This window comes from Myxine glutinosa, chromosome 5 (assembly GCF_964187855.1).
Source record: "Myxine glutinosa chromosome 5, kmMyxGlut1.1, whole genome shotgun sequence".
Lineage (NCBI taxonomy): Eukaryota > Metazoa > Chordata > Myxini > Myxiniformes > Myxinidae > Myxine > Myxine glutinosa.
Window position 1 is genome coordinate 120,298,030 of NC_136265.1, and position 121,896 is coordinate 120,419,925.

At 44.5% G+C, this 121,896-nt stretch overlaps 1 protein-coding gene and 2 long non-coding RNA genes across 3 annotated transcripts; 2 read left to right on the forward strand and 1 right to left on the reverse strand.

Annotated features, from left to right (window-relative positions):
* Positions 1-66,512: 66,512 nt before the first annotated feature.
* LOC137427175 (uncharacterized) lies at positions 66,513-68,376 on the reverse strand. The gene is made up of 2 exons (XR_010984456.2): positions 68,049-68,376; positions 66,513-67,150 (listed from the first exon to the last, which is right to left on the reverse strand). It is a non-coding gene; the product is annotated as an uncharacterized LOC137427175 (long non-coding RNA).
* Positions 68,175-112,911, forward strand: LOC137427172 (nuclear factor 7, brain). Its single transcript, XM_068116407.2, has 6 exons — positions 68,175-68,668; positions 90,286-90,381; positions 98,425-98,658; positions 98,781-98,803; positions 111,289-111,383; positions 111,595-112,911. Exons 1-6 carry the CDS (start codon positions 68,204-68,206, stop codon positions 112,122-112,124), a joined length of 1,443 nt encoding a protein of 480 aa, XP_067972508.2. The 5' UTR covers positions 68,175-68,203; the 3' UTR covers positions 112,125-112,911.
* A 3,226-nt stretch (positions 112,912-116,137) lies between these two features.
* On the forward strand, positions 116,138-118,203 carry LOC137427174 (uncharacterized). Its single transcript, XR_010984455.2, has 2 exons — positions 116,138-117,720; positions 117,927-118,203. It is a non-coding gene; the product is annotated as an uncharacterized LOC137427174 (long non-coding RNA).
* The last annotated feature ends 3,693 nt before the right edge of the window (positions 118,204-121,896 follow it).

The following is a 121,896-nucleotide window of genomic DNA, read 5'->3' on the forward strand; positions in this document are numbered from 1 at the left end:
GTGAAAGGCCCTCAGAGATAGCTTCATCGCGGGAGATTCCAATAATTCTGAAAGCTTTGGTTTCAACAGCGTGAAGCCGAGCTAGGTGTGAGGCAGGAGCACCGGCCCATAGGGGAGAACAGTATTCCATTGAGCTGCGGATGAAAGCCTTGTATGTGGTGAGGAGCTCAGGTGTGCCGAGGAAGGACTTCGCACGACGGAGGATGCCCAGTCGGCGACTGGCTTTGGAGGCCAGCTTGGAAATGTGGTTTTCCCAAGAAAGATCATGGCAGATAGTGAGACCCAAAAGCTTGAGCGACAGAACTTCTTGGAGAGGATTGTTGAGAAAGTAGATGGGAGGGTTGTCCAGTCGATCTTTTCGGAGAGACATAGTAAGAGTGTGAGATTTGTCAGGATTGAAAGACATGTTCCACTTGTTTGACCAGTCTGTGATTTTGTCCAAGTCTTCAGAGAGTGAGGAGGCTGCAGACTGCCGATCTGAGGGAAGAGGAATGGAGCGGCAGAGAGTGGAGTCATCAGCAAAGAGATAGAGAGGATTTTCAAGAGAGTCAGAGAGATCATTGATGAAGACGAGAAAAAGCACGGGGCCCAGAACACTGCCTTGGGGAACTCCAGCCTGAACTGGAAGAGGAGATGAGAGAAACCCATTCAGGGCCACACGTTGACGACGACTAGAGAGGAAGTCCGCCAGCCATGCGTGGAGATTTCCATGGATACCAAAGGAGGAGAGTTTGGTGAGCAGAGCGGGGTGCCAGACCGTGTCGAAGGCACGTGATATGTCGAGGGAGACAGCTCTAATTTCCTGTTTGGCATTGAGGACCTCCATCCATTGTTGAGACAGCAGAAGCAGCATGTCCGGAGTAGAGTGACCTGGTCTGAAACCAAATTGATGATCAGAGATCAAGCCATTGGAGAAGAGGAAAGATTTCATATCCGAAGCAATGATGGATTCCATGACTTTGCTGATAATTGGGAGAAGGCTGATTGGTCTGTAGTTGCTAGGATCTGTTTTTGCACCTTTTTTGTGCAAAGCGGTGATGTTGGCTGATTTCCAAGCAGATGGCAGTTGACCTTGAGCAAAAGAGAGGGTGAAGAGAACAGAGAGAGGGTGAGATAGAGCGGCAGAGCAGGATTTTAGGACCCGTGGGCTGATGCCGTCGGGTCCAGTTGCAGAATCAGAGTCGAGGGTTGACAGAAACTTTTCCACCTTGTCAGGAGGAAAGGACACGGAGTCCAGGAGCAGCAGGGTACGACTGGGTATGGTGGGTACAGAGAGGGATGGGTTTGGGACACAAGATTTAGAGGCAAACACAGAGTTGAGGCATTCAGCTTTTTCACGTGCGGAGTCAGCTGTGTAGCCGTTTGAGGTAAGGGAGGGGATGGAGGGGGAACAAACACCAGAAACGGATTTGACCAGACGCCACCAGGATTTGGAAGAGGGAGACAGATAAGAGAGTTCGGTCTTGAGAACGGAGAGATATTGTTTCCTGGCTCTCCTGAGGGTGGACACACACTTGTTTCGGGTTTTGTAAAAGGAAATGAGATTTCCTTCCGTTGGATTTGCTTTCCAGGAGACGAAGGCAAGTTGTTTCTGGGCAACAGCCTCACCACAAGATTCCGTGTACCATGGACGGGAGGAAGGGTATGACAACTGAAGACGAGATGGGATAAATCTGTGCATGAGAGAGAGCAATTTACTTTGGAAGAATTCCCAGGATGAGTTGATGTCAGAGGTGGTAGAGATGGGAGACCAGTCCAGATGATTGATGGCTGCATGAAGACCGTGCCAGTTGGCCTGAGTGAAATGCCAGACTCGTCGACGCTGAGCAGGCTCCCTGAGGATGGTCAGAGAGATGTCCACTTTAACAAGGACATGATCAGATGATCCGATTGGAGCAGAAGAAGAGCAGCAGACATTTTCAGAGAAGTTAGTCATAACCAAGTCCAGAAGAGAAGATGTTCCGTTGACTGAGATCCGGGTCGGGAAATTGACAGATTGTGTCAGTCCCAGTGAGTCGCAGAAGTCCTTTGCTGAGGAGCCATAGCTGGTGAGAGAGGTACCCACACCCAGCCAACTGGCATGATGACAGTTGAAATCACCACATATGAGGAAGAGAGAGTTGGGATGAGTAGATAGAAGTTGGTCCATATTATCAGACAGCGAGATGTAGATGGAGTCATCACTGTTTGGTGGACGGTACAACACACATATGAACAAGAGGTGGGAGCGAAGGGGAAGCCGTAGCCAGAGGTATTCCTGGGGGTGAGGTGGAGAGAGTGCAGTGCAGGGCGAGTGAGGAAGAGAGTTTTTGATAAAGATAGCAACCCCGCCTCCAGGACGAGGCTCAGGTCTATCATACCGGAGGAGGGAGTAGCCCGGGAGAGATACTAAGGAATCAGAGACATCATAAAGGAGGAAAGTTTCTGTTAAGCAGATCACGTCTGGTTTGACAGAAGCAACCTGTATGGAGAGATCAGTTAAGTTTGAACGAAGGCCCCGGATGTTTGAGGTCCATACCGTTAATGAAGAGGAAGGGGGAGCATCAGATACAGAACAGGGGGGAGGAGGGGTAGGGTAAGATGTGGAAGAGGTGGAAGAGGTAGGGAGAGCTGTTGAAGGTGTGTCAGAGATTTCAGAATAGCTCGGAGAAAGGGAAGGATGGGGCGGACAAAAGGTTTGATGGTGATTGGGTGAGGCACAATGAGGTGTTATTTGAGGAGGGGGAAGAGCGAGGCAGAAGGTTGGGGGAGATGGAGGTGAGAGTTGGAAGGGGGAAGAAGCGGGGAGGACGCTTTGAGGAGGGGGAGTGAGAGGGGGGAAATTGAGAAGCAATGAGGGTGGGGAGATTTGAAGGGGAGGGGTGAGGGGGGAGTTTGGGAGGGAAGGGACAAGGGGAGGGATTTGAAAGGGATGGGATATGGGGGAGATTTGGAGGGGAGGGGCGAGGGGCGTCTTGGCGGGGAGGGGTGAGGGGGTAGTTTAGGAGGGAGGGGGCAAGGGGGGAGATTTGAAAGGGATGGGTGATGGGGAAGATTTGGAGGGGAGGGGTGATGGGGAAGATTTGGAGGGGAGGGGTTATGGGGAAGATTTGGAGGGGAGGGGTGAGATTGGATTTTAGAAAGTGTACGATTTATGGGAAACGAACATTTATTGCAAAATGAGTTTCTTGTGACCTTCGAGTTAAAAATAAGTTTAAGGACGCTGGATGGAGGATGGAGTGCAGGAGAGTTTAGGGAATGTAGAAAAAAGGCACTATAGGAGATGGATATTTTTTTTGGGATGAATTGATTTGGTGAGCAAGTCAAAAGCAGCCTTTTAAAGAAGAAGAAGAAAAAGGTGTTATAAAATATGACGGAATACATAACTTGAGGGGAAAGTGTAAACATTGAAGGTTAATAACAGTGAAAACTATCTGGGGAAATGGGGGAGAAACACGTGGTCGAAGAACGAACGAACGAATAAGAATGAAGAAACGAATGAGAACAGAGAAGGAAATGTATTTTTTTATTTTTTTTTTAGTTGAGATTTACACAAGGAAGTAGGCTATGGGTGAAAAGCCTGGGAATACAGAGAACGAAAGTTATTGGATCACAAACGACGGACCGCTGAGAGAAAAACAAAGCCTCAAGGTTGTACAGTGTACAAGGCCTCAAGACACGACACGAATTAACACGATTTTCAATACAGGTATGAAAGATTTGCACCGAAAAATCTTCGTCGGGACACAATATACGTACAACACCATAAATAAATACAGTTTTAACGAAAATACAAATGGGAACAATCACTTAACTTCGATTTCAAATCATTCGCGACGCGGCAAAGGCCTTGCTCGCGACACGGCAAACAGACGATCAATTTATGAAAGATAAACACCGAGAAACAACCAAAGTTGCACACAATAACTTCACACCCCAAAAGATAAATACAGTTTCGACAAAATACAATTGTGAACAGACTTAACTTCGAAAAACGTGGAGACCGTGTGGAGCTTCGAAAATCCCTCCCACCGTCTCCGAGATCTCGCGAGACTCCGAGACTCTGAGACTCCGAGACTCCGAGACTCCGAGACTCCGAGACTCCCATTTCATGGAGAGCAAACCTAATTAATCACACAACGATGTACTGGTTAGCACAGTGCGATTCATCCTCTTACATTACAAACTAGAATGCCACTCAGTAGAGCGCATACTCCCGCCGTGGGTCAAGTTGGAATAGTACGATTTCACAAAAGTTTGAGGGAGTAGTTCAGTGACAACACAAGACAAGACAACACAAGACAGACACTGCACAGATATATATTTAGAATATATAGAAGATAATGTAAAAACAAGTACAAAAAGTTTTAATTAAAACAAAAGCCGCGTCGATGTTACACAATGCCTAGATGCAGCTGTGCCTATAACGTCGATGTTATAGGCACAGGACATTCCTATTGATTCGATTACTTGATGTTATTTTTGTGCAAAGTGAAAATATATCTCGGCAATTTCCCGTGTGTGGCGACGAATTTTTAATATATCTCGGCATTTTCCCGTCTGTTATTTCAGGCGGTGTATGACTGACCATGCCGCGATTTAAAAAAAAAAAATCTCGGCAATTTCCCGTGTGTGGCGACACGTGAACGAAGCTATGCTCCTCTCTCCACATTATTGTGATGACGTATAAATTAAATATTTCATCGTGACGATTGTCATCAAATGGACGAATTTTTAATATATCTCGACATTTTCCCGTCTTTTATTTCAGGCGGTGTATGACTGACCATGCCGCAATTTAAACAAAATATATATATCTCGGCATTTTCCCGTCTGTTATTTCGGGCGGTGTATGACTGACCATGCCGCGATAAAAAAAAAAAAATCTCAATGGACTTGAAGTTACAGGCCTTTGAGAATTCATTTCGTTCTATAAAGGGCAACTTTCATCAGAATTTCTTCCCGTTTTTTTTCAACCGAGTCTAAAACTATGTTAGCGACTGTGAAAAATGAAATGACATATCGAATTTGATTTGAAATAAAACTGTGTGAGAGAGGAAGACACCACGGGCATACAAAACAGGCCTCAAAGCTATGCGAGTTAATAAAATGGTGGATATTTGTTTATATGAAGCCTCTCCCACAATGGGTGGAGCTATGGTTCCCAGAATGGGTGGAGCTTTGAGGTTTTGTCTTCTCTGCAAGAACAACAACAACAAGAAGAAGAAGTAGAACAAGAACAACAGCAGAGGGCACTCTATGACCAGCGTCTTACGACGCGGCTAAAAACAAGGGAATTTCACTTACATTTTCGGATTCAGCGTTCAATTCCACATAAGTGAGTGTATTTTGAGGCATGTGTGACTTCAAATAAAATTGTAAGCTAGGAAAAACGCTCATTTTAAGTCGTACAAGCTAATGCGACCACTCATTCTTCTGGGAAGAATCCCGTGCACATGCTGGTCACACTTATAACTCAACTAAGTCTTTATAAGGTCATCAAATACTGACACCGCGATTGACATTTGCTGAGGTAAATGTTGATATCTCTTCTGAGGTTAAAAAAACAACAACAAAAAAAACAGTTTTAAAGTATTATACGTATCAAACGATACATTTTATGAAACGGGGAAACCGAATACACACTTTGGTAGTTTTAAAATGACAGAATGTCTTTATTAGAAAGAAAAAAAAAAAGAACCTTGAAGACGACGCTGCTAACAAAATACACCGCTCTAACACATAACCATGAGTTTAAACTACATTTACAACAAATATGAAAACTATTTTCATATCACAATGTCAAATATAGAATATATAGAAGATAATGTTAAAAAAAAAATGAGCCCTATCTTCCAATGGTAAACAATCCTTCAAAAAAATCCTGGATCCTGAATAATATCCTGAGCTTCACCAAAAACGAATCAATTCTTCATTATCCCAAGGGCAATCATCCCACCAACTTTCATCCAAATCCGTTCAGAACTTTTCCAGATATCTTGTTCACAAACACACGAACACACACACGCACACACACACACACACACACATGGACACGATCGAATGCATTACTCCCTAGCGGGAGTAACAAGAAAGAGCAATCAGAGATGGCAACCCCTCACCAGGATGTATTTTCAGTGGTTTTTAAGGCTTTTGTGTTAAAACAAATATGGCGGCCGAACCATGTGACCGATGACGTCATCATTAGTTCTTTTTCGAAACTAATTTATACCTAGATTATGCTGAAGAAATTTCATCTTGATCGGATGAAGTTTTGTACTTGTCGAATTATGACGTCATAATGGAGGCACCGATGACATCATCATTAACATATTTTATTCCCCATGGAGAGTTCTTTACAATGAGCCACGTCTCAATTTTTTCTATTCAGCGCTTTCGGAGATAGAGGTGCAATGTTTTTCGGTTTTTCCAAGATGCCGGCCGAACCACGTGACCGATGACGTCATCATTTTTTTTTCTCCACCAGTTTATGCCGGCATGACGCTCAAGAAATTTCATCTTGATAGGATGAAGTTTTGTACTTGTCGAATTATGACGTCATAATGGAGGAACCTATGACATCATCATTAACATATTTTATTGCCCATGGAAAGTTCTTTACAATGAGCCACATCTCTTTTTTTTCTATTCAGCACTTTCGGAGATACAGAGGTGCAACTTTTTTCGATTTTTCCAAGATCGCGGCTCACCCACGTGACCTACGACGTCATATTTATCATAAAAAAATTATACAGGTGGAGTTGCACCTATGGTGAAAATTTCCTGTCAATCGGACCAACGGTTGCAGAGAAAATCATATTTATTCTGCGCGGACAAACAGACAAACAAACAAATGAAAAATCGGTCAGAGACCGAGGACTTGCCGGAATGTACTTTTTTATCGGCCATTTAGGACAAATATGGCGGCTGAACCACGTGACCGATGACGTCATCATTAACATATTTTATTCCCCATGGAGAGTTCTTTACAATGAGCCATGTCTCAATTTTTTCTGTTCAGCACTTTTGGAAATATAGTGGTGCAAAGTTTTGCCGTTTTTCCAAGATGGCGGCCGACCACGTGACTGATGACGTCATCATTAACATATTTTATTCCCCATGGAGAGTTATTTGCAATGAGCCATGTCTCAATTTTTTCTGTTCAGCACTTTTGGAGATATAGTGGTGCAAAGTTTTGCCGTTTTTCCAAGATGGCGGCCGACCACGTGACTGATGACGTCATCATTAACATATTTTATTCCCCATGGAGAGTTATTTGCAATGAGCCATGTCTCAATTTTTTCTGTTCAGCACTTTTGGAGATATAGTGGTGCAAAGCTTTGCTGTTTTTCCAAGATGGTGGCCGACCACGTGACTGATGACGTCATCATTAACATATTTTATTCCCCATGGAGAGTTCTTTACAATGAGCCATGTCTCAATCTTTTCTGTTCAGCACTTTTGGAAATATAGTGGTGCAAAGTTTTGCCGTTTTTCCAAGATGGCGGCCGACCACGTGACTGATGACGTCAGCATTAACATATTTTATTCCCCATGGAGAGTTCTTTGCAATGAGCCATGTCTCAATTTTTTCTGTTCAGCACTTTTGGAGATATAGTGGTGCAAAGTTTTGCTGTTTTTCCAAGATGGTGGCCGACCACGTGACTGATGACGTCATCATTAACATATTTTATTCGCCATGGAGAGTTCTTTACAATGAGCCATGTCTCAATTTTTTCTGTTCAGTACTTTCGGAGATATAGAGGTGCAAAGTTTTTCGGTTTTTCCAAGATGGCGGCCGAACCACGTCACCGATGACGTCATCAATTGGGCACAGTCTATTCCAGGGAAAGACCAATATGTGTGCAAAGTTTGGCGATTCTACGTGCAACGGTGTAGACGCAGTGCTGCAAACAGACAGACAGACAGACAAACAGACAAACAGATGAAAAATCGGTCAGAGACCGAGGACTTGCCGGAATGTACTTTTTTATTGGCCATTTAGGACAAATATGGCGGCCGAACCACGTGACCAATGACGTCATTATGAACATATTTGATTCCCCATGGAGAGTTCTTTACAATGAGCCATGTCTCAATTTTTTATATTCAGCACTTTCGGGGATATGGAGGTGCAAAGTTTTTCGTTTTTTCCAAGGTGGCATCCTCCCACCCGCAACCTCCGCTCTGCTGGTACCAACCTCCTGACCCCCTCCATCCGGACCAAATTCAGATCCTGGGGGGACAGGCCTTCTCCATCGCTGCTCCCACCCTCTGGAACTCACTACCTCACACCATCAGAGACTCCTCCTCACTCACCACATTCAAAACATCACTAAAGACCCACCTGTTCAACACTGCATTCAACATTCAACCCACAGCATTTAACCCCTGACTATCTCTTCTCCTTCTCCCTCCTTTTGCTTTAAATATTTCCCCATTGATTCTTGTCTTTTTGCAATTGTTGTTTTCATGTATTGTTATGCATTATGTTTTCCACTCTGTCAAAGCGCCTTTGGGCTTCTGGAAAAGCGCTATACAAAATAAATGAATTATTATTATTATTATTATGGCGGCCGAACCACGTGACCGATGACGTCATCATTAACATATTTTATTCCCCATGGAGAGTTCTTTGCAATGAGCCATGTCTCAATTTTTTCGGTTCAGCACTTTCGGAGATATGGAGGTGCAAAGTTTTTCGGTTTTTCCAAGATGGCGGCCGAACCACGTGACCGATGACGTCATCAATTGGGCACAGTCTATTCCCGGGCAAGACCAATACTGGTGCAAAGTTTGGCGATTCTACGTGCAACGGTGTAGACGTAGTGCTGCAAACAAACAGACAGACAGACAAACAGACAAACGAACAGATCAACATACTTGCCGGAATTTTTTCCGGCAAGTAACGAACAGATCAACAAACTTGCCGGAAATTTTTCCGGCAAGTAATAAATAAATAATAATCATTAAAAAATTAAATTATCAATCAATTCGGTCACAGAACACATAAACCACCACCATTTCATCAGAATCTATAACTGGAATTTTTTTTTTTAGTAATTAATCAAATAATTAAATAATTAATCGATTCATTGATTAATTGATTAATATTGATTAATAATGAACACATGAACCACCACTATTTCATCGGAATCTGTAACTTTAAAAAAAAAAATTTTTTTTAGTCATTAATCGAATAATTACATAATTAATCGATTAATTGATAAATTAATAAATCAAAAATAGCCTTTGCAGCCAAATCACCTGGTCATTGGCATGTCCAAATATCAGCTTCCTAACTCAAAAGGTGCCTGAGTTAATGGTCAGAAGAGAAAGGAAATTTAATTAATTAAATAAGTACTTAATTAATCGCTAATAATTAAATAACTCCTCAATTTATTGATTAATCAAAAAACAAAAAATACTGTTTTTGACAAAGGACTTGCTCACTATTGTGCCGAAATTTCAGCTTCCAAGCTCAAAGGATGGCTGAGATATCGCCCGGACAAACAAACAAGAAAGAAAACAAGTACACATACATTCAAAGTACACCGCCCCCATGCCAAATAATTAAATATCCTACAGCGCGGCATTGCCGGGGCGCCTCAGGCGCCCGGCAATACCGCAGTGCAGCTCGTCGAGGCTGCATTGGAAGGGAGAGGTGTACACTAATTGATTAATTGTGTAATTAAAATCAATAAAAGATTATGACAAAATATTTTCTTAATCAATTGGCTAATCGCATAACTAAACCACTAGTGCTTCATCCGAAGATGTATCTTTTAGAAATTTAATTAAATAAGTCATTAATAAAAAATTAAATAATTAATTGATTAATCAATAAATAATTAATCAATTAATCAATAAATAATTAAGCGATTAAATGATTAATCAATTAATCAAAAATATACTTGATAGCCACATCACTTGGTCACTGTCATGTCCAAATATTAGCTTCCCAGTTCAAAAGGTGCCTGAGATATTGGCCAAATGAGAAAGAAAATAAATAAATGATTAATAATGAAAATAAATAAATAATAATCATGAAAAAATTAAATTATTAATCAATTCGGTCACAGAACACAAAAACCACCACCATTTCATCAGAATCTGTAACTGAATTGTTTTTTTGTTTTTTTTAGTAATTAATCGAATAATTAAATAATTAATCGATTAATTGATTAATTGATTGATCAATAAATCAAAAATATCCTTGATAGCTACATCACTTGGTCACTCATGTCCAAATATTAGCTTCCGAGCTCAAAAGGTGCCTGAGATATTGGCCAAATGAGAAAGAAAATAAATAAATGATTAATAATGAAAATAAATAAATAATAATCATAAAAAATTAAATTATTAATCAATTCGGTCAGAGAACACATGAACCACCACCATTTCATCGGAATCTGTAACTTAAAAAAAAAAAAAAAAAATTGTCATTAATCGAATAATTAAATAATTAATTGAGTAATTGATTAATTAATTAATTAATTAATCAAAAATATCCTTTGCAGCCAAATCACCTGGTCATTGGCATGTCCAAATATCAGTTTCCTAACTCAAAAGGTGCCTGAGTTAATGGTCAGAAGAGAAAGGAAATTTGATTAATTAAATAAGTACTTAATTAATCGCTAATAATTAAATAACTCCTCAATTAATTGATTATTCAAAAAACAAAAAACAAGTAGACATACATTCAAAGTACACCGCCCCCATGCCAAATAATTCAATATCCTACAGCGCGGCATTGCCGGGGCGCCTCTGGCGCCCGGCAATACCGCAGTGGAGCTCATAGAGGCTGCATTGGGAGGGAGAGATGTACATCTAATTGATTGATTAATTGTAAAATTAAAATCAATAAAAGATTATCACTAAATATTTTCATAATCAATTGGCTAATACCATAACAAAACCACTTGTGCTTCATCCGAAGATGTATCTTTTAGAAATTTAATCAAATACGTCATTAATAAAAAGCTAAATAATTAATTGATTAATCAATAAGTAATTCATCGATTAATCAATAAATAATGAATCGATGAAATGATTAATCAATTAATCAAAAATATCCTTGATAGCCACATCACTTGGTCACTGTCATGTCCAAATATTAGCTTCCGAGCTCAAAAGGTGCCTGAGATATTGGCCAAATGAGAAAGAAAATAAATAAATGATTAATAATGAAGATAAATAAATAATAATCATAAAAAAATTAAATTATCAATCAATTCGGTCACAGAACACATAAACCACCACCATTTCATCAGAATCTGTAACTGGGGGGAAAAAATTTTTTTTTAGTAATTAATTGAATAATGAAATAATTAATCGATACATTGATTAATTGATTAATTAATAAATCAAAAATATCCTTGATAGCCACATAACCTGGTCACTCATGTCCAAATATTAGCTTCTGAGCTCAAAAGGTGCCTGAGATATTGGCCAAATGAGAAAGAAGATAAATAAATGATTAATAATGAAAATAAATAAATAATAATCATTAAAAAATTAAATTATTAATCAATTCGGTCAGAGATCATATAAACCACCACCATTTCATCAGAATCTGTAACTTAAAAAAAATAACAAAAATTGTCATTAATCAAATAATTAAATAATTAATCGATTAATTGATTAATTAATAAATCAAAAATAGCCTTTGCAGCCAAATCAACTGGTCATTGGCATGTCCAAATATCAGCTTCCTAACTCAAAAGGTGCTTGAGTTAATGGTCAGAAGAGAAATGAAATTTAATTAATTAAATAAGTGCTTAATTAATCGCTAATAATTAAATAACTCCTCAATTTATTGATTAATCAAAAAACAAAAAATACCGTTTTTGAAAAAGGACTTGCTCACTATTGTGCCGAAATTTCGGCTTCCTAGGTCAAAGGATGGCTGAGATATCGCCCGGACAAACAAACAAGAAAGAAAACAAGTACACATACATTCAAAGTACACCGCCCCATGCCAAATAATTAAATATGCTGCAGCGCGGCATTGCCGGGGCGCCTCCGGCGCCCGGCAATACCGCAGTGCAGCTCATTAAGGCTGCATTGGGAGGGAGAGGTGTACACTAATTGATTGATTAATTGTATAATTAAAATCAATAAAAGATTATCACAAAATATTTTCATAATCAATTGGCTAATCGCATAACTAAACCACTAGTGCTTCATCCGAAGATGTATCTTTTAGAAATTTAATTAAATAAGTCATTTATAAAAAATTAAATAATTAATTGATTACTCAATAAATAATTAATCGATTAATCAATAAATAATTAATAGATGAAATGATTAATCAATAAATCAAAAATATCCTTGATAGCCACATCACTTGGTCACTTATGTCCAAATATTAGCTTCCCAGCTCAAAAGGTGCCTGAGATATTGGCCAAATGAGAAAGAAAATAAATAAATGATTAATAATGAAAATAAATAAATAATAATCATAAAAAAATTAAATTGGTAATCAATTTGGTCAGAGAACACATAAACTACCACTATTTCATCAGAATCTGTAACTTAAAAAAAAAAAATTTTTGGGTCATTAATCGAATAATTAAATAATTAATCGATTAATTGATTAATTAATAAATCAAAAATATCCTTTGCAGCCAAATCACCTGGTCATTGGCATGTCCAAATATCAGCTTCCTAACTCAAAAGGTGCCTGAGTTAATAATGGTCAGAAGAGAAATGAAATTTAATTAATTAAATAAGTACTTAATTAAACGCTAATAATTAAATAACTCCTCAATTAATTGATTATTCAAAAAACAAAAAATACCGTATTTGACAAAGGACTTGCTCACGACTGTGCCGAAATTTCAGCTTCCTAGCTCAAAGGATGGCTGAGATATCGTCCGGACAACCAAGAAAGAAAACAAACAAGTACACATACATTCAAAGTACACCGCCCCATGCCAAATAATTAAATATGCTGCAGCGCGGCATTGCCGGGGCGCCTCTGGCGCCCGGCAATACCGCAGTGCAGCTCATTAAGGCTGCATTGGGAGGGAGGGGTGTACACTAATTGATTGATTAATTGTATAATTAAAATCAATAAAAGATTATCACAAAATATTTTCATAATCAATTGGCTAATCGCATAACTAAACCACTAGTGCTTCATCCGAAGATGTATCTTTTAGAAATTTAATTAAATAAGTCATTTATAAAAAATTAAATAATTAATTGATTACTCAATAAATAATTAATCGATTAATCAATAAATAATTAATAGATGAAATGATTAATCAATAAATCAAAAATATCCTTGATAGCCACATCACTTGGTCACTCATGTCCAAATATTAGCTTTCCAGCTCAAAAGGTGCCTGAGATATTGGCCAAATGAGAAAGAAAATAAATAAATGATTAATAATGAAAATAAATAAATAATAATCATAAAAAAATTAAATTATTAATCAATTTGGTCAGAGAACACATAAACTACCACTATTTCATCAGAATCTGTAACTTAAAAAAAAAAAAATTTTTTGTCATTAATCGAATAATTAAATAATTAATCGATTAATTGATTAATTAATAAATCAAAAATATCCTTTGCAGCCAAATCACCTGGTCATTGGCATGTCCAAATATCAGCTTCCTAACTCAAAAGGTGCCTGAGTTAATAATGGTCAGAAGAGAAATGAAATTTAATTAATTAAATAAGTACTTAATTAAACGCTAATAATTAAATAACTCCTCAATTAATTGATTATTCAAAAAACAAAAAATACCGTATTTGACAAAGGACTTGCTCACTACTGTGCCGAAATTTCAGCTTCCTAGCTCAAAGGATGGCTGAGATATCGCCCGGACAACCAAGAAAACAAACAAGAAACCAGAGTGAAAACTGAGTACTCTCTTTCAGCGTGCGTCACTGCCGAGCCCCCTTTGGTGCCCGGCAATGACGATTTGCAATGCCTGGAGATGGCATAGGAAAGGAGCGGTGTACAACAAGTACAAATACATTCAAAGTACACCGCCCCATGCCAAATAATTAAATATGCTGCAGTGCGGCATTGCCAGGGCGCCTCCGGCACCCGGCAATACCGCAGTACAGCTCATTGAGGCTGCATTGGGAGGGAGAGGTGTACACTAATTGATTGATTAATTGTATAATTAAAATCAATAAAAGATTATCACAAAATATTTTCATAATCAATTGGCTAATCGCATAACTAAACCACCAGTGCTTCATCCGAAGATGTATCTTTTAGAAATTTAATCAAATAAGTCATTAATAAAAAATTTAATAATTAATTGATTAATCAATAAGTAATTCATCGATTAATCAATAAATAATGAATCGATTAAATGATTAATCAATTAATCAAAAATATCCTTGATAGCCACATCACTTGGTCACTGTCATGTCCAAATATTAGCTTCCCAGCTCAAAAGGTGCCTGAGATATTGGCCAAATGAGAAAGAAAATAAATCAATGATTAATAATGAAAATAAATAAATAATAATCATTAAAAAATTAAATTATCAATCAATTCAGTCACATAATACATAAACCACCACCATTTCATCAGAATCTGTAACTGGGGGAAAAAATTTTTTTTTAGTAATTTATCGAATAATTAAATAATTAATCGATACATTGATTAATTGATTAATCAATAAATCAAAAATATCCTTGATAGCCACATCACTTGGTCACTCATGTCCAAATATTAGCTTCTGAGCTCAAAAGGTGCCTGAGATATTGGCCAAATGAGAAAGAAGATAAATAAATGATTAATAATGAAAATAAATAAATAATAATCATAAAAAAATTAAATTATTAATCAATTCGGTCAGAGAACACATAAACCACCACCATTTCATCAGAATCTGTAAGTTAAAAAAAAAAAAAAAATTGTCATTAATCAAATAATTAAATAATTAATCGATCAATTGATTAATTAATGAATTAATAAATCAAAAATAGCCTTTGCAGCCAAATCACCTGGTCATTGGCATGTCCAAATATCAGCTTCCTAACTCAAAAGGTGCCTGAGTTAATGGTCAGAAGAGAAATGAAATTTAATTAATTAAATAAGTACTTAATTAATCGCTAATAATTAAATAACTCATCAATTAATTGATTAATCAAAAAACAAAAAATACCGTTTTTGACAAAGGACTTGCTCACTATTGTGCCGAAATTTCAGCTTCCTAGCTCAAAGGATGGCTGAGATATCGCCCGGACAAACAACCAAGAAAACAAGAAACCAGAGTGAAAACTGAGTACTCTCTTTCAGCGTGCGTCACTGCCGAGCCCCCTTCGGTGCCCAGCAATGACGATTTGCAATGCCTGGAGATGGCATAGGAAAGGAGCGGTGTACAACAAGAAAACAACCAAGAAAACAAACAAATGAAAAATCGGTCAGAGACCGAGGACTTGCCGGAATGTACTTTTTTATCGGCCATTTAGGACAAATATGGCGGCCGAACCACGTGACCGATGATGTCATCATTAACATATTTTATTCCACGTGGAGAGTTGTTTACAATGAGCCATACCTCAATATTTTCTATTCAGGACTTTTGGAGATGTGGAGGTGCAGAGTTTTTCGGTTTTTCCAAGATGGCGGCCGAACCACGTGACTGATGACATCATCATTAACATATTTTATTCCCCATGGAGAGTTCTTTACAATGGGCCATGTCTCAATTTTTTCTATTCAGCACTTTCGGGGATATGGAGGTGCATAGTTTTTCGGATTTTCCAAGATGGCGGCCGAATCACGTGACCGATGACGTCATCATTAACATATTGTATTCTCCATGGAGAGTTCTTTGCAATGAGCCATGTCTCAATTTTTTCTATTCAGTACATTCAGAGATATGGATGTGCAAAGTTTTTCGGTTTTTCCAAGATGGCGGCCAAACCACGTGACTGATGACGTCATCATTAACATATTTTATTCCACATGGAGAGTTCTTCACAATGAGCCATGTCTCCAGTTTTTCTGTTCAGCACTTTTGGAGATATAGTGGTGCAAAGTTTTTCGGTTTTCCCAAGATGGCGGCCGAACCACGTGACTGATGACGTCATCATTAACATATTTTATTCCCCATGGAGAGTTCTTTACAATGAGCCATGTCTCAATTTTTTCTGTTCAGGACTTTCGGAGATATGGAGGTGCAAAAATTTTCGGTTTTTCCAAGATGGCGGCCGAACCACGTGACTGATGACGTCATCATTAACATATTTTATTCCCCATGGAGAGTTCTTTACAATGAGCCATGTCTCAATTTTTTCTGTTCAGCACTTTTGGAGATATCGTGGTGCAAAGTTTTGCCGTTTTTCCAAGATGGCGGCCGACCACGTGACTGATGACGTCATCATTAACATATTTTATTCCCCATGGAGAGTTCTTTACAATGAGCCATGTCTCAATTTTTTCTGTTCAGCACTTTTGGAGATATAGTGGTGCAAAGTTTTGCCGTTTTTCCAAGATGGCGGCCGACCACGTGACATATGACGTTATCATTAACATATTTTATTCCCCATGGAGCGTTCTTTACAATGAGCCATGTCTCAATTTTTTCTGTTCAGCACTTTTGGAGATATCGTGGTGCAAAGTTTTGCCGTTTTTCCAAGATGGCGGCCGACCACGTGACTGATGACGTCATCATTAACATATTTTATTCCCCATGGAGAGTTCTTTACAATGAGCCATGTCTCAATTTTTTCTGTTCAGGACTTTCGGAGATATGGAGGTGGAAAGTTTTTCGGTTTTTCCAAGATGGCGGCCGAACCACGTGACCGATGACGTCATCATTTGGGCACAGTATATTAGAGGGCAAGACAAATACGTGTGCAAAGTTTGGTGATTCTACGTGCAACGGTGTAGACGTAGTGCTGCAAACAGACAAACAGACAAACAGACAAACAGACAAACAGACAAATGAAAAATCGGTCAGAGACCGAGGACTTGCCGGAATGTACTCTTTTATCGGCCATTTAAGACAAATATGGCGTCCGAACCACGTGATAGATGACGTCATCATTAACATATATTATTCCCCATGGAGAGTTCTTCACAAAGAGCCATGTCTCAACTTTTTCTATTCAGCACTTTTGGAGATATGGAGGTGCTACGTTTTTCGGTTTTTCCAAGATGGCAGCCGAACCACGTGACCTATGATGTCATCATTAACATATTTTATTCCCCATGGAGAGTTCTTTACAATGAGCCATGTCTCAATTTTTTCTATTCAGCACTTTCAGAGATATGGAGGTGCACAATTTTTCGGTTTTTCCAAGATGGCGGCCGAACCACGTGACATATGACGTCATCATTAACATATTTTATTCCCCATTGAGAGTTCTTTACAATGAGCCATGTCTCAATTTTTTCCATTCTGCACTTTTGGAGATATAGTGGTGCAAAGTTTTCCCATTTTTCCAAGATGGCGGCCGAACCACGTGACCGATGGCGTCATCATTAACATATTTTATTCCCCATGGAGAGTTCTTTACAATGAGCCATGTCTCAATTTTTTCTGTTCAGCACTTTTGGAGATTTTGTGGTGCAAAGTTTTGCCGTTTTTCCAAGATGGCGGCCGACCACGTGACTGATGACGTCATCATTAACATATTTTATTCCCCATGGAGAGTTCTTTACAATGAGCCATGTCTCAATTATTCTGTTCAGCACTTTTGGAGATATAGTGGTGCAAAGTTTTGCCGTTTTTCCAAGATGGCGGCCGACCACGTGACATATGACGTCATCATTAACATATTTTATTCCCCATGGAGAGTTCTTTCCAATGAGCCATGTCTCAATTTTTTCTGTTCAGCACTTTTGGAGATATAGTGGCGCAACGATTTGCCGTTTTTCCAAGATGGCGACCGAACCACGTGACTGATGACGTCATCATTTACATATTTTATTCCCCATGGAGAGTTCTTTACAATGAGCCATGTCTCAATTTTTTCTGTTCAGCACTTTTGGAGATATAGTGGTGCAAATTTTTGCCGTTTTTCCAAGATGGCGGCCGACCACGTGACATATGACGTCATCATTAACATATTTTATTCCCCATGGAGAGTTCTTTACAATGAGCCATGTCTCAATTTTTTCTGTTCAGTACTTTCGGAGATATAGAGGTGCAAATTTATTCGGTTTTTCCAAGATGGCGGCCGAACCACGTCACTGATGACGTCATCATTGAGGCACAGTATATTAGAGGGCAAGACCATTATGTGTGCAAAGTTTGGCGATTCTCCGTGCAACGGTGTAGACGCAGTGCTGCAAACAGACAAACAGACAGACAAACAGACAGACAAACAGACAGACAGACAAATGAAAAATCGGTCAGAGACCGAGGACTTGCCGGAATGTACTTTTTTATCGGCCATTTAGGCCAAATATGGCGGCCGAACCATGTGACCGATGACGTCATCATTAACATATATTATTCCCCATGGAGAGTTCTTTACAATGAGTCATGTCTCAATTTTTTCTATTCAGCACTTTCGGAGATATGGAGGTGCTAGGTTTTTCCAAGATGGCGGCTAACCCACGTGACCGATGACGTCATTATTAACATATTTTATTCCCCATGGAGAGTTCATTACAATGAGCCATGTCTCAATTTTTTCTATTCAGCACTTTCGGAGATATGGAGGTGCTAGGTTTTTCCAAGATGGCGGCTAAACCACGTGACCGATGACGTCATTATTAACATATTGTATTCCCCATGGAGAGTTCTTTACAATGAGTCATGTCTCAATTTTTTCTATTCAGCACTTTCAGAGATATGGAGGTGTTAGGTTTTTCGGTTTTTCCAAGATGGCGGCCGAACCACGTGACATATGACGTCATCATTAACAAATTTTATTCCCCATGGAGAGTTCTTTACAATGAGCCATGTCTCAATTTTTTCTGTTCAGCACTTTTGGAGATATAGTGGTGCAAATTTTTTGCCGTTTTTCCAAGATGGCGGCCGACCACGTGACATATGACATCATCATTTACATATTTTATTCCCCATGGAGAGTTCTTTACAATGAGCCATGTCTCAATTTTTTCTGTTCAGCACTTTCGGAGATATAGAGGTGCAAAGTTTTTCCAAGATGGCGGCCGAACCACGTGACTGATGACGTCATCATTAACATATTTGATTCCCCATGGAGAGTTCTTTACAATGAGCCATGTCTCAATTTTTTTGGTTCAGTACTTTTGGAGATATGGAGGTGCAAATTTTTTCGGTTTTTCCAAGATGGCGGCCGAACCACGCGACTGATGACGTCATCATTAACATCTTTTATTCCCCATGGAGAGTTCTTCACAATGAGCCATGTCTCAATTTTTTCTATTCAGCACTTTTGGAGATGTGGAGGTGCAGAGGTTTTCGGTTTTTCCAAGATGGCGGCCGAACCACGTGACCGATGGCGTCATCATTAACATATTTTATTCCCCATGGAGAGTTCTTTCCAATGAGCCATGTCTCAATTTTTTCTGTTCAGCACTTTTGGAGATATAGTGGCGCAACGATTTGCCGTTTTTCCAAGATGGCGACCGAACCACGTGACTGATGACGTCATCATTTACATATTTTATTCCCCATGGAGAGTTCTTTACAATGAGCCATGTCTCAATTTTTTCTGTTCAGCACTTTTGGAGATATAGTGGTGCAAATTTTTGCCGTTTTTCCAAGATGGCGGCCGACCACGTGACATATGACGTCATCATTAACATATTTTATTCCCCATGGAGAGTTCTTTACAATGAGCCATGTCTCAATTTTTTCTGTTCAGTACTTTCGGAGATATAGAGGTGCAAATTTATTCGGTTTTTCCAAGATGGCGGCCGAACCACGTCACTGATGACGTCATCATTGAGGCACAGTATATTAGAGGGCAAGACCATTATGTGTGCAAAGTTTGGCGATTCTCCGTGCAACGGTGTAGACGCAGTGCTGCAAACAGACAAACAGACAGACAAACAGACAGACAAACAGACAGACAGACAAACAAACGAACAGATCAACATACTTGCCGGAAAATTTTTCCGGCAAGTAACAAACGAACAGATCAACATACTTGCCGGAAAATTTTTCCGGCAAGTAATGAAAAATCGGTCAGAGACCGAGGACTTGCCGGAATGTACTTTTTTATCGGCCATTTAGGACAAATATGGCGGCCGAACCACGTGACCGATGATGTCATCATTAACATATTTTATTCCACGTGGAGAGTTGTTTACAATGAGCCATACCTCAATATTTTCTATTCAGGACTTTTGGAGATGTGGAGGTGCAGAGTTTTTCGGTTTTTCCAAGATGGCGGCCGAACCACGTGACTGATGACATCATCATTAACATATTTTATTCCCCATGGAGAGTTCTTTACAATGGGCCATGTCTCAATTTTTTCTATTCAGCACTTTCGGGGATATGGAGGTGCATAGTTTTTCGGATTTTCCAAGATGGCGGCCGAATCACGTGACCGATGACGTCATCATTAACATATTGTATTCTCCATGGAGAGTTCTTTGCAATGAGCCATGTCTCAATTTTTTCTATTCAGTACATTCAGAGATATGGATGTGCAAAGTTTTTCGGTTTTTCCAAGATGGCGGCCAAACCACGTGACTGATGACGTCATCATTAACATATTTTATTCCACATGGAGAGTTCTTCACAATGAGCCATGTCTCCAGTTTTTCTGTTCAGCACTTTTGGAGATATAGTGGTGCAAAGTTTTTCGGTTTTCCCAAGATGGCGGCCGAACCACGTGACTGATGACGTCATCATTAACATATTTTATTCCCCATGGAGAGTTCTTTACAATGAGCCATGTCTCAATTTTTTCTGTTCAGGACTTTCGGAGATATGGAGGTGCAAAAATTTTCGGTTTTTCCAAGATGGCGGCCGAACCACGTGACTGATGACGTCATCATTAACATATTTTATTCCCCATGGAGAGTTCTTTACAATGAGCCATGTCTCAATTTTTTCTGTTCAGCACTTTTGGAGATATCGTGGTGCAAAGTTTTGCCGTTTTTCCAAGATGGCGGCCGACCACGTGACTGATGACGTCATCATTAACATATTTTATTCCCCATGGAGAGTTCTTTACAATGAGCCATGTCTCAATTTTTTCTGTTCAGCACTTTTGGAGATATAGTGGTGCAAAGTTTTGCCGTTTTTCCAAGATGGCGGCCGACCACGTGACATATGACGTTATCATTAACATATTTTATTCCCCATGGAGCGTTCTTTACAATGAGCCATGTCTCAATTTTTTCTGTTCAGCACTTTTGGAGATATCGTGGTGCAAAGTTTTGCCGTTTTTCCAAGATGGCGGCCGACCACGTGACTGATGACGTCATCATTAACATATTTTATTCCCCATGGAGAGTTCTTTACAATGAGCCATGTCTCAATTTTTTCTGTTCAGGACTTTCGGAGATATGGAGGTGGAAAGTTTTTCGGTTTTTCCAAGATGGCGGCCGAACCACGTGACCGATGACGTCATCATTTGGGCACAGTATATTAGAGGGCAAGACAAATACGTGTGCAAAGTTTGGTGATTCTACGTGCAACGGTGTAGACGTAGTGCTGCAAACAGACAAACAGACAAACAGATGAAAAATCGGTCAGAGACCGAGGACTTGCCGGAATGTACTTTTTATCGGCCATTTAGAACAAATATGGCGGCCGAACCACGTGACCGATGATATCATCATTAACATATTTTATTCCCCACGGAGAGTTCTTTACAATGAGCCATGTCTCAATTTTTTCTGTTCAGCACTTTTGGAGATATAGTGGTGCAAAGTTTTGCCGTTTTTCCAAAATGGCGGCCGACCACGTGACATATGACGTCATCATTAACATATTTTATTCCCCATGGAGAGTTCTTTACAATGAGCCATGTCTCAATTTTTTCTGTTCAGCACTTTTTGAGATATAGTGGCGCAACGTTTTGCCGTTTTTCCAAGATGGCGACCGAACCACGTGACTGATGACGTCATCATTTACATATTTTATTCCCCATGGAGAGTTCTTTACAATGAGCCATGTCTCAATTTTTTCTGTTCAGCACTTTTGGAAATATAGTGGTGCAAAGTTTTGCCGTTTTTCCAAGATGGCGGCCGACCACGTGACATATGACATCATCATTAACATATTTTATTCCCCATGGAGAGTTCTTTACAATGAGCCATGTCTCAATTTTTTCTGTTCAGCACTTTTGGAGATATAGTGGTGCAAAGTTTTGCTGTTTTTCCAAGATGGCGGCCGACCACGTGACTGATGACGTCATCATTAACATATTTTATTCCCCATGGAGAGTTCTTTACAATGAGCCATGTCTCAATTTTTTCTGTTCAGTACTTTCGGAGATATAGAGGTGCAAAGTTTTTCGGTTTTTCCAAGATGGCGGCCGAACCACGTCACCGATGACGTCATCAATTGGGCACAGTCTATTCCAGGGCAAGACCAATATGTGTGCAAAGTTTGGCGATTCTACGTGCAACGGTGTAGACGCAGTGCTGCAAACAGACAGACAAACAGATGAAAAATCGGTCAGAGACCGAGGACTTGCCGGAATGTACTTTTTTATCGGCCATTTAGGACAAATATGGCGGCCGAACCACGTGACCGATGACGTCATCATTAACATATTTTATTCACCATGGAGAGTTCTTTACAATGAGCCATGTCTCAATTTTTTATGTTCAGGACTTTCGGAGATATGGAGGTGCAAAAATTTTCGGTTTTTCCAAGATGGCGGCCGAACCACGTGACCGATGACGTCATCATTAACATATTTTATTCCCCATGGAGAGTTCTTTACAATGAGCCATGCCTCAATTTTTTCTATTCAGGACTTTTGGAGATGTGGAGGTGCAGTTTTTCGGTTTTTCCAAGATGGCGGCCAAACCACGTGACCGATGACGTCATCATTAACATATTTTATTCCCCATGGAGAGTTCTTTACAATGAGCCATGCCTCAATTTTTTCTATTCAGCACTTTCGGAGATATGGAGGTGCTAAGTTTTTCGGTTTTTCCAAGATGGCGGCCGACTACGTGACTGATGACGTCATCATTAACATATTTTATTCCCCATGGAGAGTTCTTTACAATGAGCCATGTCTCAATTTTTTCTGTTCAGCACTTTTGGAGATATAGTGGTGCAAATTTTTGCCGTTTTCCCAAGATGGCGGCCGACCACGTGACATATGACGTCATCATTAACATATTTTATTCCCCATGGAGAGTTCTTTACAATGAGCCATGTCTCAATTTTTTCTGTTCAGCACTTTTGGAGATATAGTGGCGCAACGTTTTGCCGTTTTTCCAAGATGGCGCCCGAACCACGTGACTGATGACGGCATCATTTACATATTTTATTCCCCATGGAGAGTTCTTTACAATGAGCGATGTCTCAATTTTTTCTGTACAGTACTTTCGGAGATATAGAGGTGCAAAGTTTTTCGGTTTTTCCAAGATGGCGGCCGAACCACGTCACCGATGACGTCATCAATTGGGCACAGTCTATTCCAGGGCAAGACCAATATGTGTGCAAAGTTTGGCGATTCTCCGTGCAACGGTGTAGACGCAGTGCTGCAAACAGACAGACAAACAGACAGACAGACAGACAAACAGATGAAAAATCGGTCAGAGACCGAGGACTTGCCGGAATTTACTTTTTTATCGGCCATTTAGGACAAATATGGTGGCTGAACCACGTGACCGATGACGTCATCATTAACATATTTTATTCCCCATGGAGAGTTCTTCACAATGAGCCATGTCTCAATTTTTTCTGTTCAGCACTTTCGGAGATATCGAGGTGCAAAGTTTTTCCAAGATGGCGGCCGAACCACGTGACCGATGACGTCATCATTAACATATTTTATTCCCCATGGAGAGTTCTTTACAATGAGCCATGTCTCAATTTTTTCTATTCAGGACTTTTGGAGATGTGGAGGTGCAGAGTTTTTCGGTTTTTCCAAGATGGCGGCCGAACCACGTGACCGATGACATCATCATTAACATATTTTATTCCCCATGGAGAGTTCTTTACAATGAGCCATGTCTCAATTTTTTCTATTCAGCACTTTCGGAGATATGGAGGTGCTAAGTTTTTCGGTTTTTCCAAGATGGCGGCCGACCACGTGACTGATGACGTCATCATTAACATATTTTATTCCCCATGGAGAGTTCTTTACAATGAGCCATGTCTCAATTTTTTCTGTTCAGCACTTTTGGAGATATAGTGGTGCAAATTTTTGCCTTTTTTCCAAGATGGCGGCCGACCACGTGACATATGACGTCATCATTAACATATTTTATTCCCCATGGAGAGTTCTTTACAATGAGCCATGTCTCAATTTTTTCAGTACAGTACTTTCGGAGATATAGAGGTGCAAAGTTTTTCGGTTTTTCCAAGATGGCGGCCGAACCACGTCACCGATGACGTCATCAATTGGGCACAGTCTATTCCAGGGCAAGACCAATATGTGTGCAAAGTTTGGCGATTCTCCGTGCAACGGTGTAGACGCAGTGCTGCAAACAGACAGACAAACAGACAGACAAACAGACAAACAGACAAACAGACAAACAGACAAACAAACGAACAGATCAACATACTTGCCGGAAAATTTTTCCGGCAAGTAACAAACGAACAGATCAACATACTTGCCGGAATCTATTCCGGCAAGTAACAAACGAACAGATCAACATACTTGCCGGAAATTTTTCCGGCAAGTAATGAAAAATCGGTCAGAGACCGAGGACTTGCCGGAATGTACTTTTTTATCGGCCATTTAGGACAAATATGGCGGCCGAACCACGTGACCGATGACGTCATCATTAACATATTTTATTCCCCATAGAGAGTTCTTTACAATGAGCCATACCTCAATTTTTTCTATTCATGACTTTTGGAGATGTGGAGGTGCAGAGTTTTTCGGTTTTTCCAAGATGGCGGCCGACCACGTGACTGATGACGTCATCAATCACATATTTTATTCCCCATGGAGAGTTCTTTACAATGAGCCATGTCTCAATTTTTTCTATTCAGTACTTTCAGAGATATGGAGGTGCAAAGTTTTGCCGTTTTTCCAAGATGGCGGCCGACCACGTGACTGATGACGTCATCATTAACATATTTTATTCCCCATGGAGAGTTCTTCACAATGAGCCATGTCTCAATTTTTTCTGTTCAGTACTTTCGGAGATATAGCGGTGCAAATTATTTCGGTTTTTCCAAGATGGCCGCCGAAACACGTGACCGATGACGTCATAAATGGGGCACAGTCTATTCCAGGGCAAGACGAATATGTGTGCAAAGTTTGGCGATTTTCCGTGCAACGGTGTAGACGCAGTGCTGCAAACAGACAGACAAACAGATGAAAAATCGGTCAGAGACCGAGGACTTGCCGGAATTTACGTTTTTATCGGCCATTTAGGACAAATATGGCGGCCGAACCACGTGACCGATGACGTCATCATTAACATATTTTATTCCCCATGAAGAGTTCTTTACAATGAGCCATGTCTCAATTTTTTTCTATTCAGCACTTTTGGAGATATGGAGGTGTTACTTTTTTCGGTTTTTCCAAGATGGCGGCCGAACCATGTGACCTATGATGTCATCATTAACATATTTTATTCCCCATGGAGAGTTCTTTACAATGAGCCATGTCTCAATTTTTTCTATTCAGTACTTTCAGAGATATGGAGGTGCACATTTTTCGGTTTTTCCAAGATGGCGGCCGAACCACGTGACATATGACGTCATCATTACCATATTTTATTCCCCATGGAGAGTTCTTTACAATGAGCCATGTCTCAATTTTTTCTGTTCAGCACTTTTGGAGATATAGTGGTGCAAAGTTTTGCCGTTTTTCCAAGATGGCGGCCGACCACGTGACTGATGACGTCATCATTAACATGTTTTATTCCCCATGGAGAGTTCTTTACAATGAGCCATGTCTCAATTTTTTCTATTCAGCACTTTCAGAGATATGGAGGTGCACAATTTTTCGGTTTTTCCAAGATGGCGGCCGAACCACGTGACATATGACGTCATCATTAACATATTTTATTCCCCATTGAGAGTTCTTTACAATGAGCCATGTCTCAATTTTTTCCATTCTGCACTTTTGGAGATATAGTGGTGCAAAGTTTTCCCATTTTTCCAAGATGGCGGCCGAACCACGTGACCGATGGCGTCATCATTAACATATTTTATTCCCCATGGAGAGTTCTTTACAATGAGCCATGTCTCAATTTTTTCTGTTCAGCACTTTTGGAGATTTTGTGGTGCAAAGTTTTGCCGTTTTTCCAAGATGGCGGCCGACCACGTGACTGATGACGTCATCATTAACATATTTTATTCCCCATGGAGAGTTCTTTACAATGAGCCATGTCTCAATTATTCTGTTCAGCACTTTTGGAGATATAGTGGTGCAAAGTTTTGCCGTTTTTCCAAGATGGCGGCCGACCACGTGACATATGACGTCATCATTAACATATTTTATTCCCCATGGAGAGTTCTTTCCAATGAGCCATGTCTCAATTTTTTCTGTTCAGCACTTTTGGAGATATAGTGACGCAACGATTTGCCGTTTTTCCAAGATGGCGACCGAACCACGTGACTGATGACGTCATCATTTACATATTTTATTCCCCATGGAGAGTTCTTTACAATGAGCCATGTCTCAATTTTTTCTGTTCAGCACTTTTGGAGATATAGTGGTGCAAATTTTTGCCGTTTTTCCAAGATGGCGGCCGACCACGTGACATATGACGTCATCATTAACATATTTTATTCCCCATGGAGAGTTCTTTACAATGAGCCATGTCTCAATTTTTTCTGTTCAGTACTTTCGGAGATATAGAGGTGCAAATTTATTCGGTTTTTCCAAGATGGCGGCCGAACCACGTCACTGATGACGTCATCATTGAGGCACAGTATATTAGAGGGCAAGACCATTATGTGTGCAAAGTTTGGCGATTCTCCGTGCAACGGTGTAGACGCAGTGCTGCAAACAGACAAACAGACAGATGAAAAATCGGTCAGAGACCGAGGACTTGCCGGAATGTACTCTTTTATCGGCCATTTAAGACAAATATGGCGTCCGAACCACGTGATAGATGACGTCATCAATAACATATATTATTCCCCATGGAGAGTTCTTCACAAAGAGCCATGTCTCAACTTTTTCTATTCAGCACTTTTGGAGATATGGAGGTGCTACGTTTTTCGGTTTTTCCAAGATGGCAGCCGAACCACGTGACCTATGATGTCATCATTAACATATTTTATTCCCCATGGAGAGTTCTTTACAATGAGCCATGTCTCAATTTTTTCTATTCAGCACTTTCAGAGATATGGAGGTGCACAATTTTTCGGTTTTTCCAAGATGGCGGCCGAACCACGTGACATATGACGTCATCATTAACATATTTTATTCCCCATTGAGAGTTCTTTACAATGAGCCATGTCTCAATTTTTTCCATTCTGCACTTTTGGAGATATAGTGGTGCAAAGTTTTCCCATTTTTCCAAGATGGCGGCCGAACCACGTGACCGATGGCGTCATCATTAACATATTTTATTCCCCATGGAGAGTTCTTTACAATGAGCCATGTCTCAATTATTCTGTTCAGCACTTTTGGAGATATAGTGGTGCAAAGTTTTGCCGTTTTTCCAAGATGGCGGCCGACCACGTGACATATGACGTCATCATTAACATATTTTATTCCCCATGGAGAGTTCTTTCCAATGAGCCATGTCTCAATTTTTTCTGTTCAGCACTTTTGGAGATATAGTGGCGCAACGATTTGCCGTTTTTCCAAGATGGCGACCGAACCACGTGACTGATGACGTCATCATTTACATATTTTATTCCCCATGGAGAGTTCTTTACAATGAGCCATGTCTCAATTTTTTCTGTTCAGCACTTTTGGAGATATAGTGGTGCAAATTTTTGCCGTTTTTCCAAGATGGCGGCCGACCACGTGACATATGACGTCATCATTAACATATTTTATTCCCCATGGAGAGTTCTTTCCAATGAGCCATGTCTCAATTTTTTCTGTTCAGCACTTTTGGAGATATAGTGGCGCAACGATTTGCCGTTTTTCCAAGATGGCGACCGAACCACGTGACTGATGACGTCATCATTTACATATTTTATTCCCCATGGAGAGTTCTTTACAATGAGCCATGTCTCAATTTTTTCTGTTCAGCACTTTTGGAGATATAGTGGCGCAACGTTTTGCCGTTTTTCCAAGATGGCGACCGAACCACGTGACTGATGACGTCATCATTTACATATTTTATTCCCCATGGAGAGTTCTTTACAATGAGCCATGTCTCAATTTTTTCTGTTCAGTACTTTCGGAGATATAGAGGTGCAAAGGTTTTCGGTTTTTCCAAGATGGCGGCCGAACCACGTCACCGATGACGTCATCAATTGGGCACAGTCTATTCCAGGGCAAGACCAATAAGTGTGCAAAGTTTGGCGATTCTACGTGCAACGGTGTAGACGCAGTGCTGCAAACAGACAGACAGACAGACAAACAGACAGATGAAAAATCGGTCAGAGACCGAGGACTTGCCGGAATGTACTTTTTTATTGGCCATTTAGGACAAATATGGCGGCCGAACCACGTGACTGATGACGTCATCATTAACATATTCTATTCCCCATGGAGAGTTCTTTACATTGAGCCACGTCCCAAGTTTTTCTATTCAGGACTTTCGGAGATATGGAGGTGTAACGTTTTCCGGTTTTTCCAAGATGGCGGCCGAACCACGTGACATATGACGTCATCATTAACATATTTTATTCCCCATGGAGAGTTCTTTACAATGAGCCATGTCTCAATTTTTTCTGTTCAGCACTTTTGGAGATATAGTGGTGCAAAGTTTTGCCGTTTTTCCAAGATGGCGGCCGAACCACGTGACCTATGACGTCATCATTAACATGTTTTATTCCCAATGGAGAGTTCTTTACAATGAGCCATGGCTCAATTTTTTCTATTCAGCACTTTGAGATATCGAGGCGCAAAATTTTTCGCTTTTCCCAAGATGGCGGCCGAACCACGTGACTGATGACGTCATCATTTGGGCACAGTATATTAGAGGGCAAGACCAATATGTGTGCCAAGTTTGGCGATTCTACGTGCAACGGTGTAGACGTAGTGCTGCAAACAGACAAACAGACAAACAGACAAACAGACAGACAAACAGACAAATGAAAAATCGGTCAGAGACCGAGGACTTGCCGGAATGTACTCTTTTATCGGCCATTTAAGACAAATATGGCGTCCGAACCACGTGATAGATGACGTCATCATTAACATATATTATTCCCCATGGAGAGTTCTTCACAAAGAGCCATGTCTCAACTTTTTCTATTCAGCACTTTTGGAGATATGGAGGTGCTACGTTTTTCGGTTTTTCCAAGATGGCAGCCGAACCACGTGACCTATGATGTCATCATTAACATATTTTATTCCCCATGGAGAGTTCTTTACAATGAGCCATGTCTCAATTTTTTCTATTCAGCACTTTCAGAGATATGGAGGTGCACAATTTTTCGGTTTTTCCAAGATGGCGGCCGAACCACGTGACATATGACGTCATCATTAACATATTTTATTCCCCATTGAGAGTTCTTTACAATGAGCCATGTCTCAATTTTTTCCATTCTGCACTTTTGGAGATATAGTGGTGCAAAGTTTTCCCATTTTTCCAAGATGGCGGCCGAACCACGTGACCGATGGCGTCATCATTAACATATTTTATTCCCCATGGAGAGTTCTTTACAATGAGCCATGTCTCAATTTTTTCTGTTCAGCACTTTTGGAGATTTTGTGGTGCAAAGTTTTGCCGTTTTTCCAAGATGGCGGCCGACCACGTGACTGATGACGTCATCATTAACATATTTTATTCCCCATGGAGAGTTCTTTACAATGAGCCATGTCTCAATTATTCTGTTCAGCACTTTTGGAGATATAGTGGTGCAAAGTTTTGCCGTTTTTCCAAGATGGCGGCCGACCACGTGACATATGACGTCATCATTAACATATTTTATTCCCCATGGAGAGTTCTTTCCAATGAGCCATGTCTCAATTTTTTCTGTTCAGCACTTTTGGAGATATAGTGGCGCAACGATTTGCCGTTTTTCCAAGATGGCGACCGAACCACGTGACTGATGACGTCATCATTTACATATTTTATTCCCCATGGAGAGTTCTTTACAATGAGCCATGTCTCAATTTTTTCTGTTCAGCACTTTTGGAGATATAGTGGTGCAAATTTTTGCCGTTTTTCCAAGATGGCGGCCGACCACGTGACATATGACGTCATCATTAACATATTTTATTCCCCATGGAGAGTTCTTTACAATGAGCCATGTCTCAATTTTTTCTGTTCAGTACTTTCGGAGATATAGAGGTGCAAATTTATTCGGTTTTTCCAAGATGGCGGCCGAACCACGTCACTGATGACGTCATCATTGAGGCACAGTATATTAGAGGGCAAGACCATTATGTGTGCAAAGTTTGGCGATTCTCCGTGCAACGGTGTAGACGCAGTGCTGCAAACAGACAAACAGACAGACAAACAGACAGACAAACAGACAGACAGACAAACAAACGAACAGATCAACATACTTGCCGGAAAATTTTTCCGGCAAGTAACAAATGAAAAATCGGTCAGAGACCGAGGACTTGCCGGAATGTACTTTTTTATCGGCCATTTAGGACAAATATGGTGGCCAAACCACGTGACCGATGAAGTCATCATTACTTGTTTTCTAAACTAATTTATTCCTTGATGATGCTCAAGAAATTTCATCTTGATCGGATGAAGTTTTGTACTTGGCGAATTATGACGTCATAATGGAGGAACCTATGACATCATCATTAACATATTTTATTCCCCATGGAGAGTTCTTTACAATGAGTCATGTCTCAATTTTTTCTGTTCAGCACTTTTGGAGATATAGTGGTGTAAAGTTTTGCCGTTTTTCCAAGATGGCGGCCGACCACGTGACATGTGACGTCATCATTAACATATTTTATTCCCCATGGAGAGTTCTTTACAATGAGCCATGTCTCAATTTTTTCTATTCAGCACTTTTGGAGATGTGGAGGTGCAGAGGTTTTCGGTTTTTCCAAGATGGCGGCCGATCCACGTGACCAATGACATCATCATTAACATATTTTATTCCCCACGGAGAGTTCTTTACAATGAGCCATGTCTCAATTTTTTCTATTCAGCACTTTCGGAGATATGGAGGTGCTAAATTTTTCGGTTTTTCCAAGATGGCGGCCGACCACGTGACATATGACGTCATCATTAACATATTTTATTCCCCCTGGAGAGTTCTTTCCAATGAGCCATGTCTCAATTTTTTCTGTTCAGCACTTTTGGAGATAGAGGTGCAACGTTTTTCGGATTTTCCAAGATGGCGGCCGAACCACGTGACCGATGACGTCATCATTAACTTATTTTATTCCCCCTGGAGAGTTCTTTCCAATGAGCCATGTCTTAATTTTTTCTATTCAGCACTTTCGGAGATATGGAGGTGTATTTTTTTCCCGTTTTTCCAAGATGGCGGCCGCACCACGTGACCGATGACGTCATCATTAACATATTTTATTCCACATGGAGAGTTCTTGACAATGAGCCATGTCTCAATTTTTTCTATTCAGCACTTTCGGAGATATGGAGGTGCTAGCTTTTTCGGTTTTTCCAAGATGGCGGCCGACCACGCGACTGATGACGTCATCATTAACATATTTTATTCCCCATGGAGAGTTCTTTACAATGAGCCATGTCTCAATTTTTTCTGTTCAGCACTTTTGGAGATATAGTGGTGCAAAGTTTTGCCGTTTTTCCAAGATGGCGGCCGACCACGTGACATATGACGTCATCATTAACATATTTTATTCCCCATGGAGAGTTCTTTACAATGAGCCATGTCTCAATTTTTTCTGTTCAGCACTTTTGGAGATATAGTGGCGCAACGTTTTGCCGTTTTTCCAAGATGGCGACCGAACCACGTGACTGATGACGTCATCATTTACATATTTTATTCCCCATGGAGAGTTCTTTACAATGAGCCATGTCTCAATTTTTTCTGTTCAGTACTTTCGGAGATATAGAGGTGCAAGGTTTTTCAGTTTTTCCAAGATGGCGGCCGAACCACGTCACCGATGACGTCATCAATTGGGCACAGTCTATTCCAGGGCAAGACCAATATGTGTGCAAAGTTTGGCGATTCGCCGTGCAACGGTGTAGACGCAGTGCTGCAAACAGACAGACAGACAGACAGACAGACAGACAGACAAACAGACAGACAAACGAACAGATCAACATACTTGCCGGAAAAATTTTTCCGGCAAGTAACAAACAGACAAACAGACAAACAAACGAACAGATCAACATACTTGCCGGAAAATTTTTCCGGCAAGTAATGAAAAATCGGTCAGAGACCGAGGACTTGCCGGAATTTACTTTTTTATCGGCCATTTAGGACAAATATGGCGGCCGAACCACGTGACCGATGACGTCATCATTAACATATTTTATTCCCCATGGAGAGTTCTTTACAATGAGCCATGTCTCAATTTTTTCCATTCTGCACTTTTGGAGATATAGTGGTGCAAAGTTTTCCCGTTTTTCCAAGATGGCGGCCGAACCACGTGACCGATGGCATCATCATTAACATATTTTATTCCCCATGGAGAGTTCTTTACAATGAGCCATGTCTCAATTTTTTCTATTCAGCACTTTCAGCGAAATGGAGGTGCAAAATTTTTCGGTTTTTCCAAGATGGCGGCCGAACCACGTGACATATGACGTCATCATTAACCTATTTTATTCCCCATGGAGAGTTCTTTACAATGAGCAATGTCTCAATTTTTTCTGTTCAGCACTTTTGGAGATATAGTGGTGCAAAGTTTTGCCGTTTTTCCAAGATGGCGGCCGACCACGTGACATATGACGTCATCATTAACATATTTTATTCCCCATGGAGCGTTCTTTGCAATGAGCCATGTCTCAATTTTTTCTGTTCAGCACTTTTGGAGATATCGTGGTGCAAAGTTTTGCCGTTTTTCCAAGATGGCGGCCGACCACGTGACTGATGACGTCATCATTAACATATTTTATTCCCCATGGAGAGTTCTTTACAATGAGCCATGTCTCAATTTTTTCTGTTCAGGACTTTCGGAGATATGGAGGTGCAAAAATTTTCGGTTTTTCCAAGATGGCGGCCGAACCACGTGACCGATGACGTCATCATTAACATATTTATTCCCCATGGAGAGTTCTTTACAATGAGCCATGTCTCAATTTTTTCTGTTCCGCACTTTGAGATATCGAGGTGCAAAAATTTTCGGTTTTTCCAAGATGGCGGCCGAACCACGTGACCGATGACGTCATCATTTGGGCACAGTATATTAGAGGGCAAGACAAATACGTGTGCAAAGTTTGGTGATTCTACGTGCAACGGTGTAGACGTAGTGCTGCAAACAGACAAACAGACAAACAGACAAACAGACAAATGAAAAATCGGTCAGAGACCGAGGACTTGCCGGAATGTACTCTTTTATCGGCCATTTAAGACAAATATGGCGTCCGAACCACGTGATAGATGACGTCATCATTAACATATATTATTCCCCATGGAGAGTTCTTCACAAAGAGCCATGTCTCAACTTTTTCTATTCAGCACTTTTGGAGATATGGAGGTGCTACGTTTTTCGGTTTTTCCAAGATGGCAGCCGAACCACGTGACCTATGATGTCATCATTAACATATTTTATTCCCCATGGAGAGTTCTTTACAATGAGCCATGTCTCAATTTTTTCTATTCAGCACTTTCAGAGATATGGAGGTGCACAATTTTTCGGTTTTTCCAAGATGGCGGCCGAACCACGTGACATATGACGTCATCATTAACATATTTTATTCCCCATTGAGAGTTCTTTACAATGAGCCATGTCTCAATTTTTTCCATTCTGCACTTTTGGAGATATAGTGGTGCAAAGTTTTCCCATTTTTCCAAGATGGCGGCCGAACCACGTGACCGATGGCGTCATCATTAACATATTTTATTCCCCATGGAGAGTTCTTTACAATGAGCCATGTCTCAATTTTTTCTGTTCAGCACTTTTGGAGATTTTGTGGTGCAAAGTTTTGCCGTTTTTCCAAGATGGCGGCCGACCACGTGACTGATGACGTCATCATTAACATATTTTATTCCCCATGGAGAGTTCTTTACAATGAGCCATGTCTCAATTATTCTGTTCAGCACTTTTGGAGATATAGTGGTGCAAAGTTTTGCCGTTTTTCCAAGATGGCGGCCGACCACGTGACATATGACGTCATCATTAACATATTTTATTCCCCATGGAGAGTTCTTTCCAATGAGCCATGTCTCAATTTTTTCTGTTCAGCACTTTTGGAGATATAGTGGCGCAACGATTTGCCGTTTTTCCAAGATGGCGACCGAACCACGTGACTGATGACGTCATCATTTACATATTTTATTCCCCATGGAGAGTTCTTTACAATGAGCCATGTCTCAATTTTTTCTGTTCAGCACTTTTGGAGATATAGTGGTGCAAATTTTTGCCGTTTTTCCAAGATGGCGGCCGACCACGTGACATATGACGTCATCATTAACATATTTTATTCCCCATGGAGAGTTCTTTACAATGAGCCATGTCTCAATTTTTTCTGTTCAGTACTTTGGGAGATATAGAGGTGCAAATTTATTCGGTTTATCCAAGATGGCGGCCGAACCACGTCACTGATGACGTCATCATTGAGGCACAGTATATTAGAGGGCAAGACCATTATGTGTGCAAAGTTTGGCGATTCTCCGTGCAACGGTGTAGACGCAGTGCTGCAAACAGACAAACAGACAGACAAACAGACAGACAAACAGACAGACAGACAAACAAACGAACAGATCAACATACTTGCCGGAAAATTTTTCCGGCAAGTAACAAACGAACAGATCAACATACTTGCCGGAATCTTTTCCGGCAAGTAACAAACGAACAGATCAACATACTTGCCGGAATCTTTTCCGGCAAGTAATGAAAAATCGGTCAGAGACCGAGGACTTGCCGGAATTTACTTTTTTATCGGCCATTTAGGACAAATATGGCGGCCGAACCACATGGCCGATGACGTCATCATTAACATATTTTATTCCCCATAGAGAGTTCTTTACAATGAGCCATGTCTCAATTTTTTCTATTCAGCACTTTCGGAGATATGGAGGTGCAAAGTTTTTCGGATTTTCCAAGATGGCGGCCGAATCACGTGACCAATGACGTCATCATTAACATATTGTATTCTCCATGGAGAGTTCTTTGCAATGAGCCATGTCTCAATTTTTTCTATTCAGTACATTCAGAGATATGGATGTGCAAAGTTTTTCGGTTTTTCCAAGATGGCGGCCGAACCACGTGACTGATGACGTCATCATTAACATATTTTATCCCACATGGAGAGTTCTTCACAATGAGCCATGTCTCCATTTTTTCTGTACAGCACTTTTGGAGATATAGTGGTGCAAAGTTTTTCGGTTTTCCCAAGATGGCGGCCGAACCACGTGACTGATGACGTCATCATTAACATATTTTATTCCCCATGGAGAGTTCTTTACAATGAGCCATGTCTCAATTTTTTCTGTTCAGGACTTTCGGAGATATGGAGGTGCAAAATTTTCGGTTTTTCCAAGATGGCGGCCGAACCACGTGACTGCTGACGTCATCATTAACATATTTTATTCCCCATGTAGCGTTCTTTACAATGAGCCATGTCTCAATTTTTTCTGTTCAGGACTCTCGGAGATATGGAGGTGCAAAAATGTTCGTTTTTTCCAAGATGGTGGCCGAACCACGTGACCGATGACGTCATCATTAACATATTTTATTCCCCATGAAGAGTTCTTTACAATGAGCCATGTCTCAATTTTTTCTGTTCAGCACTTTGAGATATCGAGGTGCAAAATTTTTCGGTTTTTCCAAGATGGCGGCCGAACCACGTGACCGATGACGTCATCATTTGGGCACAGTATATTAGAGGGCAAGACAAATACGTGTGCAAAGTTTGGCGATTCTACGTGCAACGGTGTAGACGTAGTGCTGCAAACAGACAAACAGACAAACAGACAAACAGACAAACGAACAGATCAACATACTTGCCGGAATCTTTTCCGGCAAGTAATGAAAAATCGGTCAGAGACCGAGGACTTGCCGGAATGTACTTTTTTATTGGCCATTGAGGACAAATATGGCGGCCGAACCACGTGACCGATGACGTCATCATTAACATATTTTATTCCCCATGGAGAGTTCTTTACAATGAGGCATGTCTCAATTTTTTCTATTCAGCACTTTTGGACACATAGAGGTGCTAAGTTTTTCGGTTTTTCCAAGATGGCGGCCGAACCACGTGACATATGACGTCATCATTAACGAATTTTATTCCCCATGGAGAGTTCTTTACAATGAGCCATGCCTCAATTTTTTCTATTCAGGACTTTTGGAGATGTGGAGGTGCAGAGTTTTTCGGTTTTTCCAAGATGGCGGCCGAACCACGTGACCGATGACGTCATCATTAACATATTTTATTCCCCATGGAGAGTTCTTTACAATGAGCCATGTCTCAATTTTTTATATTCAGCACTTTCGGAGATATAGAGGTGCTAGGTTTTTCGGTTTTTCCAAGATGGCGGCCGACCACGTGACTGATGACGTCATCATTAACATATTTTATTCCCCATGGAGAGTTCTTTACAATGAGCCATGTCTCTATTTTTTCTGTTCAGCACTTTCGGAGATATAGTGGTGCAAAGTTTTGCCGTTTTTCCAAGATGGCGGCCGACCACGTGACATATGACGTCATCATTAACATATTTTATTCCCCATGGAGAGTTCTTTACAATGAGCCATGTCTCAATTTTTTCTGTTCAGCACTTTTGGAGATATAGTGTTGAAAAGTTTTTTGGTTTTTCCAAGATGGCGGCCGACCACGTGACATATGACGTCATCATTAACATATTTTATTCCCCATGGAGAGTTCTTTACAATGAGCCATGTCTCAATTTTTTATATTCAGCACTTTCGGAGATATAGAGGTGCTAGGTTTTTCGGTTTTTCCAAGATGGCGGCCGACCACGTGACTGATGACGTCATCATTAACATATTTTATTCCCCATGGAGAGTTCTTTACAATGAGCCATGTCTCTATTTTTTCTGTTCAGCACTTTCGGAGATATAGTGGTGCAAAGTTTTGCCGTTTTTCCAAGATGGCGGCCGACCACGTGACATATGACGTCATCATTAACATATTTTATTCCCCATGGAGAGTTCTTTACAATGAGCCATGTCTCAATTTTTTCTGTTCAGCACTTTTGGAGATATAGTGTTGAAAAGTTTTTTGGTTTTTCCAAGATGGCGGCCGACCACGTGACATATGACGTCATCATTAACATATTTTATTCCCCATGGAGAGTTCTTTACAATGAGCCAAGTCTCAATTTTTTCTGTTCAGCACTTTTGGAGATATAGTGGCGCAACGTTTTTCGGTTTTTCCAAGATGGCGCCAGAACCACGTGACTGATGACGTCATCATTTACGTATTTTATTCCCCATGGAGAGTTCTTTACAATGAGCCATGTCTCAATTTTTTATGTTCAGTACTTTTGGAGATATAGAGGTGCAAAGTTTTTCGGTTTTTCCAAGATGGCGGCCGAACCACGTCACCGATGACGTCATCAATTGGGCACAGTCTATTCCAGGGCAAGACCAATATGTGTGCAAAGTTTGGCGATTCTACGTGCAACGGTGTAGACGCAGTGCTGCAAACAGACAGACAGACAGACAGACAAACAGACAAACAGACAGATGAAAAATCGGTCAGAGACCGAGGACTTGCCGGAATGTACTTTTTATCGGCCATTTAGGACAAATATGGCGGCCGAACCACGTCACCGATGACGTCATCATTAACATATTTTATTCCCCATGGAGAGTTCTTTACAATGAGCCATGTCTCAATTTTTTCTGTTCAGCACTTTTGGAGATATAGTGGAGCAAAGTTTTGCCGTTTTTCCAAGATGGCGGCCGACCACGTGACATATGACGTCATCATTAACACATTTTATTCCCCATGGAGAGTTCTTTACAATGAGCCATGTCTCAATTTTCTCTGTTCAGCACTTTTGGAGATATAGTGGAGCAAAGTTTTGCCGTTTTTCCAAGATGGCGGCTGAACCACGTGACCGATGACGTCATCATTTGGGCACAGTATATTAGAGGGCAAGACAAATACGTGTGCAAAGTTTGGTGATTCTACGTGCAACGGTGTAGACGTAGTGCTGCAAACAGACAAACAGACAAACAGACAAACAGACAAATGAAAAATCGGTCAGAGACCGAGGACTTGCCGGAATGTACTTTTTTATCGGCCATTTAGGACAAATATGGTGGCCGAACCACGTGACCGATGACGTCATCATTAACATATTTTATTCCCCATGGAGAGTTCTTTACAATGAGCCATGCCTCAATTTTTTCTATTCAGGACTTTTGGAGATGTGGAGGTGCAGTTTTTCGGTTTTTCCAAGATGGCGGCCAAACCACGTGACCGATGACATCATCATTAACATATTTTATTCCCCATGGAGAGTTCTTTACAATGAGCCATGTCAATTTTTTCTATTCAGCACTTTCGGGGATATGGAGGTGCTAGGTTTTTCGGTTTTTCAAAGATGGCGGCCGACCACGTGACTGATGACGTCATCATTAACATATTTTACTCCCCATGGAGAGTTCTTTACAATGAGCCATGTCTCAATTTTTTCTGTTCAGCACTTTTGGAGATATAGTGGTGCAAAGTTTTGCCGTTTTTCCAAGATGGCGGCCGACCACGTGACATATGACGTCATCATTTACATATTTTATTCCCCATGGAGAGTTCTTTACAATGAGCCATGTCTCAATTTTTTCTGTTCAGTACTTTCGGAGATATAGAGGTGCAAAATTTTTCGGTTTTTCCAAGATGGCGGCCGAACCACGTCACCGATGACGTCATCAATTGGGCACAGTCTATTCCAGGGCAAGACCAATATGTGTGCAAAGTTTGGCGATTCTACGTGCAACGGTGTAGACGCAGTGCTGCAAACAGACAGACAGACAGACAGACAGACAGACAAACAGACAAATGAAAAATCGGTCAGAGACCGAGGACTTGCCGGAATGTACTTTTTTATCGGCCATTTAGGACAAATATGGCGGCCGAAACACGTGATAGATGACGTCATCATTAACTTATTTTATTCCCCATGGAGAGTTCTTTTCAATGAGCCATGTCTCAATTTTTTCTATTCAGCACTTTCAGAGATATGGAGGTGCAATTTTTTCCCAAGATGGCGGCCGAACCACGTGACATATGACGTCATCATTAACATATTTTATTCCCCATGGAGAGTTCTTTACAATGAGCCATGTCTCCATTTTTTCTGTTCAGCACTTTTGGAGATTTCGTGGTGCAAAGTTTTGCCGTCTTTCCAAGATGGCGGCCGAACCACGTGACCGATGACGTCATCATTAACATATTTTATTCCCCATGGAGAGTTCTTTACAATGAGCCATGTCTCAATTTTTTCCATTCAGCACTTTTGGAGATATAGTGGTGCAAAGTTTTCCCGTTTTTCCAAGATGGCGGCCGAACCACGTGAACGATGGCATCATCATTAACATATTGTATTCCCCATGGAGAGTTCTTTACAATGAGCCATGTCTCAATTTTTTCTATTCAGCACTTTCAGAGAAATGGAGGTGCAAAATTTTTCGGTTTTTCCAAGATGGCGGCCGAACCACGTGACATATGACGTCATCATTAACATATTTTATTCCCCATGGAGTTCTTTACAATGAGCAATGTCTCAATTTTTTCTGTTCAGCACTTTTGGAGATAGTGGTGCAAAGTTTTGCCGTTTTTCCAAGATGGCGGCCGACCACGTCACTGATGACGTCATCATTAACATATTTTATTCCCCATGGAGAGTTCTTTACAATGAGCCATGTCTCAATTTTTTCTGTTCAGGACTTTCGGAGATATGGAGGTGCAAAAAATTTCGGTTTTTCCAAGATGGCGGCCGAACCACGTGACTGATGACGTCATCGTTAACATATTTTATTCCCCATGGAGAGTTCTTTACAATGAGCCATGTCTCAATTTTTTCTGTTCAGGACTTTCGGAGATATGGAGGTGCAAAAATTTTCGTTTTTTCCAAGATGGCGGCCGAACCACGTGACCGATGACGTCATCATTAACATATTTTATTCCCCATGGAGTTCTTTACAATGAGCCATGTCTCAATTTTTTCTGTTCAGGACTTTCGGAGATATGGAGGTGCAAAATTTTTCGGTTTTTCCAAGATGGCGGCCGAACCACGTCACCGATGACGTCATCAATTGGGCACAGTCTATTCCAGGGCAAGACCAATAAGTGTGCAAAGTTTGGCGATTCTACGTGCAACGGTGTAGACGCAGTGCTGCAAACAGACAGACAGACAGACAGACAAACAGATGAAAAATCGGTCAGAGACCGAGGACTTGCCGGAATGTACTTTTTTATTGGCCATTTAGGACAAATATGGCGGCCGAACCACGTGACTGATGACGTCATCATTAACATATTTTATTCCCCATGGAGAGTTCTTTACATTGAGCCACGTCCCAAGTTTTTCTATTCAGGACTTTCGGAGATATGGAGGTGTAACGTTTTCCGGTTTTTCCAAGATGGCGGCCGAACCACGTGACATATGACGTCATCATTAACATATTTTATTCCCCCATGGAGAGTTCTTTACAATGAGCCATGTCTCAATTGTTTCTGTTCAGCACTTTTGGAGATATAGTGGTGCAAAGTTTTGCCGTTTTTCCAAGATGGCGGCCGAACCACGTGACCTATGACGTCATCATTAACATATTTTATTCCCCATGGAGAGTTCTTTACAATGAGCCATGTCTCAATTTTTTCTGTTCAGCACTTTTGGAGATTTCGTGGTGCAAAGTTTTGCCGTTTTTCCAAGATGGCGGCCGAACCACGTGACCTATGACGTCATCATTAACATGTTTTATTCCCAATGGAGAGTTCTTTACAATGAGCCATGGCTCAATTTTTTCTGTTCAGCACATTGAGATATCGAGGTGCAAAATTTTTCGGTTTTTCCAAGATGGCGGCCGAACCACGTGACTGATGACGTCATCATTTGGGCACAGTATATTAGAGGGCAAGACCAATATGTGTGCCAAGTTTGGCGATTCTACGTGCAACGGTGTAGACGTAGTGCTGCAAACAGACAAACAGACAAACAGACAAACAGACAAACGAACAGATCAACATACTTGCCGGAAAATTTTTTCCGGCAAGTAACGAACAGATCAACATACTTGCCGGAAAATTTTTCCGGCAAGTAACAAACGAACAGATCAACATACTTGCCGGAATCTTTTCCGGCAAGTAACAAACGAACAGATCAACATACTTGCCGGAATCTTTTCCGGCAAGTAATGAAAAATCGGTCAGAGACCGAGGACTTGCCGGAATGTACTTTTTTATCGGCCATTTAGGACAAATATGGCGGCCGAACCACGTGACCGATGATGTCATCATTAACATATTTTATTCCACGTGGAGAGTTGTTTACAATGAGCCATACCTCAATATTTTCTATTCAGGACTTTTGGAGATGTGGAGGTGCAGAGTTTTTCGGTTTTTCCAAGATGGCGGCCGAACCACGTGACTGATGACATCATCATTAACATATTTTATTCCCCATGGAGAGTTCTTTACAATGGGCCATGTCTCAATTTTTTCTATTCAGCACTTTCGGGGATATGGAGGTGCATAGTTTTTCGGATTTTCCAAGATGGCGGCCGAATCACGTGACCGATGACGTCATCATTAACATATTGTATTCTCCATGGAGAGTTCTTTGCAATGAGCCATGTCTCAATTTTTTCTATTCAGTACATTCAGAGATATGGATGTGCAAAGTTTTTCGGTTTTTCCAAGATGGCGGCCGAACCACGTGACTGATGACGTCATCATTAACATATTTTATTCCACATGGAGAGTTCTTCACAATGAGCCATGTCTCCAGTTTTTCTGTTCAGCACTTTTGGAGATATAGTGGTGCAAAGTTTTTCGGTTTTCCCAAGATGGCGGCCGAACCACGTGACTGATGACGTCATCATTAACATATTTTATTCCCCATGGAGAGTTCTTTACAATGAGCCATGTCTCAATTTTTTCTGTTCAGGACTTTCGGAGATATGGAGGTGCAAAAATTTTCGGTTTTTCCAAGATGGCGGCCGAACCACGTGACTGATGACGTCATCATTAACATATTTTATTCCCCATGGAGAGTTCTTTACAATGAGCCATGTCTCAATTTTTTCTGTTCAGCACTTTTGGAGATATCGTGGTGCAAAGTTTTGCCGTTTTTCCAAGATGGCGGCCGACCACGTGACTGATGACGTCATCATTAACATATTTTATTCCCCATGGAGAGTTCTTTACAATGAGCCATGTCTCAATTTTTTCTGTTCAGCACTTTTGGAGATATAGTGGTGCAAAGTTTTGCCGTTTTTCCAAGATGGCGGCCGACCACGTGACATATGACGTTATCATTAACATATTTTATTCCCCATGGAGCGTTCTTTACAATGAGCCATGTCTCAATTTTTTCTGTTCAGCACTTTTGGAGATATCGTGGTGCAAAGTTTTGCCGTTTTTCCAAGATGGCGGCCGACCACGTGACTGATGACGTCATCATTAACATATTTTATTCCCCATGGAGAGTTCTTTACAATGAGCCATGTCTCAATTTTTTCTGTTCAGGACTTTCGGAGATATGGAGGTGGAAAGTTTTTCGGTTTTTCCAAGATGGCGGCCGAACCACGTGACCGATGACGTCATCATTTGGGCACAGTATATTAGAGGGCAAGACAAATACGTGTGCAAAGTTTGGTGATTCTACGTGCAACGGTGTAGACGTAGTGCTGCAAACAGACAAACAGACAAACAGATGAAAAATCGGTCAGAGACCGAGGACTTGCCGGAATGTACTTTTTTATCGGCCATTTAGGACAAATATGGCGGCCGAACCACGTGACCGATGATGTCATCATTAACATATTTTATTCCACGTGGAGAGTTGTTTACAATGAGCCATACCTCAATATTTTCTATTCAGGACTTTTGGAGATGTGGAGGTGCAGAGTTTTTCGGTTTTTCCAAGATGGCGGCCGAACCACGTGACTGATGACATCATCATTAACATATTTTATTCCCCATGGAGAGTTCTTTACAATGGGCCATGTCTCAATTTTTTCTATTCAGCACTTTCGGGGATATGGAGGTGCATAGTTTTTCGGATTTTCCAAGATGGCGGCCGAATCACGTGACCGATGACGTCATCATTAACATATTGTATTCTCCATGGAGAGTTCTTTGCAATGAGCCATGTCTCAATTTTTTCTATTCAGTACATTCAGAGATATGGATGTGCAAAGTTTTTCGGTTTTTCCAAGATGGCGGCCGAACCACGTGACTGATGACGTCATCATTAACATATTTTATTCCCCATGGAGAGTTCTTTACAATGAGCCATGTCTCAATTTTTTCTGTTCAGCACTTTTGGAAATATAGTGGTGCAAAGTTTTGCCGTTTTTCCAAGATGGCGGCCGACCACGTGACTGATGACGTCATCATTAACATATTTTATTCCCCATGGAGAGTTATTTGCAATGAGCCATGTCTCAATTTTTTCTGTTCAGCACTTTTGGAGATATAGTGGTGCAAAGTTTTGCCGTTTTTCCAAGATGGCGGCCGACCACGTGACTGATGACGTCATCATTAACATATTTTATTCCCCATGGAGAGTTATTTGCAATGAGCCATGTCTCAATTTTTTCTGTTCAGCACTTTTGGAGATATAGTGGTGCAAAGCTTTGCTGTTTTTCCAAGATGGTGGCCGACCACGTGACTGATGACGTCATCATTAACATATTTTATTCCCCATGGAGAGTTCTTTACAATGAGCCATGTCTCAATTTTTTCTGTTCAGCACTTTTGGAGATATAGTGGTGCAAAGCTTTGCTGTTTTTCCAAGATGGTGGCCGACCACGTGACTGATGACGTCATCATTAACATATTTTATTCCCCATGGAGAGTTCTTTACAATGAGCCATGTCTCAATCTTTTCTGTTCAGCACTTTTGGAAATATAGTGGTGCAAAGTTTTGCCGTTTTTCCAAGATGGCGGCCGACCACGTGACTGATGACGTCAGCATTAACATATTTTATTCCCCATGGAGAGTTCTTTGCAATGAGCCATGTCTCAATTTTTTCTGTTCAGCACTTTTGGAGATATAGTGGTGCAAAGTTTTGCTGTTTTTCCAAGATGGTGGCCGACCACGTGACTGATGACGTCATCATTAACATATTTTATTCGCCATGGAGAGTTCTTTACAATGAGCCATACCTCAATTTTTTCTGTTCAGGACTTTTGGAGATGTGGAGGTGCAGAGTTTTTCGGTTTTTCCAAGATGGCGGCCGACCACGTGAATGATGACGTCATCATTAACATATTTTATTCCCCATGGAGAGTTCTTTACAATGAGCCATGTCTCAATTTTTTCTGTTCAGTACTTTCGGAGATATAGAGGTGCAAAGTTTTTCGGTTTTTCCAAGATGGCGGCCGAACCACGTCACCGATGACGTCATCAATTGGGCACAGTCTATTCCAGGGCAAGACCAATATGTGTGCAAAGTTTGGCGATTCTACGTGCAACGGTGTAGACGCAGTGCTGCAAACAGACAGACAGACAGACAGATGAAAAATCGGTCAGAGACCGAGGACTTGCCGGAATTTACTTTTTTATCGGCCATTTAGGACAAATATGGCGGCCGAACCACGTGACCGATGATGTCATCATTAACATATTTTATTCCCCGTGGAGAGTTGTTTACAATGAGCCATGTCTCAATTTTTTCTATTCAGGACTTTTGGAGATGTGGCATTGCAAAGTTTTTCGGTTTTTCCAAGATGGCGGCCGAACCACGTGACTGATGACGTCATCATTAACATATTTGATTCCCCATGGAGAGTTCTTTACAATGAGCCATGTCTCAATTTTTTCTATTCAGTACATTCAGAGATATGGATGTGCAAAGTTTTTCGGTTTTTCCAAGATGGCGGTCGAACCACGTGACTGATGACGTCATCATTAACATATTTGATTCCCCATGGAGAGTTCTTTACAATGAGCCATGTCTCAATTTTTTCTATTCAGCACTTTCGGAGATGTGGAGGTGCAAAGTTTTTTCGGTTTTTCCAAGATGGCGGCCGAACCACGTGACCGATGACGTCATCATTAACATATTTTATTCTCCATGGAGTGTTCTTTACAATGAGCCATGTCTCAATTTTTTCTGTTCAGCACTTTTGGAGATATAGTGGTGCAAAGTTTTGCCGTTTTTCCAAGATGGCAGCCGACCACGTGACTGATGACGTCATCATTAAGATATTTTATTCCCCATGGAGAGTTCTTTACAATGAGCCATGTCTCAATTTTTTCTGTTCAGTACTTTTGGAGATATAGCGGTGCAATTTTTTTGCCGTTTTTCCAAGATGGCGGCCGAATCACGTGACCTATGACGTCATCATTAACATATTTCATTCCCCATGGAGAGTTCTTTACAATGAGCCATGTCTCAATTTTTTCTGTTCAGTACTATTGGAGATATGGAGGTGCAAATTTTTTCGGTTTTTCCAAGATGGCGGCCGAACCACGTGACTGATGACGTCATCATTAACATGTTTTATTCCCCATGGAGAGTTCTTCACAATGAGCCATGTCTCAATTTTTTCTGTTCAGTACTTTCGGAGATATAGAGGTGCAAAGTTTTTCGGTTTTTCCAAGATGGCGGCCGAACCACGTCACCGATGACGTCATCAATTGGGCACAGTCTATTCCAGGGCAAGACCAATCTGTGTGCAAAGTTTGGCGATTCTCCGTGCAACGGTGTAGACGCAGTGCTGCAAACAGACAGACAGACAGACAAACAGACAAACAGACAAACAGATGAAAAATCGGTCAGAGACCGAGGACTTGCCGGAATTTACTTTTTTATCGGCCATTTAGGACAAATATGGTGGCTGAACCACGTGACCGATGACGTCATCATTAACATATTTTATTCCCCGTGGAGAGTTCTTCACAATGAGCCATGTCTCAATTTTTTCTGTTCAGCACTTTCGGAGATATCGAGGTGCAAAGTTTTTCCAAGATGGCGGCCGAACCACGTGACCGATGACGTCATCATTAACATATTTTATTCCCCATGGAGAGTTCTTTACAATGAGCGATGTCTCAATTTTTTCTATTCAGGACTTTTGGAGATGTGGAGGTGCAGAATTTTTCGGTTTTTCCAAGATGGCGGCCGAACCACGTGACCGATGACATCATCATTAACATATTTTATTCCCCATGGAGAGTTCTTTACAATGAGCCATGTCTCAATTTTTTCTATTCAGCACTTTCGGAGATATGGAGGTGCTAAGTTTTTCGGTTTTTCCAAGATGGCGGCCGACCACGTGACTGATGACGTCATCATTAACATATTTTATTCCCCATGGAGAGTTCTTTACAATGAGCCATGTCTCAATTTTTTCTGTTCAGCACTTTTGGAGATATAGTGGTGCAAATTTTTGCCTTTTTTCCAAGATGGCGGCCGACCACGTGACATATGACGTCATCATTAACATATTTTATTCCCCATGGAGAGTTCTTTACAATGAGCCATGTCTCAATTTTTTCAGTACAGTACTTTCGGAGATATAGAGGTGCAAATTTTTTCGGTTTTTCCAAGATGGCGGCCGAACCACGTCACCGATGACGTCATCAATTGGGCACAGTCTATTCCAGGGCAAGACCAATATGTGTGCAAAGTTTGGCGATTCTCCGTGCAACGGTGTAGACGCAGTGCTGCAAACAGACAGACAAACAGACAGACAAACAGACAAACAGACAAACAGACAAATGAAAAATCGGTCAGAGACCGAGGACTTGCCGGAATGTACTTTTTTGTCGGCCATTTAGGACAAATATGGCGGCCGAAACACGTGATAGATGACGTCATCATTAACTTATTTTATTCCCCATGGAGAGTTCTTTTCAATGAGCCATGTCTCAATGTTTTCCATTCAGCACTTTCAGAGATATGGAGGTGCAATTTTTTTCCAAGATGGCGGCCGAACCACGTGACATATGACGTCATCATTAACATATTTTATTCCCCATGGAGAGTTCTTTCCAATGAGCCATGTCTCAATTTTTTCTGTTCAGCACTTTTGGAGATATAGTGGTGCAAAGTTTTGCCGTTTTTCCAAGATGGCGGCCGACCACGTGACATATGACGTCATTATTAACATATTTTATTCCCCATGGAGTTCTTTACAATGAGCCATGTCTCAATTTTTTCTGTTCAGCACTTTTGGAGATATAGTAGTGCAAAGTTTTGCCGTTTTTCCAAGATGGCCGCCGAAACACGTGACCGATGACGTCATAAATTGGGCACAGTCTATTCCAGGGCAAGACGAATATGTGTGCAAAGTTTGGCGATTCTCCGTGCAACGGTGTAGACGCAGTGCTGCAAACAGACAGACAAACAGACAAACAGACAGACAAACGAACAGATCAACATACTTGCCGGAAAATTTTTTCCGGCAAGTAACAAACGAACAGATCAACATACTTGCCGGAAAATTTTTCCGGCAAGTAACAAACAGATGAAAAATCGGTCAGAGACCGAGGACTTACCGGAATGTACTTTTTTATCGGCCATTTAGGCCAAATATGGCGGCCGAACCATGTGACCGATGACGTCATCATTAACATATATTATTCCCCATGGAGAGTTCTTTACAATGAGTCATGTCTCAATTTTTTCTATTCAGCACTTTCGGAGATATGGAGGTGCTAGGTTTTTCCAAGATGGCGGCTAACCCACGTGAACGATGACGTCATTATTAACATATTTTATTCCCCATGGAGAGTTCATTACAATGAGCCATGTCTCAATTTTTTCTATTCAGCACTTTCGGAGATATGGAGGTGCTAGGTTTTTCCAAGATGGCGGCTAAACCACGTGACCGATGACGTCATTATTAACATATTGTATTCCCCATGGAGAGTTCTTTACAATGAGTCATGTCTCAATTTTTTCTATTCAGCACTTTCAGAGATATGGAGGTGTTAGGTTTTTCGGTTTTTCCAAGATGGCGGCCGAACCACGTGACATATGACGTCATCATTAACAAATTTTATTCCCCATGGAGAGTTCTTTACAATGAGCCATGTCTCAATTTTTTCTGTTCAGCACTTTTGGAGATATAGTGGTGCAAATTTTTTGCCGTTTTTCCAAGATGGCGGCCGACCACGTGACATATGACATCATCATTTACATATTTTATTCCCCATGGAGAGTTCTTTACAATGAGCCATGTCTCAATTTTTTCTGTTCAGCACTTTCGGAGATATAGAGGTGCAAAGTTTTTCCAAGATGGCGGCCGAACCACGTGACTGATGACGTCATCATTAACATATTTGATTCCCCATGGAGAGTTCTTTACAATGAGCCATGTCTCAATTTTTTCGGTTCAGTACTTTTGGAGATATGGAGGTGCAAATTTTTTCGGTTTTTCCAAGATGGCGGCCGAACCACGCGACTGATGACGTCATCATTAACATGTTTTATTCCCCATGGAGAGTTCTTCACAATGAGCCATGTCTCAATTTTTTCTGTTCAGCACTTTGAGATATCGAGGTGCAAATTTTTTCGGTTTTTCCAAGATGGCGGCCGAACCACGTGACCGATGACGTCATCATTTGGGCACAGTATATTAGAGGGCAAGACCAATATGTGTGCCAAGTTTGGCGATTCTACGTGCAACGGTGTAGACGCAGTGCTGCAAACAGACAAACAGACAAACAGACAAACAGACAAACAGACAAATGAAAAATCGGTCAGAGACCGAGGACTTGCCGGAATGTACTTTTTTATCGGCCATTTAGGACAAATATGGCGGCCGAACCACGTGACCGATGATGTCATCATTAACATATTTTATTCCACGTGGAGAGTTGTTTACAATGAGCCATACCTCAATATTTTCTATTCAGGACTTTTGGAGATGTGGAGGTGCAGAGTTTTTCGGTTTTTCCAAGATGGCGGCCGAACCACGTGACTGATGACATCATCATTAACATATTTTATTCCCCATGGAGAGTTCTTTACAATGGGCCATGTCTCAATTTTTTCTATTCAGCACTTTCGGGGATATGGAGGTGCATAGTTTTTCGGATTTTCCAAGATGGCGGCCGAATCACGTGACCGATGACGTCATCATTAACATATTGTATTCTCCATGGAGAGTTCTTTGCAATGAGCCATGTCTCAATTTTTTCTATTCAGTACATTCAGAGATATGGATGTGCAAAGTTTTTCGGTTTTTCCAAGATGGCGGCCAAACCACGTGACTGATGACGTCATCATTAACATATTTTATTCCACATGGAGAGTTCTTCACAATGAGCCATGTCTCCAGTTTTTCTGTTCAGCACTTTTGGAGATATAGTGGTGCAAAGTTTTTCGGTTTTCCCAAGATGGCGGCCGAACCACGTGACTGATGACGTCATCATTAACATATTTTATTCCCCATGGAGAGTTCTTTACAATGAGCCATGTCTCAATTTTTTCTGTTCAGGACTTTCGGAGATATGGAGGTGCAAAAATTTTCGGTTTTTCCAAGATGGCGGCCGAACCACGTGACTGATGACGTCATCATTAACATATTTTATTCCCCATGGAGAGTTCTTTACAATGAGCCATGTCTCAATTTTTTCTGTTCAGCACTTTTGGAGATATCGTGGTGCAAAGTTTTGCCGTTTTTCCAAGATGGCGGCCGACCACGTGACTGATGACGTCATCATTAACATATTTTATTCCCCATGGAGAGTTCTTTACAATGAGCCATGTCTCAATTTTTTCTGTTCAGCACTTTTGGAGATATAGTGGTGCAAAGTTTTGCCGTTTTTCCAAGATGGCGGCCGACCACGTGACATATGACGTTATCATTAACATATTTTATTCCCCATGGAGCGTTCTTTACAATGAGCCATGTCTCAATTTTTTCTGTTCAGCACTTTTGGAGATATCGTGGTGCAAAGTTTTGCCGTTTTTCCAAGATGGCGGCCGACCACGTGACTGATGACGTCATCATTAACATATTTTATTCCCCATGGAGAGTTCTTTACAATGAGCCATGTCTCAATTTTTTCTGTTCAGGACTTTCGGAGATATGGAGGTGGAAAGTTTTTCGGTTTTTCCAAGATGGCGGCCGAACCACGTGACCGATGACGTCATCATTTGGGCACAGTATATTAGAGGGCAAGACAAATACGTGTGCAAAGTTTGGTGATTCTACGTGCAACGGTGTAGACGTAGTGCTGCAAACAGACAAACAGACAAACAGACAAACAGACAAACAGACAAATGAAAAATCGGTCAGAGACCGAGGACTTGCCGGAATGTACTTTTTTATCGGCCATTTAGGACAAATATGGCGGCCGAACCACGTGACCGATGATGTCATCATTAACATATTTTATTCCACGTGGAGAGTTGTTTACAATGAGCCATACCTCAATATTTTCTATTCAGGACTTTTGGAGATGTGGAGGTGCAGAGTTTTTCGGTTTTTCCAAGATGGCGGCCGAACCACGTGACTGATGACATCATCATTAACATATTTTATTCCCCATGGAGAGTTCTTTTCAATGGGCCATGTCTCAATTTTTTCTATTCAGCACTTTCGGGGATATGGAGGTGCATAGTTTTTCGGATTTTCCAAGATGGCGGCCGAATCACGTGACCGATGACGTCATCATTAACATATTGTATTCTCCATGGAGAGTTCTTTGCAATGAGCCATGTCTCAATTTTTTCTATTCAGTACATTCAGAGATATGGATGTGCAAAGTTTTTCGGTTTTTCCAAGATGGCGGCCAAACCACGTGACTGATGACGTCATCATTAACATATTTTATTCCACATGGAGAGTTCTTCACAATGAGCCATGTCTCCAGTTTTTCTGTTCAGCACTTTTGGAGATATAGTGGTGCAAAGTTTTTCGGTTTTCCCAAGATGGCGGCCGAACCACGTGACTGATGACGTCATCATTAACATATTTTATTCCCCATGGAGAGTTCTTTACAATGAGCCATGTCTCAATTTTTTCTGTTCAGGACTTTCGGAGATATGGAGGTGCAAAAATTTTCGGTTTTTCCAAGATGGCGGCCGAACCACGTGACTGATGACGTCATCATTAACATATTTTATTCCCCATGGAGAGTTCTTTACAATGAGCCATGTCTCAATTTTTTCTGTTCAGCACTTTTGGAGATATCGTGGTGCAAAGTTTTGCCGTTTTTCCAAGATGGCGGCCGACCACGTGACTGATGACGTCATCATTAACATATTTTATTCCCCATGGAGAGTTCTTTACAATGAGCCATGTCTCAATTTTTTCTGTTCAGCACTTTTGGAGATATAGTGGTGCAAAGTTTTGCCGTTTTTCCAAGATGGCGGCCGACCACGTGACATATGACGTTATCATTAACATATTTTATTCCCCATGGAGCGTTCTTTACAATGAGCCATGTCTCAATTTTTTCTGTTCAGCACTTTTGGAGATATCGTGGTGCAAAGTTTTGCCGTTTTTCCAAGATGGCGGCCGACCACGTGACTGATGACGTCATCATTAACATATTTTATTCCCCATGGAGAGTTCTTTACAATGAGCCATGTCTCAATTTTTTCTGTTCAGGACTTTCGGAGATATGGAGGTGGAAAGTTTTTCGGTTTTTCCAAGATGGCGGCCGAACCACGTGACCGATGACGTCATCATTTGGGCACAGTATATTAGAGGGCAAGACAAATACGTGTGCAAAGTTTGGTGATTCTACGTGCAACGGTGTAGACGTAGTGCTGCAAACAGACAAACAGACAAACAGACAAACAGACAAACAGATGAAAAATCGGTCAGAGACCGAGGACTTGCCGGAATGTACTCTTTTATCGGCCATTTAAGACAAATATGGCGTCCGAACCACGTGATAGATGACGTCATCATTAACATATATTATTCCCCATGGAGAGTTCTTCACAAAGAGCCATGTCTCAACTTTTTCTATTCAGCACTTTTGGAGATATGGAGGTGCTACGTTTTTCGGTTTTTCCAAGATGGCAGCCGAACCACGTGACCTATGATGTCATCATTAACATATTTTATTCCCCATGGAGAGTTCTTTACAATGAGCCATGTCTCAATTTTTTCTATTCAGCACTTTCAGAGATATGGAGGTGCACAATTTTTCGGTTTTTCCAAGATGGCGGCCGAACCACGTGACATATGACGTCATCATTAACATATTTTATTCCCCATTGAGAGTTCTTTACAATGAGCCATGTCTCAATTTTTTCCATTCTGCACTTTTGGAGATATAGTGGTGCAAAGTTTTCCCATTTTTCCAAGATGGCGGCCGAACCACGTGACCGATGGCGTCATCATTAACATATTTTATTCCCCATGGAGAGTTCTTTACAATGAGCCATGTCTCAATTTTTTCTGTTCAGCACTTTTGGAGATTTTGTGGTGCAAAGTTTTGCCGTTTTTCCAAGATGGCGGCCGACCACGTGACTGATGACGTCATCATTAACATATTTTATTCCCCATGGAGAGTTCTTTACAATGAGCCATGTCTCAATTATTCTGTTCAGCACTTTTGGAGATATAGTGGTGCAAAGTTTTGCCGTTTTTCCAAGATGGCGGCCGACCACGTGACATATGACGTCATCATTAACATATTTTATTCCCCATGGAGAGTTCTTTCCAATGAGCCATGTCTCAATTTTTTCTGTTCAGCACTTTTGGAGATATAGTGACGCAACGATTTGCCGTTTTTCCAAGATGGCGACCGAACCACGTGACTGATGACGTCATCATTTACATATTTTATTCCCCATGGAGAGTTCTTTACAATGAGCCATGTCTCAATTTTTTCTGTTCAGCACTTTTGGAGATATAGTGGTGCAAATTTTTGCCGTTTTTCCAAGATGGCGGCCGACCACGTGACATATGACGTCATCATTAACATATTTTATTCCCCATGGAGAGTTCTTTACAATGAGCCATGTCTCAATTTTTTCTGTTCAGTACTTTCGGAGATATAGAGGTGCAAATTTATTCGGTTTTTCCAAGATGGCGGCCGAACCACGTCACTGATGACGTCATCATTGAGGCACAGTATATTAGAGGGCAAGACCATTATGTGTGCAAAGTTTGGCGATTCTCCGTGCAACGGTGTAGACGCAGTGCTGCAAACAGACAAACAGACAGACAAACAGACAGACAAACAGACAGACAGACAAACAAATGAAAAATCGGTCAGAGACCGAGAACTTGCCGGAATTTACTTTATCGGCCATTTAGGACAAATATGGCGGCCGAACCACGTCACCGATGACGTCATCATTAACATATTTTATTTCCCATAGAGTTCTTTACAATGAGCCATGTCACAATTTTTTCTATTCAGCACTTTCGGAGATATGGAGGTGCTAGGTTTTTCGGTTTTTCCAAGATGGCGGCCGACCACGTGACTGATGACGTCATCATTAACATATTTTATTCCCCATGGAGAGTTCTTTACAATGAGCCATGTCTCAATTTTTTCTGTTCAGCACTTTTGGAAATATAGTGGTGCAAAGTTTTGCCGTTTTTCCAAGATGGCGGCCGACCACGTGACATATGACATCATCATTAACATATTTTATTCCCCATGGAGAGTTCTTTACAATGAGCCACGTCTCAATTTTTTCTGTTCAGCACTTTTGGAGATATAGTGGTGCAAAGTTTTGCTGTTTTTCCAAGATGGCGGCCGACCACGTGACTGATGACGTCATCATTAACATATTTTATTCCCCATGGAGAGTTCTTTACAATGAGCCATGTCTCAATTTTTTCTCTACAGTACTTTCGGAGATATAGAGGTGCAAAGTTTTTCGGTTTTTCCAAGATGGCGGCCGAACCACGTCACCGATGACGTCATCAATTGGGCACAGTCTATTCCAGGGCAAGACCAATATGTGTGCAAAGTTTGGCGATTCTACGTGCAACGGTGTAGACGCAGTGCTGCAAACAGACAGACAGACAGACAAACAGACAAACAGACAAACAGACAAACAAACGAACAGATCAACATACTTGCCGGAAATTTTTCCGGCAAGTAATGAAAAATCGGTCAGAGACCGAGGACTTGCCGGAATGTACTTTTTTATTGGCCATTTAGGACAAATATGGCGGCCGAACCACGTGACCGATGATGTCATCATTAACATATTTTATTCCCCGTGGAGAGTTGTTTACAATGAGCCATGTCTCAATTTTTTCTATTCAGGACTTTTGGAGATGTGGAATTGCAAAGTTTTTCGGTTTTTCCAAGATGGCGGGCTAACCACGTGACAGATGACGTCATCATTAACATATTTTATTCCACATGGAGAGTTCTTTACAATGAGCCATTTCTCAATTTTTTCTATTCAGCACTTTCGGAGATATGGAGGTGCGAGGTTTTTCGGTTTTTCCAAGATGGCGGCCGAACCACGTGACTGATGACATCATCATTAACATATTTCATTCCCCATGGAGAGTTCTTTACAATGGGCCATGTCTCAATTTTTTCTATTGAGCACTTTCGGAGATATGGAGGTGCAACGTTTTTCGGTTTTTCCAAGATGGCGGCCGACCACGTGACATATGACATCATCATTAACATATTTTATTCCCCATGGAGAGTTCTTTACAATGAGCCATGTCTCAATTTTTTCTGTTCAGCACTTTTGGAGATATAGTGGTACAAAGTTTTGCCGTTTTTCCAAGATGGCGGCCGACCACGTGACATATGACGTCATCATTAACATATTTTATTCCCCATGGAGAGTTCTTTACAATGAGCCATGTCTCAATTTTTTCTGTTCAGCACTTTTGGAGATATAGTGGCCCAACGTTTTGCCATTTTTCCAAGATGGCGGCCGACCACGTGACTGATGACGTCATCATTAACATATTTTATTCCCCATGGAGAGTTCTTTACAATGAGCCATGTCTCAATTTTTTCTGTTCAGTACTTTCGGAGATATAGAGGTGCAAAGTTTTTCGGTTTTTCCAAGATGGCGGCCGAACCACGTCACCGATGACGTCATCAATTGGGCACAGTCTATTCCAGGGCAAGACCAATATGTGTGCAAAGTTTGGCGATTCTACGTGCAACGGTGTAGACGCAGTGCTGCAAACAGACAGACAAACAGACAAACAGACAAACAGATGAAAAATCGGTCAGAGACCGAGGACTTGCCGGAATGTACTTTTTTATTGGCCATTTAGGACAAATATGGCGGCCGAACCACGTGACTGATGACGTCATCATTAACATATTTTATTCCCCATGGAGAGTTCTTTACATTGAGCCACGTCCCAAGTTTTTCTATTCAGGACTTTCGGAGGTATGGAGGTGTAACGTTTTCCGGTTTTTCCAAGATGGCGGCCGAACCACGTGACCGATGACGTCATCATTAACATATTTTATTCCCCATGGAGAGTTCTTTACAATGAGCCATACCTCAATTTTTTCTGTTCAGCACTTTTGGAGATATAGTGGTGCAAAATTTTGCCGTTTTTCCAAGATGGCGGCCGAACCACGTGACCGATGACATCATCATTAACATATTTTATTCCCAATGGAGAGTTCTTTACAATGAGCCATGGCTCAATTTTTGCTGTTCAGCACTTTCGGAGATATGGAGGTGCTAAGTTTTTCGGTTTTTCCAAGATGGCGGCCGACCACGTGACTGATGACGTCATCATTAACATATTTTATTCCCCATGGAGAGTTCTTTACAATGAGCCATGTCTCAATTTTTTCTGTTCAGCACTTTTGGAGATACAGTGGTGCAAAGTTTTGCCGTTTTTCCAAGATGGCGGCCGACCACGTGACATATGACGTCATCATTAACATATTTTATTCCCCATGGAGAGTTCTTCACAATGAGCCATGTCTCAATTTTTTCTGTTCAGCACTTTTGGAGTTATAGTGGCGCAACGTTTTGCCGTTTTTCCAAGATGGCGACCGAACCACGTGACTGATGACGTCATCATTTATATATTTTATTCCCCATGGAGAGTTCTTTACAATGAGCCATGTCTCAATTTTTTTCTGTTGAGCACTTTCGGAGATATGGAGGTGCAACGTTTTTCGGTTTTTCCAAGATGGCGGCCGAACCACGTCACCGATGACGTCATCAATTGGGCACAATATATTAGAGGGCAAGACAAATACGTGTGCAAAGTTTGGCGATTCTACGTGCAACGGTGTAGACGTAGTGCTGCAAACAGACAAACAGACAGACAAACAGACAGACAAACAGACAGATGAAAAATCGGTCAGAGACCGAGGACTTGCCGGAATGTACTTTTTTATCGGCCATTTAGGACAAATATGGCGGCCGAACCACGTGACCGATGACGTCATCATTAACATATTTTATTCCCCATGGAGAGTTCTTTACAATGAGCCATACCTCAATTTTTTCTATTCAGGACTTTTGGAGATGTGGAGGTGCAGAGTTTTTCGGTTTTTCCAAGATGGCGGCCGAACCACGTGACCGATGACGTCATCATTAACATATTTTATTCCCCATGGAGAGTTCTTTACAATGAGCCATACCTCAATTTTTTCTGTTCAAGACTTTTGGAGATGTGGAGGTGCAGAGTTTTTCGGTTTTTCCAAGATGGCGGCCGACCACGTGACTGATGACGTCATCATTAACATATTTTATTCCCCATGGAGAGTTCTTTACAATGAGCCATGTCTCAATTTTTTCTGTTCAGCACTTTTGGAGATATAGTGGTGAAAATTTTTGCCGTTTTTCCAAGATGGCGGCCGACCACGTGGCATATGACGTCATCATTAACATATTTTATTCCCCATGGAGAGTTCTTTACAATGAGCCAAGTCTCAATTTTTTCTGTTCAGCACTTTTGGAGATATAGTGGCGCAACGTTTTTCGATTTTTCCAAGATGGCGCCAGAACCACGTGACTGATGACGTCATCATTTACGTATTTTATTCCCCATGGAGAGTTCTTTACAACGAGCCATGTCTCAATTTTTTCTGTTCAGTACTTTCGGAGATATAGAGGTGCAAAGTTTTTCGGTTTTTCCAAGATGGCGGCCGAACCACGTCACCGATGACGTCATCAATTGGGCACAGTCTATTCCAGGGCAAGACCAATATGTGTGCAAAGTTTGGCGATTCTACGTGCAACGGTGTAGACGCAGTGCTGCAAACAGACAGACAGACAGACAGACAGACAGACAGACAAACAGACAGACAAACGAACAGATCAACATACTTGCCGGAAAATTTTTTCCGGCAAGTAACGAACAGATCAACATACTTGCCGGAAAATTTTTCCGGCAAGTAATGAAAAATCGGTCAGAGACCGAGGACTTGCCGGAATATACTTTTTATCGGCCATTTAGAACAAATATGGCGGCAGAACTACGTGACCGATGACGTCATCATTAACATATTTTATTCCACATGGAGAGTTCTTCACAATGAGCCATGTCTCCATTTTTTCTGTTCAGCACTTTTGGAGATATAGTGGTGCAAATTTTTTCGGTTTTCCCAAGATGGCGGCCGAACCACGTGACTGGTGACGTCATCATTAACATATTTTATTCCCCATGGAGAGTTCTTTACAATGAGCCATGTCTCAATTTTTTCTGTTCAGGACTTTCGGAGATATGGAGGTGCAAAAATTTTCGGTTTTTCCAAAATGGCGGCCGAACCACGTGACTGATGACGTCATCATTAACATATTTTATTCCCCATGGAGAGTTCTTTACAATGAGCCATGTCTCAATTTTTTCTGTACAGGACTTTCGGAGATATGGAGGTGCAAAAATTTTCGTTTTTTCCAAGATGGCGGCCGAACCACGTGACCGACGACGTCATCATTAACATATTTTATTCTCCATGGAGAGTTCTTTACAATGAGCCATGTCTCAATTTTTTCTGTTCAGCACTTTGAGATATCGAGGTGCAAAATTTTTCGGTTTTTCCAAGATGGCGGCCGAACCACGTGACCGATAACGTCATCATTTGGGCACAGTATATTAGAGAGCAAGACAAATACGTGTGCAAAGTTTGGTGATTCTACGTGCAACGGTGTAGACGTAGTGCTGCAAACAGACAAACAGACAAACAGACAAACAGATGAAAAATCGGTCAGAGACCGAGGACTTGCCGGAATTTACTTTTTTATCGGCCATTTAGGACAAATATGGCGGCCGAACCACGTGACCGATGATGTCATCATTAACATATTTTATTCCCCGTGGAGAGTTGTTTACAATGAGCCATGTCTCAATTTTTTCTATTCAGGACTTTTGGAGATGTGGCATTGCAAAGTTTTTCGGTTTTTCCAAGATGGCGGCCGAACCACGTGACTGATGACGTCATCATTAACATATTTGATTCCCCATGGAGAGTTCTTTACAATGAGCCATGTCTCAATTATTTCTATTCAGTACTTTCGGAGATATGGAGGTGCAAATTTTTCTGTTTTTCCAAGATGGCGGCCGAACCACGTGACTGATGACGTCATCATTAACATATTGTATTCTCCATGGAGAGTTCTTTGCAATGAGCCATGTCTCAATTTTTTCTATTCAGTACATTCAGAGATATGGATGTGCAAAGTTTTTCGGTTTTTCCAAGATGGCGGCCGAACCACGTGACTGATGACGTCATCATTAACATATTTGATTCCCCATGGAGAGTTCTTTACAATGAGCCATGTCTCAATTTTTTCTATTCAGCACTTTCGGAGATGTGGAGGTGCAAAGTTTTTCGGTTTTTCCAAGATGGCGGCCGAACCACGTGACCGATGACGTCATCATTAACATATTTTATTCTCCATGGAGTGTTCTTTACAATGAGCCATGTCTCAATTTTTTCTGTTCAGCACTTTTGGAGATATAGTGGTGCAAAGTTTTGCCGTTTTTCCAAGATGGCAGCCGACCACGTGACTGATGACGTCATCATTAAGATATTTTATTCCCCATGGAGAGTTCTTTACAATGAGCCATGTCTCAATTTTTTCTGTTCAGTACTTTTGGAGATATAGCGGTGCAATTTTTTTGCCGTTTTTCCAAGATGGCGGCCGAATCACGTGACCTATGACGTCATCATTAACATATTTCATTCCCCATGGAGAGTTCTTTACAATGAGCCATGTCTCAATTTTTTCTGTTCAGTACTTTTGGAGATATGGAGGTGCAAATTTTTTCGGTTTTTCCAAGATGGCGGCCGAACCACGTGACTGATGACGTCATCATTAACATGTTTTATTCCCCATGGAGAGTTCTTCACAATGAGCCATGTCTCAATTTTTTCTGTTCAGTACTTTCGGAGATATAGAGGTGCAAAGTTTTTCGGTTTTTCCAAGATGGCGGCCGAACCACGTCACCGATGACGTCATCAATTGGGCACAGTCTATTCCAGGGCAAGACCAATCTGTGTGCAAAGTTTGGCGATTCTCCGTGCAACGGTGTAGACGCAGTGCTGCAAACAGACAGACAGACAGACAAACAGACAAACAGACAAACAGACAAACGAACAGATCAACATACTTGCCGGAAAATTTTTTCCGGCAAGTAACAAACGAACAGATCAACATACTTGCCGGAAAAATTTTCCCGGCAAGTAATGAAAAATCGGTCAGAGACCGAGGACTTGCCGGAATGTACTTTTTTATCCGCCATTTAGGACAAATATGGCGGCCGAACCACGTGACCGATGACGTCATCATTAACATATTTTATTCCCCATGGAGAGTTCTTTACAATGAGCCATGCCTCAATTTTTTCTATTCAGGACTTTTGGAGATGTGGAGGTGCAGAGTTTTTCGGTTTTTCCAAGATGGCGGCCGACCACGTGACATATGACATCATTAACATATTTTATTCCCCATGGAGAGTTTTTTACAATGAGCCATGTCTCAATTTTTTCTGTTCAGCACTTTTGGAGATTTCGTAGTGCAAAGTTTTGCCGTTTTTCCAAGATGGCGGCCGACCACGTGACTGATGACGTCATCATTAACATATTTTATTCCCCATGTGGAGTTCTTTACAATGAGCCATGTCTCAATTTTTTCTGTTCAGCACTTTTGGCGATATAGTGGTGCAAAGTTTTGCCGGTTTTCCAAGATGGCGGCCGACCACGTGACATATGACGTCATCATTAACATATTTTATTCCCCATGGAGAGTTCTTTACAATGAGCCATGTCTCAATTTTTTCTGTTCAGCACTTTTGGAGATATCGTGGCGCAACGTTTTGCCGTTTTTCCAAGATGGCGACCGAACCACGTGACTGATGACGTCATCATTTACATATTTTATTCCGCATGGAGAGTTCTTTACAATGAGCCATGTCTCAATTTTTTCTGTTCAGTACTTTCGGAGATATAGAGGTGCAACGTTTTTCGGTTTTTCCAAGATGGCGGCCGAACCACGTCACCGATGACGTCATCAATTGGGCACAGTCTATTCCAGGGCAAGACCAATATGTGTGCAAAGTTTGGCGATTCTACGTGCAACGGTGTAGACGCAGTGCTGCAAACAGACAGACAGACAAACAGACAGACAGACAGACAGACAGATGAAAAGTCGGTCAGAGACCGAGGACTTGCCGGAATGTACTTTTTTATCGGCCATTTAGGACAAATATGGCGGCTGAACCACGTGACCGATGACGTCATCATTAACATATTTTATTCCCCATGGAGAGTTCTTTACAATGAGCCATGTCTCAATTTTTTCTGTTCAGCACTTTTGGAAATATAGTGGTGCAAAGTTTTGCCGTTTTTCCAAGATGGCGGCCGACCACGTGACATATGACATCATCATTAACATATTTTATTCCCCATGGAGAGTTCTTTACAATGAGCCATGTCTCAATTTTTTCTGTTCAGCACTTTTGGAGATAGAGTGGTGCAAAGTTTTGCTGTTTTTCCAAGATGGCGGCCGACCAAGTGACTGATGACGTCATCATTAACATATTTTATTCCCCATGGAGAGTTCTTTACAATGAGCCATGTCTCAATTTTTTCTGTTCAGTACTTTCGGAAATATAGAGGTGCAAAGTTTTTCCAAGATGGCGGCCGAACCACGTCACCGATGACGTCATCAATTGGGCACAGTCTATTCCAGGGCAAGACCAATATGTGTGCAAAGTTTGGCGATTCTACGTGCAACGGTGTAGACGCAGTGCTGCAAACAGACAGACAGACAGACAAACAGATGAAAAATCGGTCAGAGACCGAGGACTTGCCGGAGTGTACTTTTTTATCGGCCATTTAGAACAAATATGGCGGCTGAACCACGTGATAGATGATGTCATCATTAACATATTTTATTCCCCATGGAGAGTTCTTTACAATGAGCCATGTCTCAATTTTTTCTGCTCAGCACTTTTGGAGATATAGAGGTGCAAAGTTTTGCCGTTTTTCCAAGATGGCGGCCGAACCACGTGACATCTGACGTCATCATTAACATATTTTATTCCCCATGGACATTTCTTTCCAATGAGCCATGTCTCAATTTTTTCTGTTCAGCACTTTCGGAGATATAGAGGTGCAAAGCTTTTCCAAGATGGCGGCCGAACCACGTGACCTATGACGTCATCATTAACATATTTTATTTCCCATGGACATTTCTTTCCAATGAGCCATGTCTCAATTTTTTCTGTTCAGCACTTTCGGAGATATAGAGGTGCAAAGCTTTCCCAAGATGGCGGCCGAACCACGTGACCGATGACGTCATCATTAACATTTTTTATTCCACATGGAGAGTTCTTTACAATGAGCCATGCCTCAATTTTTTCTATTCAGGACTTTTGGAGATGTGGAGGTGCAGAGTTTTTCGGTTTTTCCAAGATGGCGGCTGAACCACGTGACCGATGACGTCATCATTAACATATTTTATTCCCCATGGAGGATTCTTTACAATGAGCCATGTCTCAATTTTTTCTATTCAGCACTTTTGGACACATAGAGGTGCTAAGTTTTTCGGTTTTTCCAAGATGGCGGCCGAACCACGTGACCGATGATATCATCATTAACATATTTTATTCCCCATGGAGAGTTCTTTACAATGAGCCATGTCTCAATTTTTTCTATTCAGCACTTTCGGAGATATGGAGGTGCAAAGTTTTTCGGTTTTTCCAAGATGGCGGCCGAACCACGTGACTGATGACGTCATCAGTAACATATTTTATTCCCCATGGAGAGATATTTACAATGAGCCATGTCTCAATTTTTTCTGTTCAGCACTTTCGGAGATATGGAGGTGTAAAGTTTTTCGGTTTTTCCAAGATGGCGGCCGAACCACGTGACCTATGACGTCATCATTAACATATTTTATGCCCCATGGACATTTCTTTCCAATGAGCCATGTCTCAATTTTTTCTGTTCAGCACTTTCGGAGATATAGAGGTGCAAAGCTTTTCCAAGATGGCGGCCGAACCACGTGACCGATGACGTCATCATTAACATTTTTTATTCCACATGGAGAGTTCTTTACAATGAGCCATGTCTCAATTTTTTCTATTCAGTACTTTCAGAGATATGGAGGTGCAAAGTTTTGCCGTTTTTCCAAGATGGCGGCCGAACCACGTGACATATGACATCATCATTAACATATTTTATTCCCCATGGGGAGTTCTTTACAATGAGCCATGTCTCAATTTTTTCTGTTCAGCACTTTTGGAGATTTCGTGGTGCAAAGTTTTGCCGTTTTTCCAAGATGGCAGCCCACCACGTGACCGGTGACGTCATCATTAACATATTTTATTCCCCATGGAGAGTTCATTACAATGAGCCGTGTCTCAATTTTTTCTATTCAGTACTTTCAGAGATATGGAGGTGCAAAGTTTTGCCGTTTTTCCAAGATGGCGGCCGACCACGTGACATATGACGTCATCATTAACCTATTTTATTCTGCATGGAGAGTTCTTTACAATGAGCCATGTCTCAATTTTTTCTGTTCAGCACTTTTGGAGATTTCGTGGTGCAAAGTTTTGCCGTTTTTCCAAGATGGCGGCCGACCACGTGACTGATGATGTCATCATTAACATATTTTATTCCCCATGGAGAGTTCTTTACAATGAGCCATGTCTCAATTTTTTCTGTTCAGCACTTTTGGAGATATAGTGGCGCAACGTTTTGCCGTTTTTCCAAGATGGCGACCGAACCACGTGACTGATGACGTCATCATTTACTTATTTTATTCCCCATGGAGAGTTCTTTACAATGAGCCATGTAGCAATTTTTTCTGTTCAGTACTTTCGGAGATATAGAGGTGCAATTTTTTTTCGGTTTTTCCAAGATGGCCGCCGAACCACGTGACTGATGACGTCATCATTAACATATTTTATTCCCCATGGACAGTTCTTTACAATGAGCCATGTCTCAATTTTTTCTATTCAGCACTTTCGGAGATATGGAGGTGCAAATTTTTTCAAAGATGGCGGCCGAACCACGTGACCGATGACGTCATCATTTGGGCACAGTATATTAGAGGGCAAGCCAAATAAGTGTGCAAAGTTTGGCTATTCTACGTATAGAAAGATTCTACATATAGAAAGTTTTGCGGTTTTTCCAAGATGGCGGCCGAACCACGTGACCAATGACGTCATCATTAACATATTTTATTCCCCATCTAGAGTTCTTTACAATGAGCCATGTCTCAATTTTTTCTGTTCAGTACTTTCGGAGATATAGAAGTGCAAAGTTTTTCGGTTTTTCCAAGATGGCGGCCGAACCACGTCACCGATGACGTCATCAATTGGGCACAGTCTATTCCAGGGCAAGACCAATATGTGTGCAAAGTTTGGCGATTCTCCGTGCAACGGTGTAGACGCAGTGCTGCAAACAGACAGACAAACAGACAGACAAACAGACAAACAGACAAACAGACAAACAGATGAAAAATCGGTCAGAGACCGAGGACTTGCCGGAATGTACTTTTTTATTGGCCATTGAGGACAGATATGGCGGCCGAAGCACGTGACCGATGACATCATCATTAACATATTTTATTCCCCATGGAGAGTTCTTTACAATGAGCCATGTCACAATTTTTTCTATTCAGCACTTTCGGAGATATGGAGGTGCTAGGTTTTTCGGTTTTTCCAAGATGGCGGCCAACCACGTGACTGATGACGTCATCATTAACATATTTTATTCCCCATGGAGAGTTCTTTACAATGAGCCATGTCTCAATTTTTTCTGTTCAGCACTTTTGGAAATATAGTGGTGCAAAGTTTTGCCGTTTTTCCAAGATGGCGGCCGACCACGTGACATATGACATCATCATTAACATATTTTATTCCCCATGGAGAGTTCTTTACAATGAGCCACGTCTCAATTTTTTCTGTTCAGCACTTTTGGAGATATAGTGGTGCAAAGTTTTGCTGTTTTTCCAAGATGGCGGCCGACCACGTGACTGATGACGTCATCATTAACATATTTTATACCCCATGGAGAGTTCTTTACAATGAGCCATGTCTCAATTTTTTCTCTACAGTACTTTCGGAGATATAGAGGTGCAAAGTTTTTCGGTTTTTCCAAGATGGCGGCCGAACCACGTCACCGATGACGTCATCAATTGGGCACAGTCTATTCCAGGGCAAGACCAATATGTGTGCAAAGTTTGGCGATTCTACGTGCAACGGTGTAGACGCAGTGCTGCAAACAGACAGACAGACAGACAAACAGACAAACAGACAAACAGACAAACAAACGAACAGATCAACATACTTGCCGGAAATTTTTCCGGCAAGTAACAAACGAACAGATCAACATACTTGCCGGAATCTTTTCCGGCAAGTAACAAACGAACAGATCAACATACTTGCCGGAATCTTTTCCGGCAAGTAACAAACAAACGAACAGATCAACATACTTGCCGGAAATTTTTCCGGCAAGTAATGAAAAAATCACTCATAGAGCGACACTTGGCAAAAGAACAAAGTAGCATGGCACTCGGTAAAACATCCTTTTGACCTAAAAAAAATAATTTGTGGTTGAATTCAGTGACCTGATATGCAAATAATCTTCAAAGTTTAAATTAATCAGATGAAAATTGTCAATTTTAGAAATTTGGCCTATGTTGACCTTTTGGCCTATGTTTCTCTCAAAAATAGTTGGTGGTTGAATTCAGTTAGCCGATATGAAAATCATTTTCAAATTTCAAGTCATTCGGATGAAAATGGAGGATTTTAGAAATTTGAAAAAAGTGGTTGATCTTTGGCCTTGTTGACCTTTTGGCCTATGTTGATCAAAAAAATAGTTGGTGGTTGAATTCCGTTCGCTGATATAAAAATCCTATTCAAATTTCAAGTCATTCGGATGAAAATTTAGGACATTAGAAATTTGAAATTGTTGACCTTTGGCCCGTGTTGACCTTTTGGCCTATGCTGACCTCAAAAATAGTTGGTGGTTGAATTGAGTTAGCTGCTGTGAAAATCCTATTCAAATTTCAAGTCGATTGGATGGAAATTGAGGATTGTAGGAATTCGAAAAAAGTGGTTGACCTTTGGCCTATGTTGACCTTTTGACCTCAAAAATACATCGGATTTTGTCGGACCACAAACTCTACTATTTGTTGAGGTTTCGTGAAGATCGGTTTAAAATTGTGACGTGCAAGCAAGTATAAGTGAGTGGACAGACAAACACACAAACACACACACACACACACACACACACACACACACACACACACACACACACACACACACACACACACACACACACACACAAACTGGAGTGATGAACATATTTGCAAAAAACAAATTTTTTTGGGGCCAAGTAACAAACGGACAAACAGACTCAAATGCAATATCCTCTCCTCAGGCGAGGGGAACTAGAACGGCGCTCAGTAGAGAGCAAACCTCCACCTGGTTGGCCATATCACTCAATGGTGATGAATCACTTAAAAAATTATCCTAGCTGGATCCGGGTCCGGATCTTTACCACAATCTAATCATTTCGTGCTTGTCACATAGGCTACCTCTCTGCCAAATTTCGCTAGAATCCGTACACAACTTTTTGAGATATTTTGTTCACAAACAAACGGACAAACAGACAGACAGACAGGGGTGAAAACATAAGCCTCCATCCACCTTTGGTAGCGGAGGTAACTATAATCTTGGTGTTTTAAAAAATATCTGAGACCATTAATCTTTCATGTTTGTTTATCAATTATTGCTAAATAGCATTCAGACTACAGAGGATAAAACTCAAAGCCAATGTTTTTATTCTACCGATGACTAAAGTTACAGAACAGAACATCACGTCGTGCATAAATAGAGGGACAAGGAGTCTGGGGTGATTCGCTGCAAGGTGTGGTCGTGATTACCTGTCAAGGACATCTGTATTAATAATCACCTGGTGTGGTTTTTTTTTAAAGGGCAAGTTTACGGTTTTTAACGTAAATTTTCATTGAGGTTTTTATTTCACAGTTTACAGTTATACAAATTACAATTTTCAAATTCTAGATATCGATTGAGGTCTTTCTTTTAGGGCGCATTTGTGGTATTTACGTAAATTTTCATTTATGGACGCTTTCTAACAGTTCTGTGATTTTTCCAGGTGTACCGGCTTCGATGTCCGTTGGCACGACAAATTTCAGCTTTCCATGACACCCAGAAGGTACCGAACATTGATATCAGTGAGTGAGTGGTTAGAAAGAGCTTTAAATTGTTCAAGGGGTTCGAAAAATCCTCTCCATCTCTTTGCTGATGACTCCACTCTCTGCCGCTCCATTCCTCGTCCCTCAGATCAGCAGTCTTCAGCCTCCTCACTCTCTGCAGACCTGGACAACATCACAGACTGGTCAAACAAGTGGAACATGTCTTTCAATCCTGACAAATCTCACACTTACTATGTCTCTCCGAAAAGACCGACCGGACAACCCTCCCATCCACTTTCTCGACAATCCTCTCCAACAAGTTCTGTCGCTCAAGCTTTTGGGTCTCACTATCTGCCATGATCTTTCCTGGGAAAACCACATTTCCAAGCTGGCCTCCAAAGCCAGTCGCCGACTGGGCATCCTCCGTCGTGCGAAGTCCTTCCTTGGCACACCTGAGCTCCTCACCACATACAAAGCTTTCATCCGCAGCTCAATGGAGTACTGCTCTCCCCTCTGGGCTGGTGCTCCTGCCTCACACCTAGCTCGTCTTCACGCTGTTGAAACCAAAGCATTCAGAATCATTGGAATCTCCAATGTTATTATTTATATATTCACGTGTTATATTACGTCTACCCTTATTTATATATTATAGTCTATAACTGTGGCAAATACTAGTTATGTTTGACTCTACTAACCTTAACTAGTAACCTAGTACACGTCTACCCTTATTTATCTATTTATATATTATAGTCTAGAATTGTGGCAAATACTAGTTATGTTTGACTCTACTAACCTTAACTAGTAACCTAGTACACATGTACCCTTATTGATATATTATAGTCTATAACTGTGGCAAATACTAGTTATGTTTGACTCTACTAACCTTAACTAGTAACCTCGTACACAAACAAACCAAGACATTCGTGCTTATTACATTGTACAGTACGAACCATATGGCTCATCATCCCCTCCGGACCCTAATAAACCATCATCATCTCTGTGGAATCCAGCTCCTCTGTGTATGCAGGTGGAAACCAGGTGCGTTCATCGGATACAGGTAGACCTCACTACACGGATTCACCTGTGATCGTTACATCGTCACCATCTAGATCGATTCGAGTGATCGTTCTGATGTCCGAGTTCAGTTCACCTCGAGGTTCCTTCATTCCCGAGACCATGAGCTCGGTGTACTCGGCGCTTCACCTCAACAAGGACGACTTCACCTGCGTGGTCTGCATGGAGATCTTCTCCGAGCCGGTGACCCTCAACTGCGGACACACCTTCTGCCTGCGCTGCATCGACAGCGTGTGGGACAACAGGCGGGAAGACTCAGGCTTCCGCTGTCCGACCTGCCGCACCGTTTACCTGGACAAGCCCCGACCGAGCACCAACGTCGTGGTGGCGAACATGTCCTACAAACTGCGGCAGAACGAGGAGCGCACCTTCGTCACGGACACCTCGACGTCGTGCGTCACTCCCCCCTGCAGCTTCGAGCTCCAGGTTTCCGAGGGGGAGCCCGTGTACTCGCTGCAGGTGACCACGTCGATGGTCGTCGAGGACGCCAGGTGCTGGGATCACGACGAGCCGATGAGGTTTTACTGCAAACAGGACGGCGTGCCGGTGTGTATGTTGTGCATCAGTACGGGCAAACACCAGAACCACCTGTTCAGTTCGGCCGAACGCGAGTACAAGGAGCGAAAGGTATGAACAGCGCTTAGTCGGATGCGCCATGATGTTGTAGTTAACACGCTACGCGCCATTTTTATTTTTCAGCCTCTAAATGTGTCGCGCCATTAAATGTAATGACTAATTAATATTAAGTTCACATTATTATGCATTTTAAATTTAAGTTCACAAATTAATATTAAGTTCACAATCGATTCGATTTTGGTGAAGATCTGAATATGGATTCGGATATGAGAATTAATTATTTTTCAAGTGATTCTTCACCATTGGTAGATCGGGCCAAAAAGGATACATAGCAGGATACCTCCAAAAGTTGTGGATGGATTTGGACGAAACTTGGTGGACCGGTTGGGTGTCTTACTCGGACAAATATATTCGATTTTGGTGAAGATCTGAATATGGATCCAGCTAGTAGAAGTTTTTAATTAATTCTTTAACCATTGGGAGATTGGGCCAAAAACGATATATAACACGATATCTCAAAAATTTGTGGAGGGATTTGGACGAAACTTGGTGGAGAGGTTGTGTATGTGACAAGGACGAATCGATTCGATTTTGGGGAAGATCTGAATATGGATTTGGCTACAATAATTATTTTTTTTCAGTGATTCTTCACCAAAGGTTGTGGACGGATTTGGACGAAACCTGGTGAACTGGTTGGGTGTCTGACTCGGACAAATATATTCGATTTTGGTGAAGATCTGAATATGGATTCGGATATGAGAGTTATTTAATTTTTTAAGTAATTCTTCACCATTGGGAGACAGGGCTAAAACGATATATAGCACGATATCTCAAAAAGTTGTGGAGGGATTTGGACAACATTTGGTGGAGAGCTTGGGTGTGTGACTAGGACTAATCCTTTCGATTTTGGTGAAGATCTGAATATGGATCCAGCTAGTAGAAGTTTTTAATTAATTCTTTAACCATTGGGAGATTGGGCCAAAAACGATATATAACACGATATCTCAAAAATTTGTGGAGGGATTTGGACGAAACCTGGTGGAGAGGTTGTGTGCGTGAAAAGGACTAATCGTTTCGATTTTGGTGAAGATCTGAATATTAATTTGGCGACAATAATTATTAAATTATTAAGTGATTCTACACTATTGAGAGATCGGGTGAAAGTGATATACAGTCACGTGAAAAAGTAAGTACTACACCCCATGTAAAGTTTTGACTTTTTCAACATATTTCAACATACAGCTATTTGATCTTCATTTCAACAATATTGACAGATAAAGGTGATATAATATAACAAATATCATGAAACATTTACATTTTGTAGTCCATTGTATAATTTAAATAAACATAAATGCAAATTTCGCATGTGGAAAAAGGAAGTACACCCCTGGCTCTAATGGGTGGTATTGCCCCCTTTGGCAGAAACAACCTCAAGTAGGCGTTTCTTATTACTCTCTACCAGTCTCTGACATCAACTGGGAGAAATTTTTGCCCACTCCTCCATGCAGAACTCTTTCAGCTGTGCGATGTTTGAGGGGTTTCTTGCATGCACAGCTCGTTTCAAATCCCCCCACAACATCTCGATGGGATTTAGATCCGGGCTTTGACTTGGCCATTCCAGAACCCTCCATTTCTTTCTTTTCAGCCATTCCTTGGTGGATTTACTGGTATGTTTAGGGTCATTGTCATGTTGCAAGGTCCACCTTCGGTTGAGTTTTAACTTTCTGACAGATGGCCTCACATGATCCTCAAGTACCCTCTGGTACAATGAAGAATTCATAGTCGATTCTATGATGGTGAGCTGCCCAGGCCCCGATGCAGCAAAGCTGCCCCAAACCATAATATTTCCACCACCATGCTTTACAGTTGGTATCAGGTTCTTGTGGTCAAATGCTGTCTTTGGTTTTCGCCAAACATGTCTTCTGGAACTGTGGCCAAATAGCTCTACCTTTGACTCATCTGTCCAGAGCACATTGTTCCAGAAGTGCTGGTCTTTGCCTCGGTGTTCATTGGCAAACTTTAGTCTTGCCCTGATGTTCTTTCTGGACAGCAAAGGTTTCCTCCTGGCACACCTCCCATGTAGATCAAATTTGTGCAGCCTCTTTCTAATGGTAGACTCGTGCACTTTGACATCAACAGTGGCAAGAGCTACATGTAGGTCCCGTGATGACATTCTGGGGTTCTTGGAGACTTCTTTCAGCATCTTGCGGTCTGCTCTCGGGCTGAACTTGTTGGGGCGGCCTGGCCTGAACAAGTTGGCAGTTGGTTGGAATCTTCTCCACTTGTAGATGATCTTCCGGACAGTCGAATGATTGATTTCAAATTGTTTGGAGATCTTTTAAAATCCCTTCCCAGACTCGTAGGCATCTATAACCTTCTTTCTGAAGGCTTCAGAGAGTTCTTTTGATCTGGGCATGGTGACGCCACACACTTCAACAACAAAGAGCAAACCAAACTAAATGTCTGAGGTTTAAATAAGACAGGTTCCTCCAAGATCCTCTCCAACGATGTTCTAATCATTTACACCTGAGCTGGTGCACCTGATTCTAATTTTAGGTATTTGAAGTAGTGATAAATGTAGGGGTGTACTTACTTTTTCCACATGTGAAATTAGCATTTATGTTTATTTAAATTATACAATGGACTGCAAAATGTAAATGTTTCATGATATTTGTTATATTATATCACCTTTATATGTCAATATTGTTGAAATGAAGATCAAATCGCTGTATGTTGAAATATGTTGAAAAAGTCAAAACTCTACATGGGGTGTACTTACTTTTTCACGTGACTGTATAACATGATATTTTAAAAAGTTTTGGATGAGTTATGACTGAACTTGGTGGATGAGTTGGTTTAGGTTACAACAAGCCGATTAGATTTTCGTTCAGGTTCGAATCCAGATACGGCCTATCAGTAGCAAAGCACGGTTGTATTCAAGCTGAGTTGTATCAAAGCGGTTTGTATCAAAGCAGGGTTGTATCAAACCGGGTTTGTATCAAAGCGGGGTTGTATCAAAGCAGGGTTGTATCAAAGCGGGGTTGTATCGAAGCATGGTTGTATCAAAGCAGGGTTGTATCAAAGCACAGTTGTATCAAAGCGGGGTTGTATCAAAGCGGGGTCGTATCAAAGCGGGGTCGTATCAAAGCGGGGTCGTATCAAAGCGGGGTCGTATCAAAGCGGGGTCGTATCAAACCGGGGTTGTATCAAAGCGGGGTTGAATCAAACCGGGGTTGTATCAAAGCGGGGTTGTATCAAAGCGGGGTTGTATCAAAGCGGGGTTGTATCGAAGCATGGTTGAATCAAAGCAGGGTTGTATCAAAGCGGGGTTGTATCAAAGCGGTTTGTATCAAAGCAGGGTTGTATCAAAGCGGGGTTGAATCAAACCGGGGTTGTATCAAAGCGGGGTCGTATCAAAGCGTGGTCGTATGAAAGCGGGGTCGTATCAAAGCGGGGTCGTATCAAAGCGGGGTCGTATCAAAGCAGGCTTGTATCAAAGCACGGTTGTATCAAAGCGGGGTTGTATCAAAGCGGTTTGTATCAAAGCAGGGTTGTATCAAAGCGGGGTCCTATCAAAGCGGGGTCGTATCAAAGCGGGGTCGTATCAAAGCGTGGTCGTATGAAAGCGGGGTCGTATCAAAGCAGGGTCGTATCAAAGCGTGGTCGTATCAAAGCGTGGTCGTATCAAAGCGGGGTCGTATCAAAGCGGGGTTGTATCAAAGCGGGGTTGAATCAAACCGGGGTTGTATCAAAGCGGGGTCGTATCAAAGCGTGGTCGTATGAAAGCGGGGTCGTATCAAAGCGGGGTCGTATCAAAGCGGGGTCGTATCAAAGCAGGCTTGTATCAAAGCACGGTTGTATCAAAGCGGGGTTGTATCAAAGCGGTTTGTATCAAAGCAGGGTTGTATCAAAGCGGGGTCCTATCAAAGCGGGGTCGTATCAAAGCGGGGTCGTATCAAAGCGTGGTCGTATGAAAGCGGGGTCGTATCAAAGCAGGGTCGTATCAAAGCGTGGTCGTATCAAAGCGTGGTCGTATCAAAGCGGGGTTGTATCAAAGCGGTTTGTATCAAAGCGGGGTTGTATCAAAGTGGGGTAGTATCAAAACGGGGTTGTATCAAAGCGGGGTTGTATCAAAGCAGGGTTGTATCCAAGCGCTGTTGTATCCAAGCACTGTTGTATCAAAGTGGTTTGTATCAAAGCGGGGTTGTATCAAAGTGGGGTAGTATCAAAACGGGGTTGTATCAAAGTGGGGTTGTATCAAAGCGGTGTTGTATCAAAGCAGTGTTGTGTCAAAGCGGGGTTGTGTCAAAGCGGGGTTGTATCAAAGCGGGGTTGTATCAATGTGTGTCCAATATCAAAGCGGGAAGGCGGAGGAAACTGGTCATCACTGCCAGAATTTATACAGTGGCAGTTCTTGTTATCATTATTGTTATTATTATGAGTTATTATTATTATTATTATTATTATTATTATTATTACAAATAGTAAATTGAGGTTATGAATTTTTAGGAAAGCTTTCGAGTTCAGAAATTAATTCTGTCGATAAAGAAGTTTGGAATAAAACGATTTATTTATATTTGCGATGCATTTAATTGTAATCTCATAATGGAAGCTTCTGTTCGATCAAAGTAATTATAAATGTTTCACTGCAGTCGATTCTGCTGCAAAAATTTGATTTTGTCAACGACTGAGGCTGTGAAGCGGACAAAAAAAAACATGTGCAGGAGCTGGGACAGAGGAGTTCAATGTAACTCACCTGGGTTGTAGGATCTGATTAGGATCCAGGTTTAAGTAGATACGAGAACCTTTTACGGCTGAATGTGCAGGGCTGAATGTGCAGGGCTGAATGTGCAGGTCTCAATGTGCAGGACTGCAGATGCAAGACTGAAGGTGCAAGACTGCACGTGCAAAGCTGTAGGTGCTTCAATAACACCTGACTGTAATGTCTCCAGTAGAAGCGACAGGTGGACTTTGCTCGCTCATTGGAAGCACGTAAGAAATGACGTCACATGTCGTGCCGCAAGTATAATGGATGATAATAATTAATTCGTTAATTTTATTATTCAGAAAACTCGTATAAAGCCGGTCAAAAATAGCGGGTTGGAACGGTTTTTTTTTTTACTGTACAGCCACGTCCGCAGTCCGCAGTCCGCAGTCCAGCGTGTCAGGTGTGCTTCTATCATCTTTATTTGTTAGACATCATACAGAGGTAAATGAACACTCCTTTAACTCTGCGCACATTGCACATCACGTTCAGCAAATTTCACCTCCATGTGCATTGTATTTACTGTGATTTTAAAAATACCGCTTCCGTACACCGACCTTGAGGCTCAGTTAGCAAGCCGCCGTATACAATTCCAATGCAAGAGGCATAATTACTCTTATTTTGGGTCTTTGGAATCCTTCAGGGCCTTTTGTGTCCTTTGGGTCTTTTGAGTCCTCTCGGTCATTTGGGTTATTGGGGTATTTTGGGTCATTTGAGTCTTTTGGGTCCTCTTGGTCTTTTGAGTCATTTGAGTATTTTGGGTCCTCAATCTGTATCTTTGGGATATATATAAGGGTCTTCTGGGTATTTAGGGTCTAAGGGTAATTTGGGTATTTGGGGTCTACTGGGTCCTCAGGGTCTTTAAGGGGCTTTGGGGTATTTTCGGTCTTTTGGATTGTTTGGGTCTTTGGGGTCTTTAAGGGTCTATGGAGTATCTTGGGTCTTTTCGGTCTTGTGGGTCTTTTTGATCTTTTCGGTCTTTTCGGTCTTGTCGGTGTTTTCGATCTTCGGTTTTTTGGGGGGTCTTTGGGAGTATTTAAGGGTCTTTGGGATATTTTTGTCTTTGGGGTCTTTTTTATATTTTCAGTAACCAGGGTCTTTTGGATCTTCGGGCTCTTTCCGTCTTTAAGGTTCTTTGGTTCGTTTGGGTCTTCGGTGTCTTTTTGATCTTTTCTGTCTTTGGGCTAATTAAAGGTCTTTGGTATATTTTGGGTCTTTGGGGTCCTTTGTGGTATTTTGTGTCTTTAAGGATCTTGGGGTCTTTTGGGTATTCAAGGTATTTATGGGTCATTGGGGTATTTTGGGTTTTCAGGGTCTTCTCGGTCATTTAAGTCCTTTGGGTCCTTGGGGTCTTCAGGGTCTTTAAGGGTCTTTGGGGTATTTTGGGTCTTCAGCGTATTTAAGGGTCTTTAGGGTATTTTTGAGCCTGGTGTTGGGCTAGCGGCTCGGGTGCCAGCTTAGGATCCTAGGATCCTGGGTTCGAATCCCGGTCGATCGCTGAATTAACGCCAGGGGGGTTGACAGCCTGTCATCCTTCCGAGGTCGGCTAATTGAGTACCAGTTCACTGGTAATTCCCTGCTTGTCGTAAAAGGCGACAAAAAGGGTTGGCGGAAGGAAGTGCATCCGGCCATAAAACATTGCTTCAAAAAGGGGACCAACAAAAAACAACAACAACCATGGTGCCCGAAAAAGGCCAACCCCCGCTTTGCGGGGGAAAATGGCCTCTAAAGGTGTTGTTTTTTTTAAAGGGTATTTTTGGTCTTCGGGGTATTTAAGGGTCTTTGGGGTATTTTGGGTCTTCAGGGTATTTAAGGGTCTTTGGGGTATTTATGGGTCTTTGGGTTATTTTGGCTCTTTGGAGTGTTTATGGGTTTTCAGGGTCTTTAGAGTCTCCGTGGTCTTTTGAGTCTTCAAGGATCTTGGGGTTTTTGGTGGTTTGGGGTATTTTGGGTCTTCGTGGTCTTTTGGGTCTTTAACAGTCTTCAGTGTCTTCTGGGTCTTCAGGGTATTTTGGGTGTTTGGGGCCCATTGGGCTTCAGGGTATTTTGGGTCTTTGGGGCATTTTGGGTGTTTGGGGTCCATTGGGTCTTCAGGGTCTTTTCGGTCTTTTGGGTCGTCAGGGTATTTTAGGTCTTCATGGTATTTTGGGTCTTTAACAGTCTTCAGGGTCTTCTGGGTCTTTTTGGTGTTTGGGGTCCATTTGGTTTTCAGGGTCTTTTGGGTATTTTGGATCTTCAGAGTCCTAGGGGGTCGTTTGGATCCTCTGGGTCTTTGGGATCTGGTCAATTGGGTCTTCAGAGGCCTTGGAGTCTTTGGGGTCTTCATGGTGTTTTGGGTCTTTAACAGTCTACAGGGTATTTTGGGTCTTCGGGGTCTTCTGGGTCCTCAGTCTTTTAAGCGGTGGACACACAGTCGTGTTCAAAGATTGCCCATTAAACCCCCCACTCATATCCCTCCAAAAGCACGACTCAAAACCATTAACACACAACACATGATAGCCACTTCACCCCTGGGCTTCCTATAGCTGGGGTTCGAATCCCGACCACACTGTAAACTACCGCCTTGGTCTTGGGCATGCATGGCGGGGCATTGATGTTTGTGCCTCTATCAGAAGGACGTTAAACTTGGTTAATGATTCCATGAACGTTAAATATTCCAGGTTTTTAGACGAAGAGTTGACAAGCACAAGCACCCTCTCCAAATTACAAATTCCTGCTCTAACCACGAGGGGGCACCGCATCAGCGGCACAGCGGCGCTCGCAGCAAAGATCTGAGCAGCAACCACGTGATGCATGCGAGAGAATATAATGTCTGCCCATTCAGCTGCTCGTTCACTGGTTATGATTTTTTAAAATCATTTCCTTCCTAACTGACAAACAAGACGATCAGTCAAAAGTGACAGTTATAACTGACAGGTGTAGTGTCCGTAGATTCAGTAAACAGCAACAGGAACGACAATCAAGAGGTTTTTCTTTATTCGGCATTCTCCCTCTTCTGCGCATGCGCACCCTTCCTCCATTAACCCCCCATCACGTGGTTCCCCGAACCAACAGACACAGCAACTGCCCCCTCTTTAAATCTACAACAAATAGGTAGTTAATCATTAAGATCGCTGTACTCGTCTGTCATATAAACCAGATAACACAATCACATCAAGCCGTTCATCATTTCATTACCCAACCTACAATTAACTACGTTTCACAAATTTTAGACTCGAGGGGTCAAAAAAAACAAATTTCTCATCCAACCAGGTGGTGGGCAAATACACAGACTCAGCATTGTTCAATTTAGTCTTCGCGTTTTCTTCCTTTCTCGCACCGGAAATCTTCTGGACTCGCCAACCCGATGAGGTAGTTGACCAGATGATGGGGAAGGCACGGGTTCATCCACAACCGGTTCCGGGTTCCCACATTGATCAACCCGTGGAGAAAAAAATCGAGTCATCAAAATGCTGATCGGGAAGAGCAGCTCGTTCAACAGGTGGTGCAAATGGAATAGACATTTCCTGACTCCCACTCCCAACAAGACTAGTTGGAGACAAGGGTCCAGAAAGCGAGACTGGGAATTGGTCGGGGCCCCGCATTCATTTCCTGACTCCCCCTCTCAACAAGACTAGTTGGAGACAATGGTCCAAAAAGCGAGACTGGGAATTGGTCGGGGCTCCGCATTCATTTCCTGACTCCCCCTCTCAACAAGACTAGTTGGAGACAAGGGTCCAGAAAGCGAGACTGGGAATTGGTCGGGGCCCCCCATTCATTTCCTGACTCCCCCTCTCAACAAGACTAGTTGGAGACAAGGGTCCAGAAAGCGAGACTGGGAATTGGTCGGGGCCCCGCATTTCACCACCGGGTTGTAAACATGAAGAGGTGGTCACATCCCGGGGACGTAGTTGTTCTTCATGTCTCTTCCACACCAACCCGTTTACTCGCACATCATAATTTATTGGACTAATGACCCGAAAGATGGTCCCAGGAACCCAGCTCGGACCTTTTCCAAAATTTCGCGCAAACGAGAACTTTGGGACATGTCCGAGGTTCTCTTGGAACACCTTCACTTGTTGTTTGGTTTGGTTAGCTCTTAGAGCACTGAGCCTTATTCTAGGTTGTCTGTTCATTAACAGTTCTGAAGGTGATTTCCCAAACGAGGTCGGCGTGGCCCTGTATGTCAACAGGAATCTGTCCAGTTTGGTTTGTAACAACTCTCCGGTATCTCCAATTTTTTTCTTTTTTTCCTTAAAATGACCGACGTAACGTTCTGCCAAACCATTCGTAGCAGGGTGTCCTGGGGCAGTCAGGGTATGTTTCATGTCATTTGTCGTGAGAAACTCTTGGAACTCGGCGCTGGTAAATTTGCTGCCGTTATCAGTCACAAGGTGTTCCGGCAGACCAAAAACACTGAAAACATGTCGGAGGCCTTGAATAATGGTCGTGGCAGTAGTGTTCACCAAGGGAATTAATTCTAAGTTCTTTGAATAAGCGTTTACCAGAACCAAAAACATTTTCCCTTTAAAAGGGCCCGCCAGGTCTAGATGAAGTTGTTTCCAGGGACCGGCAGGTGAAGACCACGATGCGGGCTGGCTCCCCGGCGGAGCCTTCACATTCTCCTGACACATTACGCACGATTTCACGGTACTTTCAATATCCTTGTCGATATTTGGCCACCACAGGTATCTCCTGACCATTTGTTTCATTTTTACCATGCCTGAATGTTCAGCATGTAAATTAGTGAGTAGAATCTGCCGAAGCGATGTGGGAATAACCACCCGAGAGTTCCACAGTACAATATCGTCTTCCACTGAAAGTTCCAGCCTTTTGTTGTGATGAGGCCGAATCACCTCCTTCGGATTCTCATTCCAACCATGTTTTGTGAAATTAAGTACCTTGCAGAGAACTGGATTCTTCTTTGTTTCAGCCACGATGACAGCGGCATTCACAATTTCATCATTTTTCACCAGAAGTACCTCCACAGTCACTCGTTTAGGCTTTGTAGGATGACCCGGTACGGGTTTTCGTGAGGGGAAATCCGCATAAACGTTTTTCTTGCCTGTGATGAACTGTATAGTGTAGTCGAAAGTTACCAACAGTAAGGACCATCTCTTTATCCTTGCTGATGCTAACTGTGACATGGGTTTGTGCTCGTTAAACAGAGTTACCAGAGACTTATGATCTGTCGTTAGCGTGAAATGTCTCCCCAGGAGGTATTGCTGAAACTTTGTCACTCCAAAAACTATTCCCAATGACTCCTTCTCAATCTGGGAGTATTTTTTTCCCGCGTCGTTCAGAGTTCTCGATGCGTAGGCCACCGGTTCTAACTCACCCTCTGGACTGGGTTGAAGTAGGACTGCCCCTACACACACAGTTGCTTTTTATTGTGCATGTGTTGCAGGGTGTTTTCCAGTTGGTGTTGATTTGCAATTCTTGCAAACTTTTGTATAATTTAATCGTTTTCTGTCCCACCGCGTACGCGGCCTGGTTTCTCTCGGCTTCCCTACCCCCATAGGTGTTCTGTGAATTTAAGTTCTTTCCTTCGCTGTGTTGCTTATTTCTTAGATTTTCTCTTCTCCCCCTAACCTCCCCGAACATCGACCACTTGTCTAACGTTTTAAATCTCTTCAAAGTCTCTTCACGTCTCTTCTCGTCACGTCACGTCACGTCTCTTCAAAGCTGTCCATGCGCGCACGCTTTCGAAGTTAAGTAACTTTACAATTGTGTTTTTGTCGAAACTGTATCTTTCTTTCGGTGTGCGTAACTATTGGTGTGTCTTTAATAGTATTCTTGGTGTTGGTTTTTCATACCTGTGTACAGAATCGTCGGTTAGTTCGTGTCGCGTATTCTGACGCCTAGTGTAGTACTAGTAGGCTACCGTGTCTGCAGTACTAGTACAGTGTGTCAGTGTAGTACTGACGTGAAGTACAGTGTGTCAGTGTAGTACTGACGCTATCTTGTCAGTGTAGTACTGCACCTAGTGTAGTACTAGTAGGCTACCGTGTCTGACCTTGGCTTGAGGCTTTGTTTCTGTCTCAGCGGTTCTTCGATTGCGCTCGCAATTACTTTCGGTCTCTATTTTTCACGTTTCACGTTCGGTCTCTGTCTCTGTTTTCATATCAATGAAAATTTTTTTTTTTTTTTTTAAATCCCTTCTCTGTTCTTATCCGTTGTTCGTTCTTATTTGTTCGTTGGTGCTTCGACCACGTTGTTCGTTATCACGTGTTCACGTCGTTAAAAATGTTTCAACTGTCCCCTGAAGAACTGTATTCTGTCATATACTATAACACCTTTTTCTTCTTCTTCTATAAAAGGATGCTTTCGACTTGCTCACCAAATCTATTCATTCCAAAAAAAAATTCCATCTCTTACAGTTACAGTGCCTCTTTCATCCATTCCCTAAACTCTCCAGAACTCCACCCATCCTTCAGCGTCCTCAAACGTATTTTTGATTTGAAGGTCTCAAGAAACTCATTTTGCAATAAATGTTCGTTTCCCATTAATCGTACACTTTCTAAAATCCAATCTCACCCCTCCCCTTCAAAACTTGCCCATCACCCCTCCCCTCCAAATCCACCCCCTTGCCCCTCCCCTCCAAATCTTCCCCATCACCCATCTCTTTCAAATATTCCCCCTTGCTCCTCCCCTCCAAATCTTCCCCATCACCCATCTCTTTCAAATATTCCCCCTTGCTCCTCCCCTCCAAATCTTCCCCATCACCCATCCCTTTCAAATCTTCCCCCTTTCCCCTCCCCTCCAAATCTTCCCCATCACCCATCCCTTTCAGATCTCCCCCCTTGCCCCTTCCCTCCAAACCTCCCCCCACACCCCTCCCCTCCGAGACCCTCCCTCACTCCTCCCCTCCTAGACTCCCCTCTCACCCCTCCTCCTCAAAGCATCCTCCCCGCTTCTTCCCCCTTCCAACTTTCACCTTCATCTCCCTCAACCTTCTGCCTCACTCTTCCCCCTCCTCAAATAACACCTCACTGCGCCTCACCCAATCACCATCAAACCTTTTGTCCGCCCCATTCTTCCCTTTCTCCAAGCTATTCTGAAATCCCTGACACACCTTCAACAGCTCTCCCTACCTCTTCCTCCTCTTCCACATCTTACCCTACCGCTCCCCCCCCCCCCCCTGTTCTGTATCCGATGCTCCCCCTTCCTCTTCTTTAACAGTATGGACCTCAAACATCCGGGGCCTTCGCTCAAACTTGACTGATCTCTCCATACAGGTTGCTTCTGATAAACCAGACGTGATCTGCTTAACAGAAACTTTCCTCCTTTATGATGTCTCTGATTCCTTGGTATCTCTCCCAGGTTACTCCCTCCTCCGGTATGATAGACCTGAGCCCGTCCTGGAGGAGGAGTTGCTATCTTTATAAAAAACTCTCTTCCTCACTCGCCCTGCACTGCCCTCTCTCCACCTCACCCCCAGGAATACCTTTGGCTACGGCTTCCCCTTCGCTCCCACCTTTTGTTCATATGTGTGTTGTACCGTCCACCAAACAGTGATGACTCCATCTACATCTCGCTGTCTGATAATATGGACCCACTTCTATCTACCCATCCCAACTCTCTCTTCCTCATATGTGGTGATTTCAATTGTCACCATGCCAGTTGGCTGGGTGTGGGTTCCTCTCTCACCAGCCATGGCTCTTCAGCAAAGGATTTCTGTGACTCACTGGGACTGACACAATCTGTCAATTTCCCGACCCGGATCTCAGTCAACGAAGCATCTTCTCTTCTGGACTTGGTTATGACAAACGTCCCTGAAAATGTCTGCTGCTCTTCTTCTGCTCCAATCAGCTCATCTGATCATGTGCTTGTTAAAGTGGATATCTCTCTGACCATTCTCAGAGAGCCTCCTCAGCATCGATGAGTCTGGCATTTCACTCAGGCCAACTGGCACGGTCTTCAAGCAGCCATCAATCATCTGGACTGGTCTCCCATCTCTACCGCCTCTGACATCAACTCATCCTGGGAATTCTTCCAAAGTAAATTGCTCTCTCTCATGCACAGATTTATCCCATCTCGTCTTCAGTTGTCATACCCTTCCTCCCGTCCATGGTACACGGAATCTTGTGGTGAGGCTATTGCCCAGAAACAACTTGCTTTCGTCTCCTGGAAAGCAAATCCAATGGAAGGAAATCTCATTTCCTTTCACAAAGCCCGAAACAAGTGTGTGTCCACCCTCAGGAGAGCCAGGAAACAATATCTCTCCGTTCTCAGGACAGAACTCTCTTATCTGTCTCCCTCTTCCAAATCCTGGTGGAGTCTGGTCAAATCTGTTTCTGTTGTTTGTTCCCCCTCCATCCACTCCCTCACCTCAAATGGCCACACGGCTGATTCCGCACGTGAAAAAGCTGAATGCCTCAACTCTGTGTTTGCCTCTAAATCTTGTGTCCCAAACCCATCCCTCTCTGTACCCACCGTACCCAGTCGTACCCAGCTGCTCCTGGACTCTGTGTCCTTTCCTCCTGACAAGGTCGAAAAGTTTCTGTCAACCCTCGACTCTGATTCTGCAACTGGACCTGACGGCATCAGCCCACGGGTCCTAAAATCCTGTTCTTCCGCTCTTTCACTCCCTCTCTCTGTTCTCTTCACCCTCTCTTTTGCTCAAGGTCATCTGCCATCTGCTTTGAAATCTGCCAACATCACCGCTTTGCACAAAAAATGTGCAAAAACAGATCCCAGCAACTTCAGACCAATCAGCCTTCTCCCAATTATCAGCAAAGTCATGGAATCCATCATTGCTTCAGATATGAAATCTTTCCTCTTCTCCAATGGCTTGATCTCTGATCATCAATTTGGTTTCAGACCTGGTCACTCTACTCTGGACATGCTGCTTCTGCTTTCTCACAATGGATGGAGGTCCTCAATGCCAAACAGGAAATTAGAGCTGTCTCCCTTGACATATCACGTGCCTTCGATACGGTCTGGCACCCTGCTCTGCTCACAAAACTCGCCTCTTTTGGTATCCATGGAAATCTCCACGCATGGCTGGTGGACTTCCTCTCTAGTCGTAGTCAACGTGTGGCCCTGAATGGGTTTCTCTCATTTCCTCTTCCTGTTCAGGCTGGAGTTCCCCAAGGCAGTGTTCTGGGCCCTGTGCTTTTTCTGGTCTTCATCAATGATCTCTCTGACTCTCTTGAAAATCCTCTCTATCTCTTTGCTGATGACTCTACTCTCTGTCGCTCCATTCTTCCTCCCTCAGATCGGCAGTCTGCAGCCTCCTCACTCTCTGCAGACCTGGCCAAAATCACAGACTGGGCATACAAGTGGAACATGTCTTTCAATCCTGACAAATCTCACACTCTTACGATGTCTCTCCGAAAAGCCCGACTGGACAACCCTCCCATCTACTTTCTGAATAATCCTCTCCAATAAGTTCTGTCACTCAAGCTTTTGGGTCTCACTATCTGCCATGATCTTTCCTGGGAAAACCACATTTCAAATCTGGCCTCCAAAGCCAGTCGCCGACTGGGCATCCTCCGTCGTGCGAAGTCCTTCCTTGGCACACCTGAGCTCCTCACCACATACAAGGCTTTCATCCGCAGCTCAATGGAATACTGCTCTCCCCTCTGGGCTGGTGCACCTGCCTCACACCTAGCTCGTCTTCACGCTGTTGAAACCAAAGCATTCAGAATCATTGGAATCTCCCGCAATGAAGCTAACTCCAAGGGCCTCTCACTCACTCACCGCAGGCAGGTTGGTTGTCTTTCCGTCTTCTACAGACTCCTCTCTGGCCTTGCCCCCCCAGCTCTCTCTGGGCTCTGTCCAGCAAATATTCCTACAGGTCGCACAAGATCTGCCTGCAACCCTCTTATGGTTAAACTGCCAAAATCAAGACTCTCTGCTCACCTTCTCTCCTTCATTCCTCTTTTCTCCCGCCTCTGGAACAAACTCCCTCACTCTCTTCAATTCCACTCCACCGTCCAGGTCTTTAAAACAGCTGTCCACCACCATCTCTTATCTTCCCCCATCCAAAACATTGATCTTTTCTATCCCCGCTAATTTCACCCCAATTCCACTTTTTTGAAATACCAACTTCTGTCCTGGAAGTCCTTGGTGTCCTTGTGTTTTATACTTCTGCCACCCCCCTCCCCCCAAGCCCTCTCCCTCCCACACATCTCCCTGCTCTTAAATGTTGTGTGCCCTCAAGTGTTTGTGTGCTTCCCCTTCTCTTGTCTTCCGCTCCCTCTTTTTATATATTTTGTTTGTCTGGTTGATTTGTTTGTGAAGTAAATGTCAGCTCTTTCACGAGCCTCGATTCAGTATACAAAAAAAAACAAAAAAAAAACTGAGGATGTGTCCACCTGAAGGACCAAGCAGGCATGAGGGTTGTAATGATGTAGTACGTGACTGGAGCACAAAGCAGCTTTAATTTTTTCAAATTAGTTACCTTCGGCCTTTCCCCATTTCCATTTCACCTCCTTTTTTAGTAGCTTGCACAAAGGAGACATGATTTCGGTAAAATCTGGAACAAAACGACAAAGGAAATTTGCGAGGCCAATGAATGACTAATTCACCCACGTTTTCGGGGTCCTCTGCCTGTTGGATAGCTTCAAGCTTCCGTTTTGTTGGGAATACCCCCGCAGCCGAAATAACAAATCCAACATACTCAATCTCGTCCAGCATGAGGTGGAACTTGTCACGTTTTAATGTAATTCCGTTTTCCTGCAGCCTTTTCAAAACCCTGTGAAGGTTTTAAAAATGGTTGTCATCACTATCTCCCGTCACCAGGATATCATCAATATACACGCAGCACCCGCGAAGGTCTTTTGGCAAATTCTCCATGGTACATTGAAAACTGGAACGGCTGTGTTTACCCCAAATGAGAGTTTTCGGTATTGGTACAGGTCTCGGTGTGTATTTACCTAGTATACTTTCTGCTCCCAGGGGCCAACTCTAATTGGTGGTAGGCTTGGGAAAAATCAAGCTTCGTATACTTCTTCCCACCAACTAGTTTGTGTAATAGTTCTTCCAGCGTAGGTCCTGCGTATTGTTCCAACTCGGAAAATTTGTCTATGGTGCCCGAATAATCACCACAAATCCGCAACTGGCCATCTGGTTTAATGACCGGCACAATGGGCGAGGCCCATTCTGAGTACCGAACTTTCTCAATGACCCCATCCTTTTCCAGCTTGTCCAAAGCCTGGTCAACCCTTTCACGGATGGCAAACGGAACAGTTCTAGCTTTCATGAACACTGGATCATCGTCCCGCACCTTCAGCGCAACCTGTACCCCTCTCAACCTTCCCAAGGCGTTGTTTTTAAACAACTTGAGGTATTGCCTGACGATGTCAGCATTGAAAATATTTTTCCAGGGAACGGAAAATTTTGAAACATTATCTCTACCCAGTAATGAAGGTCCTGCTCCATCGACCACACGCACTGTAACAAAACCACGTTGCTCCCCAATTTGAACACACATTCCTTTCTCACCAAAGCATTTGATGACATCACCCATGCAGCTCTTCAGTAATATTGTAGTTGGTTTCAAGGTATTGATGTCACCGGACAGACGTTGAAAATCACGACTGTTTAGTCGAGTAACTGAACTTCCCGTATCAATTTCCATTGGAATCTCTGTTCCTTCGATGGAGATTTCGAGTTGGTAGTGAGGAGTCGTGTTTTTTGAAACAGATGTAGAGTTAACATGCATTAAATGCACCGTATCCAGCTCGTCTTCTGACTCATCGCTCGAAACCATAACATGATCGGTTTGTTTCAAAAGACGTTTTTCTGTTTCTTCAAACACACCTTAACCAAATGGCCCTCACGTCGGCAGTATCCGCAGATGGTACGAGCATGTTTGCATGTATCAGCCAGATGTTCCATAGAGCCACATCTGTAACAACGTTTTTCCTTTGGAAACGGTAGGGTCGTTTTTTCCGACCGATCCTTGAAACGAGGACCACGATGCGAATCATTTTGTTTTTTTATGCTCGTTGTAAAGTCCACAGAGCCCGACACCCCTGGCTCTCCATAGTTGAATTGTTTTACTTCCTTTTCAGCCGTTTCCTCAGCCACTGCCACAGCTTGTTCGAATGTTCTGTCCTCGAAAAGTAACTTTTTCCTGGTGGACTGGCTGTGCACACCTTCTACAAACTGGTCAGGTAAAGCACGTGGGAGGTGGTTTTCGAAATTACAAGTGACGGCCAAACGTTTGAGCTTGTTTGCATAGTCCGTGACATTCTGGTTTTCACTCTGGGTCATCCGGTGAAAACGATAAGTTTCCGCGACTTCTAACACTCGCGGCCTGAAATGATTTCTTAGCATTTCACACAACTGCTCGTATGTTTTAGCAGAAGTTATTTCCGGGAGACACAAGTCTTTCAAAGTAGTGTAAGTACTCTTATCGATCAGTGAGATCATAGTAGCCACCTTCCTCCTGTCGGCCGCTTGGATCACGGCAGCAATGGCGGCCACCTCGACTTGTCCGATGTCATTCGCTATGAAATAGGCTTCCAAGCGTTCTTTGAATGCTTCAAAATCGTTGCCTTCGAAAGTCTCCAATGAGCCTACCGCCATCATTAGTTCGCCAGAAATGTTTACCTCGTCGCCAGTTGTAGTGTCCGTAGATTCAGTAAACAGCAACAGGAACGAGAATCAAGAGGCTTTTCTTTATTCGGCATTCTCCCTCTTCTGCGCATGCGCACCCTTCCTCCATTCACCCCCCAAACCAACAGACACAGCAGTGATGGTCCCTAAACCGTGCGTTCCCCTTACTTGTTTCACTTTCTCGCTTGGTCTTGTGTGAGGTTGGTGCGCGACGGTTCGTCTTTCCCGACGTTTGTGTTATCGGATACTAGTGAGGTACTCATGGTATGCACGGGTGGGAGGCCAGAAGCAAACAGACAATGCAGAAACGGCGAAGGTTAAAGCATGAAACCAATAAATTCCACATTCCTGTAGCACCTTCAGACATAGACAGCAAGTTCGTGAAGGACTTCCATGAAAAACGTACCCATTCACAAACAAACAGGTGCGTGTGTTCTATTCCCAGTCAATGGGAAGTCCCAGAGTCAATCTCTCCGATTTGCTCACTCTCGATGAACCTCGGCGACGGCTTCGTTCAAGCGACGACTCTATGACCTTAGAGCCGCCGCGTACCAGCACCAAGTCGTTTGGCGAGAAATCCTTTTCCTTTGCTGCACCTCTGCTCTGGAATGACTTGCCTTCCTCTGTTCGACATGTTGACTCTCTTCCTGCCTTTAAAACCTCCCTCAAAACCTATCTGTTTCACAAGTCTTTCAAAGTCTAAATCCTGTTTTCCCTTTGGTTTGAGGTGGGACAGAGATCGAGAGTATGTCTGGTACATGTGCGGGGGAGGAAGGGGAGGAGGAGGGGGAGTACACATCTGTGGGTTTTGAATGGGGATGGAGAGGAATAGGGCAAGAGTGAAGGTGTGTCTGTGTGTGTGTATGTTTGTGTGTGTGTGTGCGGTGTGTGTGCGTTCGCATGATAATGTAAAGTGCCATGAGGGTAGTTTACTCTGCTTGATGGGGCTATATAAGACTCCTTTATTATTATTATTATTAATGGCGAATCTGCATGTAGCGATCTGCGAATATCACGCGTAGAACGTAAAACCGTGATGGCATTCCGTCATTCACTTGAACTCGATATCTCTTTTTTCATTCCAAACAGCATAACTCCAATCACAAATTAAATAACATTAACATAAAAAATAAACTTCTAATAACATTCGTGACATAAACAAATATTTAAATCCTGATGTGAAGTTCCGTACGGTTGGGTGAACACAATTATGAATTCAATAATCGTAATTGTATTCACTCAATTCCAATCATCAATTGATACTTCAACAACATACTGTTTTAAATGACGGTTGTATTGGGTTATAATCAAACCCGCGCATTGCCGTAATCTGTCCACGTCCACATCCGCGGCAGGTTCATAATTCTCATCAAAATTTAAACAGTATTTGTAGAATTTCAACAAAAGCCACATCACTGTTCATATCGGTAAATATTATTCCATCGTGTTTGGAAAAACTGGAAAATTGGAAAAACGATATAGCCTATTTTACTCCCAGGGGTCCGAGGAATACCCACCCAAAATATCGTTGCGATTGGTTCAGCCGTTTTTGCGGTACCTGGGAACGGACAGACAGACAGATGGACATTTGGTGAATTATATCGGATATAATTACAGCACAATTAATCTTTAACCACAACCTGAACAACAGCTGTGATGGAGAATCTTCACCAACTAGAGAAACGCTTGGATGATATCATGATAAAATAGCTAAAGAGAAGGACTGAGAGAGGAGGTTCGAGTCGAATGTTTCAGGAATTCTGTGAAGGAGCACAATGAACTATGTGTGAATATCTCTCCAGAAATTGAGGAATTCCGTGGAGGAGCAGAATGAGCTATACATGTGAATGTCTCCAGAAATTCAGGAATTCCATGGAGGAGCAGAATGAGCTATACGAGTCAATGTCTCTCTGGAAATTCAAGAATTCTGTGGAAGAGCCGAATGAGCTACACGAGTGAATGCCTCTCCAGAAATTCAGGAATTCCATGAAGGAGCACAATGAACTGTGTGAATATCTCTCCAGAAATTCAGGAATTCCGTGGAGGAGCAGAATGAGCTATACATGTGAATGTCTCCAGAAATTCAGGAATTCCGTGGAGGAGCAGAATGAGCTATACGAGTGAATGTGTCTCTGGAAATTCAGGAATTCCGTGGAGGAGCAGAATGAGCTATGTGACGGAATGTCTCTCTGGAAATTCAGAAATTCTGTGGAGGAGCAGAATGAACTATACATGTGAATGTCTCGATGGAAATTGAGGAACTCCGTGGAGGAGCAGAATGAGCTATACGAGTGAATGTCTCTCCAGAAATTCAGGAATTCCGTGGAGGAGGAGATTGATCTATACAAGTGAATGTCTCTCCAGAAATTCAGAAATTCTGTGGAGGAGCAGAGTGAGCTGTACGTGTGAATGTCTCTCTGGAAATTCAGGAATTCTGTGGAGGAGCAGAATGGTCTATATGTGCGAATGTCTCTCTGGAAATTCAGGAAATGAGAGGAGGAGCCGAATGAGGTATACATGCAAATGTCTCCAGAAATTCAGGAATTCCGTGGTGTCAGTTAGACGTTGACTAATGCAAACCGTAGCGAAACAGTGGGACAAAACTCCCATCCACTATTCACAAACTATTGTTCAACTCTAACCAATGGGGAAAGAAACGATCGGGCAGTTCAGGAAGTTAGTTAGGGGAAGAGTCGGTGAACTATCGCCAGCACCCTGAACAAATTCCAAATTCCTGCCCTAACCGTAGTCTAACATCATGCCTTCATGAAAGGTTTGGCCCATATTCCAGGGAGCTTGGAGGAGACAATCAGACAAGAACGTGGGAATAATTGTGGTTGAAAAAGATGAAGAAGAAGAGGAATCAACCGGTATCTTGGCTATCGAATTAACACCAAGATATTAGGCAGGTGCTCTGGTGATGCCACTACTACTACTACTACTACTACTACTACTACTACTACTACTACCACTTTCATGACCCCAAATAATCCCAACTTTTTATGGGGTCGTCCGTACGAGTTTTTCCTCTGAACACCTCGATCCCGAGCAGTCCCACCTCTCTCCTGTCCCTCGACTACACCACCTGGTGTCCTTCCCGGTGCTGCTCCACCAGTAGTATAAAAATAATTAATGATGTTCACACTCCAAAGGGTACGATAACATGTATGTCATTACATAATGGACTCGCAGCAATTGTGAACGGTATCTTCGACTTCCTAGAATCCCAGCATTATGATGATCATGGAACACACCAGAAATACCATTATTGACTAAACAATGTCCCTGACTCAGCGAAGGCTTTTAGGTCTTTTTCACATTATCGGCTAAACCTCCATTTTGAGCTTTTGGGTTTTAAAGGTGAAATCACTCTGCTCGTTATCTTGAACGACTCTTCCATTCAATGGCCTAACAATGCTACTAATGGACCAAAATTGCTCAAATTAAGCCCATTTGAGGGATGATGAAACTTCCCGACTTGGAGCCCACCCTGCAGCTTGCACCTGTTTAAAAATAATAAAACAAAGCTCACTCTCTCTATTCGTCTTGATGACCTCCCTGAGGATGGGTTCCTGGACTAATGTGCTTCCAAACCTAGAACTTCACTTCCGCCCTGAAGACCCCCAGCTTCCTGTGAACAGATTGCTAATTCCAACCCAAGCCACCTTCAGTCGAATAATAGCATGGTCTGCCAGTTCATAGAGGACTTAGTCCAAGGATGTTTGCCGGTCGACCCCACGGGAAGGTGGCAGACATTAATTGGTGCCATTAAAGTAGTAGTAGTAGTAGTAGTAGTAGTAGTAGTAGTAGTGAGTCTCTTCTTTTCAGAACCGTTGGTGGAGTTGGAAGAAGACGTGTAAAATATAAGGCAAAAATACTTTCAAAATAATTCAAAATTTTTTATCCGCGAGACCAGGAAATTTGCCAAGGCTATTTTGTCAGCATCTCTCAAAGCAGTGACCTTCACATTCTGGAAGAACAAGTGCAGCAGACGCCTGGAAGCACTAATGCCTCCATGTTCCTCCCCAAGTCACGCAATATGACGACCTGGAAGTGTTTCACCGTTCCTCCATCGTCGAGCGGTCTAAACATCGGAACTCCCGATATTTGGAAAACCATTGTGGGAGCACCACCACTGCTTGGACTGCAGCCGTTTAAGAAGGCAACCCCAGCACCTCATTCTTAGGGCAATTAGGGATGAGCAATAAATGCCAACCCTGCCAGTGACACCCACATCCCAGAAATGAATGAAAAATAAAACAACATGGTAATTCCAGAATCTCACTTGTGAATATAATTCCACATATTGATTTTAAAAATAAATGTATTGTTCCATTTATTTCCTGTGTTGCAGAAGTCATTGCTGGCGGGTCAAGATAGACTCCTAGATTTACAGAAGAGGATTGGAATTCATATCGTGCACCTGAAAAGCGCCTGCACGGATGTACAGGTACTAAAGGATCACCTGTGATCATAGTGGTGCAGCATGAGTGAATTTCCTATTGATACTGTATGGACTCTATTGCTCTATGCAAATCAATCCCTTTGATTGTTTGGAACTCATTGTGTGCTCTCAAGGTCATTGTTTTTGGGTGTCAATTTTTTAAAATAACTCATTTTCTCAATAACTCGTGTTTTTATAGAATAAGTCATTGTTTTTATAGAATAAGTCATTGTTTTATAGAGTAAGTCATTGTTTTTATAGAATGAGTCTGTTTTTACAGAGTAAGTCATTGTTTTTAGCTGACATTAAAAAAAAACTTTCAATTTTTTCAATAACTCATTGTTTTTATAGAATTGGGCATTGCTTTTACAGAGTAAGTCATTGTTTTTGGCTGTCATTTAAAAAAAAGAACTTTCATTTTTCTCAATAACACTCATTGTTTTTATAGAAGTAGTCATTGTTTTTATAGAAGTAGTCATTGTTTTTATAGAATACGTCATTGTTTTATAAAGTAAGTCATTGTTTTTACAGAATAAGTCTGTTTTTAAAGAATACGTCAGTTTCTATAGAACAAGACATTGTTTTTAAGAATAAGTCATTGTTTTTTAAGAATACGTCATTGTTTTTATAGAATAAGTCATTGTTTTTATAGAACAAGTCATTGTTTTCATAGAACAAGTCATTGTTTTTAAAGCATGTCATTGTTTTTAAAGAATAAGTCATTGTTTTTATAGAATAGTCATTTTTAAAAGAATAAGTCATTGTACTCATTGTTTTTATAGAACAAGGCATTGTTTTTATAGAATAAGTCATTGTTTTTTTTAAAGAATAAGTCATTGTTTTTTTTAAAGAATAAGTCATTGTTTTTATAGAACAACGCATTGTTTTTAAAGAATAAGTCATTGTTTTTAAAGAATGTCATTGTTTTTTAAAAAAACAAGTCTGTTTTTTTATAGAACAAGTCATTGTTTTTATAGAATAAGTCATTGTTTTATACAACTAGTACACCCACTCCCTAAGGGAGGGACAGTGTCATATTATCCTCTCTGGGGTATATACTCGTAGATTACAGTAGATCTAGGATCGGGTCCATTCGTCTGTGGGGGATGTAATAAGCATATAATGCCTCAAGAACGTCGTGTTTCCTCCCTTTCAGCAGTAGCGACTGTTTTAAAAGGTAATCATACGTGTTTGTGGTTTCTAATTTTTTTTTTTTTTTTGGTGGAGGTGCTTACGCAACATCATGATAAGCTATTCATGTACACATTTACACGTTTGTCCAAGGAGGGAAAACCCCTTGGGGAGTGGGGATATTATTGGTATTAATATTGTTTTGTAATGACTAATATTATGCTATTGTGGCGGACACGATGGCTCGCTGGTGCGGTGACATCATTCCGCGCACCAAGAGGGTGTCGGCCACACCCGAGGGGTAGCCGTGGCCTCGGGATATACACGGGGCGCGCAGCCCCGAGCACCTCAGTGCTACAGTTTGAGTTAGTGAATAAAGACTCTTTTGACCCTACGCGTTGTGGCTTACCTTCGTTGGCAAACAAGTTGCGTGCGTAGCACCACGCTACATTGGTGACCCCTTTTGGTTCAGCCGTCGCTGACCACAGAACGCGCCATGGCCAACAACGCGGTAGCGGTGAAGCTCCCTGAGTTTTGGGAAGCTCAGGCCGAAGTATGGTTCATGCAGGCCGAGGCACAGTTCCAACTTCGAGGTGTAACGGCAGATGAGACGCGTTATTACCACGTCATCGCCACCCTCAGGCCCGGCACAGCCGCCCGAGTCGTGTCCGTCCTGCGGAACCCACCAGCCGACCACAGGTACGAGGCGCTCAAGCGTCTCCTCATCGCCACGTTCGGCCTCACAGAGTGCGAGCGGGCCGACCGCCTCCTGGACCTTCCCGAACTCGGCGACACGTGACCATCGGTCCGGATGGACTACATGTTTTCGCTACTGGGTGACAAAGCCCCGGATTTTTTATTCCGGGCGCTCTTTCTATGCCAGCTGACGGCACAGGTACGCCTCGCGTTGGCCGGTTCCAAAATAAAGGAACCCCGCGCTCTGGCCGTCGAGGCCGACAAGTTTTTCGCGGCTTGTGACACGCGGGCGAGCTTCGGTGCAGCCGTCGCGGATCCCGAGGCTGATACGCATGCACACCTCGTGGATCCCGAGGCTGATGCCGATGCACACCTCGTGGCCGCCGCCACGCCCTGCCCACCACCACCGCAAAAACCGCGGCCTCCGCCTCCGCCGCAAACCTGGTGCCGTTTCCACGCCAGGTTTGGCCACAAGGCTAGGAATTGTTGCCCGCCGTGCTCGTTTGGCAAGTCGGGAAACTCCCGGGCCGGCGCTCGGTAGCGGCTTTGAGCGTCAGCCTTTCCGGCAGCCTCCTTTTTGTCACGGACACCTTGTCCAGGCGTCGCTTCCTCTGCGACACAGGTGCACAGGTGAGCGTTATCCCCGCCTCCACGTCCGACAAGCGGGCCGGGGCCCCGCGTTGCTTGCAGCCAATGGTACACCCATACGCACATTCAGGAAGCGCTGCCTCTCCCTGCGGTTCGGAGGGCAATGCTTTCAATGGACGTTCGTAACTGCCAGCGTGCCCATGGCATTGCTCGGTGCGGATTTCCTATGTGCAAATGGGTGACTGGTGGACGTGAAGAACAGACGCCTCGTCCAGGCCGAAACGTTCAGCTCGCTTGCTTGCACGCTGAGCAGTTCGTTAGGCAGCTCCCTGAGCGGCTCACCGAGCGGCTCGCCAAGCGGCTTGCTGAGCGGTTCGGTCCCGGCGAGGTTGGTCTGTACGCTTCCGGCAGCGGACGAGTTCACCCACCTCCTCGCCAGCTTCCCGGCCCTCACGCGGCCCACCTTCTCGGCGGTGGCCGTCAAGCACGGGGTGGAACATCACATCCCCACCGTCGGGCCACCGGTCTACGCCCGCGCATGCCACCTCGAGCCGACGAAGCTCGCAGTGGCGAAGGCGGAGTTCGCTACGCTGGAGCGGCTGGGCATCGTACGGCGCTCCAAGAGCGCTTGGGCGTCGCCACTGCACATCGTGCCGAAGCCCGGCAGGGGATGGCGGCCGTGCGGAGACTACCGCCGCCTCAACGATGCCACCACCCCCGACCGCTACCCGGTCCCTCACATTCAGGACTTTTCCACCTGGTTGGCGAAAATGTCGTTCTTTTCTAAGGTGGACCTCATCCGCGGATACCACCAGGTCCCCGTCAGGCCGGAGGACATACCGAAGACGGCTGTCATTACACCATTCGGCCTCTTCGAGTTTCTTCGGATGCCCTTCGGGTTGGAGAATGCGGCTCAGGCGTTCCAACGGTTGATGGACAGCGTCTTGCGCGACTTGGATTGCGTTTACGTCTACCTGGACGACATCCTCGTCACAAGCGCGTCCCGCGAAGAGCACCTCCGCCACCTCCGCATGCTCTTCGAACGCCTAGGCCAGCATGGCCTGATCGTAAACCCCGCGAAGTGCCGGTTCGGCGTCGCCGAAATCGACTTTTTGGGGCACCGCGTCACCAGGCACGGGGCCACCCCCTTACCGGCAAAGGTGGAGGCGGTCAAGGGGTTTCTGTGCCCCCGCACGATCAGGGGGCTCCAGGAGGTCCTGGGCATGGTGAACTTTTACCACCGTTTCCTGCCCCGCGTCACCCAGCTCCTGCGCCCCCTGCACGAGGCCCTCCGGGGGAAGCCGGGCAAAGGTGACGTTGTTTGGACCGAGCAGATGGACGCGGCGTTCGCGGGCGCGAAGCTCGCCTTGGCTAACGCCACCATGCTCGCGCACCCGGCGCTCGATGCACCGATCGCCCTCACCACCGACGCGTCAGACTACGCGGTGGGCGCGGTACACGAGCAATGGGTGCATGGCGTTTGGCAACCGCTGGCGTTTTTCAGCCGGCAGCTTCGCCCGCACGAATGCCTGTACAGCACCTTCGACCGCGAGTTGCTCAGGCTCCACCTGGCGGTCCGGCACTTCCGCCATCTGCTCGAGGGCCGTTCGTTCACGGCCTTCGTCGAACACAAGCCCCTGGTCTTCGCGATGGCCAAGGTCGCCGAGCCATGGTCGGCCCAGCAGCAGCGTCACCTCTCGGCCGTGTCCGAGTACAAGACGGACATCCGGCACGTCACGGGAAAGGACAACCCGGTAGCGGATTGCCTTTCCCGGTCCGTCGCCCACGCGCTCCACCTCAGGATCGACTATGCCCGGATGGCGGCGGACCAGACCGCCGACCCCGACTTCCAGGCCTTGCGGACTGCCGTCACGGGCCTCCGCGTCACCGAGGTACCGTTCGACGGCGCGGGCACGGCTCTCTTGTGCGACGTCTCCCTCGGGCGGCCTCGCCCCATCGTGCCCTCGGGCTGGCAGCGCCGGGTTTTTGACACCATCCACGGCCTGTCCCACCCGGGCACGAAGGCCTCCCAGAGGCTGGTCACCGACAAGTTCGTCTGGCATGGCCTCCGGAAGGCCGTCCGTGATTGGACCAGGATGTGCCTCGCGTGCCAGCGCGCGAAGGTGCACCGCCACACCCAGGCCCCGTTGGCCCCGTTCACGGTGCCCGAACGTCGGTTCGACCACGTTCACGTGGACTTGTTGGGACCTCTGCCCCCCTCGCGGGGTTTCACCCACGTCCTCACCATGGTGGACCGCACCACCCGGTGGCCGGAGGTCATGCCTTTGGCGGCGACGACGGCGGCGGACGTCGCGCAGGCGTTCATCACCACCTGGGTTGCCCGGTTCGGCGCCCCCTCGGACATCTCGTCCGACCACGGCCCCCAGTTCACCTCGGAGCTCTGGGGGGCGGTCGCGCGGGGGCTCGGCGTCCAGCTGCACCGCACCACGGCCTACCACCCCCAGGCCAAAGTCCTGTGCGAGCGCTTCCACCGCTCCTTGAAGGCCGCGCTCCGGGCCACCCTCCGCAACGGCGGCTGGGTCGACAGGCTCCCCTGGGTCCTGCTGGGCCTCCGGACGGCGCCCAAGGACGACCTGCGCGCATCCGCGGCGGAGTTGGTCTTTGGACAACCATTGCGGGTGCCCGGCGAGTTCCTCCCCGACTCCACGGCACCATGGTCCATGGCGCAGCAGCGCTCTGCACTGCAAGAGACCGCCCGGAGGTTCGCCTCGGTGCCGACGGCGCACCACGGGTGCCCGCCAACGCACATCGCCCCGGAGCTTCGCACGGCGGAGTACGTGTTCGTCCGCCACGACGCCCACCGGACACCGCTGCGGCCCCCGTACGACGGGCCCTTCCGCGTGCTGGAGACCGGGGCGAAACACTTCACCCTCGACATCGGCGGTACTCCTGACCGCATTTCCGTGGACCGCCTCAAGCCGGCCCACCTCGACGTGGACCACCCCCCGCCAGTGGCTCGGCCCCCGCGTCGGGGCCGCCCCCCGGCGAGTGGACCTCCGGCACCGCCCAAACCACCGGCCCCCCCCCCCCCGGTCCTGCACCCATCCCAGGTGCCGCCGGGGGCAGCCCAGATGACATCCCGGCATCCCAGATGCCACCAGCCGCCAGAGGGCGCTTCGGCCGGGTCATCCATTTGCCCCGCAAACTGACCCTTCAGGTGGGCGGGAATTCTGGGGGGGCGCGTGTGGCGGACACGATGGCTCGCTGGCGTGGTGACATCATTCCGCGCACCAAGAGGGTGTCGGCCATGCCCGAGGGGTAGGCGTGGCCTCGGGATATACACGGGGCGTGCAGCCCCGAGCACTTCAGTGCTACAGTTTGAGTTAGTGAATAAAGACTCTTTTGACCCTATGCGTTGTGGCTTACCTTCGTTGACAAACAAGTTGCGTGCGTAGCACCACGCTACACTATTATCATTAGTGTTGTTATTGCTTTTGTTATTAAAGGCAGCCTTGAAAAACGCCATGATTAGCTATCTATACACCTTATCACATAGAGACACGTTGACATTGATTTCGCCCATGGTGGAAAACCCCCTTGGGGATGGGTGGGGGGGGGGGGGGGAAATGAAGTCATTACAAACTCCATCGTGTGACCCTTGGTCCTCCTGTCAAGTTAGGATGAGATTGGACAAGTAATGACTGAATGTATTGTCGTCAAACGTACAGATAGACAGACATGAAATATTGTATGTTGTTATCGGTTTGGTTGCCAGGTCATGAGGACTCTTCTCGGACCTGCTTTGACTCTGAAACCGACAGGCCACAGATAACTCTGAGGCATGCCGAGTCACTAAACAACCACACATGTAGTCTGAGACCATTAATTTAGGTCGGGTCCTTATGCCCAAATCTCGCATTACCGTCCTGGCAAATTAATACCCCCAGATAAGGCCTGCGCTTCTCAACACTCCACTCCTGCCCAATCAGCACGGCCGAGCGATACCGTCAGTGGGACATTGAATAATCCTAACTGTAGCGAAACAGTGGGGCAAAACTCCCATTCACTATGCACATTCGGTGTTTATCCTAGTGGAGGTATGTGATCTTCTGAGTGCACGTTCGGTGTTACACTATCCTTGTGGAGGTATGTGATAACACTGTTGTCAACCCAATAGAGAAAGAGATGATCGGGCAGTTTGGAGGTTTACAAGATTTAGCAAAAGACACATATTTACAGGGCAAAGCAGGTATTTACAGAGCAAAAACAGTGTCACAAAGAAGGAACCTTACCCTCAAACAGTCAGTTGCAAAACATGATTCTACAGTCACTCCACTTATACGAGGGGAGAGGTAATCTAACGAAAGAAAATACGACAGAGATATCTAAACTTCAAGGTTACCTTATATTGGATGCAACTCTGGGGTTTTCCAAAACCACAACAATATTTTAGTATGGAGTTGTAAGTTGTTTTTATAGAATGCAACAACTTCTCCTGCTCCTCCACGGAGTTCCTCAATTTCCATCGAGACATTCACACGTATAACTTATTCTGCTCCTCCACGGAATTCCTGAATTTCCAGAGAGACTTTTACTCGTTTTTATTGTTTGAAAACAACAATTCGTTGTTTTTAACGAATAAGTCAAATTTAAAGAACTAGGGCATTGCCCGTACTATATCTATATCTAAAATTATATCCCCCCCCTCTATTTACATGAAATGGTTTGGTCCAAAGCGAACGGCTTGCGAGTACGGTGACAATCCCCCCCCCTCTATTTACATGCAATGGTTTGGTCCAAAGCGAACGGCTTCCGGAGTTTGGTAAAGAAATCGCCATCGCGTGCACAAACGCGCAGGAAAGCGAATGAATCGCAAATTCGGTTTTATTAGTTTTAAAACATAGTTTAACGCCAACATAGTTTGCAAACGTGAAATAAATGAATACGCTGTCAAATGTGCCATCCGAGGCAGAGTGTGTCCTCCACGTTCGGCACACGCGATCGTTCGCTGCTCTCTGATTGGTTGAATCGTTTTTTGGACATAGCTCGGTAAGTAATTGTCCGATTAATATGAAACCTTGAAAAGGCACATCCTCGGGTCCCCAGCAATATACCTGGCAAGTTAAAAGTATATCGGACCCGTGGTTGTCGAGAAACAGCGGTCACAGACAAACGTACAGACGTACAAACGTACAGACGTACAGAGATTACTGGAATTATAGATAGATAACTCTCATTGTTTTTTCAATTTGGGAAGAGTGAATATTAATATAAAGATGAACAAGCAGAGAAAGAAATATTATTCTGTGCACACTAATTGTTTGACAATTTGGACCCTATAACTCCCCCCCCCCCCCCCACCCCCAACCCTACCCTTACCCCCACACACCCCTCTCCTTTCTGCGACTCATCCACTCTTGTGGGATGTCTTTGTCTCCCTATTCCACATTGATCCTCTATCAGTCTATGGACTTACTGACCTCTGTCATTTATCTCCTCCAATTTCCATGAGCTGGGATTGAAAATTGTTTTTGTATTTTTCATGACAATTGATACTCTTACTTTAACTGAATTACCTTGAATACTCACCTTACTAATGAAAGGTAAAAAGCTACAGACATTGCACCAGATTGAACATAACATTCTGTCAATGACCTTTAATAACTCCATCAGAGGTCCGCAGAGGAGATCCAGGGAGACATAGAGCACAAGTATAGGGATTTGCACCGAGCGTTGGACGAGGAGCTTGGGGACGTGCTGGAGCAGCTGAAGCAGAAGACCAGGTTCTTGGTGGCCGAGATTGAAGACAGGAGTTGTAACATGGAGGGGAAACTGAAACACGTCCAGGCGACGGAGGCGAACCTTCAGCTCTGCTTGGACAACCAGGAGGTCTTGAGCTTCCTTATGGTAAATAGAGAGCTCCATAGCAGATGCTACACAAATTTCATTTAATCGAATCCACAACAAAGTCCTTTCAATGCTTTGCATTTGGTGCAGGTAACTGAATTAAATTGTTTTCCTTTTTACAGGGGCATGATCATCATGTGAAAAGGTAAGACATTTTAATGTTGAAATAACTCGGTCGCTGGGGCATGTTTGTTCTGTTTTGATGTCACTTTTGTTTTGTTTAGTTTTACATATTGTTAAAATTTATTGTTAATTATTGAAACAACGTTGGACAGGGTGATTATACGTACGGACTTCTGTTCCACTTTTATTTTCACTAGAATATAAGACGTTGTTTTTCTGACGGTAATACCAATCTTATAGATATAGTTTTACATGTGCACATAAGAGGTCACATGGGTCCTCCCCTCTGAAGCACGTGTCACATCAGTCCGCTACCCATAAGTCATGGAGAATACATACAGTGCAGAGGGGAAGAGGGAAATTCTGCCATTTTTGTTTACGTAATAAATAGATGGTATTAAAGCGCGGCGTTACGCGCGCTGCTTGCGAGCAAGGAGGAAGCGGACAAGCGGTAACTTATAAGCGTCTTTATTTCAGGAGCTCACTGTAACACTGGCGCGCTCCGGGCTGCGCGCCCAGTGTATATCATGAGGCCACGCCTACCCCTTGGGCGTGGCCACCGCCCACTTGGTGCGCGGAATGATGTCACCACGCCAGTGGGCTTTTGTGTCCGCCACACGTGCCCCCCCCCCCAGAATTCCCGCGCACCTGGAGGGCCAGTTTGCGGGGCAGACGAATGACCCGGCCGAAGCGCCCCCTGGCGATCGGCGGCGTCCGGGGTGCAGGGATGCCAGGTGGGATGCCCCTGGCTGCCCCTGGGATGGGTGCAGGACCGGGGGGCGGCGTGGGGGCGGGGCTGGGCGGTGCCGGGGGTCCGCCCGCAGGGGGGCGGCCCCGACGTGGGGGTCGGGCCACTGGCGGTGGATGGTCCACGTCGAGGTGGGCCGGCTTGAGGCGGTCTACCGAAACGCGGTCAGGAGTACTGCCGATGTCCAGGGTGAAGTGCTTCGCCCCGGTCTCCAGCACGCGGAAAGGCCCGTCGTACGGGGGCCGCAGTGGTGTCCGGTGGGCATCGTGGCGGACGAAGACGTACTCCGCCGTGCGAAGCTCCAGGGCGACGTGCGTCGGTGGGTGCCCGTGGCATGCCGTTGGCACCGGGGCGAACCTCTGGGCGGTCTCTTGCAGAGCGGAGCGCTGCTGTGCCGCGGACCATGGTGCCGTGGAGTCGGGGAGGAACTCGCCCGGCACCCGCAGCGGTTGCCCGAAGACCAACTCCGCCGCGGATGCGCGCAGGTCCTCCTTGGGCGCCATCCGGAGGCCCAGCAGGACCCAGGGGAGCCTGTCGACCCAGCCGCCGTCGCGGAGGGTGGCCCGGAGCGCGGCCTTCAATGAGCGGTGAAATCGCTCACACAGGCCGTTAGCCTGGGGGTGGTAGGCCGTGGTTCGGTGCAGCCGGACCCCGAGCCCCTGCGCGACCGCCCCCCAGAGCTCCGAGGTGAACTGGGGGCCGCGGTCGGACGAGATGTCTGAGGGGGCGCCGAACCGGGCGACCCAGGTGGCGATGAAAGCCTGCGCGACATCGGCCGCCGTTGTCGACGCCAAGGGCACGGCCTCCGGCCACCGGGTGGTGCGGTCCACCATGGTGAGGACGTAGGTGAAACCCCGCGAGGGGGGCAGAGGTCCCACCAGGTCCACGTGGACGTGGTCAAACCGGCGTTCCGGCACCGTGAACGGGGCCAACGGGGCCTGGGTGTGCCGGTGCACCTTGGCGCGCTGGCACGCGAGGCACGTCCTGGACCAGCCGCGGACGGCCTTCCGGAGGCCATGCCAGACGAACTTGTCGGCGATCAGCCTTTGGGAGGCCCTCGCGCCCGGGTGGGACAGGCCGTGGATGGCGTCAAACACCTGGCGCTGCCAGCCCGCGGGCACGATGGGGCGAGGACGCCCGAGGGAGACGTCGCACAAGAGGGCCGCGCCCGCGCCGTCGAACGCCACCTCGGTGACGTGGAGGCCCGTGACGGCGGTCCGCAAGGCCTGGACGTCGGGGTCAGCGGCCTGGTCCGCTGCCATCCGGGCATAGTCGATGCCGAGGTGGACTGCATGGGCGACGGCCCGGGAAAGGCAATCCGCCACCGGGTTGTCCTTCCCCGCGACGTGCTGGATGTCCGTCGTCCACTCGGACACGGCCGAGAGGTGACGCTGCTGCCGGGCCGACCACGGCTCGGTGACCTTGCCCATCGCGAAGATCAGCGGCTTGTGGTCGACGAAGGCAGTGAACGCACGGCCCTTGAGCAGATGGCGGAAGTGCCTGACTGCCAAGTGAAGCCCGAGCAACTCGCGGTCGAAGGTACTGTAACGGCGTTCGGGCGGGCGAAGCTGCCGGCTAAAGAACGCCAGCGGTTGCCAAGCTCCACGCACCCATTGCTCGTGCACCGCGCCCACCGCGTAGTCCGAGGCATCGGTGGTGAGGGCGATCGGTGCATCGGGCGCCGGGTGCGCGAGCATGGTGGCGTTAGCCAAGGCGAGCTTCGCGCCCGTGAATGCCGTGTCCATCTGCTCGGTCCAGGTAACGTCGCCTTTGCCCGGCTTACCTCGGAGAGCTTCGTGCAGGGGGCGCAGGCGCTGGGCGATACGGGGCAGGAACCGATGGTAAAAGTTCACCATGCCCAGGAACTCCTGCAGCCCTCTGATCGTGCGGGGGCGCGGAAACCCCTTCACCACCTCCACCTTGGCCGGCAGGGGGACGGCTCCGTGCCTGGTGACACGGTGCCCCAGAAAATCGATTATGGTGGCGCCGAACCGGCACTTTGCGGGGTTTACAATCAGGCCATGCTGGCCCAGGCGTTCGAAGAGCGTGCGGAGGTGGCGTAGGTGCTCTTCGCGGGACGCGCTGGCGACGAGGATATCGTCCAGGTAGACGTAGACAAAATCCAAGTCACGCAGGACGCTGTCCATCAGTCGCTGGATCGCCTGAGCCGCATTCTTCAGACCGAAGGGCATGCGCAGGAACTCGAAGAGTCCGAATGGCGTGATGACCGCCGTCTTCGGGACGTCCTCCGGCCTGACGGGGACCTGATGGTAGCCGCGTATGAGGTCCACCTTCGAGAAGAAGGACATGCCCGCCAAACGGGCGGAAAAGTCCTGAATGTGGGGGACGGGGTAGCGGTCGGGAGTCGTGGCGTCATTGAGACGGCGATAGTCCCCGCACGGTCGCCATCCCCCGCCGGGCTTCGGCACGATGTGCAGCGGCGACGCCCAAGCGCTCTCTGAGCGCCGAACGATGCCGAGTCGCTCCAGGGTAGCGAACGCCGCTTTTGCCACCGCCAGCTTCGTCGGCTCGAGGCGGCGTGCCCGGGCGTAGACCGGTGGCCCGACGGTGGGGATGTGATGGGCCACCCCGTGCTTGACGGCCCCCGCCGAGAAGGTGGGCCGCGTGAGGGCCGGGAAGCCGGCGAGGAGGCGGGTGAATGCGTCCGCTGCCGGAAGCGTACAGACCAACGTGGCCGGAACCGAACCGTTCGGCAAGCTGCTTGGCAAGCCGCTCGTTGAGCTGGGCAATGCACAAGCGAGCGAGCTGAACGTCTCGGCTTGGACAAGACGTCTGCGCTTGACGTCGACCAGGAGCCCATTAGCGCACAGGAAGTCCGCGCCAAGCAGTGCCATGGGCACGTCGGCGGTGACGAACGTCCATCGGAAAACCTGCCCTCCGAACCGCAGAGAGAGGCAGCGTTTTCCGTATGTACGGATGGGTGTCCCGTTCGCGGCAAGCAGCGCGGGGCCCCCACCCGCGGCGTGCTTGTCTGACGTGCCGGCGGGAACGACACTCACCTGCGCTCCCATGTCGCACAGGTAACGGCGCCCGGAGAAGGTGTCCGTTATGAACAGCAGGCTGCTCGAACGGCCGGCGCTCATCGCCACTATTGAGCGCCGGCCCAGGCGTTTCCCAACCTGTTGAAGGAGCATGGCGGATGACACTGCCGAGCTTCGTGGCCGAACTTGGCGTGGAACCAGCACCAGGTGGTGGAGCTGGAGGAGCGCGGCTGGCTCCGCCAGGCCGGTGGAGTTGGCGGGTTTCCCCGCGGTGGCGGTTTTCGCCGCGGCGGTGGGCGGGGCGTGGCGGCGGTCACGAGGTGCGTATCAGCATGCTGTGTATGCTGTATAAGCTGATGCTGTGGATCAGCAGCATCAGCAGCAGCATCAGCAGCATCAGCCACGAGGGCCGTGACGGCCACGCCGACTCTCGCCCGCGTGTCCGAAGCGGCGAAGTACTTGTCCGCCTCGGCTGCCAATGCTCGGGGTTCCGTTAGCCCGGTCCCGGCCAACGCGAGGCGAACCTGCGCTGGAAGTTGGCGACGGAAAAGTGCCCGGAATAGAGAACCGGGGGCTTCGTCGCCCAACAGTGACAGCATATGGTCCATTCGGACCGACGGGCGCGTGTCACCGAGCTCGGGGAGATCCAGGAGGCGGTCGGCCCGTGCGTCGTCCGTGAGGCCGAACGTGGCTAGGAGTAGCCGCTTGAGTGCCTCGTACTTGTGGCCGTCCGGTGGGTGGCGAAGGACGGACACAACTCGAGCGGCCGTGCCGGGCCCGAGGGAGGCGACGACGTGGCAATAGCGCGTGTCATCGCCGGTGAGGCACCGAAGCTGAAATTGGGCTTCGGCCTGGACGAACCAGACTTCGGCCTGAGCCTCCCAAAATTCGGGAAGTTTGATGAAGTTGGCCATGGCAATGGCGTCGCGTGTGGAAGGATCGCTCCGGCAGATCCAACGTCAAGGGGGTCACCAGTAAAGCGCGGCGTTACGCGCGCTGCTTGCGAGCAAGGAGGAAGCGGACAAGCGGTAACTTATAAGCGTCTTTATTTCAGGAGCTCACTGTAACACTGGCGCGCTCCAGGCTGCGCGCCCGGTGTATATCATGAGGCCACGCCTACCCCTCGGGCGTGGCCACCGCCCACTTGGTGCGCGGAATGATGTCACCACGCCAGTGGGCTTTTGTGTCCGCCACAGTATAGTGTTTTGATAGGGCGATATATTACTGTTATATGAATAAAATGGAAATGTTGGGGAAAAAAAAAGGATTGAATATAGCAAACTTTTTCGGAACCTAATCGATATGAGAAATGGGATTGAATGAGACTCACCATTGTTCCAAGTGAAGAAGAAGATGATGAAGGATAATATTTTTGTTTCTTTTAAACTGTAAATTAAAACCGGCCAATCTATCCTCACCTTGCTCAACTATATCATACTGTTTGCAGATTACCTAGCATCTGATTGATAAAAACATGGCGATCAGAATTGATTGAGAGCATACAGTGCCTCCAGAAAGTATTCGCACCCCTTGCATTTTTCACATTTTGTTGTGTTGCAGTCTGAATTTAAAATGGATTAAATTGAGCTTTTTTTGTCACTTATCTACCCATAATACCCAATAATGTCAAAGTGGAATTACTTATTTAGAATGTTTTACACATTAATTAAAAATGAAAAGCTCAAATGTGTCAATATAAGTATTCAACTCCTTTGCTGTGACACTCCAAATTGAGCTCAGGTGCATCCAATTTCCTTTGATCATTCTTTAGATGTCTCCTCAACTTAATTGGAGTACACCTGTGGTCAATTCAATTGATTGCACATGATTTAGAAAAAACAGATCTTTCTATATAAGGTCCCACAGTTGACAATGCATGACAGAGCAAAAACTCTACCATGAAGTCCAAGGAACTGTCCGTAGAACTCCGAGATAGAACTGTGAGGAAGCACAGATCTGGGAAAGGTATAAAACAATTTCTAGAGTGTTGAAAGTTCCCAAGAGCACATTGAACTCCATCACCAGGAAATGGAAAGAATATGGAACTACCCAGACACTTCCTAGAGCTAGATGTCCGACCAAACTGAGCAACCGGGCAAGAAGGACCTCGGTCAGAGAGGTGACCAAGAACCCATTGACCACTCTGACAGAACTATAGAGTTTCTTGGCTGAGATGAGAGAATATGCCGGAAGGACAACAATCTCTGCCGCACTTCACAAATCTAGGCTTCATGGGAGAGTGGCCAGATGGAAGCCACTCTTGAGAAAAAGGCACATGACAGCACGCCTGGAGTTTGCATAAAGGCACGTGAAAGATTCAGAGTGAGAGCATTAGGCAAAAGATTCTATGGTCTGATGAGACGAACATTGAACGTTTTGGCCTGAATGCAACACACTACGTACGTATGACAGATCCCTACTGTGAAGTATGGTCATGGCAGCATCATGCTATGGGGATGTTTTTCAGCAGCAGGGACTGGGAGACTTATAAGGATATAGGGAACAATGAATGGAGCCAAATACAGGCAAATCCTTGTGACCTTCGACTAGGTGGTCGAAGAATACAAAAGAATACAAAAGACCTTCGACTGTGCTGAAGATTTATGTTCCAACAGGACAATGACCCCAACCATACAGCCAAAGCAACACTGGAACTGCTTCAAGAACAAGAACGTGAAAGTCCCAGAGTGGCCCGGGCAAAGCTCAGACTTGAATCCCATTGAGAATCTGTGGAAAGACTTGAAGTTTGCTGTTCACCGATGCTCCCCGACAAAATTGACAGAGCCTGAGCAAATCTGCAAGGAAGAATGGGAGAAACTCCCCAAATCCAGATGTGCAAAGCTGATACAGACATACCCAAGAAGACTCAAAGCTATAATTGCTACCAAATGCGCTTCTACGAAGTGTTGACTCGGGGTTGAATACATATGTAAATTAGATTTTTCTGTATTTCATTTTTAATTATTTTGTAAACGTTTGTAAAAAGCAAAATCCACTTTGACATTATGGGGTATTATGTGTAGATTAGTGACAAAACAAATCTCAATTTAATCCATTCTGAGTCTTTCACGTGGCATTTCACGTGCCAATTCAGGCTGTAACGCAACAAAATGTGAAAAAGTCAAGGGGTGTGGATACTTTCTGAAGACCCTGTACGCACGGTGTATAAATAAATCCCCTATAGCACAATTGTTGATGGACGGACAGACAGACACACGCAGGCATGCTGAGATCAAGCTCATATCGACTGAAGATGATGTGGGCAAGAATTTGTACTTTTTTCACGTACCAGCGATGACTGGCCTCCTGTTCACGAAGAACACCATGGGATCTCTAATATGCGCCAACTAATGCTAGCGGATGTGATACATGGCCTAATGTCCATCTAAGGGACATTACATACATTGATGCCTCATCCTACCTGCACAACATCATGGTGACAGTTTATACCTGGGTTGGCATTCAAACCAAGGCTAGACAGTTCAGAAGTAAGTATCCACATACTGTATTCATGTATATAATACAGTGCCCTCCATAAGTATTGGAACAGTGAAGTCAAATATGTTATTATTGCTACTAGCAACGGTACCCTCCCTACGGGCGGGGCTTTGATTGGGAGGCCAAAATGAAAAAGCAAAATATCAGAAATTGAAGGCTTTTTTTATTTTAAACGATTTATATAAACATCCGTTAAATCATATCACACGCAAATCATCAAAATCTAAACAGTATTTGTAGAATTTCAATAAAAGCCACATCACTGTTCATATCGGTAAATATTATTCCATCGTGTTTGGAAAAACTGGAAAATTGGAAAAATTGGAAATTGGAAAAAAAATGGAAAAACAATATTGCCTATTTTACTCCAGGGGGTTCCAGGATTACCCACCCAAAATATCGTTGCGATCGGTTCAGCCGTTTTTGCGGTACCTGGGAACGGACGGAAGGACAGACGGACATTTGGTGAATTATAGTAATATATTGTGGCGGACACGAAAGCCCACTGGCGTGGTGACATCATTCCGCGCACCAAGTGGGCGGCGGCCACGCCCAAGGGGTAGGCGTGGCCTGAGGATATACACGGGGCGCGCAGCCCGGAGCGCGCTAGTGTTACAGTGAGCTCCTGAAATAAAGACGCTTATAAGTTACCGCTTGTCCGCTTCCTCCTTGCTCGCAAGCAGCGCGCGTAACGCCGCGCTTTACTGGTGACCCTCGACGTTGGATCTGCCGGAGCGATCCTTCCACACACGACGCCATTGCCATGGCCAACTTCATCAAACTTCCCGAATTTTGGGAGGCCCAGGCCGAAGTCTGGTTCGTCCAAGCCGAAGCCCAATTTCAGCTTCGGCGCCTCACCGGCGATGACACGTACTACTGCCACGTCGTCGCCTCCCTCGGGCCCGGCACGGCCGCTCAAGTTGTGTCCGTCCTTCGCCACCCACCGGACGGCCACAAGTACGAGGCACTCAAGCGGCTACTCCGAGCCACGTTCGGCCTCACGGACGACGCACGGGCCGACCGCCTCCTGGATCTCCCCGAGCTCGGCGACACGCGCCCGTCGGTCCGAATGGACCATATGCTGTCACTGTTGCGCGACGAAGCCCCCGGTTCTCTATTCCGGGCGCTTTTCCGTCGCCAACTTCCAGCGCAGGTTCGCCTCGAGTTGGCCGGGACCGTGCTAACGGAACCCCAAGCATTGGCAGCTGAGGCGGACAGGTACTTTGCGGCCGTCACGGACCTCGAGGCTGATGCTGCTGATGATGCTGATCCACAGCATCAGCTTACACAGCATACGCAGCATGCTGATACGCACCTCGTGACCGCCGCCACGCCCCGCCCACCGCCGCGGCGAAAACCGCCACCGCGGGGAAACCCACCAACTCCACCGGCCTGGCGGAGCCAGCCGCGCTCCTCCAGCTCCACCACCTGATGCTGGTTCCACGCCAAGTTCGGCCACGAGGCTCGGCAGTGTCATCCGCCATGCTCCTTCAACAGGTCGGGAAACGCCCGGGCCGGCACTCAATAGTGGCAATGAGCGCCGGCCGTTCGAGCAGCCTGCTGTTCATCACGGACACCTTATCCGGGCGCCGTTACCTGTGCGACACGGGAGCGCAGGTGAGTGTCGTTCCCGCCGGTACGTCAGACAAGCACGCCACGGGCGGGGGCCCCGCGCTGCTTGCCGCGAACGGGACGCCCATCCGTACGTACGGAAAACGCTGCCTCTCTCTGCGGTTCGGAGGGCAGGTTTTACGATGGACGTTCGTCACCGCCGACGTGCCCATGGCACTGCTTGGCGCGGACTTCCTGTGCGCTAATGGGCTCCTGGTCAACGTAAAGCGCAGACGTCTTGTCCAGGCCGAGACGTTCAGCTCGCTCGCTTGTGCCCTGCCCAACTCGTCGAGCAGCTCAATGAGCGGCTCGCCGAGCGGCTTGCCAAGCGGCTTGCCGAACGGTTCGGTTCCGGCCACGTTGATCTGTACGCTTCCTGCAGCGGATGCATTCACCCGCCTCCTCGCCGGCTTCCCGGCCCTCACGCGGCCCACCTTCTCGGCGGGGGCCGTCAAGCACGGGGTGGCCCATCACATCCCCACCGTCGGGCCACCGGTCTACGCCCGGGCACGCCGCCTCGAGCCGACGAAGCTGGCGGTGGCAAAAGCGGCGTTCGCTACCCTGGAGCGACTCGGCATCGTTCGGCGCTCGGAGAGTGCTTGGGCGTCGCCGCTGCACATCGTGCCGAAGCCCGGCGGGGGATGGTGACCGTGCGGGGACTATCGCCGTCTCAATGACGCCACCACTCCCGACCGCTACCCCCGTCCCCCACATGCAGGACTTTTCCGCCCGTTTGGCGGGCATGTCCTTCTTCTCAAAGGTGGACCTCATACGCGGCTACCATCAGGTCCCCGTCAGGCCGGAGGACGTCCCGAAGACGGCGGTCATCACGCCATTCGGACTCTTCGAGTTCCTGCAGATGCCCTTCGGTCTGAAGAATGCGGCTCAGGCGTTCCAGCGACTGATGGACAGCGTCCTGCGCGACTTGGATTTTGTCTACGTCTACCTGGACGATATCCTCGTCGCCAGCGCGTCCCGCGGAGAGCACCTACGCCACCTCCGCACGCTCTTCGAACGCCTGGGCCAGCATGGCCTGATTGTGAACCCCGCAAAGTGCCGGTTCGGCGTCGCCGTAATCGATTTTCTGGGGCACCGTGTCACCAGGCACGGAGCCGTCCCCCTGCCGGCCAAGGTGGAGGCGGTGAAGGGGTTTCCGCGCCCCCGCACGATCAGAGGGCTGCAGGAGTTCCTGGGCATGGTGAACTTTTACCATCGGTTCCTGCCCCGTATCGCCCAGCTCCTGCGCCCCCTGCACGAAGCTCTCCGAGGTAAGCCGGGCAAAGGCGACGTTACCTGGACCGAGCAGATGGACACGGCGTTCACGGGCGCAAAGCTCGCCTTGGCTAATGCCACCATGCTCGCGCACCCGGCGCCCGATGCACCAATCGCCCTCACCACCGACGCCTCGGACTATGCGGTGGGCGCGGTGCACGAGCAATGGGTGCGTGGAGCTTCGCAACCGCTGGCGTTCTTTAGCCGGCAGCTTCGCCCGCCCGAACGCCGTTACAGTACCTTCGACCGCGAGTTGCTCGGGCTTCACTTGGCGGTCAGGCACTTCCGCCATCTGCTCGAGGGCCGTGCGTTCACGGCCTTCGTCGACCACAAGCCGCTGATCTTCGCGATGGGCAAGGTCACCAAGCCGTGGTCGGCCCAGCAGCAGCGTCACCTCTCGGCCGTGTCCGAGTACACGACGGACATCCAGCACGTCGCGGGGAAGGACAACCCGGTGGCGGATTGCCTTTCCCGGGCCGTCGCCCACGCAGTCCACCTCGGCATCGACTATGCCCGGATGGCAGCGGACCAGGCCGCTGACCCCAACGTCCAGGCCTTGCGGACCGCCGTCATGGGCCTCCGCGTCACCGAGGTGCCGTTCGACGGCGCGGGCGCGGCCCTCTTGTGCGACGTCTCCCTCGGGCGGCCTCGCCCCATCGTGCCCACGGGCTGGCAGCACCAGGTGTTTGACGCCATCCACGGCCTGTCGCACCAGGGCACGAGGGCCTCCCAAAGGTTGATCGCCGACAAGTTCGTCTGGCATGGCCTCTGGAAGGCCGTCCACGGCTGGGCCAGGACGTGCCTCGCGTGCCAGCGCGCCAAGGTGCACCGGCACACCCAGGCCCCGTTGGCCCCGTTCACGGTGCCGGAACGCCGGTTTGACCACGTCCACGTGGACCTGGTGGGACCTCTGCCCCCCTCGCGGGGTTTCACCCATGTCCTCACCATGGTGGACCGCACCACCCGGTGGCCGGAGGCCGTGCCCTTGGCGTCGACGATGGTGGCGGACGTCGCGCAGGCTTTCATCGCCACCTGGGTCGCCCGGTTCGGTGCCCCCTCAGACATCTCGTCCGACCGCGGCCCCCAGTTCACCTCGGAGCTCTGGGGGGCGGTCGCGCAGGGGCTCGGGGTCCGGCTGCACCGAACCACGGCCTACCACCCCCAGGCTAACGGCCTGTGTGAGCGATTTCACCGCTCATTGAAGGCCGCGCTCCGGGCCACCCTCCGCGACGGCGGCTGGGTCGACAGGCTCCCCTGGGTCCTGCTGGGCCTCCGGACGGCGCCCAAGGAGGACCTGCGCGCATCCGCGGCGGAGTTGGTCTTCGGGCAACCGCTGCGGGTGCCGGGCGAGTTCCTCCCCGACTCCACGGCACCATGGTCCACGGCACAGCAGCGCTCCGCTCTGCAAGAGACCGCCCAGAGGTTCGCCCCGGTGCCAACGGCATGCCACGGGCACCCACCGACGCACGTCGCCCCGGAGTTTCGCACGGCGGAGTATGTCTTCGTCCGCCACGATACCCACCGGACACCACTGCGGCCCCCGTACGACGGGCCTTTCCGCGTGCTGGAGACCGGGGCGAAGCACTTCACCCTGGACATCGGCGGTACTCCTGACCGCGTTTCTGTAGACCGCCTCAAGCCGGCCCACCTCGACGTGGACCATCCACCGCCAGTGGCCCGACCCCCGCGTCGGGGCCGCCCCCCTGCGGGCGGACCCCCGGCACCGCCCAGCCCCGCCGCCACGCCGCCCCCCGGTCCTGCACCCATCCCAGGGGCAGCCAGGGGCATCCCACCTGGCATCCCTGCACCCCGGACGCCGCCGATCGCCAGGGGGCGCTTCGGCCGGGTCATCCGTCTGCCCCGCAAACTGGCCCTCCAGGTGCGCGGGAATTCTGGGGGGGCACGTGTGGCGGACACGAAAGCCCACTGGCGTGGTGACATCATTCCGCGCACCAAGTGGGCGGCGGCCACGCCCGAGGAGTAGGCGTGGCCTGAGGATATACACTGGGCGCGCAGCCCGGAGCGCGCTAGTGTTACAGTGAGCTCCTGAAATAAAGACGCTTATAAGTTACCGCTTGTCCGCTTCCTCCTTGCTCGCAAGCAGCGCGCGTAACGCCGCGCTTTAATATACTCAAGAAATTTGGATTTCAGATCAAAATATGAATATGAGGAAAATGTACAGAAGACCAGCTTTTATTTCTTGGTATTTCTATGTTTATATGTTTTACCATAGTACAACAATGACACTTTGTATGTTCAGTCCCCCCATTTTGTGAGACTATAACCTTGATTTTCCATGCCAAAGACCCTACATTTGCCATGGTATACCTCTAGGGCCCTGTCCTTACCAAGCATGTGCTGTGCTCCTGAATGCAGAATTAACGAAACCAACTCTCTCGTTATTCCGGAACTTCACTTACCTTGGCTCCTGGACGTGGCAGATCTTGGGCGGACGATTTTGCGTAGAGTTTGTAAGTATTTTTTACTCTGTTACATCAGAACATTGTTTAACCTCGTCGGAGAAATGCTCATTGTCCATTTGAACCCGACCTGAGATTTTCATAAAGTTGTTCAAGTTACATATGAAATGACGTCATTACGTGGCCGGAATAATCCTGAGCAGCAGTATCAGGAGGAGATGACGTATTTTCCAATTTCTTCCTTAACCTCCCTCTTTTGAAGATGGACAACCTCAAGCTCTTGACGTGAAGACCGCACACACCCAGCTATTGCTCTCAAACGACCTCACCATGGTGACGGCTTCGGAGACACGCCAATCTTACCCCGATCTACCACAGAGATACGACTGCTTGTGGCAAGTCCTCGGCATCACCGCGTTCACTTCCGGCCGCCATTACTGGGAAGTAGACACGAGTCGGGCAAGGTATTGTCGCGTCGGTGTGACCTACCCCGGGATCCAACGCAAGGGGGAAAGCGCCGATTGTTGGCTGGGCGAGAACCCCTCCTCATGGTGCTTGCTCAAGTACAACGCCACCCTCTCGGCATGGCACAATGGCGTGAAAGCTTCGGTGTCCAACATGGACCCTCTAATGAAGGTCGGCCTTCTCCTCGACAAAGAAGCAGGAACTCTTCGGTTTTACCAGGTGGAGACCATGACACTGATACACACCTTCCACGCAACATTCAGCCAGGGCCTGTGTCCAGCCCTGTGGATCTCCGGTGATGGAGACTCGCTCTCTATCAATGGTTAAAACATGGTCTTTACTCCCTTCCCTATAACCCTCTGTATACTCAGCTATACCTTATAAGGTACATTATAACCTAGTTTTAAAACCATAATTATAAATGATAATTATATTATAATGAGACAAATCAGTTAATGGAATACCATGCACATTGTAAAGCTCTTTATGTAGTTTTAAACACATGTATTTGTTTCTGTAGATAGTTAATGTATGAACCAAGGCAAAAAATGGTGAGCCAATAAGATTTGACTTCACAGATAATCTGACGTCATAATCAGACAAAGGAAACACAATGTGTGTGTGTGTGTGTGTATGTGTGTACTCACGTGTCCTCTCCATCCAAAAGCTACAATTCTTATGTGGAAATGCTGGGTGGTTTGCCCTTGCCTTCCCATGAGGCTCAACTTATAATTTGTCCCGGAAACAGCATACAATGGCCTACTCTTCTCAAAAGTACCACATCTTTAGCACACTCAAACAAGTGTTGAAACAGAGGTTAACTCGCTTGTTTTATTATAATATCAATTAATCCATAATCATAATCCTAGCATTGCGAAAGCAAACTCTAATTGTGCGGTGGCGCTCAAATTTTTATTTCAGATCATTCTTCATTATAATTCTACTTAACATTGTACTTTTTTTTTTTTTGTATACAAGATCGAGGCTCGTGTAAGAGCTAACATTAATCACAAAAAAAAACATAAACGGACACATACAACATATAATAAAGGGAGCAGGAGACAAGATGGGGAGAGAGAAGGAAGCACACAAGTACAACATTTGAGAGCAGGGACATCGGGAGATCTGTGGGAGGGAGAGGGCTTGGGGGGAGGAAGTGTGGGAAGGCAGGGTATTTAGATAAGTCTTAAATATTATATTCGGTTTATAAATTATTTGAATTTTTCGAGTTATTTGTTCAAGAATATGTAAAATAGAGCATTTGTTGTGGATAAAAGTGTACAATGCTTCCTTAGGTAATCACAAAATATGCTGCAAACAATTTAAGAATATTTTCAGCTCTCGTATAATAATTCTAATTTAAAACATACGAGGTGATATACCGGTCAAGGACAGGTGATAGGATAGCATGGCATTTGATAATACGGGACGGCCATAGAACAACACCACCAATTCCATATCAACATATATATATATATACGTATATATATATATATATATATATATATATATATATATATATATATACTGTATATATATATATATATATATATATATAAAGGTCATTACAACCATTCACTGATATTAATGTTCGGTACCTTCCAGGTGTCATAGAAAGCTTAAATTTGGCGTGCTGACGGACATCAAAGCCTGTACACCGGGGAAAAATCACAGAACTGTCGGAAAGCGTCCGTAAATTAAAATGTATGTAAAAAAACTGTAAAAGTGTCCGTTAACAAAAAAACAAAAAAAAAAACTTCAATCGATATCTGGTATTTAAAAATTGTAATTTCTATAACTGTAAACTGTGAAATAAAAACCTAAATTGATATTTAGCAGGAGGTCGGTGATGTTTGCCTCAAATCATAAAGCTTCTACTTATTATGTACCTACGTACGAAGCACACACAGTTCGTTATCGCTTACAATGTGTAAGCATACCACACTAGTAAGAAATATAGACAACAACAAAAACAACAATCCTGTGATCGTTGAATTTCCTTGTGTATCCTTGCTGTAGTTGTAGCTCAGGTTTGATGGGCCAAATGGCCTCTTCCTGCATCCAGGTTCCTTGTGTATCCTTGTGAAGCACTGCCAACAGCATGGTTGATGTCACTTACACTTGGACAAAAGTGTATTTTTGACTGAGCTGAACAGAATAAAAACTGTATGCAAATTCAGATGTTTTTGCAAAATTGTAAGACATTTGAATTAATTATTCTCAAAAGGTTGTGAACGGATTTGGACGAAACTTGGTGGACCGGTTGGGTGTCTGACAAGGACAAATAGATTCGATTTTGGTCAAGATCTGAATATGGATTCGGATATGAGAATTATTTAATTTCTTAAGTGATTCTTCACCATTGGGAGATAGAGCCAAAAACGATACATTGCGGGATATCTCAAAAAGTTAAGGATGGATTTGGACGAAACCTGGTGGACAGGTTGTGTGTGTGACAAGGAAGAATCGATTCGACTTTAGTGAAGATCTGAATATGGATTCGGATATGAGAATTATTTAATTTTTAAAGTGATTCTTCAGCATTGATTGATATTGCCAACCAGGCGGAGGTTTGCTCTCTACTGAGTGCTGTCCTACTTTATCATATTATTTACAAACAAATAAAAATCCAGCTTGAGCACCAAGTTTATTATTATTATTATTTGGTGAAAATCCAAATATTGTGAAATAGAACATGGAATGCATGACAGCAAGATATCTCAAAATACTGTGATAAACAACACACATGTATGTTACAAATAAAGCACACATCTGTATGTTAAAGACAATATAGTATACACACATGTATGTTAGAGACAATATAGTATACACACACATTTATGTTAGAGACAACAGATTGTGCACACACATGTATGTTAGAGACAATAGATTATGCACATACATGTTTGTTATGGACTATATAGTATATACACACACACACACACACACACACATGCATGTTAGAGACAATATAGTATACACACACATGTATGTTAGAGACAACAGATTATGCACACACATGTATGTTAGACAAAATAGATTATGCACATACATGTTTGTTATAGACACAATTTTATCACTACAATATTGTGTGATGAGTACACAGCCTTTTACAGGGCATTTGGAGCTATCCTTGTGGTCCCAGAGCAAGGAAATACACTGGGTGGTTTGCCACTTCCATTTCAGAGGTAGTCAGAGCAAGAAAATGTAATTTGTTCTTATAAAAGGTCATAAAAGAAACATTTACAGAGGAAAAACATTAAAAGTGGTTTAAGGGGAAGCAGTTTTCGACACAAACATTGATAGGGGAGATGACATGCTTTCGAGACTATTATCGATGCATATTCCTGGTAACATGTAATCCAGTGTCACCTGCCGCATGGTCGGGTAGTCGGCAACTAAACCGACTACCCTCACTGGCTTGCCAGTGGGGAGGGTGACTGTGATACCTGCAGGACTAAAAACAACACCTGTTAAAGGGCGGATGAGCTCCCTCCATGAGCCAACGGCCATCCTGTAAAGAGAAGGTGTCTCCTAAAAAACACCCATCTGGATTGGACCGATTTTTTGGGGGTAGTAAGCTGTACACAGCACCCGCTCAGGGTAGTACTACCGTTCGGACTTGGGAAAGTTAAAGTGTTGCCCGGAACCATCTTACACTCTCCGTGTCAGGATTGCTGGTCTTACTTTCTGTCTCACTCAATCTATCGCTACCGGGGTATCTTTAACCGTTTGAGTACGGGATTTTTTTTTTGATAAAAATACCCCCGGTACAGGATTAATTTGGCATTATGGGAATGCAACCACGTACTGATGATCTATTTATTGGTATAGTCGATGACGTGTAGTAACGTCATCCGTACACAAAACTTTTTCGCTGGTTGCGGCACTGGACGTCATCTGTACTCAAAGGGTTAATCTCTCTTTCTTACAAACATCATACACTTTTCTTCTCTTTTACTTAAGGCCTGGCCTCGATGAGTACTATATAGTCCGTGACTGGAGACTTCAACATTTAAAAAAACAATACATTCTTAGCCCATAGAAGTCATTTCCGCAACATTATATATATATATATATATATATATATATATATATATATATATATATATATATATATGTATATATATATATATATATGTATATATATATATATATATAATATTATAATATATATTATATTATTATATATATTATAGTAAAATAATGGGGCAGTTGGGATTATACATTTTTAAAAGAAAGAAAGGCGCTTCCAACCAAAAAGTAAAACTAGATTTACTCTGCAAATTTTAACAAATAAGCAATAGCAGACCCAGTGTCTGGCGACGTTTCACCTGCTTCACCGCAGGCTTCCTCAGGTCAATAGACCACGAGCCCCGGTGCATGCCGGTTTTTATTCACCATGTGGCTGCTTCCGGTCGTTGTTGTTTGTTTGCATTCTTCTGATCTGGTCATTCACCATGTTGTTTGTTTAATTTTGTTTTTGTTGTTTGTATTTTTTTTTTGTGTGTGTACATCTGACCGAAACTCCAACAACCACACACTCGCACCTTTTGACATCCAACCCGGATAAAAAAAAACTCAGTCATGCCCCGGAAACACCAACAAAAACAAAATAAAAAACAACAAAAAACATAATTAAACAAACAACAACAAGCACACACACATGTTCATGCAGACTCGTACAACTCCACATCACATGTGAATATTAACGAAACTAGAATGGCACTCTTCAACGTCACGACGTCGACTGATATGCCTCCGCCCACATTATTACATCATTATACATACCTGTACCAAGTTTGATTTAAATCCATTCAGCTGTTCTCAAGTTATCACATTTTTACCTGACATCACCTCTGACCTTTGACTTCTTGACCCCAAAATTTAATCAGATCATGTTTACATCATTCTCCATACCTGTACCAACTTTTAATTTAAATCCCTTCAGCTGTTCACAAGTTATCACATTTTTACCTGACATGACCTTTGGCCTTTGACATCCCAAAATCTAACCATTTCATCTTTACATCATTATACGTACCTGTACCAAGTTTGAATTAGATCACTTCAGTCGTTCTCAAGTTATATACCTATTACAGACTTTGACCTTTGACCTCTTGACCCCAAAATCTCATCCGTTAATCTTTACATCATTCTACATAATTGTCCCAAATTTGGTCAGAATCCCATCACTGGTTCACAAGTTATCGCGGTAACAGGATTTTTACCTAACATGACCTCCGACCTTTGGCCTTTGACCTCGTGACCCCAAAATTTAATCGGTTCATATTTACCTCATTATACATACCTGTACCAGGTTTGACCATGACCCCCTTAAGCCGTTCTCAAGTTATGGCGGGAACGAAAACCTATCACGGACGGACGGACGGACGGACAGCCGGAAACACATAATGCCTCCGGCGACTTCATCAACGGAGGCATCAAAAGAGCAGAACAACCCATCAATGATGTGCCTTGACGTTTATTGGCGCTGAGGAAGCGCCTTTAGCGATTGACTTCCAGCCAGTGTAACGCTAATTCCTGTCACAGGAATTCGGAGATCATATAAGTGGGCGTGGCAGTTCCTGATTGGTTCGTGTTGGGGAACGCCTTCTCGCTGCCGACGTGACGTAAATTCGCGCACGCGCACTGGTGAAGCTTACTCGATCTTACTCGATCCCATATTACATGTACTTTCATTGCATACAAATTATACTTCCTCCTAGAAATTCCAAGCCCGAACCTCAGCGCAATCCAAGAGGATTCACTTGTTTTGCTTGAGGTTTGCAAAGATATGAAAAAACTCCTCCATCTCACCTCGAGCACCGTCACCTGACCGGAAGCGGCCACATAGTAAATAATAACCGGCATGCGCCGGGGCTCGTGGTCTATTGAGCTGAGGAAGCCTGCGGTGAAGCAGGTGAAACGTCGCCTGACACACCGGGTCTGCTCTTGCTTATTTGCTAAAATTTGCGGAGTACATCTAGTTTTACATTCTGGTTGGAAGCACGCCTTTCTTTCTTAAAAATTTACATATATATATATATATATATATATATATATATATATATATATATATATATATATATATATGGCTTGTTTTGGTTTTATCATTATGCCCGACAGGAGCCACACCTCCTCGCTGGTGTGCAGCAAGGCAGAGACCATGTGCTCGTGTGGTAGATGGCCATTGTTGCTCACTGTCCATGCAGCTTCACCTGATCTGGGACACCATCTGTACCTTGCTGCATCAAGCTCGGAGGTTTCATTCACATTCATTTTATTGTACTGCCACGTCATCACAATTGGACGGATATGATTGGAAATTACAACCTGTTTGTGGTCAAACTGTACTTTGTATTAACTCGTGAGTAATCAATAAAAAAGGAAAGTTCAACTGTGATTATGGTATTTACGACCCCATAATACAACAAAACATTGGTTCGCTCTTTGAGGCCTGGTTGGAAGTTTTTATGCCTCTACCCCCGAAGGTGGCCGGAGGCATTGTGTTTTTGGGTTGTCTGTCCGTCCGTCCGTCCGTCCGTACGGGCTAAACCTCGTTTTTCACAGCAACCACATGTCCGATTGAGACAAAACTTTCAGGGTAGGAGCGACACACATGTAGAATGTTTTTTAAATGATAATTATGATGTTATAGGTCACGTGCTATGGCAGCCATCTTGGATTAAACAAGTAATTAAAAAATTATTTCTCGGAAACCACTGAATGGAAAAATTTGAAACTTGGCACATTGTCAATTGGTACTTTGTAAAATTTCAAATGTAAATTTGTAAATGTAATTTTCATGTAACATTTATAACTTTCAAAATGTAAATTGTCAATTTACATTGAAGTACTCCCAATGGGAAACAAAATTATCATAATGATGACATCATCGATGAAGTGGTATACCAGCCATAAATGTTTCAATCAAATTCCTTATCCTAAAAATCTGAGATTGAATGCACATGATCAATGACCCATTTTTATTGAAATATTAAATTTATGACATCATAGGTCACATGGTTTGGCAGCCATATTGGATTTAACCTAAAACCTTAAAAAACATCTTCTCCCAAACCAGCAAATTGATCGACTCAAAACTTTACGTGTGTCATCGACTAGGAATGATGATTAAAAGTTGATCACGAAAACCTTATCGGCCACATGCTGTGGTAGCCATATTGGATCAAAGAAAAATATGAAGTAATTCTATTTCTGAAACCGCTTACGCTATCGATGCAAAATTTTACAAATGTCATCTAACACCATTCCTGCATATATTTTCAAAATGATGACATCATAGGGCACGTGGTTTGGCAGCCATATTAGTTTGAAAGCCGATATTTGAAGAGAAAAAAAAAAAACCTTTCCTGAAACTGCTTCACCGATCGATGCGAAACTTGTCATGTCTGGTGAAAAACGTGATACTTGAGAACAGCTGAAGGGATTTGAATCAAACTTTTTTATTTTTAGGACAGTGAATGACACTGCTCGCATTTTTGCCACCTCCATCTCAACCCCGTTTAGAATCCCGTGTTGGCATGGGCAACTTGCCAGTCTAATCAATTCATCCTTGTTACATACCCAACCTGTCCACCAAGCTTCGCCCGACTTTGAGAAATCCTTTGAGAACTTTGAGAAATCCTGCTCACAGACAGACAGGTAACCACAGGGCACGCTGGTAACTTTGCGGCTCATCAGAAAGCTAGGAATGTCATGCAATTTTCTAGTTTCGTCCAAAAAGAGATTATTGATGATTACGCTAAAAACAAGATGGGTTGACATTGTTGACGCCTTCCATCTTGTATCTAGATATAAAGGTGAAAGAGATATGCAAGGGAATGTGAGCGACCCACTGAATCTGCAGCGTCTGTGGGTATTCATCCCACCTTGCCAGTGGTTGTAGGTAGAGTGAGACAAATCAGGTGCCCCAAGTTCATGAGATGTCTAAATAATTATTCTACAGGAAGTAGATATTAATTCGTTGGCAACATGATTGCTCAGCGAGATACATCTGAAGTCCATGGACGACTAGCAGGGCTTGCACCATCACTGGTATGCGAGTGAAGTGTTGACCTCTCAGGTACCATCAGCACCTACTAGACCAACCTTCAGTGTCCTGATTTAGTAGATTGGAGAGATGGAAGGTGAAACAAGAGTCAAAGCTGCCAGACTAACTTACAAACACCTGCTCCGAGGGAGTAAACACCACCATACTGATGTTTACCCCATCATGAGAACCTTGCATGCTGAACAACACCTGTGACTGTGAATGCACTCACGTGACTGAACCATTTTACGAGGGCACATGCGCAGAGGAAAGGTTGAGTGTACAAGAGATCATTCACATTCATTATGACGTGGATGTCAATGGTTGAAGTTGTGGAAAAGTTTGCAAAACCTCACCCCAGGAAGCTGCAATTGAACACATTCTGCTGCAGTATTGCCTGCATGTACCGACGATGGGATGTACATACAGGTGAACAGGGATGGTGAGAGAGAAAGATTGGTAGCACGTATCGGGCACAGCACAAGATGGAGGGAGAACAAGTGGCTGGTAGGCGGAGAGGCCCAATCATTTGATCACAGTCACGTGGCAATAAATCGATGGAAAACGTACATTCTGATATTTTTTGTGTTTATCTTCTTGGGATAACCTATCTCTAGCTGTCCCTAGCAATAATGTACCTTGGACCATGCAACTCCACCCCCTCACAACCCTGCCTTTGAATATGCTTGCTATGTCCCTGTCAATGATAACGAGCCAAGTCCAAAGGGTAAAAGTCAAGTTGGGGATTGCAGTGGCAGCAAAATATGATCCCCTTGGACTCCTGCCAGTTTGGATAGATGCCACAAGTTCATGAGCAGAGCGGCCAGTCTGACAGCATTGGGTTAAGATTGGCAGTCTCATTCGGGCCTGGATGTACAGTCACGTGAAAAAGTAAGTACACCCCATGTAAAGTTTTGACTTTTTCAACATATTACAACATACAGCTATTTGATCTTCATTCAACAATATTGATAGATAAAGGTGATATAATATAACAAATATCATGAAACATTTACATTTTGTAGTCCATTGTATGATGTAAATAAACATAAATGCAAATTTCGCATGTGGAAAAAGTAAGTACACCCTTGGCTCTAATCGGTGGTATTGCCCCCTTTGGCAGAAACAACCTCAAGTAGGCGTTTCTTATAACTGTTTACTAGTCTCTGACATCGACTGGGAGAAACTTTTGCCCACTCCTCCATGCAGAATTCAGCTGTGCGATGTTTGAGGGGTTTCTTGCATGCACAGCTCGTTTCAAATCCCCACACAACATCTCGATGGGATTTAGATCTGGGCCTTGACTTGGCCATTCCAGAACACTCCATTTCTTTATTTTCAGCCATTCCTTGGTGGTGTTGGAGTTGTGGGAGATATGTTGAAGGCAGTGGGAAATTGGGGTGTGAAGAGAATGACAGAGATTTGTAATTTGGTGGTGAAAGAAGGCCGCATTCCAGTGGATTGGGAACTGAGTACCCTCGTCCCTCGATACAAGGGGAAAGGTGACCCTCTGGAGTGTGGCTCGTATCGAGCAATAAAGTTATTGGAGCATGGAATGAAGGTATTGGAAAGGGTGTTGGAGAGGAGGATAAGGAAGAAAGTGAAGATCGACGAAATGCAGTTTGGATTTATGCCAGGAAGAGGAACGACAGACGCGCTTTTTATTGTGAGGCAGTTGCAGGAGAAGTATATGGAGAAGAGGAAGAAGTTGTTTCTTGCGTTTGTTGATCTGGACAAAGCATTCGATCGGGTTCCACGTGAAGTCGTGACATGGGCATTGAGGAAGTTAGGAGTGGAGGAATGGTTGATCAGAGTGGTGATGGCAATGTACAAAAGAGCGCGCACAGCTGTGAGGACGAAGGACGGGAACAGTGGTGAGTTTGAGGTGAAGGTGGGAGTGCATCAGGGGTCGGTACTAAGTCCACTACTATTTGTAGCTGTGATGGAGGTGCTGGCTCAGAATGTAAAGGAGGGTTTACCGTGGGAGTTGCATGCAGATGATCTGGTGTTGATTGCGGAAAGTATGGATGGACTGAAGGAGAA

Coding starts and splice junctions, on each gene's coding strand:
- LOC137427172 (XM_068116407.2), top strand. CDS start 68,204: ATGGAGATCTTCTCCGAGCCGGTGACCCTCAACTGCGGACACACCTTC. Junction 68,669..90,285: donor GCGAGTACAAGGAGCGAAAG/GTATGAACAGCG, acceptor CCTGTGTTGCAG/AAGTCATTGCTGGCGGGTCA. Junction 90,382..98,424: donor GCGCCTGCACGGATGTACAG/GTACTAAAGGAT, acceptor TAACTCCATCAG/AGGTCCGCAGAGGAGATCCA.